This window comes from Corylus avellana, chromosome 2, assembly GCF_965113065.1.
Source record: "Corylus avellana chromosome 2, dhCorAvel1.hap1.2, whole genome shotgun sequence".
NCBI lineage: Eukaryota > Viridiplantae > Streptophyta > Magnoliopsida > Fagales > Betulaceae > Corylus > Corylus avellana.
The window spans coordinates 9,951,984-10,095,197 of NC_142491.1; the positions used below are offsets into that span (position 1 = coordinate 9,951,984).

The 143,214-nt window shown below is 36.2% G+C and overlaps 10 protein-coding genes and 7 pseudogenes across 19 annotated transcripts; 15 read left to right on the forward strand and 2 right to left on the reverse strand.

The window, feature by feature from the left end:
• The first annotated feature begins 2,055 nt into the window (after window positions 1–2,055).
• Window positions 2,056–4,034, forward strand: LOC132172277 (uncharacterized; annotated as a pseudogene).
• A 4,880-nt stretch (window positions 4,035–8,914) lies between these two features.
• Window positions 8,915–12,739, forward strand: LOC132176557 (uncharacterized). Its single transcript, XM_059588805.2, has 2 exons — window positions 8,915–10,323; window positions 12,324–12,739. Exon 1 carries the CDS (start codon window positions 9,132–9,134, stop codon window positions 10,317–10,319), a length of 1,188 nt encoding a protein of 395 aa, XP_059444788.1. The 5' UTR covers window positions 8,915–9,131; the 3' UTR covers window positions 10,320–10,323; window positions 12,324–12,739.
• Window positions 12,740–19,591: 6,852 nt separating this feature from the next.
• LOC132176549 (uncharacterized) lies at window positions 19,592–23,033 on the forward strand. Of its 2 annotated transcripts, XM_059588793.2 has the most exons (2): window positions 19,592–20,763; window positions 22,666–23,033. In XM_059588793.2, the coding sequence occupies exons 1-2, from the start codon at window positions 19,605–19,607 to the stop codon at window positions 22,683–22,685; spliced, it is 1,179 nt and encodes a 392-aa protein (XP_059444776.1). In that variant the 5' UTR covers window positions 19,592–19,604; the 3' UTR covers window positions 22,686–23,033. The 2 variants fall into 2 exon arrangements, with proteins under 2 accessions (XP_059444776.1, XP_088370068.1); XM_088513942.1 differs by lacking the exon at window positions 22,666–23,033 and having other exon boundaries at window positions 19,592–22,132.
• On the forward strand, window positions 22,964–23,627 carry LOC148587291 (uncharacterized; annotated as a pseudogene).
• A 2,057-nt stretch (window positions 23,628–25,684) lies between these two features.
• Window positions 25,685–32,030, forward strand: LOC132176528 (uncharacterized). Its single transcript, XM_059588782.2, has 2 exons — window positions 25,685–27,030; window positions 31,626–32,030. Exon 1 carries the CDS (start codon window positions 25,833–25,835, stop codon window positions 27,024–27,026), a length of 1,194 nt encoding a protein of 397 aa, XP_059444765.2. The 5' UTR covers window positions 25,685–25,832; the 3' UTR covers window positions 27,027–27,030; window positions 31,626–32,030.
• A 3,193-nt stretch (window positions 32,031–35,223) lies between these two features.
• On the forward strand, window positions 35,224–38,544 carry LOC132176572 (uncharacterized; annotated as a pseudogene). Its single transcript, XR_009439536.2, has 2 exons — window positions 35,224–36,520; window positions 38,139–38,544. The product of XR_009439536.2 is annotated as an uncharacterized LOC132176572 (transcript).
• Window positions 38,545–39,741: 1,197 nt separating this feature from the next.
• Window positions 39,742–41,310, forward strand: LOC132165738 (uncharacterized). Its single transcript, XM_088513635.1, has one exon. The coding sequence runs from the start codon at window positions 40,008–40,010 to the stop codon at window positions 41,193–41,195; it is 1,188 nt and encodes a 395-aa protein (XP_088369761.1). The 5' UTR covers window positions 39,742–40,007; the 3' UTR covers window positions 41,196–41,310.
• Window positions 41,311–52,590: 11,280 nt separating this feature from the next.
• Window positions 52,591–55,919, forward strand: LOC132185883 (uncharacterized). Of its 2 annotated transcripts, none has more exons than XM_059599690.2 (2): window positions 52,591–53,990; window positions 55,638–55,919. In XM_059599690.2, the coding sequence occupies exon 1, from the start codon at window positions 52,799–52,801 to the stop codon at window positions 53,984–53,986; it is 1,188 nt and encodes a 395-aa protein (XP_059455673.2). In that variant the 5' UTR covers window positions 52,591–52,798; the 3' UTR covers window positions 53,987–53,990; window positions 55,638–55,919. The 2 variants fall into 2 exon arrangements, with proteins under 2 accessions (XP_059455673.2, XP_059455682.2); XM_059599699.2 differs by having other exon boundaries at window positions 55,662–55,919.
• Window positions 55,920–57,689: 1,770 nt separating this feature from the next.
• Window positions 57,690–61,022, forward strand: LOC132191126 (transcription termination factor MTERF15, mitochondrial-like; annotated as a pseudogene). The gene is made up of 2 exons (XR_015911436.1): window positions 57,690–59,056; window positions 60,621–61,022. The product of XR_015911436.1 is annotated as a transcription termination factor MTERF15, mitochondrial-like (transcript).
• Window positions 61,023–62,500: 1,478 nt separating this feature from the next.
• Window positions 62,501–63,935, forward strand: LOC148587292 (uncharacterized; annotated as a pseudogene).
• Window positions 63,936–72,760: 8,825 nt separating this feature from the next.
• Window positions 72,761–76,600, forward strand: LOC132166617 (uncharacterized). Its single transcript, XM_059577466.2, has 2 exons — window positions 72,761–74,104; window positions 76,213–76,600. The coding sequence occupies exon 1, from the start codon at window positions 72,906–72,908 to the stop codon at window positions 74,091–74,093; it is 1,188 nt and encodes a 395-aa protein (XP_059433449.1). The 5' UTR covers window positions 72,761–72,905; the 3' UTR covers window positions 74,094–74,104; window positions 76,213–76,600.
• Window positions 76,601–82,427: 5,827 nt separating this feature from the next.
• Window positions 82,428–84,803, reverse strand: LOC148587293 (uncharacterized; annotated as a pseudogene).
• Window positions 84,804–89,033: 4,230 nt separating this feature from the next.
• LOC132172267 (uncharacterized) lies at window positions 89,034–91,778 on the forward strand. The gene is made up of 2 exons (XM_059583744.2): window positions 89,034–90,341; window positions 91,518–91,778. The coding sequence occupies exon 1, from the start codon at window positions 89,150–89,152 to the stop codon at window positions 90,335–90,337; it is 1,188 nt and encodes a 395-aa protein (XP_059439727.1). The 5' UTR covers window positions 89,034–89,149; the 3' UTR covers window positions 90,338–90,341; window positions 91,518–91,778.
• Window positions 91,779–101,939: 10,161 nt separating this feature from the next.
• LOC148587294 (transcription termination factor MTERF15, mitochondrial-like) lies at window positions 101,940–105,797 on the forward strand. 4 transcript variants are annotated; one of them, XM_088513993.1, is made up of 2 exons: window positions 101,940–103,316; window positions 105,443–105,797. In XM_088513993.1, exons 1-2 carry the CDS (start codon window positions 102,164–102,166, stop codon window positions 105,613–105,615), a joined length of 1,326 nt encoding a protein of 441 aa, XP_088370119.1. In that variant the 5' UTR covers window positions 101,940–102,163; the 3' UTR covers window positions 105,616–105,797. The 4 variants fall into 4 exon arrangements, with proteins under 4 accessions (XP_088370119.1, XP_088370120.1, XP_088370121.1 ...); XM_088513994.1 differs by having other exon boundaries at window positions 105,378–105,588; XM_088513995.1 differs by having other exon boundaries at window positions 101,940–103,355; window positions 105,443–105,532.
• Window positions 105,798–109,831: 4,034 nt separating this feature from the next.
• LOC148587295 (uncharacterized) lies at window positions 109,832–111,642 on the forward strand (annotated as a pseudogene).
• A 5,028-nt stretch (window positions 111,643–116,670) lies between these two features.
• Window positions 116,671–120,494, forward strand: LOC132168110 (uncharacterized). 3 transcript variants are annotated; one of them, XM_059579190.2, is made up of 2 exons: window positions 116,671–117,984; window positions 120,141–120,494. In XM_059579190.2, exons 1-2 carry the CDS (start codon window positions 116,832–116,834, stop codon window positions 120,311–120,313), a joined length of 1,326 nt encoding a protein of 441 aa, XP_059435173.2. In that variant the 5' UTR covers window positions 116,671–116,831; the 3' UTR covers window positions 120,314–120,494. The 3 variants fall into 3 exon arrangements, with proteins under 3 accessions (XP_059435173.2, XP_059435174.2, XP_059435175.2); XM_059579191.2 differs by having other exon boundaries at window positions 116,671–118,023; window positions 120,141–120,225; XM_059579192.2 differs by lacking the exon at window positions 120,141–120,494 and adding an exon at window positions 120,063–120,133 and having other exon boundaries at window positions 116,671–118,023.
• A 14,595-nt stretch (window positions 120,495–135,089) lies between these two features.
• LOC132172232 (uncharacterized) lies at window positions 135,090–136,566 on the reverse strand. Its single transcript, XM_059583698.2, has 2 exons — window positions 135,965–136,566; window positions 135,090–135,297 (listed from the first exon to the last, which is right to left on the reverse strand). Exons 1-2 carry the CDS (start codon window positions 136,564–136,566, stop codon window positions 135,090–135,092), a joined length of 810 nt encoding a protein of 269 aa, XP_059439681.2.
• Window positions 136,567–143,214: the final 6,648 nt, after the last annotated feature.

A 143,214-nucleotide genomic window follows, 5' to 3' on the forward strand; every position in this document is an offset into this window, starting at 1 on the left:
TGACACTCCATTGAGATCCTAGGTCACCCAGCTTTCAGCTGCCACCAGCCGTGCAACCGTTCGACCACCACGCGCCGGCGCGTGGCCCACATGTGCCCGAGAGTGGATCTTACTCTCTAGCGCGTGTCTCACATGTGTCGACGCATGGTGCACCCTTGGTAGGCATGTGGCGTTCCTCCGCCCCTCTACACTATCTTCGGCCCTTTATGGCGTCCCCTAACATCCCCCTGGCAAGCTTCGCTCGCACGTATGGGCCAGTCGGCCAGAAGCTCTTCCACGCCTTCGCCTTTGCTACCGATGTTACTGTTTTTTGGTCATAGATTTTTTCACTGCTTTTTTGTTATGTATTTCCATTATGTTATGTTGTTGTGTAGCTTTCATTTAAGCTTGAATCGGCTGGACTTCAGACTCTGTGTTCGTGTACGTTATCTTTTTTCTGCCTGTTGGGTCTCTTTCTAGTTCATTGGGGTGCTAGTAGTTTGTCTGGGTTGGGTTTTGAAATATAATATAACCTGAATCGGTTGGGCCTCAGACTTCTGTGTTTGTGAAAGAAACCATTTTGCTACTGTTTGGTTTATGCTAAATCTTCACAGTTTCTTTGAAAACTTGTCAAGATGTAAGTTTTTAGGGGTTTTCTTACTCTAGATGGTTTTATCCATCTTAAAGCGATGCTGCTTTAATTGGCTGCATTTGCTAGTGTCTTTTATTTTTCTGGTATCTTATCAATTCACTGAGGTGCTATGAGTCTATTTGGATTGGGTTTTTTAGATTAGCTTGTTTTTGTTTGTAATCTCATTTGTTTGAATGAATATACTTACCAAAAAAAAAAAATATTCATTTTTCTAATGGAATACCCATTTTGCGAACCAAATAAGGTCTTAGGTTCCTTTTTGTTTACGGAATAGACTCATAGAACAGAATAGCCACTCATTTGTTTATTAGAGGTCCATTCCTAGGAATAGTTAGGTATTCCGGTGGGAATAACTATTACAATTTCCTTACGAAGAGAAATACATATTCCTCTAAAAAATGTGAGTAATAGTTATTTCTACTTGAATATACAACGTTCCCCCCTCCCAAAAAAAAAAAAATCAAATTATTTTATTTTCTTTCAAACTTTAAAAATAAATAAATAAATGGAAGGAAAAACGTGCAAATGCAGTGGGTGGTGGGCACCCACCACATTTTCACGTTTTTTTCCATTTCTTTTTTTTTTTTATTAATTTAAATTTGAGTATTAGAAAAATAAAAAATAATGTATATTTGATTTTGTTTTGCATAGTATATTTGATTTTGCAAAGAGAGTGAGTTCTATAAGGAGGTGGTGTAAACCCACCCTTTTGTGCCCACCACTCATCAAATGACACCTTAGTATTTTAAAATAAACCTAAGTTTTAGGAAAAAACACTACTACACCACATTATTCTACATAAACCCTAAAAAATCAATTTTATTTTATTAAAAAAAAAAAAAAAACAAAAATTGATGGGGTGGCTGGGTGGCCACCCCATCCCCCACTTGGGGTGGCCACACGGGCCACCCCCAGGTGGCCGACGAGCCACCCTATGGGCGGAGGTGGCCGCACGGGCCACATCCAGCCCATATGGGGTGGCTTGCCAGCGGCCACCCCATATGGGTAGAGGTGGCCCGCATGGCCACCTCCACCCTTCTGGGGTGGCATGCCGGCAAACCTAGATGGACTGGGGGTGGTGGCGAGCCACCTTCAATCCTTCCCCATATTCTTAAAAAAAAAGAAAAAAATTGGAATAAAACTATATAATCTAGTGTTTTTATTCTTATTTGTGTTTGTGCAATAATCTTAGGTGGTAGCTGCTTAGAAGTTATTCTCTTTTACAAAGAATCCTTTAGAAATTTGTCAAATCCTTTAGAAATTTTATTTTGCATAGTATATTTGATTTTTTCTTTTTTTTGGAAGAGATATTTAAAATTTCATTTCCTCTAGGTTGCAATCTAGATTTGCCACGTCATCCACACATAATATTTAGTTCCAAAATAATCTAAATTTGTAAATCCAATCACACTCATTCATGCTCGTGCTCATGAGCTCCCTCACACTATTGTTGCGGCCCTTGGGTTGGAAGAGGGGTGAAAGTCGTTGAGATGGGTTTCAGGAGGGCGTAGGGAGGGAAAGAGTCAGGCTGGGGGTCGAGGAAGTTGGTAATGACGATTACGGCTGGGATTGGAGAAGAAAGAAGGGCGGGTGATTGGCAGTGCTCTCTGAAGGATTAAATCAAACAGTTAGAGGAGCATAGTTGATGCTGTCTCAGGAAAAGTTTTAGTGAGTGAAATTATGTTTCGTTTTCTCTGTTCAAGACAGCTATTACCACTCAAACACAGGAGGACCCATTTGGGTTTTCTTCATTAAAATGCTTTCTTTATTGTCAAATCGTTTACATCAGTAGGTAGCTTATCTGAATCTAATAAAAAACTAGAAGAAGAGGAAAAACATTCTTTTGCAGTGTCTTACCTCATCAACTCTTGTGGGTTGTCCAAAAAATCTGCAATTTTAGCATCCCAGAGCCAGAGGGTACTATTTCAGAGCCCAGAGAGACCAGACTCAGTGCTGAATCTTTTCAAAGAGAATGGATTCAGCAATGCCCAGACCTCCAAAATCGTTAGGATGCATCCACTGATTCTTTTATCTCATCCCGAGAAGACCCTTTTGCCCAAGATTGAGCTTTTGCGTTCCATAGGGGTTTCGATCTCTGACCTCATTACCATCATCTCGTCAAACCCATTTCTGTTTAAGATCAACTTAAAGAAACGTCTTATCCCCTGCTATGATTTCCTCAAGAGTGTACTTCTTGTTGACGAGAAAGTCCTGAAAACCTTCAAGCGCTCATCTCAGGATTTTCTAAGTGATGCAACGAATACTATGGCTCCTAACATTGCACTTTTGAGACAACTTGGAGCGCCTCCATCTAGAATCTCTTTGCTGGTAACTAATTATCCCCGTCCAGCGTTTACAAAGCATGCTAAGTTTGTTGAGGTTGTTCACCAGGTTATGGAAATGGGATTCGATCCCACGAAAACGGTGTTTGTCCTGGCAATCCAAGTGTTATTGAAGATGAGTAAACCAAAGCTGGAATCAAGATTGGAGCTTTATAAGAGGTGGGGTTGGTCAAAGGACATGGCCCTCGCAGCATTTAAAAGCTTTCCAAATTGTATGCTATCTTCTGAAGAGAAGATAACGAAAACAATGGATTTCTTTGTGAACAAAATTGGGTGGCCATCAGCAAATATTGCTAGAAATCCTTGCGTTATAACTTTAAGCTTGGAAAAGAGAATTATCCCTCAGGTGTTCGGTTGTTCAAAGTTTGCTAGCCAAGGGTTTGGTCAAGAATAACTTGGCTTTGGGGACTTTCTTGCAACTAACTGAGAGGATATTTTTGGAGAAGTTTGTGATCAGATTTCGGGATGATGTTCCTGAATTGTTGAATGTATATCAGGGTAAGATGTCTTCTGGATGTAGGATTTCAGTCTGAGAAGGTATGTGGATGGAAAACTTGTAACATTTTGACTCCCAATTTGATTTGTGTCATAGTTGGCAGTTATAGCATTTTCAATTTATTGGGTATTGTCTGGCCAAAAAGTAAGTTATTGGGCATTGGACTTGTATTATCTTGCTTTGTTTTGATATGGACGATGTGATGTCCAATTCGAAAATATCAAATATTATGCTATGACATAGTTTTTAGATTCCAAACAAAATCCCAACTCACATATAGCCACTTATGTTTGAATTCCCCCTTCCCAACCACCCCCGAAAAAATAAAAATGACCCAGAAATACAGGCAATGACTGATTTTTCTGGTTTTTATTTTTTTTATTTTATTTTATGACAGCCTATTTTAAGTGTTATGGAACATCCTAGCTTGACACCAAGACGATTGTATCATGAGTGTCTATTTCTCAATGTCATTGGTTCTGTGTGTGCTTAAGGCATGAGACACTTTATACCCAGTGAATTTGCTATCTAGTTGACATACATTAGGCCTATTATGAGATTTGAGTCTTGGGAGAGTTTTTAGTTCTCTTAACAAGATCATCCTCGAAGCATATAGAGAAATAGGTAGTATTATTTATTTGAAAACTTCTGTATGTGGCTTGTGTTTTCTCGTTTATTGTTTTACATGTGAACTTATCATACGAGGCCAGCATTCCATTGGTATTCATTTACCTTGCCTTTTACATGCGGGCTCTCCACTTCTCATTTTTTTGCCAGATTTTGCCTTGCTCCCTCAAAATACCGCATGCATTGAGCTCGGTAGTGTTACAACGGTTTAGCCTCTTACCAAGCTCGTTTGTCTGGTCTGCCGAGCCAATATGTTTCGCCAATTCCTTTTTTCTTCTTTGTATATTCCTCATTTGTGTGCCCTCTCCCAACACAAGCATGAAGCGGATACCAGCCTCCTTCGCGACTCAGCCTTACACTTCTGAAGCTGAGGTTTTTCTTCTCAATCTTTCATGTCAGTCTTTTGGGTTTGGGCATTTTGTTTCACTTTTGAAATGCTGTTGAAGTGTCTCCAAGAGGTATCTCAATCGGTTAGGACCATGCCTAATGAAGCGGAGGTCACTAGTTCGAATCCCCATCTCCCCTCTTGTGCGGACATGTCAAAAAAAAAAAATGTTGTTGAAGTGATTTTTGGGATTTTGTTGATCTTCAGGGAAATATGATTTTCTTGGGAATTTTTGTTGATTTGTTGTTTTGGCAGTGGAATTGTGAAGTACATTGCTGGTTTTGTTTTTCTTGTTAAATGCATTTTGTTGTTCCTGCTAGTTCTTTATTTGGTTGCTAATGAAGTTTTGCGTTCCGGAGATGAAAATTCAGTCATAATTTATGTCTGGTTGCTTAGAAAATTTGGGAGAAGGGAATGAAACTATAGAGTAGTTTTCTGTCTTAAAGGAGAATTATAGAATCTATGGGAGCGAAATTTGGAGAAGTGGGAAGAAGTTTCTACAAAAGCATCAATAGTTATAGGTGGTACTCCATGAAGGGCATCCGAAGCATTATTATATAACTGAAGAAATGGGATAGTGCTTTGATTTTTTTTAAAGGTATGGTTTTTGAGGTTTATCTTGTTTATTATGATATGGAAATAATTGGGTTGGCCTTGGTTGATAATTACAAGTCTTGGTTTCGATTAATTCTTTGGATGTTTGGATTTTTAGTTATGAGATTAATGTAGTTTTAGAACTTGAACTCTAGAAGTTGTTAATTTTGTGAACATATGTTAGTGAATCTTGGATCTGAATGAAGTTGGAGAATATTATACAGGACAAAAGTGCTCTGGTTTTTTATCTAATCTGCGCCTGTTGGATTGATGGGTCATGGGTGTATAGGACAGTTTGTTTGCTTCTACTTGCTTCTACTTTGTACTACTTCAAATTCTTGCATTGGTATCATAGTCGAAAGTTTGGTTTTTGCAGGGTTTCAATCATGTGATGCCATAATTGAGTTTGTTTTCTAACATAGGATTTTGAATGGTTTATTGCTGCTCAGTGCTCATGGTTCCAATGATAAAGCTGATCCACCATTTTCTTGATTTGGTGAACTCCGGATCTGAATCTAAAGCCAGACAAATTCAGCTGCTGGGGGAGAAGGAAATGTCCCCGGTAGCAACTCTCCTTGCTTTTCTTCCCCACGCCAGCTCTCTTGGCCAACCCACAACCACAACCCAACTTGTCTTTCATTCCCAAATTCCTATCTCTTTCTCTAGGGAAACTCGCTCAGGCTCGGCTTGTTTACACCCCTACGGGCCACAACCCAACTTGTCTTTCATTCCCAAATTCTCATCTCTCTCTCAAGGTTAGCTCGTTTATACCCCTACGGGCCACAACCCAGTTTGTTCTTCATTCCCAAATTTCCATGTCTATGTGTGTGTGTGTGTGAGAGATACACGCATACATACATACATACAAATTCCTTCAACCGCTTGGTGTGATACAAAGCAAAAACAGATAAAACTGTCACCTTTTATCTAAAAAGTCACTCTCCAACGTCTCATCTCCTTCCTCTGTCACACCATCGTGGTTTTCTTTGAAGTCAAGCAACACTAACAGACACCAATCCCACTCTCCCATGCTTTTCTCTCTCACACACCCAAAAAAGCGACAAACATAACAAAACTAGCCCACCCATCGTACCAATAATGTACAGTATTTTGAGAGACAGAATATTGGGATCCTCCAAGAGACACTCACTTGGCGGCTCCAAAAGGCATGAAGACTCTCAGAGACCCATGCACCACCACCAACAGCTCGTGCGACCTGGGTTCGAGCCTCATGGATTTGGAGCTCCTAGAGACTGCCTATGAGAACCTCGTCTCATCATGCCGAAGCACCGTGATGAGGCTGTTGACCTACATCCCGCAGTCGGAGAAGGCCATTATGTTTTGGATGGTTTTAGGGAAGAAAATAAACGGAACTTATTTTTTTGGTCTTACTGTTTGTAGTACGCCGTTTGGTTTTGGGTTAAAAAATTCTTTGGTAAATCTGGGCCATTCAAGCAATTTATCGCGTTTGCACTACCGTATAGAAGCCAAATCCCAATAGAGATACAACATCATCTCTCATTGATATGCCAATGGCGTCTTTTAAGCAAATTTGCCTATAGAGATGTAAATATTATGCTGTTGTATAAAATTTCTTTTCACAAAAGATGTATTATCATGTAATTTATGGAAACTAACTATTTAATCTTTGGTAATATTATCCTATCTGCTATTAATGGATTACAATTTCAAATTTAACATTCACTTTACCTAAAAGGAAAAATAATTACTAAAAGAGGGAGATGAATACATTACCATAAGAATAAACCTTCCAACTACCATGAGAATAAAGGAACATTAAATAAAGAAACAAAAAATTTATAGATTTAAATGAAGTAGAGAGAAATTTAGAGAGTATGTTGTGGGGGCGCTTTTGAAAAGTAGCTAGCTAAACCCCAAAAAGTTTAGTTTTTTAATCAAATTTTAGGTAATGAATAACTAGTACTCTAGGAATGCTCTAAGTTTGTTGAGGCTGCTAGCATTTCTATGAGTGCTTTTTGCTTCGATTTGTTGAACTGTGAACTTCTGTATATTGCTTGTGTTTTCTTGTTTATCATTTTACATGTAGCTGACCAATTGAGGATCTAGTGTGGTTGGACTATTGTTTTCCCCTATTTTGGACCTTTGGTTTTATCTAGTTAACATGGCAAAATCTCGCCCATGCTTTTATGTATGAATAATGATAAGTATTATCCTTTTTGATAGATTTTAGAAGAAGAAAGAATTATCTTATTTCACAATATAGCTTTTGCTTACAAAGAGTTTATTATATAGACTTGAGAATAAGGAGCACATCCCTTGAATCAAGGCTCAAATCATACATAGTCCTTTTTGACTTCTGAGATATACTAAACAATAAATTTAGATTTTCTAGATTTGTTCCTTTAATATTCCCCGAAAAAACTAAAACGGCTTGAAGTTTGCAATGTGTCTTAGCTTGAAGTTCAAAATATGAACATAGACATATATAAATAAAAACATGAACAAGAAAATGTGTTAAAAGCTTCAATTCTGATTGAAAATTCGCCGAAAACAGCAACGGACGGTTTACTGTGGGCGGTCGGATGTCGCCGCAGCACACCAAGAGGCAGTTGGATCTCGCCACAAATACCAAGGAGCAATCGGATCTCATTGCAAATTACCAAGGGACGGTCGGATCTCGCCGCAAATATCAAGGGGCAGTTGAATCTCGTCACAAAACCACTAATGGACAGTCAAATTTCATAGCAAATTGCATTTTATCGCAAATTCACAGTCAAATTTGAAAGTAGCCAAATATATGGCTCTTAGATTTTATTGTTAAACTAAAGGAAGAGACGGCCAAAAAACAAGAATCAGTAAATTCTCCACAACCCATTCAAGACGCAGGTGGCTCCCCACATGGGTCACTAGCATCATTGAATATGAAAATAAAAGAAGTTGTGGGAAGAGGAAAGAGAGGTAGATGGGTTTTGTGTGTAGTAGGGTGAAGCTTAGGTGTTTGACTAAAGGTTGTAGGGAAGCTGCGAGAAGAGGAAGATGATGATGTTGGCTTAAAGCTTCAACAAGGTACTGCCTGTGTGAGCATAGCCCACATGGGCTGTGTCGCAATCAAAGAAAAAACTAAGATTGTAAGGTGTTAACCAAATCGCTTTGATACTATGATAGATTTTAGAAGAAGAATAAATTCTTTTATTTCACCATATATCTTCTACTTACAAAGAGTTTATTATATAGACTTGAGAAGAGGGAGCACATCCCTTGAATCAAGGCTCAAATCATGCATAATCAGCCTTTTTACTACACAATAAATTCAGATTTTCTAGATCTGTTCCTTTAACACTTTTATCTTTCTTTTATCCTTGTCAACTTTAGAAGGATAAAATGATAATACGTAGCATTACCTTTGTAAACCCAACCTCTCCTCCTTGGCCTTACCGGTGTTTATTAAAAAGTAAGGGTAACAATTCGTATTTGCATGTTAGTTTCAATTGTTTAGGTTATGTCGAATCATGTGTATGAGTATAAGATTATATAGATCAACTATAATCTAACTCATTTAATTAAACAAGTCAAAACTCTCAATTCTAACTTGCTAGTTTCATGTTAAGTTCGTAAGTCGTATGAAACATTGTTAGCTTTAGTATAGAGTGTCAGGTTTGAGTCATGTCGAGACATGATCATATGACTTATAAGTCAACTCTAATCTAATTCATTTAATTAAATGAGTCATACTTGTAAATACTAATTCACAAATTTTGACTCGAATTCATTTCAATTTCACAAGTCCCCTAAAAAACTGTGAGCCCTAGATTCACCGTTACTCCTAAACGGCACACGGCATTGTTATTTTATATACCCTTTTACTCAAACGGATCTCACCACTTACGTTACGCTGGTTTCCGTTGTGCAGGATCATATTCCGGGTACGAATAAGCCATTTTTTCTTGGCATATTATTTCTTTATGGAGCTCAACCGCCCCCTCAGATTTGAAGTTCATGAAGAGTTCAAAGTCTACTTAATAATTACAGGAGCATAGTCGAAGCTGTCTGAGGAAAACTTTTGGTGAGTCAGTTATGTTTGGTTTTCTCTGTTCAAGACAGCTACTACCACTCAAACACAGAAGGACCCATTTGGGTTTTCTTCAGCAAAATGGTTTCTTTATTGTCAAATCGTTTACATCAGTAGGTAGTTTATCTGAATCTAATCAAAAACCAGAAGAAGAGGGAAAACATTCTTTTGCAGTGTTTTACCTCATCAACTCTTGTGGGTTGTCCACAAAATCTGCAATTTTAGCATCCCAGAGGGTACTATTTCAGAGCCCAGAGAGACCAGACTCAGTGCTGAATTTTTTCAAAGAGAATGGATTCAGCAATGCCCAAATCTCCCGAATCGTCAGGATGCTTCCACTGATTCTTTTATCTCATCCTGAGAAGACCCTTTTGCCCAAGATTGAGCTTTTGCGTTCCATAGGGGTTTCGAGCTCTGACCTCATTACCATTCTCTCTTTAAACCCATTTCTGTTCAGAAGCAGCATAAAGAAACGTCTTATCCCCTGCTATGATTTCCTCAAGAGTGTACTTCTTGTTGACGAGAAAGTCCTGACAACTTTCAAGCGCTCACCACGGGCTTTTCTATGTGATGTACCGAAAACTGTAGCTCCAAACATTTCACTTTTGAGACAACTTGGAGCGCCTCCATCGACAATCTCTTTCCTGGTAACTAATTATCCATCTGCAGCGTTTACAAAGCATGCTAAGTTTGTTGAGGTTGTCCACCAGGTTATGGAAATGGGATTCGATCCCACGAAAACGGTGTTTGTCCTGGCAATCCAAGTGTTGTTGAAGATGAGTAAACCAAAGCTGGAATCAAGATTGGAGCTTTATAAGAGGTGGGGTTGGCCAAAGGACATGGCGCTCGCTGCATTTAAAAGCTTTCCAAATTGTATGCTATCTTCAGAAGAGAAGATCACGAAAACAATGGATTTCCTTGTGAACAAAATTGGGTGGCCATCAGCAAATATAGCTAGAAATCCTTCCGTTATAACTTTAAGCTTGGAAAACAAAATTATCCCTCGGTGTTCTGTTGTTCAAATTTTGCTAGCCAAGGGTTTGGTTAAGAATAACTTGGCTGTGGGGACTTTCTTGCGACCGTCAGAGAGGATATTTTTGGAGAAGTTTGTGATCAGATTCCAAGATGATGTTCCTGAATTGTTGAATGTATATCAGGGTAAGATGTCTTCTGGATGTAGGATTTCAGTCTGAGAAGGTATGTGGATGGGAAACTTATAATATTTTGACTTCCAATTTGATTTGTGTAATTGTTGGCAGTTATAGCATTTTCAATTTATTGGGTATTGTCTGGCCAAAAAGCAAGTTATTGGGCATTGGATTTGTATTATCTTGCTCTGTTTTGATGTCCAAGTCAAAAATACCAAATATTATGTTATGACATTGTTTTTAGATTCCAAACAAAATCCTTACTCACATATCACCACTTGTGTTTGAATTCCCCCTTCCCAAACACCCCTGAAATACAGGCAATGACTGATTTTTATGATTTTTGTTTTTTCTCACAGCCTATTTTTCAGTGTTATGGAACATCCTAGCTTGATGAGAATGTGTATTTCTCAATATGCTTAATGTGATTGGTTTTGTGTTTTTTGATGGTTCCTATGCTTGTTCGAATCTCTGTAATGGAATATAGAGACTACGATGATCAATCTACTGTGAGCAATTCATGAGTCATGACAGACATGACCCACTGTTCATTGACACTCCTTTTGAGAATGCGTTTTTCTTAATGTAGTCTTTGTTATCAATCAACTGTGTTCTGCCCTGCATTTATATTTATCTAGGCAAATTGACAGAAAATGACAACACATTCCCTCCTTGCTCCAGGACTCTGGACTTACGTCAGACACCACGAAAATACATGTAAAAACCAATTGATTGGGTCAGCTAGGGGGCCAGGTGTTATTACTGTGAATCGGCTTGTAAGCTAGCAAGTGTTTTCTCTTGTTGAATAGCAAAAATCATGAGTGTTGGTTCAAAACAATGTGGAACAGATTGGGTAACAAAGCTGTGGAGGCTAACAAGTCTGAGTAGACTAGGCTGATAGACTTGTGTTGTTGATAATCCTTTTTTATTTGTTGATAATCCTTCTTTCTCCCGTTTTACTATGAAACCATGCCCAAATGTATTCTGAAGTTGGCCAATATCTGGTTTTCGATGGACTCCTTTTTTCTCCATTTGATTTTTCCATTTAAATCAAATAGGTTGGGTAAAATTTGATATATATGTTTGTTCTTTCAATGTTATGGATACTCAATTTTGAATTTCTGAACAGTAGAGAGAGCATCTATGAACTGTAAATATCACTTTCTCTTTTGCTCTTTCCTAAGAAAAGATGATACCAGTTTCAACTTTCAATGTAAAAAGAACAAAGATCAATATGTATAGCTTCTGGACAACACCGCCTGATATATCGCTGGTGTCAAGGTTTACCCATTCCATTAATTTATGTCGGTTTGTTTTGCCCTTCTCTCATTGACTTGCATTTATGCTGTATTCATTTGTTTCAATTTCGTTTTTGCATGCTTTAGAACTTGGTATTGTTTCTATTTCTATTTTTTTTTTTTTCTATTTCTTTCCTATCAGTATTCTGCTGATATGCTAGAGTGCCTAGCTGCTGAAGTAATACCACACACTCTCTGTGTCTATGGTTAAACTTTATTTTTAGCTTTTACTTGCTCTAGCTCTCAGATCTGTGATTTTGCTTAATTAGATGTGGGTTGTTTTGCTCAAGTCATGGCTGTGTTATAATTTGGTAGTTGATGTTTGTGTTTATTGCTCTAGATGTATGTTTGCTTTCCTGGAAATGTTGGACAGAAAATGGATATATTGCCTTTATAGTAGCTGATTTTTTCTTGGACGAACCCATTGTTTCATTTGGTAATTTTTCCGAGATAACATGTCGAAATTTTGCAGCTTTTAATATTTTCCATGTGGGTTTGACCTTTCATAAATTAGTAGCTGATTTTTTTCTTGGACGAATCCATTGTTTCATTTGGTAATTTTTCCGAGATAACATGTCAAAATTTTGCAGCTTTTAATATTTTCCATGTGGGTTTGACCTTTCATAAATTTCTGAAAACTTATCAAAATGGCTATTTAATCTGGAGATTTTAGTATGTGTTTGATTGCGAAGTGAGATGGTGTGTTTCTTTGCTTCTGATATTTTTCTATTCTCTACTGCTTCAATTTCAGCATTTGTTTTCGTTCTTGCTTCTGATAAATGTGTGTGAAAGTGCTGGAGTTGGCTGGATATGCAGCTCGTGACAACAAGAAGAACAAGATCATTCCATGGCATGTTCTGCTGGCTGTGAGGAACGATGCAGAGCTTGGGAAGTTACCGTTGCTCATGGCGGTGTCCTTCCCAACAATAAGATGGCGGAGAAGGCTGCCAAAGAGTCCAAGTCTCCATCCAGGGCCACCAAGCTCTAAAGAAGGCTTCGCTTTCTCTAGTCAATCGAGTTGCTTCTTTTTCATTTGTATGTAATCTAGGTGTAGGATGGATCTTGTTTTTTGTTATTTGTGTAGGGCAAAATTGATGATTTTGAAAGATCTTGTAACCTCTTTGTTAGGATTTTCTCTGAAATTAATGGATGAAACCATTTGGTTCATTACATGTATTTAGTGATTACTCGCATGAAATATAAAATTTTTTTTCATTGAAATCATTTTTCTGAAAAGAGATTTTACTCAAAACACTTTCTAACAAAAAAAACATTTTACGCGGAAATAAACGGAGTCTCAATAATAATTAAGACAAATGCAAGTATGTAGTTGTGTGTTATTGCATGTATCTGTCAAAATCCCTCCTATACTGTAAATGCCAAAAACATCCTTGAAGTTAGAGTGGACTCATAAATAGTGTAGAATTCAATTGTTTCTCTCACATGTCAACATTTTTAGAGCTAAGACTGGCTTCTTTTAGACTTTCTTTAAATTTAGATAACTAAACTACTTTTTGTTTTTCTATTCAAATAGATTTTACGATAGCTTCCTTTATTATTTTTTTATTTGGTTGAAGAAAAATGCTAGGGGTACTAAATCTTTTACTAACAGAAGCTTACTAAATTGATGTGTAACTCATTCATTGAAAAAAAAAAAAAAAAAAAAAACAATTAATTAAGAGAAATGTAACAAGTACTAATGAATGAGCTACATATCAGTTTAGTAAACCTATGTTAGTAAAAGATTTAGTACCCCTAACATTTTCTTAGTTCAAATAGTCTATCAAATAAATATTAGGAGAAATAGAGACAAAAGAGAAAATCATTTAAATATTTTTTTTAAATAAATGATAAGAGGAAAGAGAATCATTTTTTTTTTAAAAAAAATAAAATTGTTGAAAGGTTTGCATCAAAAGATTAGAGAGAAAGAGGAGGCCCGTACGTTATAACGTAGCCATGCTCAAATATATTATTATATAAGCTTAAAGAAATATTACAATGACCAAACTATCCTCAAACCCTAATACATTCTTCTATCACCCCCCCTGAAGCTGGAGCATATATATCATATAAACCCAGCTTGCAACAAATAAACTCTAATCAGCTACGACATAAAAATTTTGTAAGCATCATCTAACTAGACTCCAGACTTCACGAATGTTGTAAATATATCTCCATCGAGTATTTTGTCTCGAATATAATGACAATTAACCTAAATATGTTTAGCCATTCATGAAAAATTGGATTAGATGCAATATGTATAGTAGCCTAGATATCACAAGATAATGGGATAGGAGTAGGTGTTGAGAAACCAATATCTTGAAGGAATTGTTGTAACCATGTCAACTGAGTAGCCGTATGAGCCATTGCCCTGTACTTTGCTTCAACACTAGATTGTGCCACCACTATCTGTTTCTTATTCTTTCAAGTTACAAGATTACCGTCGAAGAATGTGCAATATCCTGTAATAGACCGTCTATTTGAAGGAGAACCTGCTCAATCTGCATCAGTAAAACCTTCTACCTTAAGATATCCATTTGGTTTGTACAATATTCCTAGACCAGGTTGTCTCTTTACATACTAAATAATGAGAGCAACGACTTCCCAATGTGAAACCCGAGGAGCCTCCAAGAAAAGACTAACAACATTAACGGCATATGAAATATCTGGCCTGGTGATAGTAAGATAGTTCAACTTCCCATCTAGACAACAGTACTTGCTAGGATCCTCAAATAATTCAACTTCATCCTTTAGTAATTTCTTATTTGGATCCATTGAAACATCAACTGGTCGAGAACCCAAAAGAACTCTCTTCTAACAAGTCAAATGCATACTTTCTTTGGGATAAGTCAAAGTTCTAAAACCAAATGAATTAATCACTACAAACCTTACCAAAAATAAATAAATAAATAAGAACAACCCTTAGTTTGTTGGAGAGTGTTATTTCAGTATCAATTTCCATCCTCATAAATGAGGCTGAAGGTATTAAGAGAAAAAGTGAAATGCATACTTTTTTGTTTTTATTTTTGTTGCCAAAATTCCAAAAACAAACAAATTAATCACAACAAACCTTGCCCAGGAAACAAAAAACACAACAACCCTAAGTTTGTTGGAAAGTGTTGTTTCAACATCAATATTTGCATCCTCATAAAAGAGGTTGAAGGTATTAATAAAAATTTTAAAATGAAGAATTTTTTGTCTTTATTGCCATTGCCAAAGTTCCAAAAAAAAAAAAAAAAAAAAAAAAAATTAATCACAACAAACCTTGCCCAGCAAACGAAAAACACAACAACCTTTAGTTTGTTGGAGAGTGTTATTTCAACATCAATATTTGCATCCACATAAATGAGGCTCAAGGTATTAATCACAAATGTGAAATGAAGAATTTTGTCTTTATTGCCATTGTCAAAGTTCCAAAGACAAACAAATTAATCACAACAAACCTTGCCCAGGAAAAAAAAAATAAAAACATTAAAAAAAAAAAATCACAACCCTTAGTTTGTTGCTGAGTGTTATTTCAGAAAAATAAAATAATATGTACAATGCAAACAATTGGAGTTTTATGCACTTTGAAAATTTTCTATATTCTTTTTTTTTTTTTAAGGGGAAATCATTCCAGTCTCATTAATTGATGAAGGATCATGATCATAAAACTCTTACATCACAAAGCAAAAGCTCTGAGAAAATCATAGTCAAAACTACGAAGTTACAAGTTATAGATATATATATAATAATCTGACATTCAAGACCTATCTATGACATCAATATCCACTAACCCATGACTAATCTTCAGTTGTAAGTACATATCTAATCTAGACAGACTTAACTCAATGCATATGTAGCTTATATTCCTAGAAAACCTCATACCAAAACTCATCATCCTTAACCTGAAAGCTAGGAAACTATTCATATTCACAACTCAATGGTCTGGACAATCCTTATTCAAACAAGTTACAAAGAAACTACAAAAAACCAAATTAAAATATAGAAAAAACACAAAACCAGTAGACAGCAGCATCAGTGGAGGTGAAGCAACAACCGCTCATATGGAGCACGTGCATGAAAGTGAAGCTCCCACTTCGGCGCGAGTAGGCCATGCACTAGCACGTGGTGGTAGTGTTGAGACAAGGAGGGCGGCGACAGGTGGCGGAGAGGCTGGAGAAGGTGGGGGATAGGCGCGTCATTGGCTTGGCAAGTCCAAAAGAAACAGATCCCCTTTAAACTATCAACCAATTGGCAATGTCCCCCATACTATATCGTTTTTTAGAGTAAATTATAAAATATATCTCAATGACCCAAAAACCAATCTAAACCCCCAAAAATAAATCATAACAACTACCTCCTACACCCATCACGAATTCCTTTGCTAAATTTTCACAGCTATACACCGATAACGAAATAAGAGAAAAAGCTCAAGCATCCCAAGTAAAAGGAATAATCAATGGGTAATGGAGTTAAAAACAGTGAGATATGGCGAAATTACCGAGTTGAATCCACAGTGAAAACGGTGGCAATGACAGTCGTGAGTCACTGCTTTTGTCGTGAAAGTTACTTCAAGTCGATATGTCCAAAATGAGCAACTATGAGAGAGAGATAGAGAGAGAGAGAGAGAGAGAGAGAGAAGAGTGTAATGTGTTAAATTATCATTATCCCAAAAACTTAAGTTTATAGGAAGAGGTAAATTTAATCACTTAATCAATACTTTAACACTCCCCCTCACGTGTGAGCTCAAACTCTCTTTTTAATAGGTGAGACCCAACACGTGGAATATTTAATTGAAATGGAAAGTGAAATTGACGGAGTCAAGGTTCAATCTCAGGACCTTTGGCTCTGATACCATGTTAAATTACCAGTTTTCCTAAAAGTTTAAGCTTATAGGAAGAGGTAAATTTAATCATTTAATCAAATACTTTAACATAATGGGGAGACGGATATATATGAAGGAAAAATGAAGAAACAAGCACCAAAGAAAGAAAAAAGGGCGAGTGAGATGGTTAGAGTGTGAAATGATGAGGCAACGTTGTTCCCAAATATATAGGCAAGTGCGCTTTAGGTGGTGTTTGGTAAATGGGTTGGCCTAGACACTGTAATTGATGTAGATTGATGTAAAAAAAAAAAGTAAGAATGTTTTGTATAAAAAAAGTGAAAAAAAGTGGTATGGAAAAGTGAAAAAGTTTTGTTTTGTAGTGATTTTTTTATTTGAATAATAATAAAAAGTGAATGATGTGACATAAAAAGTGAAAATGTGAAAATGTTTTGATGTTGATTTTTTTGGGAAATGGTGATGAACAGTGTCTAAGCCAACTCCAACCCCTTTACCAAACAAGGCCTAAAACTTGAAGATTATGGCTCAATAATTCGGCAGACAAGAATAAAGAGAAGTATCTTAATATTAGTGGCATCAACATGAATTAAGACATTGACGATGGTGAACTCGGCGCCATCTCCTTCCGCGGACAAGAAGCCCAAGAATGCAATTTCCTTCGATCAGTAGCAACACGAATGGGACGAGAGAGAAAAAGAAAAGGGAAAAAGGAGAAGGAAAATAAAATTGAATGGAGATAAATACAAAATATAAAGAAAAATATAAACCCTAGGCTTTGATGCCATGTTGAGAGGTTTACATGAAAAAAGGTTAGAAAGAAAGAGGAAAGAAAGAGCAGGCTCGTACATTCTAACGTAGTCAACCTCAAACCTATTATTATATAAGTTTAAAGAAATATAACAATGACTAAACTACTCTCAAACCCTAATACATTCTTCTAACAAAAATAATGGCAACTTTAGGATAGCATTTTTGGTTCCTTTGATTTAAGGAGCACCAAAACGGCCTTTTGGAAGTTTTACTTGCATTTAAGGGCATGAGAGTGCTCTTACAGATTATGGCAAAAGCAACCCAATTAGTAGTTCCCTTGTGAACTATAAATGCAACATACAGTTTTTTTTTGATGTAATGCTACTAAAAAGATGCTACACACACTTCTACTTTCTTACACTTATTTTCACACTTTTATAAGTGGCTTTTAAAACTATCATTAGATTAAAATGCAATAAAGATTCATTTCAAATTTAATGGTGGTTTCAAAAGACATCTAAAGGAGTGGAGCAATGAGTAGGGGTGAAAACCTGGTTCCAGTTAGCAGGTATTGCCTAAAACCACTAATCGGAACTAGGTGTAATCAATTGGTCAAATTAAAAAACCGGCACCCGTTACCCATTTCTATAATAACCGCCAGTTACCAGTTGGTAGGTGGTTATCTAGACTAGTAACCGGGTCTTTAAAAAATTCGGCATTTTGGGCCAATTTTGGATATTGGGCTTAATTTAGACATTTTTGACCATTTTTTAAAAACAATTAGGCTTTTTTGGCACAAAAAGCTAGACTTTGTTATGGTTGTTCTAAAAAATAATAATAATAATAATAGATATTCCTAGAGTAAAACAACACCAATTTACGTTTTTAAAAAAGAAATATATTAATATATATACACCCAGTTACCAGTTATAATTAGATGTTTGAAAATGTAAAAATTGGTAACCGCCCCGGTGGGCCCGGTTTTCAATTATTTCCAATCGCTTCTATAAAAAAAAAAAAAAAAAAAAAGAAGCAGCCTGACTTTGTGTAGCTCATCTCATGGTTGAACTAAAGAAGGTATGTGATTGTGCAAAAAATATCAAACGTACATGAAAGATTATATTGAAAGTTGCTTTGACCTAATTGAGATAACATCATCCGCTCCGCTCGTTTCAATGTAAAATGTTTTTGAAAAACTTTTTTCCTTATTTTTTTCAGTGTTTGATATAACCGTAAATTGCGGTCAATTTATGTAAATTGTGTTCCCTTTTTTTAAATTATAAATTATTTTTCAAGTTTAAACTTTTCCTTTTCGCACAAACTTTCTCTCGTAGTCTATTCTCTACCCCATACGAAGGTTGATTGAAATCTTTGCCCGTCGGAATCCGTTTTCAGAAGTCACCCACCGCCGCTCCCTACCGGAATTTGTCGTCAACTGTCATAGGAATCCGCCATCGAACTTCGTTGGAAGTTGCCAGGAATCACCCGTCGTTTTTGGCCACTGTTGTTACTTGTTGTCACTAATTTTTCGTACTAGCAAAATGCCAAAATCATTTTTCAACGAGTAACATTTTATGTCAATACAAACGGAACCCTAATTTCAGTATACTGATGAATTGCAACTTGGGCCCGTTTGGGAGTGCGATTTTAATAAGTGCGATTTTAAAAATTGTGTTTTTAAAAATTGCGTTTTTAAAATCGCATAGACGTTTGGTAAAACATACTAAAAAGTACTTTTTTTATCAATTGAGTGTTTGGATAACATTAGCATATAATTGCGGTTTCATGACCAAATTACCAATAAGGATGAACAAGACAGAGAGGATGAAGAAAAAAAAAAAAAAAAAAAAGAAAAGAAGGGTTTTAATATATTTTAGGTGGATATTCTTGGTATTTTTTTTATTCTCGTTCTAAAAAATGTAACTATTGTGCCAAATATCTTTTTAATAGAAATCGTGATTTTGTTTTAAATTCGCACTTTTTCAAATAAGCACCCTCTAATCAGCTTATGGAAATCGCAGATTTTTTTGCGATTTTAAAATTTGCGTTTTTAAAATCGCAATCTCAAACACCTTAAAGTTGCGATTTGATTTAAAATCACAGATTATTTTTTTAAAAACGCACTCCCAAACGCACCCAAAATCCACTGGGCCAACATAAACATCTCATTTAGTTGAGTTACCAGTCTAAAACAATGATTTGTGTCGATTTCATTCGCTCCTCTGTCCTCTTTTTATATAAATAGCTGTACGTTCGTGTTGGTTTCCGTCCTCGAGCAACATATTTCCAGTACAAATAAAGCTTTTTTCTTTGCTTTTCTTTTCTTTTTATAACTTCGCTAGGTCCCTCAGATTAGCAGCGCATGAAGAGTTCGAAGTCTTCAGAGGGCCGTTTTCTCTGAAGGAATTACAGGAGCCCAGTTGAAGCTGTCGGAGGAAAACTTTTGGTGAGTCAGTTATGTATGGTTTTCTCTGTTTAAGACAGCTACTACCACTCAAACACAGGAGGACCCATTTGGGTTTTCTTCAGAAAAATGGTTTCTTTATTGCCAAATCGTTTACATCAGTAGGTAGTTTATCTGAATCTAATCAAAAACCAGAAGAAGAGGAAAAACTTTCTTTTGCAGTGTCTTACCTCGTAAACTCTTGTGGGTTGTCCACAAAATCTGCAATTTTAGCATCCCAGAGCCATAGGGTACTATTTCAGAGCCCAGAGAGACCAGACTCAGTGCTGAATCTTTTCAAAGAGAATGGATTCAGCAATGCCCAGATCTCCAAAATCGTTAGGATTCATCCCCTGATTCTTTTATCTGATCCTGAGAAGACCCTTTTGCCCAAGATTGAGCTTTTGCGTTCCATAGGGGTTTCGAGCTCTGAACTCATTACTATCCTCTCGTCAAACCCATTGCTGTTCAAAAGCAACTTAAAGAAACGTCTTATCCCCTGCTATGATTTCCTCAAGAGTGTACTTCTTGTCGACGAGAAAGTCCTGAAAACCTTCAAGCGCTCACCGCGGTCTTTTCTATGTGATGAAACGAATACTATGGCTCCTAACATTGCACTTTTGAGACAACTTGGAGCGCCTCCATCTACAATCTCTTTGCTGGTTATTAATTTTCCCTCTGAAGCGTTTATTAAGCATACGAAGTTTGTTGAGGCTGTCCACCAGGTGAAGGAAATGGGATTCGATCCCATGAAAACGGTGTTTGTCCTGGCAATCCGAGTGTTATTGAAGATGAGTAAACCAAAGCTGGAATCAAGATTGGAGCTTTATAAGAGGTGGGGTTGGTCAAAGGACATGTCCCTCGCAGCATTTAAAAGGTTTCCAAATTGTATGCTATCTTCAGAAGAGAAGATCACGAAAACAATGGATTTCCTTGTGAACAAAATTGGTTGGCCATCAGCAAATATTGCTAAACATCCTTCTGTTATATCTTTAAGCTTGGAAAAGAGAATTATCCCTCGGTGTTACGTTGTTCAAATTTTGCAAGCAAAGGGTTTGGTTAAGAATAACTTGGCCGTGGGGACTTTCTTGCTGCCGACTGAGAGGATATTTTTGGAGAAGTTTGTGAAAAGATTTCGGGATGATGTTCCTGAATTGTTGAATGTATATCAGGGTAAGATGTCTTCTGGATATTGGATTTCACTCTGAGAAGGAAAACTTGTAACATTTTGACTTCCAATTTGATTTGTGTCATTGTTGGCAGTTATAGCGTTTTCAATTTATTGGGTATTGTCCGGCTAAATAGTAAGTTATTGGGCATTGCATTTGTTTTTACATGGACAATGTGATGTCCAAGTCAAAAGTACCAATCATTATGCTATGACATAGTTTTAGATTCCAAACAAAATCCTTACTCACATATCACCACTTGTGTTTGAATTCCCCTTCCCAAACACCCCTGAAATACAGGCAATGACTGATTTTTATGACATTTGTTTTTTCTCACAGCCTATTGTTCAGTGTTATGGAACATCCTAGCTTTGCCAAGATGATTGTATCATGAGAATGTGTATTTCTCAATATGCTTAATGTGATTGGTTTTGTGTTTTTTGATGGTTCCTATGCTTGTTCGAATCTCTTTAATGGAATATAGAGACTACGATAATCAATCTACTGTGAGCAATTCATGAGTCATGACAGACATGACCCACTGTTCATTGACACTCTTTTTGAGAATGTGTTTTTCTTAATGTAGTCTTTGTTATCAATCCACTGTGTTCTGCCCTGCATTTAGAATTTATCTTGACAAATTGACAGAAAATGACAAAACATTCCCTCCTTGCTCCAAATGGAATCTTTACTTACATCAGACACCTCGAAAATACATGTAAAAACCAATTGATTAGGTCAGCTAGGGGACCAGGTGTTATTACTGTGAATCGGCTTGTAAGCTAGGAAGTGTATTCTCTTGTTGAATAGCAAAAATAATGGGTGTTGGTTCAAAATAATGTAGAACAGATTGGGTAAACACTAGGCTGATAGACCTGTGTTGTTGATAATCCTTTTTTATTTGTTGATAATCCTTCTTTCTCCCGTTTTACTATGAAACCATGCCCAAATGTATGTTGAAGTTGGCCAATATCTGGTTTTCGATGGACTCCTTTTTTCTCCATTTGATTTTTCCATTTAAATCAAATAGGTTGGGTAAAATTTGATAAATGTTTGTTCTTTCAATGTTTTGGATACTCGATTTTGAAGTTCCGAACAGTAGAGAGAGCATCTATGAACTGTAAATATCACTCTCTCTTTTGCTCTTTTCTACGAAAAGATGATACCAGTTTCAACTTTCAATGTAAAAAGAACAAAGATCAATATGTATAGCTTCTGGACAACACCGCCTGATATATCGCTGGTGTCAAGGTTTACCCATTCCATTAATTTATGTCTGTTTGTTTTGCCCTTCTCTGATTGACTTGCATTTATGCTGTATTCATTTGTTTCAATTTCGTTTTTGCATGCTTTAGAACTTGGTATTGTTTCTATTTCTATTTTTTTTTTTTTTTTTCTGTTTCTTTCCTATCAGTATTCTGCTGATATGCTAGAGTACCTAGCTGCTGAAGTAATACCGCACACTCTTTGTGTCTATGGTTAAACTTTATTTTTAGCTTTTACTTGCTCTAGCTCTCAGATCTGTGATTTTGCTTAATTAGATGTGGGTTGTTTTGCTCAAATCATGGCTGTGTTATAATTTGGTAGTTGATGTTTGTGTTTATTGCTCTAGATGTATGTTTGCTTTCCTGCAAATTTAGGACAGAAAATGGATATATTGCCTTTTATAGTAGCTGATTTTTTCTTGGACGAACCCATTGTTTCATTTGGTAATTTTTCCTAGATAACATGTCGAAATTTTGTAGCTTTTAATATTTTCCATGTGGGTTTGACCTTTCATAAATTTCTGAAAACTTATCAAAATGGCTATTTAATCTGGAGATTTTAGTATGTGTTTGATTGCGAAGTGAGATGGTGTGTTTCTTTGCTTCTGATATTTTTCTGTTCTCTCCTGCTTCAATTTCAGCATCTAGTTTTCGTTCTTGATGATGAAGTCATTGTGCATAAATGTGTGTGAAAGTGCTGGAGTTGGCTGGAAATGCAGCTCGTGACAACAATAAGAACAAGATCATTCCAAGGCTGCCAAAGAGGGAGCTTTGTTTGGCAGAGCATTTCCTTTTTCCGTTGTTACTGTTTATCACCATTTCCCAAAAAAATCAATATCAAAACATTCTAACTTTTTTCACTTTTTATATCACATTATTCACTTTTTATTTTTTTTCAAGCGCTCACCACGAGCTTTTCTAAGTAATGTAACGAATACTATGGCTCCTAACATTGCTCTTTTGAGACAACTTGGAGCGCCTCCTCCATCTACAATCTCTTTCCTGGTAACTAATTATCCCTCTTCAGCTTTTATTAAGCATACTAGGTTTGTTGAGGCTGTCCACCAGGTAATGGAAATGAGATTCGACCCATTGAAAACAGCGTTTGTCGAGGCAATCTAGATGTTATTGAAGATGAGTAAACCAAAGCAGGAATCAAGATTTGAGCTTTATAAGAGGTGGGGTTGGTCAAAGGACATGGCCCTCGCAGCGCTTAAAAGGTTTTCAAGTTGTGTGCTATCTTCAGAAGAGAATATCACGAAGACAATGGATTTCCTCGTGAACAAAATTGGTTGGCCATCAGCAAATATTGCTACAAATCCTTCTGTTATAAAATAAAGCTTGGAAAAGAGAATTATCCCTCGGTGTTGTGTTCAAATTTTGCAAGCAAAGGGCTTCGTTAAGAATAACTTGGCCGTAGGGACTCTTATGCATACGACTGAGAGGAAGTTTTTGGAGAAGTTTGTGATCAGATTTCGGGATGATGTTCCTCAATTGTTGAATGTATATGAGGGTAAGATGTCTTCTGGATATAGGATTTCAGTCTCAGAAGGTATGTGGGATGGAAAACTCGTAACATTTTGACTTGCAATTTGATTTATGTCGTTGTTGAATTCTCCCTTCCCAACCGCCCCCAAAAAAGTAAAAATGACCCAAACACCGCATAACCGAAAAGCTTGTAACATAGCATGTTGAGACACCGCATAGCTAAAAAGCTTAAGCCTATGGATTTGAGCTCAACACTACTATATTAACCGATCATACTTCTTAGATCTTTTCAATGTAGGACTTCTATCATTTTACACTTACACATATATACTCAATAATCTCCCCCTTATGTATGAGTCCATCATCACATTGTTACACTTCCCCTCAAAATGAAGCCTTTTTATCAATCTTATGGGCCCTCTCCAAGATTACTTGTTGGCTATGTGGGTTTTGTCCGTGCCACGCACCTTTGTCCCTACTTTGTAGACTTCTTGTTGTGCCTTGTGCCATGAACCTTGTTGCTGCTTCTTCTCGAGGTTCTCTTGTTCATGTTCACAATTTGCACATTTGTTCTAACTCCATGAACCGTTGCAAGCTTATGCCATGAACCTTTGCCCTCCATTTCAAAGACAATAATCTATGTTCGCACTTTGCACATTTTTTGTCTATACTCCAAGAAACTTCTGTGTGTGCATGTGCCACTCCACCTTAGCGCACACTACCATCGGCTCTAATACTACTTGTTAGGAAGATTGATACCTTATAGAGTTTTTTTACTGAGATCATAACATAGCAAGTTGAGACACAACTCAAAAAGCTTAAGCCTATGAATTTGAGCCCAACACTACTATATTAACTAATCACACTTCTGAGATTTTTTCAATGCGGGACTTCTATCATTTTACACTCACACATATATACTCAACAAAATTCAATAACGATTCATTTTAAATTTAATGATGGTTTTAAAAAGTCATCTAATGGAGTAGAGAAATGATTGTGAAGAAGTGAGAGTGTGTAGTTATAAATATACTATGCTTTCAAAAAAAAAAAAAAAAAAATCCTAACTTAGTGGTTGCTCATCTCATGGTTGGAGAAAAAGAGGTTTGTAATTATTCCAAAAAATAACAGACAAACATGGAAGGTTATATTGAAAGCAGCTTTTATCTAATTGAGGTAATATTCTTCGTTTGTTTTGACATAAAATGTTTGTTTTTTTTTTTTAAAAAAAAAAAAAAAAAAATTCTTATTTTTTTAGTATTTGATACGCCCATAAATTGTAGTTAAACTGAAAACATTTTTGGTTGACTAGAAAAATCATTTTTAATATCTGTAAAATGAGTTTCCTTTTTTTAAAATTGTAAATTATTTTTCAAGTTTGAACTCATCATTCTTGTACGCATTTTCTCTGATAGTTCATTCTTCACCACTGCTTGAGATCGTTGGAAATCTACCTGTCGGAATTTGTTATTGGAGCCACCTCTTGCTGGAATTAGCCGTCAAAGGTCATAGGAATCCGCCATCAGGTTTCATTGGAAGTCGCCAAAAATTTTTGGCCACCGTTAGAGGTCATCAGTTGTTGCTCGAGGTTACTAATTTTCAGTACTAACCAACGGTGAAAATATTTTTCAACTAAAAACATTTTACCTCGGTACAAACAAAACACAAATTTCAGTATAATGATGAAATTGCAACTACAAAATGATAACGTACAAAAGTAGATTGGCCATAGCATAAACATCTGTCTTTTGAGGTTCATTTAGGGTCTATTTGGGATTACAAAGTCAAAAAATGCGATTAAAAATAATGATTTTAAAATGTGCGATTTGAAAACATAATTTTAAAAACAGTTAGCATTTAGCAACATTTTAAAAATAATGATTTTAAAATGTGCGATTTGAAAATGATTTTAAAAAGCATTTAGCAAAATTGCAGTTTCGTTTTTTAAATCGCAGTTTTAACCATTAAAAAAAACACATCATTATCCACGATTTGAAAAAATGAAAATTTTTAACGTTTTGAAACCGCAATTTTTAAAAATTTGAATACCAAATAATCAATTTTTTCCAATTTAATTTAAAATCACACATTTTATTTATAAAATCGCACCTCGAGTGGTTTCCGTCCTCGAACAACATATTTCCAGTACAAATAAAGCTTTTTTTTTTTTTTTTGGGCATATCATTTCTTGATGGAGCTCAAGCGCCCCCTCAGATTAGAAGCGCAGGAAGAGTTCAAAGTCCTCGGAGGGCAGTTTTCTCTTAAGGAATTACACGAGCCCAGTTGAAGCTGTCGGAGGAAAACTTTTGGTAAGTCAGTTATGTTTGGTTTTCTCTGTTCAAGACAGCTACTACCACTCAAACACAGGAGGACCCATTTGGGATTTCTTCAGCAAAATGGTTTCTTTATTGTCAAATCGTTTACATCAGTAGGTAGTTTATCTGAATCTAATGAAAAACGAGACGAAGAGAAAAAGCATTCTTTTGCAGTGTCTTACCTCATAAACTCTTGTGGCTTGTCCACAAAATCTGCAATTTTAGCATCCCAGAGCCATTTGGTACTATTTCAGAGCCCAGAGAGACCAGACTCAGTGCTGAATCTTTTCAAAGAGAATGGATTCAGCAATGCCCAAATCTCCAAAATCGTTAGGATGCATCCCCTGATTCTTTTATCTGATCCTGAGAAGACCCTTTTGCCCAAGATTGAGCTTTTGCGTTCCATTGGGGTTTCGAGCTCTGAACTCATTACCATCCTTTCGTCAAACCCATTTCTGTTCAAAATAAACTTAAAGAAACGTTTTATTCCCAGCTATGATTTCATCAAGAGTGTACTTCTTGTTGACGAGAAAGTCTTGACAACTTTCAAGCGCTCACCACGAGCTTTTCTAAGTAATGTAACGACTACTATGGCACCTAACATTGCACTTTTGAGACAACTTGGAGCGCCTCCATCTACAATCTCTTTCCTGGTAACTAATTTTCCCTCTGAAGCGTTTATTAAGCATACGAAGTTTGTTGAGGCTGTCCACCAGGTGAGGGAAATGGGATTTGATCCAATGAAAACGGTGTTTGTCCTGGCAATCCAGGTGTTATTGAAGATGAAGAAACCAAAGCTGGAATCAAAATTGGAGCTTTATAAGAGGTGGGGTTGGTCAAAGGACATGGCCCTCGCAGCATTTAAAAGGTCTCCAAATTGTATGCTATCTTCAGAAGAGAAGATCACGAAAACAATGGATTTCCTTGTGAACAAAATTGGGTGGCCATCAGCAAATATTGCTAGAAATCCTTCTGTTATAACTTTAAGCTTGGAAAACAAAATTATCCCTCGGTGTTCTGTTGTTCAAATTTTGCTAGCCAAGGGTTTGGTTAAGAATAACTTGGGTGTGGGGACTTTCTTGCGACCGACTGAGAGGATCTTTTTGGAGAAGTTTGTGATCAAATTTCAGGATGATGTTCCTGAATTGTTGAATGTATATCAGGGTAAGATGTCTTCTGGCTGTAGGATTTCAGTCTGAGAAGGTATGTGGATGGAAAACTTGTAACATTTTGACTTCCCATTTGATTTGTGTCATAGTTGGCAGTTATAGCATTTTCAATTTATTGGGTATTGTCTGGCCAAAAAGTAAGTTATTGGGCATTGGATTTGTATTATCTTGCTCTGTTTTGACATGGACAATGTGATGTCCCAGTAAAAAATATCGAATATTATGCTATGACATAGTTTTTAGATTCCAAACAAAATCCTAACTCACATATAGCCACTTGTGTTTGAATTCCCCCTTCCCAGCCGCCCCCAAAAAAATAAAAATGACCTGAATGCAGGCAATGACTGATTTTTCTGGCTTTTGTTTTTTCTGACAGCCTATTTTTTAAGTGTTATGGAACATCCTAGCTTGACACCAAGACGATTGTATCATGAGTGTCTATTTCTCAATTTTATTGGTTCTGTGTGTGCTTAAGGCATGAGGCACTTTATAACCAGTGAATTTGCTATCTAGTTGAACTACATTAGGCCTGTTATGAGATTTGAGTCTTGGTAGAGTTTTTAGTTCTCTTAACAAGATCATCCTCGAAGCACATAGAGAAATAGGTAGTATTATTTATTTGAAAACTTCTGTATATGGCTTGTGTTTTCTTGTTTATCGTTTTACATGCGAACTTATCACACGTGGCCAGCATTCCATTGGTATTAATTTGCCTTGCCTTTTACATGCGGGCTCTCCACTTCTCATTTTTCACCAGATTTTGCCTTGCTCCCTCAAAATACCGCATGCAATAAGCTCGGTAGTGTTACAGTGGTTTAGCCTCTTACCAAGCTCGTTTGTCCGGTCTGCCGAGCCAATTTGTTTCACTAATTCGTTTTTTCTTCTTTGTATATTCCTCATTTGTGCGCCCTCTCCCAAAACAAGCATGAAGCGGATACCAGTCTCCTTCGCGCCTCAGCCTTATGCTTCTGAATCTGAGGTTTTGCTTCTCAATCTCAGGGAAATGCTGTTGAAGTGATTTTTGGGATTTTGTTGATCTTCAGGGAAATATGATTTTCTTGGGAATTTTTGTTGATTTGTTGTTTTGGCGGTGGAATTATGAAGTACATTGCTGGTTTTGTTTTTCTTGTTAAATGCATTTTGTTGTTCCTGCTAATTCTTTATTTGGTTGTTAATGAAGTTTTGCGTTCCGGAGATGAAAATTCAGTCATAATTTATGTCTGGTTGCTTAGAAAATTTGGGCGAAGGGAATGAAACTATAGAGTAGTTTTCTGTCTTAAAGGAGAATTATAGAATCAATGGGAGTGAAATTTGGAGAAGTGGGAAGAAGCTTCTAGAAAAGCATCAATAGTTATAGGTCATCCGAAGCATGATTATATAACTGAAGAAGTATGCTCTCTATGCATATAATGAGCCTGTGAGTAGTACTCCATGGTACTAGGATTAACTGTAATCAGAGAGTTAAATTGCTTTATCTATTCACTCCAAACAAAGACATGTGAAGAGCCTTTTTGGCAGATTGCACAATGGTGGAGAGTGTAAGAGCTGAGCTTATTGCTCTGTAGCATATTGACAACTAGTGGGGTTCGATCGGTAGTAAAGATAAGTAGCAGAAATGGGGTAGTGCTTTGATATTTTTTTTTTAAGATATGGTTTTTGAGGTTGGCTTTGGTTGATAGTTACAAGTCTTGGTTTCGATTAATTCTTTGGAAGTTTGGATTTTTAGTTATGAGATTAATATAGTTTTAGAAGTTGAAATTTAAAAGTTGTTAATTTTGTGATCATATGTTAGCGAATCTTGGATCTGAATGAAGTTGGAGAATATTATACAGGACAAAAGTGCTCTTTTTTTTTCTTTTTTTTTTTCCTGATCTGCACTTGTTTGATTGATGGGTCATGGGTGTATTGGACAGTTTGTTTGCTGCTTCTTCCCCACGCCAGCTCTCTCGGCCAGCCCACCACCCAACTCGTCCTTCATTCCCGAATCTCAAATTCCCATCTCTCTCTCTCTCTCTCTCTCTCTCTCTCTCTCTCTCTCTCACAGAGCACACATACAAATTCCTTCAACCACTTCGTCACCCACACGCATACATACATACAAATTCCTTCAACCACTTCGTGCGATACAAAGCAAAAGCAGATAAAACCGTCACCTTTCCGTTCCTTTTATCAAAAAAATCACTCTCCAACCTCTCATCTACTTCCTCTCGTTAGACTACATGACTCATCTAAGCCAGCTAAGCTGCCAGCTCCTCTCAACCTCACTGATCTTGCCGACACCTCATCCTCACCAGCTTTCAAAGCAAAGCCTCATCAAGGCAATGATCATGTCGTAGCTGAAGATTCCCATGATTCAACATATCCAGCATTAACATCAGTCAATGATGCTGCCTGTTAAAGTTTGTATGAACGGTTTAGACATAAAAGATTGAGGTTATTATATTATTCAACTTATGTTAACCTAATACAAGTATCCTATTATTTAGGATTAAGAAAATACCATAAAGACTAAACTACCCCAAAATCCTAATGACTCAAACCCTAACACTTCTAACACTCACTCTCAAGCTGGAGCATATATATCATATGAATCTAGCTTGAAAGATACAAGCAAACGAAAAACAACTAGAAAAACATACTTTTAACACTCCTCCTCAAGCTGAAACATATATATCATATAAGTCCTGCTTGGAACAAATGAGCTCTAACTTCTTCTGACACAAGGGTTTTGTAAATATATCAGCTAGCTGATCTCCAGACTTCACGAATGGTGTAGATATATCTCCGCTGAGTATCTTATCTCGAACAAAATGACAATTGACCTCAATATGCTTGGTTCTTTCATGAAAAATAGAGTTGGACCCAATATGTATAGCAACTTGATTATCACAAAATAACGGGACAGGAGTAGGAGCAGCGAACTTGATCTCCTAGAGGAAATGTTGTAACCACGTCAATTCACTTGTAGTATTAGACATTGCCCTATATTCTGCTTCGGCACTAGATCGTGCCACCACCGTCTGTTTTTTGCTTTTCCAAGTCACCAAATTACCACCCAAGAATATACAATATCCTATAGTGGATCGCCTATCTAAGGGAGAACCTGCCCAATCTGCATCAGTAAACCCTTCTACCTGAAGGTGTCATTCGGTCTATACAAGATCCCAAGGCTAGGAGCTCTTTTCAAATATCGAACAATACAAGTAACAGCTTCCCAATGTGAAACCCTAGGAGTCTCCAAGAACTGACTCACAACACTCACTGCATATAAGATATCTGGCCTAATAATAGTAAGGTAAGTCAACTTTCCACCTTCTGATTTAGGACCCTTGCTGCTCAAGGCTTCCCTTTCCTCCTGCAACCTTGCTAAGCCAAAGGCTGCTATGAGGGTAGATGGCCTGAATATGGTTACAGTAATCCTTATCTCCTCCTTCAGTCCACTAATAAAACTACTAACCTTAAACTCCTCATCTATCCCTTGTATTTTGCTGGACAGGACTTCTAATTGAGACTAGTACTCCTCAATCGACCCTATTTGCCTCAGCTTGGTGAAGGCTGCCACTGCATCCTCAAACAAGGACGGGCCAAACCTCACGGTTAGAGCTCGGGTGAACTCTTCCCAAGATTTCAACACTCCAGACTCCGCCATCCATTGCTACCACAGTAAGGCTCTTCCTTCCATGTAAAATGAAGATATATTAATCCTTTGTTGGGCTGGAATTTGGTGAAACTCAAAGAACTGCTGCGCTTGAAGGATCCAGCTCGTGGGGTCGTCCCCATTGAACCTGGGAATATCCAGCTTAAGGGAACGCCTTGGAATACCTTATTCAAAATTGTGATTCTCCCATCTAGTGTGGTGCTGCCCTTGCTGATTGGAAGACCCTTCGCCATCTTTTTCCCTTTTAGACAAAGATTCATAGCTAGCGACTAGGGTGCCGAGTTGTTGAGTAATTTTTGTAAACATTTTCTAGTGAACTTCCTGTGTCTCCTGATATGTAGCTTGTTGAGCCTTAAGTTGATTTAAGGTCTCAAAGAGTTGGTTCATCCTTGTACCTTCTGCCATCCGAGGATCGAAGGCTCTAATACCAAATTGTAATGGGTGGTTTGTAGAGGAAATGAAATTGAACAGGTAGACCACTTTGAGGGGGTCTTGTCCTCCACACTTTGCTTTTGGCTTCAAATTGGATGCTCTACTCATTCACCAAGGAAATTAAATAAGAGTTACAATAACTGACCCATTACACCACTGTAGTAACTGACCCAATAGTAACAGACCCGTTACAATATTGAACTATTACAATTAAAACATAAACATAACTGACAGTAGTCCAAAGGGCACATTTATTTGATAAGCACCTTAACAGTCATAACACAACCAAGTAACTGATGAATGACACGTAGATCTCTTGAAAGACACGTAACAGTTCACGCTGGAATAGAGCTGTATCAGTCGCTCCATACCGCCTCACAGCGCCACTGTGGCCATACATAGGTCATTTTCCGCTTCTTCGCCTTTGATAAATGCTAAAATATTCATATTTTAACCCCTTAATTTGCATTTGTTAGTTTCCTAGTCTTGTTATTTTTGTGTTATTTTATTTCATTTTTGTATTTTTTGTGTTTTTATAGGTTTCTGAGAAAAATGATGCAATTCTGGAAAATTCAGATTTAAAGCGCAATTTTTGGGAAAAAGCTAGAAGTCTTGGATCAAGATCAAGATCAAGCATTCAGGTGCAGTGCGCTTGAGCACACTACACCTAGGCTCAAGTGGATTAGGACTTAAAACCTACGATTTTTAGGGTTTTTAGAGGCTTCTAGGGTTCCCATAATCTCTATAAATATGCCTATAAACATACAATTTTGAGGGGACAAGCTCTAGGAGAAGAATTGGAGGCTCTTCAAGGAATCTTTTTTTTGGGTTTATTTTTTTCCTTCTTATTTTGTTGTGAGGATGATTAGCATCCCATTTATGTGTAACTAAATACTTTAGTATAGTTAGATTGAAGCCCTAATCATGTCTCTTTAATATTTCAATATTGGCGCATTTGTGATAATCATATTGTGATGCTTAACTTAATTTTTCCCTACTTTATTGAATTTCTCATATGAATATGTTTGGCCAACATATGTATGTGGTATGGATTAGTTATTTAAGTCAATTTGGATGACTTAGTCCTGGGCTTAACAGAGTGACAAAAGATATATTTGCGGGTTCTTGGGGTAATTAACATAGGGATCCAGGAGTATACACCCATGCCTTAAGCTCCATGTGTTTGTCGATTTTCATAGATTTATACTTTCTTATAGAACAACTTAGTAGACACCCATGCTAAATCATTTAAGAAATAAAAGAGTTAAAATATACACTCATGATTGGAACATTAAGAAATCTTGATATGATTGGAACACTGCATATTGTTATATTATTTAAAGTTTGATTAGTGGTGGATATCAAAATACTACATTTTATCTTTATTAAATCAAAATCAATCTTTTATCTTATTTTATTTACAAAATTAATTTTAATCAAAATTTACCAATCCTCGTGGGAATGATCTCGTACTTGGACCCTATACTATTGTTTTGATTATGTGCACTTGCGAGTTAAAACGTACCAAATATTCGCCTATTAATTTAGGTGGGTATTTGGCACAACAGCCTCTCTCTTTCTCTCGCCTCACTGTCTCTGTCTCTCTCCTAGCTCTCTCTCTCTCTCTCTCTCTCTTCCTTCATTTTGATCACTCAATCTCACTCTATTCGTCTGCTTGGGGTAGTGGAAAGTGGGTGGGTTTTCTAGGTTGGTTCGGGTTGGGTTCCAATGGGGGTGGGTTTTGTGAGTTGGTTTGGTTGGGTTCTAGTTTGGGTTCCGGCCAAACGTAGCCACCAGAATCTATGGTGTCATCGTCGGAATGGGTTAGAAGAAGATGTAATCATGTGTGGTTAATCCTATTATATTGTATTTTGGTGTTGTAAGTGAGGTGTCAAAATTTGATTGGATGCTGTAAAAGAGGGTTTTAAGGCATGACCTGATAGTAAGGGCTCTCATCAAATAAATGTTAAGAGAAATAGAGAGAAAAGGAAAACTCATTTAAATACTACTTTAAATAAATGATATGGGAAACTGAGAAGAAACAAAGAAAAGAGAATCATTTTTTTTAAAAAAAAACAAAATAAAGGTAAAGGAAACAAAAGTGTTATCCTAAATGTAGGGTAGCATTTTTGTTTTCCTTCATTTAGGAAATGCCAAAATGGTTTTTTGGAAGTTTTACCTTCATTTAAGGAAGGGAGTGATAGTGCTCTCACTGCGTACTAGAAAGCTGTTATACATACTTTCACTTTTTTACACTCATTTTAACACTTCCCTTAAATGGCTTTTAAAACTACTATTAAATTAAAATATAACCCAAAAGTTGAGACAACATAACCCAAAAGCTTAAGCCTATAAATTTGAACCCAACAGTACTCTATTAATCCCCTATGAATTTGAGCCCAACAGTACTCTATTAATCCCTCACACTTCTTAGATCTTTTCAATGTGGGACTTTTATCATTTTACACTCACACATATATACTCAACGATCCTTCCCTTATGTATGAGTTCATCATCACATTGCTACACTTCCCCTCAAAAGAAAACCTTTTATCAATCTTATGAGCTATCTCCATGATTACTTGTGGGTTTTGTCCATGCCACATACTTTTGTCCCTACTTCATGGACTTCTTGTTGTGCCTTATGCTTTGAACCTTGTTGCTCCTTCTCTAGGGACTCATATTCATGCTCACAGCTTGCATATTTGTTCTAACTCATTTGCACCTTTTTTGTCTGTACTCCAAGAAGCTTTTGTATGTGCATGTGCCACTCTTCCTTACCGCGGCTTGAATACCACTTGTTAAGAAGATTAATATCTTAGGGAGTCTTTTTAGTGAGCTCATAATATAACATGTTGAGACACCACACAACTCAAAAGCTTAAGCCTATAGATTTGAGCCCAACACTACTATATTAATCAATCACACTTCTTAGATTCAACTCATACATATCTATTCAACAAAATCCAATAATGATTCATTTCAAATTTAATAGTGATTTTAAAAGCCATCTAATGGAATGGAAAAATGATTATGAAGAAATGAGAGTGTGTAACATTTCCCTTTTTTTTTCTTTTTTTTTTTTTCAGTTATAAATGTACTATGATTTCACAAAAAGAAAAAGGAAAGAAAAAAAAAAAAAAAAAAAAGCCTAACTTAGTGGTTGCTCATCCCGTGGATGGAGAAAAAGAGGTTTGTGATTATTTCAAAAAAAATAACAGACATACATGGAAGATTATATTGAAAGATCGAGGTAATATTCTTCATTTGTTTTGACATAACATATTTTATTATTATTTTTTTCTTATTTTTTAGTGTTTGGTAAGCTCGTAAATTGTGGTGAAAACATTTTTGGTTGACTAGAATATTTTTTTTTTTAATATCTTTAAAATGAGTTTCGTTTTTTAAAATAATAAATTATTTTTCAAGTTTAAACTTCTTATTCTTATACGTATTTTCTCTAGCAGTTCATTCTTCACCACCGCTGGAGGTCGTTGGAAATCTCTACCTATCACAATTTGTTATTGGAAGTGGTAGGCTGCCGCCTCTTGCTGGAATTTGCCGTCAAAGGTCATAGGAATTTGCCATCAAATTTCATTGGAAGTTGCCAGAAATTTTTTGGCACCGTTAGAGCTCATCGGTTGTTGCTTGAGGTCACTAATTTTTTGTACTAACCAACGGTAAACATTTTTCAATTAAAAATATTTTACATCAGTACAAACAGAACATGAATTTCAGAATAAATGTATAATGATGAAATTGCAACTACAAAATGATAATGTACAAAAGTCGATTGGCCATAGCATAAACATGTCTTTAGAGATTCATTTAGGGTATGTTAGGATTATGATTTCAAAAAGTGTAATTAAAAATAGCGATTTTAAAATGTGATTTTAAAAAGCAATTAAAGTGGCAAAATTGCAGTTCAATTTTTAAAATCGCAATTTTAGCCATTAAAAAAAACATCAACTTACCGGCGACCTAGAAAAATTATAATTTTTTAGGTTTTGAAATCACAATTTTTTTAAACTGCAATGCCAAATAATCAATTTTCTCCAATTTTATTTAAAATTATACATTTTCTTTATAAAATGGCAACGGGAAACGCACCTCGAAATTCGAATGGTTTCCCTCAGATTAGAAGCGCATGAAGAGATTCAAAGCCTTCGGAGGGCAGTTTTCTCTGAAGGAATTACAGGATCCCAGTTGACGCTGTCGGAGGAAAACTTTTGGTAAGTCAGTTATGTTTGGTTTTCTCTGTTCAAGACAGCTACTACCACTCAAACACCGGAGGACCCATTTGGGATTTCTTCAGCAAAATGGTTTCTTTATTCTCAAATCGTTTACATCAGTAGGCAGTTTACCTGAATCTAATCAAAAACCAGAAGAGGAGGAAAAACATTCTTTTGCAGTGTCTTATCTCATAAACTCTTGTGGGTTGTCCACAAAATCTGCTATTTTAAAATCCCGGAGGCTACTATTTCAGAGCCCAGAGAGACCAGACTCGGTGCTGAATCAATTCAAAGAGAATGGATTCAACAATGCCCAGATCTCCAAAATTGTTAGGATGCATCCCCTAATTCTTTTATCTGATCCTGAGAAGACCCTTTTGCCCAAGATTGAGTTTTTGCGTTCCATAGGGGTTTCGAGCTCTGACCTCATTGCCATCATCTCTGCATACCCATTTCTGTTCAGATGCAACATAAGGAAACGTGTTATCCCCTGTGCTATGATTTCCTCAAGAGTGTACTTCTTGTTGACGAGAAAGTCCTGACAACTTTCAAGCGCTCACCATGAGCTTTTCTAAGTAATGTAACGAAAACTATGGCTCCTAACATTGCACTTTTGAGACAACTTGGAGCGCCTCCATCTACAATCTCTTTCCTGGTAACTAATTATCCCTCTTCAGCTTTTATTAAGCATACTAAGTTTGTTGAGGCTGTCCACCAGGTTATGGAAATGGGATTCGATCCAATGAAAACGGCGTTTGTCGAGGCAATCCAGGTGTTACTGAAGAAGAGTAAACCAAAGCTGGAATGAAAATTGGAGCTTTATAGGAGGTGGGGTTGGTCAAAGGACGTGGCCCTCGCAGCATTTAAAAGGTTTCCAAATTGTATGCTATCTTCAGAAGAGAAGATGACGAAAACAATGGATTTCCTTGTGAACAAAGTTGGTTGGCCACCAAAACATATTGCTACAAATCCTGTAGTTATAAAATTAAGCTTGGAAAAGAGAATTATCCCTCGGTGGACGGTTGTTCAAATTTTGCAAGCCAAGGGTTTGGTCAAGAATAACTTGGCCTTGGGGACTTTCTTGAAACCGACTGAGAGGAAGTTTTTGGAGCTGTTTGTGATCAGATTTCAGGACGATGTTCCTGAATTATTGAATGTATATCAGGGTAAGATGTCTTCTGGATGTAGGATTTCAGTCTAAGGTACGTGGGATGGAAAACTTGTAACATTTTGACTTCCAATTTCATTTGTGTCATAGTTGGCAGTATAGCATTTTCGGTTTATTGGGTTTTTTCTGGCCAAAAAGTAAGTGATTGGGCATTGGACTTGTATTATCTTGCTCTGTTTTGACATGGACAATGTGATGTCCAAGTCAAAAATATCAAATAATATGCTATGGCATAGTTTTTAGATTCCAAACAAAATCCTAACTCACATATCGCCACTTGTGTTTGAATTCCCCCTTCCCAACCACCCCTGAAAAAAGAAAAATGACCCTGAGTTGCAAGCAATGACTGATTTTTATGGCTTTTGTTTTTGCTCAGCCTATTTTTTAGTGTTATGGAACATCCTGGCTTGACACCAAGACGATTGTATCATGATTGTCTATTTCTCAATGCATTTAATGTGATTGGTTATGTGTGTTCTTAAGGCATAAGGCCCTTTATAACTTGTGAATTTGCTATCTAGTTGACCTACATTAGGCCTATTATGATATTTTAATTAAATGGAGTCTTTGGACAGTTTTGAGTTCTCTTGACAAGGTCATCCTCCAAGCATATAGAGAAATAGGTAGCATTGTTGAACTGAGAACTTCTGTATATGGCTTGTGTTTTCTCCTTTATCATTTTACATGCGAACTCATAATATGTGGCCAGCTATCCATTGGTATTTATTTGTTGTCTTTGGGTGTTGTGGTGTCATCTCAATGGTTATGCATTCTGTGGATGTGTGATGCTTAAAATTTTCTACTGCAGTCATAGGTTCATCTGCAAAGAGTAGTGGTGTTATGATGTTGTGGATTAGATTCCGAAGAAAGCAATTAGGTCGTTAATTCAGTGGGGTTATATAATGTGCAAAAATTGTAGAACTGGTTATATAGGAGCAAATTGAAACAAAGAATCATATGCTAGCAACTAAGTAATAATTGACAGAAGGTAGGAAAATACTCCATTGGACTTGGTGAATTCTGATTCTACTTTGAGCCAAGGGTTTCCCGTTGTCCTTAGCTGACCTTCCAAGAACATCAATGAATGACATGAAACATTACCTACTAGCAATTCGGGCAGGTAATTACTGATCCCATGAGTTCGGCCTAGATTTCAACTAGCTTTAATTAGCGAGATTCCTCATGCACTGTAAATGCCAAAACATCCTTGAAGTTTAAGTTGATTCATAAGTAGAGTCTAGAGTTCATTCGTGTTTCTCACATGTCCACTTTAAATGCAAAAACATCTTTCCAGTAGATGTTGTTATGTATGCTTTTGCTGCACAGTAGGTATATTTCGTTTTATTCATTCAGATATTATACCGGTAGCTCATCTCATGGTTGGAGAAGATGAGTTTTGTGATTGTGCAAAAAACTTGTGGAAGTATTTCTTGGTCCGTACCATTGTTTCATTTGATAATTTTTTCAAGATAACATGTGGAAATTTTGTAGGTTTTACTTTTCTCCATGTGGGTTTGACCTTTCATAAATTTCTGAAAACTTATCAAATTGGCTATTTAATATGGAGTTTTTAGTATGTGTTTGATTGCAAAGTGAGGTGGTGTGTTTCTTTTCTTTTGATATTTTTCTGTTCTGCACTGCTTCAATTTCAGCCTCTAGTTTTCGTTCTTGATTATGAAGTCATTGTGCATAAATGTGTGTGAAAGTGCTGGAGTTGGCTGGAAATGCAGCTCGTGACAACAAGAAGAACTGCTGGCTGTGAGGAACGATGAAGACCTTGGGAAGTTACTGTTGCTCATGGTCTTGTCTTTCCCAATATCAACCCTGTTCCCTTGCCCAAGAAGACGGCGGAAAAAGCTGCCGAAGGGCCCTAGTCTCCATCCTGGGCCACCAAGTCTCTAAAGAAGCCTTAGCTTGCTCTAGTCGATCGAGTTGCTTCCTTTTCATTTGTATGCAATCTGGGAGTAGGATAGGGAAAATTGATGAATTTGAAAGATCTTGTGACCTCTTTGTTAGGATTTTCTCTGAAATTAATGGATGAAACCACTTGTTTCATTACATGAATTTAGTGATTAATAGCAGTAGATGTTTCTTTATAGGTTATTATAATTGAATGAAATTATAAGAAATGTTTGTTGATTCTCCGTAACAGCAAAACGCTGGAAAATATTTTTAGTTGAAATCATTTTTTTGAAAGGTGATTTTACTCAAAACATTTCTAAGGAAAAACATTTTACGCGGAAATAAACGGTGTCTCAGACAAATGCAGGTAACTATACCATTGAATTATGTGAATTCTGATGCTACATTGAGCCAAGGGTTTCTCGGTATGTAGCTGTGTGTTATTGCATGTATTTGTCAATGGATTAATGAGTTCTTTTTTTTTTCTTTTTTTTTTGTATTTATGAGTTTAGTGTAAAATACAATTGTATTTAATCAGCAGAATCTCTCCTATACTGTAAATTCCAAAAACATCCTTGAAGTTATGAGTGGATTCATAAGTAATCTAGAATTCAATTGTTTCTCTCACATGTCAACATTTTCAGAGCACTAACAACCTTCGGTTTGATTTTTTTTTTTTTTTTTAAAAAAAATTTAGATTATCAAATTGCCTTTTGATTTTCTATTCATATAATCGTTTCACGTAGTTTATTTGTTGCTGTTGCGGGAGGTTGTTGGAAATCTATGCCTACCGGAATTTGTTGCCAGAAGTCGCTAGTCGTCATCTCCCGCTCGATTCATCGTCAAAGGTCATAGGAATCTGCCATCAGATTTTGTTAGAAGTTATCATATCACAGGCCATTTTTGATCGCCATCGAAAGTCATTGGTTGTTGCCTACCGTCACTGATTTTCCGTATGAGCCAAACGTCGAAAACATTTTTCAAGGCAAATCACCTTTGTTCTGTTTTTTTTTTTAAAAAAAAAAAAAAAAAATTACACATATTATCAAACTACCACTTTATTGGCAATATTCTCTTTACTATCAATTATGTTAATGACAGCACCATCTTTCAAATATATCATATTTATTAGTTTTATTTGACCTCTCCAACATTTCATAACATCATGTTCTGTGTTTGCAATCAAAAACCAGATGTAGCAAACCAAAATCAGTTGAAATTTATAGTTAAACAAGGGAAACTCACTTCTCAAGGCTAAAGCTATTGAATTTTCTGCCATAGGCATACAGAACAAAATGGTATCACTAAAAGGACAATAATACCCAAATAAGTCTTCAACTCTTACAATTCAGCAAGAGCAAAAAGAGTCCTTCGCATGCCAAAGAAAAGTGGTTTACGTTGGTGTTGGTTTCCGTTGTCGAGCAACATATTTCCAGTACAAATAAAGCATTTTTTTGCATATTATTTATTGATGGAGCTCAAGCGCCCCTCAGATTAGAAGGACATGAAGAGTTCAGAGTCTTCACTCTTTACAGGGCAGTGTTCTCTGAAGGATTAAATCAAACAGTTAGAGGAGCATTGTTGAAGCTGTCTCAGGAAAACTTTTGGTGAGTCCAGTTATGTTTCGTTTTCTCTGTTCAAGACCGCTACTACCACTCAAACACAGGAGAACCCATTTGGGTTTTCTTCAGCAAAATGGTTTCTTTATTGTCAAATCGTTTACATCAGTAAGCAGTTTACCTGAATCTAATCAAAAACCAGAAGAAGAGGAAAAACATTCTTTTGCAGTGTCTTACCTCATAAACTCTTGTGGGTTGCCCGCAAAATCTGCAATTTTAGCCTCACAGAGGGTACTATTTCAGAGCCCAGAGAGGCCAGACTCAGTGCTGAATCTTTTCAAAGAGAATGGGTTCAGCAATGACCAGATCTCCCACATCGTTAGGAAGCATCCCCCGGTTCTTTTATCTGATCCTGAGAAGACCCTTTTGCCCAAGATTGAGCTTTTGCGTTCCATAGGGGTTTCGAGCTCTGAACTCATTACCATCCTCTCGTCAAACCCATTTCTGTTCAAAAGCAACTTAAAGAAACGTCTTATCCCCTGCTATGATTTCCTCAAGAGTGTACTTCTTGTCGACGAGAAAGTCCTGAAAACCTTCAAGCGCTCACCACGGTCTTTTCTATGTGATGAAACGAATACTATGGCTCCTAACATTGCACTTTTGAGACAACTTGGAGCGCCTCCATCTACAATCTCTTTCCTGGTAACTAATTATCCCTCTTCCGCTTTTATTAAGCATACTAAGTTTGTTGAGGCTGTCCACCAGGTTATGGAAATGGGATTCGATCCAATGAAAACGGCGTTTGTCGAGGCAATCCAGGTGTTATTGAAGATGAGTAAACCAAAGCTGGAATCAAAATTGGAGCTTTATAGGAGGTGGGGTTGGTCAAAGGACATGGCCCTCGCAGCATTTAAAAGGTTTCCAAGTTGTATGCTATCTTCAGAAGAGAAGATGACGAAAACAATGGATTTCCTTGTGAACAAAGTTGGTTGGCCACCAAAACATATTGCTACAAATCCTGTAGTTATAAAATTAAGCTTGGAAAAGAGAATTATCCCTCGGTGGTCGGTTGTTCAAATTTTGCTAGCCAAGGGTTTGGTCAAGAATAACTTGGCCTTGGGGACTTTCTTGAAACCGACTGAGAGGAAGTTTTTGGAGTTGTTTGTGATCAGGTTTCAGGATGATGTTCCTGAATTATTGAATGTATATCAGGGTAAGATGTCTTCTGGATGTAGGATTTCAGTCTGAGAACTGAGAAGGTATGTGGGATGGAAAACTTGTAACATTTTGACTTCCAATTTGATTTATGTCATTGTTGGCAGTTATTATCATTTTCAATTTATTGGGTATTGTCTGGCCAAAAAGTTAGTTATTGGGCATTGGATTTGTATTATCTTGCTCTGTTTTGACATGGACAATGTGATGTCCGAGTCAAAAATACCGATTATTATGCTATTACATAGTTTTAGATTCCAATCAAAATCCTTGCTCACATATCGCCACTTGTGTTTAAATTCTCCCTTCCCAACCACCCCTGAAATACAGGCAATGACTGATTTTTTTATTTTTTTTTTTTTATTTTTTATTTTTTTTTTTTTCGCGCAGCCTATTTTTCAGCGTTAGGCAACATCCTAGCTTGACACCAAGACGATTGTATCATGAGAATGTGTATTTCTCAATGTGATTAATTAATGTCATTGGTTCTGTGTTTTTTGATGGTTCATGTGCTTGTTCGAATCTCTTTGATGTAATATAGAGACTACGATGATCAATCTACTGTGAGTAGTTCATGAGTCACAAGAGACATGACACGCTGTTCATTGACTTTCTTTTTGAGAATATGTTTTTTTTATTGTAGTCTATGTTATCAATCTACTGTGTTCTGCTCCAAAGGGACTATGGACTTACATCTGACACCATGAAAACACATGGAAACCCAATTGATTGGGTCAGCTAGGGGGCCAGGTGGTATTACTGTGAACTGGCTTGTAAGCTAGTTAGTGTATTCCCTTGTTGAATAGACAAAATCAAGGGTGTTGTACAAAACAATGTGGAACTGGTTCCATCTGATTCGTGGAGTTTTTTTGGGCCTTGCTGACGTGGCAAAGGTCTCCTAGAGCTGTTAGAATTTTGTTGAGATTTTCTGCATTTGGAGATACGCGCTCTTTCTGGTTTTGCGTGAGGGTGCGTGCTTTTTCTGACGACAATAATTCCAGTGAAGGTGTGCCGGAAAATTCTGGTGCTAGTAATCCGTAGGTGGTGGAGTGAAAATTGGTGTAATATGGCTAGGAAAGCCAACAGAGGTCGAGGCGGGAGGAAAAACTCAAAGGTGACTTTGGAGGAGGTGAAAGTTGCTATGGATGGTGTTTCGTGATCTGTTGATTGCGCTTTAGCATTGAGCGATGAAGAGGAGATTGGTGAGTCTTTGGACTGTGGAGTTCAATTGGAGGTAGATGCGTTTGCTGTGAATGAGGATGTTGTGGAGGCTAGTTCTAATCTTCCTGACGTGGAGGTTCTTCACAATTTGGGAGCCTCTAGTGTTAAGGAGGGGATCACAGAAGGTGGTAAAGCTTCTGAACAGAAGCATCCAGCTCTTGATTGGGGGCAGCTGTTTTGGTCTGAGAAGTCTTTTGGTACGTTGAACTATTTTGCACCTTCTCGTGAGGATGGAAAAGTTGTTGTGAAGCCGCCGAAGGAGGTCGTTGAGGAAGGCATCTTGAAATGGTCACCTTCTCTGGTTGGCCAGTTTCTCGATAAGCCTTTGCCTTATTATATTGTCAAGCGAGCGATGGATAATCTTTGGGCTCAGTATGGAAAGGTTGAGGTCTTTTTGATGGAAAATGGCACATACTTGTTTAGATTTGTGGATGAGAAGTTGAGAGATGAGGTTCTGGCGGCTAAATTGTGGCATATGGCTAATAAGCCTCTGATCTTGCGAAAGTGGACTCCAGGTATGCAGCTCCTAAAGCTTTCATTGTCTTCTGTTCCTGTTTGGATTAAGTTGCATAATTTGCCTATTGAATTCTGGAATGTTACTTGCTTGAGTTATGTGGCGAGTGGTGTTGGAAAACCCCTTTGTGCTGACTCTGTTACTGAAGAGCAGCTTAGACTTAGGTTTGCTCGGGTGTTGGTCGAAGTAAATATTGAATCAGAATTCCCTAAAGAAGTTGAGATTGTTGGTGCTGATGGGAGTAGGATTGCAGTAGGTATTGAATACCCTTGGTTACCTGTGAAATGTAAGAAGTGTAACACCTTTGGTCATTTGGCTTACTCTTGTACAAAAGTTGATAAGCAGGTCTGGATTCCGAAAAGGATTGATCCTGTTCTTTCAAAACAGGTTGATATTGGAGTTAAAAAATCTGAGGTTAAGATTGGAACTGTGTCAAATGTTGTGAATCAGGAGCAATGGAATTTTGTTCGATCTGCTAAGAAAACTCCAGTAACTAAACTTTCTGCTAAGGATAGTCAAAGGCATTGGACAAATTCTTTTCATTTGCTGGCTAGAGCAGATGGTAGAATTGATTCAGGGGAGGTGAGAGGAGATCATATCTCTCAATATCTTCAAAAAGTTATTGAACATGTATTAAATGAGGAAAATACTAATCTCTTGAAGGACAAAGGGAAAAGTAAACTGGGAGAGGAGGAGGAGGCTTTGATGAGAGGGTTTTCTCCTACTGTATGAATTTACTGATATGGAATGTGAGGGGTTTGAACCATCCCTCTTAGCAGCAGGAGGTAAAAAATATGATCAAAATTCATAAGGTTGGCCTAATTTGTTTGATTGAGACTAGAGTGAAGGAAAATAAAGCAGATAGAACCAGATTTGTTATTGTTCCTGATTGGGATTATGCTTTCAATTATGATAAGCATTTTCTGGGGAGGATATGGGTTTGCTGGAAGAAGCTGATTATAAAGTAACTGTGGTTGATAAATGTGAGCAGAGTATTAATTGTTTCATCAAGTCTCACAAGAATAATTGTTGTTGGTTTCATTCTTTTGTGTATGGGGCTAACAAAGGGGTGGATAGGAAGTTGCTTTGGACTAGTTTAAGTTCTATGAAGGGTAGAGTGGCTACTAATCCTTGGATGATTTGTGGGGACTTTAATGTTGTGAAGTCTTTGGGTGAGAAGTGGGGCTCTGAAAAGCTGAACTCTTATGAAGTGGAGTTTGGGCAATGCTTAAATGATCTTGAGGTTTTAGACCTTAATTTCAGTGGCTGTTTTTACACCTGGAATAATAAAAGTGAGGAGCCTAGGTTTGTGGCTAGAAAGCTTGATAGAGTTTTGGCTAATGAACATTGGATAGTACTTTTGGTAGAACTATTGTTGAGTTTCAGTCAAGTGGCATTGCTGATCATTCTCCAGCTATTATATCTGTCGGGTTTTTGCAGAGTTTTGGTCCCAAGCCTTTTAAATTCTACAATTATTGGTTAGAACATAAAGGTTTTCTGGATTGGGTTAAGGAAGGTTGGGATATTCAGGTTGATGGGGTTAAAATGTATCAGCTTTATGTAAAACTTAGATCTGTTAAAGCTGTGCTGAAGAGGTAGAATGTGGCTTGTTTTGGGAATTTGAAACAGAAAGTTATGGAGGCCAGGGACAATCTTGATTTAGCTCAAAAAGCTGTTATTGCCTCGTATGGGAGGGCTGATTGTTTATTAAAGGAGAGGGAATGTCTACATACTTATGTTTCTATCACAAAAGCTGAAGAGTCCTTTTTGAAGCAAAAAGCTAGGAAGCAATGGCTGCAACTAGGTGATCAGAACAACAGTTTTTTTCATCGAGCTATAAAAGTGCAGCATGCCAAGAATACCATTACTCATCTGTGGGATGAGCAGGGTCATAGAGTGGAAGATGTGGAACAAATCAAACAGGTAGCTGAGAATTTTTACAAGAAGCTGCTGGGGTCTAATCAGATGACTTTTAATGAGACTAAGGCAACTCGTATACAACAGTTGATACCTATGCCTATTTCTGTTGATAAGGCAAGTCTGTTGGAGAAAGAAGTCACAGAAGAAGAGATTAGAGAGACTTTGTTCCAAATGAAAGCCAATAAGGCCCCTGGCCCTGATGGTTTTTCTGCAGATTTCTTTAAGGCTTCTTGACCTATTGTTGGGAAGGATGTGGTTGTAGCCATCAAAGGTTTCTTCCTCTCTGGTTTGTTATTGAAAGAGGTAAATGCCACTATTCTTACTCTAGTACCTAAGAAGATTAATCCTTCTACTATGAGGGATTTTAGGCCTATAGCTTGCTGCAATGTCATATACAAGTGCATTACCAAGATTATTGCTAACAGGATGTTGCCTCTTCTAGTAGATTTGGTGAGTATGAATCAGTCAGCTTTTATTCCCTCTAGAAGCATTTCTGAAAATGTTCTTCTAGCTCAGGAAATTGTGAAGAATTACCATAAAGGTACAGGAAATCCTAGATGCACCTTGAAGGTTGATCTCATGAAAGCTTATGATTCAGTAAATTGGGAGTTCATGATCCATTGTCTTTACTGTTTTGGTTTTCCAAGAAAATTCCTTAGTTGGATCAAGGAGTGGATCACCTCTCCTAGGTTTTCTATTTGTTTGAATGGTACCTTGGTTGGATACTTTGAAGGGAAGAAGGGGCTAAGGCAGGGAGATCCCTTGTCTCCTTATTTGTTTGTCTTAGCTATGGAAGTTTTTTCTAGGTTCATGGCTGCTTCTACTGGTGTTGACTCAGGTTTCAAGTTTCATCCTAAATGCCTTAAAATGAAGCTTACTCATCTTTGCTTTGCAGATGATTTGCTTATTTTCTCTGAAGCTAGTTTGAGCTCCATTAAAGTTATTAAGGCTGTTTTAGTTGAGTTTGAAGAGTTGACTGATCTTAAGGCAAACCCTTCTAAAAGTTCCTTTTATTGTTCTGGAATTACTGATAGGGTTAAGCATTCCTTATTGAATGATTTGCAAATGAAGGAGGGTAAACTTCCGGTGAGATATCTTGGGGTTCCTTTAATTTCAGCCAAACTTTCCTTTGCTGATTGTGGAGTGCTTCTGGACAGAATTACTGGTAGAATTGATTCCTGGTTATCCAAGAATCTATCTTATGCTGGAAGGCTTCAATTGCTTTCTTCAGTTTTGTATAGTTTGCAAGTGTACTGGACAGGTATCTTTATCCTTCCTAAAACGATTATAAAGTCTATTGAGCAGAAGTTTAATAGATTTTTGTGGAATGAGAAAGATGTTGAGGCTGCAAAGGCAAAAGTGGCTTGGTTTGATGTTTGTTTCCCTAAAAAGGAGGGTGGCTTAGGTTTGAAGAGGATTGAAGTATGGAATCAGACTTCTATGCTGAGACACATCTGGAGTTTGTTTACTAGATCTGGCTCTCTTTGGGTGGCATGGATTAAAGATAATTTTCTGAAGAAGAGCTTATGGAGTGTTGGCATCCCTCAAAACTGCTCCTGGTGTTGGAGGAAATTACTCAAGTTAAGGTCTATTGCTAAAAAGTTCTTGAGATTTGAAGTTGGGAATGGGGAAAATATTCATCTCTGGATGGATTTGTGGCACCCTGCTGGCATCTTACTTGAAAAATATGGTTATAGAGTTGTTTATGATGCTCAAAGCAGTGTGGAAGCTAAGCTTTCTTTTGTTATACACAATGGAGAATGGTTATGGAAGCCTGCTAGATCTGAAGCTTTGGTGGAAATTCAAGCAGGACTTTCTGAAATCAGTTTGGGTCATGTTGATCAGCCTATTTGGGCTGCTTCAAGGAATGGTTTCTTTGTTAGTTCAGATACTTGGGAGGCTCTTAGGGAGAAAAATGAACTGATTGATTGGTGGAAGTTGGTTTGGTTTCCCCTTGCTATTCCTAAGCAAGCATTTATCTTATGGCTTGCTGTGAAGGGAGGGCTTGATACAGGAGATCGGTTGCTGACAAGGGGATACAAAGGAGATGTCAATTGTGTTTTCTGCAGGGATCAATTGGAAAGCCGTGATCATCTTTTTTTTGAAGGTAGCTTCAGTTATAGAATATGGAGGTTCTGTTTGTCTAGATGCAGAATAGCTAATTCTCCTATAATATGAGAGGAGGTTTTGCAAATGGGATGCAGTGAATGGGGTAATAAAACCTTTAAAGCTGTGCCTTGTTGTTTGGCTTTGGGGTCTACTGTCTACAACATCTGGTGCAATAGAAATGAAATCAAGCATGCAGGACATCCCAAAACAGAGGAGCAATTGTTGAAGAAAATTCTGTCGGAAGTCAGAACCAAAGTAATTGGAAAAGGGAAGTTTTCAAAAACTGGGGAAAACCTTGTGCTTTGCTCTTTATGGAATATACCAGCAGACTTGCTTTGTTAATATTGGTTTTATAGTTACTGGTTGGTCTCCTCTGGTTTAGCTGGTTTTTCTGTTCACGATTTGGTTGGTTTTGTTCTGCTGCTAGTATGTTTTGCAGCTTTGTGTTTTGTTTTGTTGGTGTTCAGCCTCTGTGAGGCTTTGTTTTAGGCCTTTTGAAGGGCTTGTATTCGGTGATACTTTGTATTTGGTTTGTCTTGCTTTTAATGAAGGTGCTTATTCATCCAAAAAAAAAAAACAATGTGGAACAGATTGGGTAACAAAGCTGTGGATGCTAACAAGTCCGAGTAAATGAGGCTGTTAGACTTGTGTTGTTGATCATCCCTTTTTATTTGTTGCTTTTTTCCTTCTTTCTCTTGTTTTACAACGAAACCATGCCCAAATGTACGTTTAAGTTGGCCAATGTCTGGTTTTCGATGGATTCCTTTTTCTCCTTTTGATTTTTCCATTTAAATCAAATAGGTTTGTTGAAATTTGATATATGTTGGTTCTTTCATTGTTAATATCACTTTTTCTTTTGCTTTTGTCTGTTTGAAATTTGAAGTTCCAAACAGTAGAGAGAGCATATATGAACTGTAAATATCACTCTCTCTTTTGCTTTTTTCTAAGGAAAGATGATACCAGTTTCAATTTTCAATGTAAAAAGAACAAAGATCAATATGTGTTGCTTCCAGACAACACTGCCTAATATATAGCTGGTGTCAAGGTTTCCCTATTCCATTAATTTATGTCTTTTTGTTTTGCCCTTCTCAGATTGTTCGACTCATTGACTTGCAGTTATGCATGCTTTAGAACTTGGTATTGTTTCTACATATCAAAAAAAAGAACTTTGTATCGTTTCTATTTCTATTTTTTTTTTTTCTTTCTATTTCTTTCCTATCAGTATTCTGCTGATATGCTCGAGTACCACACTCTCTGTCTCTATGGAAACTTTGTTTTTAGCTTTTACTTGCTATAGCTCTCAGATATGTGATTTTGCTTAATTATATTTGGGTTGTTTTGGTCACTAGGCTAACTTTTTCGTTCAAAACTTCATGGGTATGTTATAGTTTGGTAGTTGATGTTTGTGTTTATTGCCCTGTATGTATGTTTGCTTTCCTGGAAATTTAGGACAGAAAATGTATACATTGCTTTAATAGTAGCTCATTTTTTCTTGGATGAACCCATTGTTTCATTTGTTAATTTTTCCGAGATAACATGTTGAAATTTTTTAGGTTTTACTTTTTTCCATGTGGGTTTGACCTTTCATAAACTTCTGAAACTAATCAAAATGGCTATTTAATATGGAGGTTTTAGTATGCGTTTGATTGCAAAGTGAGGTGGTGTGTTTCTTTTCTTTTGATATTTTTTCTATTCTCAACTGCTTCAATTTCAGCCGCTAGTTTTCGTTCTTGATTATGAAGTCATTGTGCATAAATGTGTGTGGAAGTGCTGGAGTTAGGGGTGTAAACGAGCTGAGCTTGAGCGAGCTTCCCTTGTTCAGACTTGGCTCGTTTAAATTTTACTCGAGCTCAAGGGCGAGCCAAAAAAATCGAGCTCGAGCTAATAATAAGTCGAGCCGAGCCAACTCGCGAGCTGGCTCTTATATTTAATGTTTTTGTTTTAAAAAAAAAAATTTAACTTCAAGTACTCTTAAACGGCTTAAGAAGTTAGTTTACATATGAGTATTTGCTTAACCTGACTAGTCGAGTATGGAGCCTGAGTTAATACAGCAAGGCATTTGGTTTCAAACAGAGAGGATATGCATCCTTTTATAGATAAGCAAACTTGGAGATTGATGTTTTCTTAACAATGTGGGACAAGTTAACAGGTTGCATTCAGACTGCATTGGGATAACGCCCCCTACAAAAAAATATTTTTTTAACGTCTCTCTCTCAATCCCCCTCACCAGTCACAACGGATCTTCCACCTGAACTCTCATTTCCCACTCTCTCACTCTCGCTCACCAGACAGGTAGTGATAGTGTTTGTGTCTGTTTAATTCTTCAATAGTTTATACCTTTCACAATCTCCCTCAATAGTTTCTGCTTGATTCTTCTTCCTTTCGTTTGGGTCTGCTCTAATTGAATCAAAGTCTTTTTAATGATTGCTCTCTCTCTCTCTTTGATCACGAAGGCTCTCTAACGCTTAAAAATGTAATTTTAAGGTTTTAATAATTATGAGATTTATAATTAATTATGTATTACTTAGTTTATATATATATATACATACACGAGCTGATACGAGCTTAGCCGAGTCGAGCCGAGCTTACTTCGTTTAATATTCGAGCCAGGATTTGTGTTCATGAAGCGATTCATTTAATATTCGAGTCGAGCACGAGCCGAGCCCGAGCTTGCTCGCGAGACGCTTCGCTCACTTAACAGCCCTAGCTGGGGTTGGCTGCAAAGGTAGTATGTAATATACATTGAAAAATGGGGTGGTAGTTTTATGGAAATATTGGTAATTTTTCTTCTTTTTTTTCACCCTTTATACCAATTCAAAAGCAGAAGATTAATTTGATAATTTTCTGAAATTTGGTCATGAACTTCCTCAAAAGGATCTCTGACCAAGTCTTTATACTAAAATCTCTCTCTATTTTCCCCTTACTTCACTGAAAACATTAAGTTAACCAAAACTATATTCTTTTTTGGGAAATGTTAGATGTTCTTCTAGTGTTCTCTTGGTGTCCTCTCAACTGTGATGTAACTTTTAAAATTACCGTTGAATTTGATATTATCATTATTGACTTAATCTATTGGTGATTTTAAAAGTCACGTCACAGTTGGGAGGACACTAGAAGAAGACTTGGCATTTCTTAGCATTTCTCTTTTTTTTTTAGTTTAAAATTTGTTATGATTTCCTCCAATATGCATTTTTTGATTTAGCCACGTCATCTAAACATAATTATAAGGTTCAATCATCTAGGTCCTCTTATAGTCCAACCACACTCAATCCTGAGCTCTCTCATCACTCATGTCCCTCCCCTCACCACTACCACTATAGTTGCTGCCACCGCTAGGATCATCGCCCCCCCTATTGACCATTGCCACAACCATCTTCATCCTCTTCTAGTACGTCACCACCTGAAACTTATCAATTTATGGACAGAAGTTTGATGAAGGTATCATTTTCATTTTTACCCATAAGCTAGCTACCATCATTGATACAAGAAAAAATAAAGTCAGAGCAAAAAAGTTTTTAACCCTTAATTATGACTTAATCTTAAAGATCTTTTACAAAAAATCTTTTATGCAATACTATTCACGTCAACAAAATTATACTATATAATAAAATACATATTGGACAGTTTTAATTTCATATACAAAAATAAAAAAGCAAAAATATTAATTATGCTAATTGAACTCGCTGCTTCTTTAATAAATACAATTGATCAAGTATTATATCCCATATAATAAACTTTTAAACTTTTTGTTTTCCCTAATGCCTGATATGAATTAGAAATTGTGGACAAGTCTTACAAATATGGATGATGAGGCATATAAGCTGTAATCGAACCGAGCCAGGCTAAGTATTGAATGTTCAAGCTCAGTTCGTTTAATTTTTTTCGAACACAAGACGAGCTCGAGCTTTCCACCAAACAAGATAATTTGTTCAAGCTCTGTTCATTTATTTTTCAGCCAAGCTCGAGCTTCTTCATGAGCTACCCAATTAATTTAATTATTTCATATATAAAGTACATATCGTGATTGTTCAATTTTGTTTTTTCTTACAAATTTATACAAATTATTAGTTATTTAATTATAATTAAGATTTATTGTTTGGGTAATTAGAGAAATTAAGTCAAATATCAAATAATCTAATCTCAATTTATATGTTTATCTTAGTGTGTGTATATATATATATATATATATATATATACACACACACATCTATACATATGCATACACATAAACTCACTTATAGACACACAAAGACACTTATATCTATATTCATACTCACAACTACAATAATTCAACTGATATATATTACATTATAAAGAATTTTTTTTTTTTTTTTATAAAATACTTAACATGTTCTCATTACAAAGTTAAAAATAATATTATAAAAATAATAAAAATGAAGTTATACAAGCTTATACGAGCTTGTACGAGCTGAGTCTAAATTTATACGAGCTTGAATTTTTTGTTCAAGCTCTGTTCGTTTAATAAGCGAACCGATCCTGAACCGAGCTAATTCGAGCCGAACCTGAACATGTTTACGAGTAACTTTGCTCGCTTACAGCCCTACAGTGATATTAATGAAACTTTATCTTGTTCATAAACACCCTGAGGATAAAATTTCTCTACAAGATTGCATATGTTATCAATTTTGAATAAATTGTAAGCATTTCTCGCAACCAAAGAAGAACCAAGCATAAGAAGCTCTGTTCCATCTAATTAAATGTACTGTTTAAATCTTATAATTGACATTCCATTTGTTGTTTTGTAATTTTTTTTTTTCACTCAACCAGATGTTTTTGGTCAAAATCTTTTATGGGGAGTGTGAGGGGGGTGGGTCATGGAACAAGCCCCACTCCCCTCCCTCCCTATATGAGCTCTAATATCGCTTCAACTATTATGCCATAGGGCTGAGAATTGGTTGGTAATGTTGGTTTCAGTAGAAAAATTGTGTTTTCGCATGTGTAAAGTCGAAAATTTCACCGACTTATTTTTGCCAACTTTTTGTTCCGTCACCGAATGGCGGTCGGTAATGGTGGGTTCAGTAATATCAGTTGGTAATGTCGGTAAGTGAAAAAATGGAAAATTGGTAGGCAAAGTCAGTTGGTGAAGTCGGTTCAGTTAGAAAAACATCTTCCATCTACCGTACCGAAAAATTCGGAATAGAAAAAATCATGTCACCTCCCGTCCGTCATTTAGGCGGTCACGGTCGGCTATGGTCGAAACTCGGTCAAAAATCTGTCGGTTGGCAGCAAGTCGGTGAATTTGCTCAGCCCTAAATTATGCGCATTCAAATTACCTTTTAAAAGTTCGCTAATTTTTTGTTTAAAAAAATTAAAAAATTGCAATGATTTGGATGTAAGTATTTTTGTAAATTCTATTAAATCTTGACATAGCGCCTAAATTTTTGCAATTTTTTTTTTCTTTATAATAATAAAAAAAGGAGCACTTAAGAACTTCTGTCAAGATTTAACGAAAAATTATAAGGATAAGGTATTGCAAAAAATTAAAAGTTTGAAATCCTAAATTAATAATTTTTAAACTTTTGAAATGTAATTACAAAAATGACCAAAGTTAGAGGTTAAGTGAACGCAATAGTAAGGTTCAAAATAATCTAAAATTGTTAATTCAACCACGCTCATCCCGTGCTCCCTCACACTATTGCCGGGGATTAGAAGAGGGGTCAAAGTGGCTGAGATGGGTTTCAGGAGGGCTTAGAGTGGGGCTGGGGTTTGACGAAGTTGGCAATGACGATTATGGTTGGGCATCGAGAAGAAAGAAGGGTGGGTGATTGGCAGTGTTCTCTGAAGGATTAAATCAAACAGTTAGAGGAGCATAGCTTAAGCTGTCTCAGCAAAAGTTTTGGTGAGTCAAGTTATGTTTCGTTTTCTCTGTTCAAGACAGCTACTACCACTCAAACACAGGAGAATCCATTTGGGTTTTCTTCAGCAAAATGGTTTCTTTATTGTCAAATCCTTTACATCAGCAGGTAGTTTACCTGAATCTAATCAAAAACCAGACGAAGAGAAAAGACATTCTTTGGCAGTGTCTTACCTCATAAACTCTTGTGGGTTGCCCGCAAAATCTGCAATTTTAGCCTCCCAGAGGGTACTATTTCAGAGCCCAGAGAGACCAGACTCAGTGCTGAATCTTTTCAAAGAGAATGGATTCAGCAATGACCAGATCTCCCACATCGTTAGGAAGCATCCCCTGATTCTTTTATCTGATCCTGAGAAGTCCCTTTTGCCCAAGATTGAGCTTTTGCGTTCCATAGGGGTTTCGAGCTCTGACCTCATTACCATCATCTCTTCAAACCCGTTTCTGTTCAAAAGCAACTTAAAGAAACGTCTTATCCCCTGCTATGATTTCATCAAGAGTGTACTTCTTGTTGACGAGAAAGTCCTGACAACTTTCAAGCGCGCACCACGGGTTTTTCTAGGTGATGTAACGAATACTATGGCTCCTAACATTGCACTTTTGAGACAACTTGGAGTGCCTACATCTACAATCTCTTTCCTGGTAACTAATTTTCCCTCTTCAGCGTTTAGTAAGCATACTAAGTTTGTTGAGGCTGTCCACCAGGTTGTGGAAATGGGATTCGATCCAATGAAAACGGCGTTTGTCGAGGCAATCCAGGTGTTATTTAAGATGAAGAAACCAAAGCTGGAATCAAGATTTGAGCTTTATAAGAGGTGGGGTTGGTCAAAGGACATGGCCCTCGCAGCATTTAAAAGCTCTCCAAATTGTATGGTATCTTCAGAAGAGAAGATCACAAAAACAATGAATTTCCTTGTGAACAAAATTGGTTCGCCATCAAAACATATTGTTACAAATGCTGTAGTTATAAAATTAAGCTTGGAAAAGAGAATTATCCCTCGGTGGTCGGTTGTTCAAATTTTGCAAGCCAAGGGTTTGGTCAAGAATAACTTGGCCTTGGGGACTTTCTTGAAACCGACTGAGAGGAAGTTTTTGGAGCAGTTTGTGATCAGATTTCAGGATGATTTTCCTGAATTATTGAATGTATATCAGGGTAAGATGTCTTCTGGACGTAGGATTTCAGTCTGAGAAGGTATGTTGGATGGAAAACTTGTAACATTTTGACTCCCAATTTGATTTGTGTCTAGTTGGCAGTATAGCATTTTCAGTTTATTGGGTATTGTCTGGCCAGAAAGTAAGTTATTGGGCATTGGACTTGTATTATCTTGCTCTGTTTTACATGGAAAATGTGATGTCGAAGTCAGAAATATCAAATATTTTGCTGCGACATAGTTTTTAGATTACAAACAAAATCCTAACTCACATATCGCCACTTGTGTTTGAATTCCCCCTTCCCAACCACCCCTGAAAAAAGAAAAATGACCCTGAAATACAGACAATGACTGATTTTTATGGCTTTTGTTTTTGTTCAGCCTATTTTTTAGTGTTATGGAACATCCTGGCTTGACACCAGGACGATTGTATCATGATTGTCTATTTCTCAATGCGCTTGATGTGATTGGTTATGCGTGTGCTTAAGGGATAAGGCACTTTATAACCTGTGAATTTGCTATCTAGTTGACCTACATTAGGCCTATTATGATATTTTAATGAAATGGAGTCTTTGGACAGTTTTGAGTCCTCTTAACAAGATCATCCTCCAAGTATATGGAGAAATAGGTAGCTTGTGTTTTCTCCTTTATCATTTTACATGCGAACTCATCATATGTGGCCGGCAATCCATTGGTATTTATTTGTTGTCTTTGGGTGTTGTGGTGTCATCTCAATGGTTATGCATTCTGTGGTTGTGTGATGCTTAAAATTTTCTACTGCAATCACAGGCTCATCTGCAAAGAGTGCCGTTATGATGATGTGGATTAGCTTCGGAAGAAAGCAATTAGGTCATTAATTCAGTTGGGTTATATAAGGTGCAAAAATTGTAGAGCTGGTTATATAGGAGCTAATTGAAACAAAGAATCATATACTAGCAACTATGTAATAATTAAGACAGAAAGTAGGTTACTATTCCATTGGAGTAGGTGAATTCTAATTCTACTTTGATCCTAGGGTTTCCCGTTGTCCTTAGCTGACCTTCCAAGAGCATCAATGAATGGCATGAAACATTACATACTAGCAATTTGGGCAAGTAATGGTATGAAGCATTACCTACTAGCAATTTGGGCAAGTAATTACCGTGGATACTAATCCCATGAGTTCAGCCTAGATTACAACTAGTTTTAATTAGTGGGATCCCTCATGTACTGTAAATGCCCAAACATCCTTGAAGTTTAAGTGGATTCATAAGTGCAGTCTAGATTCAATCTTTCGTATAGATGTTGTTATCTATGCTTTTGCTGGACAGCAGGTATATTTCTTTTTATGCATTCAGATATACTACCGGTAGCTCATCTCATGGCTGGAGAAGAAGAGTTTTGTGATTGTGCAAAAAACTTGTGGAAATATTTCTTGGACGAACCCATTGTTTCATTTGGTAATTTTTTCGAGATAACATGTGGAAATTTTATTGGTTTTACTGTTCTCCATGTGGGTTTGACCTTTCATAAATTCTGAAACTAGTCAAAATGGCTATTTAATATAGAGTTTCTAGTATGTGTTTGATTGCAAAGTGAGGTGGTGTGTTTCTTTTCTTTTGATATTTTTCTGTTCTGCACTGCTTCAATTTCAGCCTCTTGTTTTCGTTCTTTATTATGAATTCATTGTGCATAAATGTGTGTGAAAGTGCTGGAGTTGGCTGGAAATGCAGCTCGTGACAACAAGAAGAACAAGATCATTCCAAGGCTGCCAAAGAGCCCAAGTCTCCATCCGGGGCCACCAAGTCCTGAAAGAAGGCTTAGCTTTCTCTAGTCAATCGAGTTGCTTCTTTTTCATTTGTATGTAATCTGGGTGTAGGATGGATCTTGTTTTTTGTTGTTTATGTTGGGGAAAATTGATGATTTTGAAAGATCGTGTGTCCTCTTTGTTAGGATTTTCTCTGAATTAATGGATGAAACCGCTTGTTTCATTACATGGATTTAGTGATTAATAGCATGAAGTAGATCTTTCTTTATAGGTTGTTATGATAGAATGAAATTATAAAAAAATATTTGATGATTTTCCGTAACACCAAAATGCTGGAAAATGTTTTCAGATGAAATCATTTTTCTGAAAAGTGATTTTACTAAAAACATTTCGAACGACATAACCCAAAAGCTTAAGCCTATGGAGTTGAACCCAACACTACTTTATTAACCACTCACACTTCTTAGATCTTTTCAATGTGGGACTTATATCATTTTACACTCACACATAGATACTCAACAATTTCCCCTTTATGTATGAGTCTATTATCACATTGCTACACTTCCTCTCAAAATGAAGCTTTTTATCAATCTTATGGGCCCTCTCCAAGATTACTTGTGGGCTATGTAGGTTTTGTCTACACCACGCACCTTTGTTCCTACTTCATGGATTTCATGTTGTGCCTTGGTGCCATGAACCTTGTTGCTCCATCTCCACGGACTCCTATTCTAACTCCGTGAACCATTGTCAACAATCATCTATGTTCGCACTTTGCACTTTTTTTGTCTATACTCTAAGAAACTTTTGTTTGTGCATGTGCCACTCCACCTTACCGCATACCACCATCGGCTCTAATACCACTTGTTAGGAAGATTGATACTTTAGGGAATCTTTTTAGTGAGCTCATAACATAGTATGTTAAAACACCACACTACTCAAAAGCTAAAGCCTATGGATTTGAGCCCAACACTACTATATTAACCAATCACACTTCTTAGATCTTTTAAATGTGGGACTTCTATCATTTTACTCTCAAATATATATAATCAACAAAATCTAATAATAATTCATTTCAAATTTAATGGTAGTTTTAGAAGTCATCTAATGCAGTGGATAAATGATTGTGAAGAAGTGATAGTGTGTAGTATTTCCTCCTTTTATTATGCAGTAATAAATATACTATGCTTTCACAAAAAAAAAAAAAAAAGGCCCTATCTTAGTGGTTACTCATCTCATGGTTGGAGAAAAAAAGGCTTGTGATTATTTTAATTGTAAATTATTTTTCAAGTTTGAACTTCTCCTTCTTATACGCATTTTCTCTAGTAATTCATTCTCTGTCGCCGTTGGAGGTTGTTGGAAATCTTTACCTGTCGGAATATGTTATTGGAAGTGGTAGACCTCCGTCTCTTGCTGGAATTAGCCATCCCATTGGAATCTGCCATTAGATTTCATTGGAAGTTGCCAAAAAAAATTTGGCCACAATTAGAGGTCATCAATTGTTGCTTGAGGTCACTGATTTTCCCTACAAACCAATGTTGAAAGCATTTTTCAACAAAAAAAACATTTTACCTCAATACAAACAAAACACGAATTTCAGTATAATGATGAAATTGAAACTACAAAATGATAATGTACAAAAGTCGATTGGCCATAGCATAAACATTTTCTTTTGAAGTTCATTTAGGGTATGTTTGGAATTACGATTTCAAAAAGTGCGATTAAAAATAATAATTTTAAAATGTGCGATTTGAAAATATGATTTTTAAAAACACAGTTAAAGCGTTTGGTAAAATTGCAGTTTGGTTTTTAAAATTGCAATTATAGCCTTTAAAAAACACCTCCTTATTCGCAATTTGAAAATATGAAAATCTTTTAGGTTTTGAAATCGAAATTTTTTTAAAATTCAATGCCAAATAATCAATTTTTTCCAATTTAATTTAAAATCACACATTTTATTTATAAAATCACAACCAGAAAAGCACCTCGAATGGTTTCCGACTTTCCGTCCTCGAGCAACATATTTCCGGTACAAATAAAGCTTCTTTTTTTGCTCAAGCGCCCCGGAGATTAGAAGCGCATGAAGAGTTCAGAGTCTTCAAAGGGCAGTATTCCCTGAAGAAATTACAAGAGTCCAGTTGAAGCTGTCTCAGTAAAACTTTTGGTGAGTCAAGTTATGTTTGGTTTTCTCTGTTCAAGACAGCTAGTACAACTCAAATACAGGAGGACCCAATTGGGTTTTCTTCAGCAAAATGGCTTCTTTATTGTCAAATCGTTTACATCAGTAGTTAGCTTACCTGAATCTAGTCAAAAACCAGAAGAAGAGGAAAAACATTCTTTTGCAGTGTCTTACCTCATCAACTCTTGTGGGTTGTCCACAAAATCTGCTATTTTAAAATCCCGGAGGCTAATATTTCAGAGCCCAGAAAGACCAGACTCGGTGCTGAATCTTTTCAAAGAGAATGGAATCAGCAATGACCAGATCTCCAAAATCGTTAGGAAGTATCCACTGATTATTTTATCTGATCCTGAGAAGACCCTTCTGCCCAAGATTGAGTTTTTGCGTTCCATAGGGGTTTCGAGCTCTGACCTCATTCATCTCTTCATACCCATTTCTGTTCAGATGCAACTTAAGGAAACGTGTTATCCCCTGCTATGATTTCCTCAAGAGTGTGCTTCTTGTTGACGAGAAAGTGCTGACAACTTTCAAGCGCGCACCACGGGCTTGTCTAAATGATGTAACGAATACTATTGCTCGTAACATTGCACTTTTGAGACAACTTGGAGCGCCTTCATCTACAATATCTTTCCTGGTAACTAATTATCCCTCTGCAGCTTTTATTAAGCATACTAGGCTTGTTGAGGCTGTCCACCAGGCTATGGAAATGGGATTCGATCCCTCGAAAACGGTGTTTGTCCTGGCAATCCAGGTGTTATTGAAGATGAAGAAACCAAAGTTGGAATCAAGATTTGAGCTTTATAAGAGGTGAGGTTGGTCAAAGGACATGGCCCTCGCAGCATTTAAAAGGTTTCCAAATTGTATGCAATCTTCAGAAGAGAAGATCACAAAAACAATGGATTTCCTTGTGAACAAAATTGGTTGGCCATCAGCAAATATTGCTACATATTCTTCTGTTATAAATTTAAACTTGAAAAAGAGAATTATCCCTCGGTGCTCGGTTGTTCAAATTTTGCTAGCCAAGGGTTTGGTCAAGAATAACTTGGCCTTGGGGACTTTCTTGAAACCAACTGAGAGGGAGTTTTTGGAGCTGTTTGTGATCAGATTTCAGGATGATGTTCCTGAATTATTGAATGCATATCAGGATAAGATGTCTTCTGGATGTCGGATTTCAGTCTGAGAAGGTATGTGGGATAGAAAACTTGTAACATTTTGACTCCCAATTTGATTTGTGTCTTAGTTGGCAGTATAGCATTTTCAGTTTATTGGGTATTGTCTGGGCGAAAAGTAAGTTATTGGGCATTGGACTTGTATTATCTTGCTCTGTTTTACATGGAAAATGTGATGTCCAAGTCAAAAATATCAAATATTATGCTGTGACATAGTTTTTAGATTCCAAACAAAATCCTAACTCACATTTCGCCACTTGTGTTTGAATTCCCCCTTCCCAACCACCCCTGAAAAAAGAAAAATGACCCTGAAATACAGGCAATGACTGATTCTTATGGCTTTTGTTTTTGCTCAGCCTATTTTTTAGTGTTATGGAACATCCTGGCTTGACACCAAGACGATTGTATCATGATTGTCTATTTCTCAATGCGCTTAATGTGATTGGTTCTGTGTGTGCTTATGGCATAAGGCACTTTATAACCTGTGAATTTGCTATCTAGTTGACCTACATTAGGCCTATTATGATATTTTAATTAAATGGAGTCTTTGGACAGTTTTGAGTTATCTTGACAAGATCATCCTCCAAGCATATAGAGAAATAGGTTGCATTGTTGAACTGAGAACTTCTGTATATGGATTGTGTTTTCTCCTTTATCATTTTACATGCGAACTCATAATATGTGGCCAGCAATCCATTGGTATTTATTTGTTGTCTTTGGGTGTTGTGGTGTCATCTCAATGGTTATGCATTCTGTGGATGTGTGATGCTTAAAATTTTCTACTGCAGTCACAGGCTCATCTGCAAAGAGTAGTGGTGTTATGATGTTGTGGATTAGATTCCGAAGAAAGCAATTAGGTCGTTAATTCAGTTGGGTTATATAATGTGCAAAAATTGTAGAGCTGGTTATATATGAGCAAATTGAAACAAAGAATCATATACTAGCAACTAAGTAATAATTAAGACAGAAAGTAGGAAACTACTCCATTGGACTTGGTGAATTCTGATTCTACTTTGACCCAAGGGTTTCCCGTTGTCCTTAGCTGACCTTCCAAAAGCATCAATGAATGGACATGAAACATTACCTACTAGCAATTCAGGCAGGTAATTACTAATCCCATGAGTTCGGCCTAGATTACCACTAGCTTTAATTAGCGAGATTCCTCATGTACTGTAAATGCCAAAACATCCTTGAAGCTTAAGTTGATTCATAAGTAGAGTCTAGAATTCAATCGTGTTTCTCACATGTCCACTTTAAATGCAAAAACATCTTTCCAGTAGATGTTGTTATGTATGCTTTTGCTGCACAGTAGGTATATTTCATTTTATTCATTCAAATATAATACCGGTAGCTCATCTCATGGTTGGAGAAGATGAGTTTTGTGATTGTGCAAAAAACTTGTGGAAGTATTTCTTGGACCGAACCATTGTTTCATTTAGTGGAAATTTTGTAGGTTTTACTTTTCTCCATGTGGGTTTGACCTTTCATAAATTTCTGAAAACTCATCAAAATGGCTATTTAATATGGAGTTTTTAGTATGTGTTTGATATTTTTCTGTTCTGCACTGCTTCAATTTCAGCCTCTAGTTTTCGTTCTTGATTATGAAGTCATTGTGCATAAATGTGTGTGAAAGTGCTGGAGTTGGCTGGAAATGCAGCTCGTGACAACAAGAACTGCTGGCTGTGAGGAACGATGAAGACCTTGGGAAGTTACCGTTGCTCATGGTGTTGTCTTTCCCAATATCAACCCTGTTCCCTTGCCCAAGAAGACGGCGAAAAAAGCTGCCAAAGAGCCCTAGTCTCCATCCTGGGCCACCAAGTCTCTAAAGAAGCCTTAGCTTTCTCTAGTCAATCGAGTTGCTTCTTTTTCATTTTTATGTAATCTGGGAGTAGGATGGGAAAATTGATGAATTTGAAAGATCTTGTGACCTCTTTGTTAGAATTTTCTCTGAAATTAATGGATGAAACCACTTGTTTCATTACATGAATTTAGTGATTAATAGCAGTAGATGTTTCTTTATAGGTTATTATAATTGAATGAAAGTATAAGAAATGTTTGTTGATTCTCTGTAACAGCAAAACGCTGGAAAATGTTTTTAGTTGAAATCATTTTTTTGAAAGGTAATTTTACTCAAAACATTTTCTAAGGAAAAACATTTTACGAGGAAATAAACGGTGTCTCACACAAATGCAGGTAACTATACCATTGAATTATGTGAATTCTGATGCTACATTGAGCCAAGGGTTTCTTGGTATGTAGTTGTGTGTTATTGCATGTATTTGTCAATGGATTCATGAATTCATTTTTTTTTTCCTTGTAATGATGAGTTTAGTGTGAAATACAACTGTATTTAATCAGCAGAATCCCTCCTAAACTGGAAATGCCAAAAACATCCGTGAAGTTATGAGTGGATTCATAAGTAATCTAGAATTCAATTGTTCCTCTCATATGTCAACATTTTCAGAGCACTAACAACACCTTTGGTTTTATTTTTTATTTTTTTTGAAAAAAAAAATTTAGATTATCAAACTATTTTTTATTTTCTATTCATATAATCGTTTTGCGTAGTTTATTCTTTGTTGCTGCTCGAGGTTGTTGGAAATCTATGCCTACTAGAATTTGTTGCCAGAAGTCACCAGCCATCGCCTCCCGCTCGATTTGCCGTCAAAGATCATAGAAATCCGCCATCAGATTTTGTTGGAAGTTGCCATAAGTCACATGCCGTTTTTGGTTGCCGTTGAAGGTCATTAGTTGTTGCTTGCCGTCGAAGGTCATTGGTTGTTGCCTGCCGTCGCTGATTTTCCGTACAAGCCAAACATCAAAAACATTTTTCAAGGTAAATCATTTTCCCATGATCTTTTCTTTTTTTCTTTTCTTTTCTTTTTTTTTTTTTTAAAAAAAATACACATATTATCAGACTTCCACTTTATTGCCAACATTCTCTTTACTATCAATTATGCACCATCTTTCAAATATATCATATTTATTAGTTTTATTTGACCTCTCCAACATTCCATAACATCATGTTCTGTGTTTGCAATCAAAATTAAGATGTAGCAAACCAAAATCAGTTGAAATTTATAGTTGAACAAGGGAAACTCGCTTCTAAAGGCTAAAGCTATTGAATTTTCTGCCATAGGCATACAGAACAAAATGGTATCACTAAAAGGACAATAATACCCAAATTAAGTCTTCAACTCTTACAATTAAGCAAGGGCGAAAAGAGTCCTTCGCAGGCCAAACAAAAGTGGTTTACTTTGGTGTTGGTTTCCGTCGTCGAGCAACATATTTCCAGTACAAATAAAGCATTTTTTTGCATATTATTTATTGATGGAGCTCAAGCGCCCCTCAGATTAGAAGCGCATGAAGAGTTCAGAGTCTTCACTCTTTACAGGGCAGTGTTCTCTGAAGGATTAAATCAAACAGTTAGAGGAGCATAGTTGAAGCTGTCTCAGTAAAACTTTTGGTGAGTCAAGTTATGTTTCGTTTTCTCTGTTCAAGACCGCCACTACCACTCAAACACAGGAGAACCCATTTGGGTTTTCTTCAGCAAAATGGTTTTTTTATTGTCAAATCGTTTACATCAGTAAGCAGTTTACCTGAATCTAATAAAAAACCAGAAGAAGAGGAAAAACATTCTTTTGCAGTGTCTTACCTCATACACTCTTGTGGGTTGCCCGCAAAATTTGCAATTTTAGCCTCCCAGAGGGTACTATTTCAGAGCCCAGAGAGACCAGACTCAGTGCTGAATCTTTTCAAGGAGAATGGATTCAGCAATGACCAGATCTCCCACATCGTTAGGAAGCATCCCCCGGTTCTTTTATCTGATCCTGAGAAGACCCTTTTGCCCAAGATTGAGCTTTTGCGTTCCATAGGGGTTTCTAGCTCTGAACTCATTACCATCCTCTCGTCAAACCCATTTCTGTTCAAAAGCAACTTAAAGAAACGTCTTATCCCCTTCTATGATTTCCTCAAGAGTGTACTTCTTGTCGACGAGAAAGTCCTGAAAACCTTCAAGCGCTCACCACGGTCTTTTCTATGTGATGAAACGAATACTATGGCTCCTAACATTGCACTTTTGAGACAACTTGGAGCGCCTCCATCTACAATCTCTTTCCTGGTAACTAATTATCCCTCTTCCGCTTTTATTAAGCATACTAAGTTTGTTGAGGCTGTCCACCAGGTTATGGAAATGGGATTCGATCCAATGAAAACGGCGTTTGTCGAGGCAATCCAGGTGTTATTGAAGATGAGTAAACCAAAGCTGGAATCAAAATTGGAGCTTTATAGGAGGTGGGGTTGGTAGGACATGGCCCTCGCAGCATTTAAAAGGTTTCCAAGTTGTATGCTATCTTCAGAAGAGAAGATGACGAAAACAATGGATTTCGTTGTGACAAAAGTTGGTTGGCCACCAAAACATATTGCTACAAATCCTGTAGTTATAAAATTAAGCTTGGAAAAGAGAATTATCCCTCGGTGGTCGGTTGTTCAAATTTTGCTAGCCAAGGGTTTGGTCAAGAATAACTTGGCCTTGGGGACTTTCTTGAAACCGACTGAGAGGAAGTTTTTGGAGCTGTTTGTGATCAGGTTTCAGGATGATGTTCCTGAATTATTGAATGTATATCAGGGTAAGATGTCTTCTGGATGTAGGATTTCAGTCTGAGAACTGAGAAGGTATGTGGGATGGAGGACTTGTAACATTTTGACTTCCAATTTGATTTTTGTCATTGTTGGCAGTTATAGCATTTTCAATTTATTGGGTATTGTCTGGCCAAAAAGTTAGTTATTGGGCATTGGATTTGTATTATCTTGCTCTGTTTTGACATGGACAATGTGATGTCCAAATCAAAAATACCGATTAGTATGCTATGACATAGTTTTAGATTCCAATCATCAAAATCCTTGCTCACATATCGCCACTTGTGTTTGAATTCTCCCTTCCCAACCACCCCTGAAATACAGGCAATGACTGATTTTTATGACTTTATATATATATATATATATATATATATATATATATATATATATATATATATATATATATTTCGTGCAGCCTATTTTTCAGTGTTAGGGAACATCCTAGATTGACACCAAGACGATTGTATCATGAGAATGTGTATTTCTCAATGTGATTAATTAATGTCATTGGTCTGTGTTTTTTGATGGTTCATGTGCTTTTTTGAATCTCTTTGATGTATAGAGACTACGATGATCAATCTACTGTGAGTAGTTCATGAGTCACAAGAGGCATGACACGCTGTTCATTGACTTTCTTTTTGGGAATATGTTTTTCTTATGGTAGACTATGTTATCAATCTACTGTGTTCTGCTCCAAAGGGACTATGGACTTACATCTGACACCATGAAAACACATGGAAAACCTAATTGATTAGGTCAGCTAGGGGGGCAGGTGGTATTACTGTGAACCGGCTTGTAAACTAGTAAGTGTATTCCCTTGTTGAATAGACAAAATCAAGGGTGTTGTCCAAAACAATGTGGAACAGATTGAGTAACAAAGCTGTGGATGCTAACAAGTCTGAGTAGACGAGGCTGATGGACTTGTGTTGTTGATAATCCCTTTTTTATTTGCTGCTTAGTTCCTTCTTTCTCTTGTTTTACAATGAAACCATGCCCAAATGTACTTTGAAGTTGGCCAATGTCTGGTTTTCGATGGATTCCTTTTTCTCCTTTTTATTTTTCCATTTAAATCAAATAGGTTTGTTGAAATTTGATATATGGTTGTTCTTTCATTGTTAATATCACTCTCTCTTTTGCTTTTGTCTGTTTGAAATTTGAAGTTCCAAACAGTAGAGAGCATATATGAACTGTAAATATCACTCTCTTTTGCTTTTTTCTAAGGAAAGATGATACCAGTTTCAATTTTCAATGTAAAAAGAACAAAGATCAATATGTATAGCTTCCAGACAACACTGCCTAATATATCGCTGGTGTCAAGGTTTCCCTATTCCATTAATTTATGTCTGTTTGTTTTGCCCTTCTCAGATTGTTTGACTCATTGACTTGCAATTATGCATGCTTTAGAACTTGGTATTGTTTCTACATATCAAAAAAAAAAAAAAAGAACTTGGTATTGTTTCTATTTCTATTTTTTTTTTCTTTCTATTTCTTTCCTATCAGTATTCTGCTGATATGCTCGAGTACCACAAACTCTCTTTGTCTCTATGGTTAAACTTTGTTTTAGTTTTTCCTTGCTATAGCTGTCAGATCTGTGATTTTTCTTACTAAGATGTGGGTTGTCTTGCTCACTCGGCTAACGTTTTTTGGTTCGAAAATTCGTGGGTGTATTATAGTTTGGTAGTTGATGTTTGTGTTTATTGCCCTAGATGTATGTTTGGTTTCCTGGAAATGTAGGACAGAAAATGCTCTGGTTTTTTATCTGATCTGCACCTGTTGGATTGATGGGTCATGGGTGTATAGGACAGTTTGTTTGCTGCTTCTTCCCCACGCCAGCTCTCTCGGCCATCCCACCACCCAACTCGTCCTTCATTCCCGAATCCCAAATTCCCATCTCTCTCTCTCTCTCTCTCTCTCTCTCTCTCTCACACACACACACACACACACACCATACATACAAATTCCTTCAACCACTTCGTCACCCACACGCATGCATACATACAAATTCCTTCTACCACTTCGTGCTATACAAAGTAAAATCTGATAAAACCGTCACCTTTCCTTTCCTTTTATCTAAAAAATCACTCTCCAACCTCTCATCTACTTCCTCTCGTTAGACTACATGACTCATCTAAGCCTGCTAAGCTGCCAGCTCCTCTCAACCTCACTGATCATGCAGACACCTCATCCTCACCAGCTTTGAAAGCAAAGCCTCATCAAGGCAATGATCATGTCGTAGCTGAAGATTCCCATGATTCAACATATCCTGCATTAACAACAGTCAATGATGCTGCCTATTAAAGTTTGTATGAACGGTTTAGACACAAAAGATGGAGGCTATTATATTATTCAACTTATGTTAACCTAATACAAACATCCTATTATATAGGATTAGGAAAATACCATAAAGACTAAACTACCCCAAAACCCTAATGACTCAAACCCTAACACTTCTAACACTCCCCCTCAAGCTAGAGCATATATATCATATGAATCCAGCTTGAAAGATACAAGCAAACAAAAAACAACTAGAAAAACATTCTCTTAACACTCTCCCTCAAGCTGAAACATATATATCATATAAGTCCAGCTTGGAACAAATAAGCTCTAACTTCTTCCGACACATGGGTTTTGTAAATATATCAGCTAGTTAATCTCCAGACTTCACGAATGGTGTAGATATATCTCCGCTGAGTATCTTATCTCGAACAAAATGACAATTGACCTCAATATGATGCTTGGTTCTTTCATGAAAAATAGAGTTGGACGCAATATGTGTAGCAACTTGATTATCATAAAATAACGAGATAGGAGTAGGAGCAACGAACCTGATCTTCTAAAGGAAATGTTGTAACCACATCAATTCACTAATAGTATTAGACATTGCCCTATATTCTGCTTCAGCACCGGATCGTGCCAGCACTGTCTGTTTTTTGCTTTTCCAAGTCACCAAATTACCACCCAAGAATATACAATATCCTGTGGTAGATCGCCTCTCTGAGGGAGAACCTGCGCAATCTGCATCAGTAAACCCTTCTACCCGAAGGTGTCCATTCTGTCTAAACAAGATCCCAAGGCGATGAGCTCTTTTCAAATATTGAACAATACGAGTAACAGCTTCCCAATGTAAAACCCTAGGAGCCTCCAAAAACTGACTAACAACACTCACTACATATGAGATGTCTGGCCTAGTGATACTAAGGTAATTCAACTTTCCACCTTTTGATTTTGGACCCTTTCTGCTCAAGGCTTCCCTTTCCTTCTGCAACCTTGCTAAGCCGAAGGCTGCTATGAGGGTAGATGGCTTGAATATGGTTACAATAATCCTTATCTCCTCCTTCAGTCCACTAATAAAACTACTAACCTTAAAATCCTCATCTATCCCTTGTATTTTGCTGGACAGGACTTCTAATTGGGACTGGTACTCCTCAACTGACCCTATTTGCCTTAGCTTGGTGAAGGTTGCCACTAGATCCTCAAACAAGGATGAGCCAAACCTCACAGTCAGAGCTCGGGTGAACTCTTCCCAAGATTTCAACGCTCTAGACTCCGCCATCCATTGATACCACAGTAAGGCTCTTCCCTCCATGTAAAATGAAGATATAGTAATCCTTTGTTGGGCTGGAATTTGGTGAAACTCAAAGAACTGTTGCGCTTGAAGGATCAAACCCGTGGGGTTGTCCCCATTGAACCTGGGAATATCCAACTTAAGGGAACGCCTTGGAATACCTTCTTCAAAATTGTGATTCTCCCATCTAGTGTGGTGCTGCCCTTGCTGATTTGGAAGACCCTTCGCCATCTTTTTCCCCTTTAGACAAAGATTCATAGCTAGCGACTAGGTTGCCGAGTTGTTGAGTAATTTCTGTAAACATTTTATGGTGAAATCCACCTGGATATTCCCAGGTCCCCATTGAACCTGGGAATATCCAGCTTAAGGGAATGCCTTGGAATACCGTCTTCAAAATTGTGATTCTCCCATCTAGTGTGGTGCTGCCCTTGCTGATTTGGAAGACCCTTCGCCATCTTTTTCCCTTCTAGACAAAGATTCATAGCTAGCGACTAGGTTGCCGAGTTGTTGAGTAATTTCTGTAAACATTTTCTGGTGAACTTCTTGTGTCTCCTGATATGTAGCTTGTTGAGCCTTAAGTTGATTTAAGGTCTCAAAGAATTGGTTCATCCTTGTACCTTCTGCCATCCGAGGATCGGAGGCTCTAATACCAAATTGTAATGGGTGGTTTGTAAAGGAAATGAAATTGAACAGGTAGACCACTTCGAGGGGGTCTTGTCCTCCACACTTTGCTTTTGGCTTCAAATTGGATGCTCTACTCATTCACCAAGGCAATTAAATAAGAGTTACAATAACTGACCCATTACACCACTGTAGTAACTGACCCAATAATAACGGACCTGTTACAATACTGAATTATTACAATTAAAACATAAACATAACTGGCAGTAGTCCAAAGGGCACATTTATTTAATAAGGACCTTAACAGTCATAACACAACCAAGTAACTGATGAAGGACACGTGGATCTCTTGAAAGACACGTAACAATTCATGCCGGAACAGAGCTGTATTAGTCGCTCCATACCGCCTCACGGCACCGCCGTGGCCATACGTGGGTCATTTTCTGCTTCTCCGCCTCTGATAAGTGCTAAAATATTCATATTTTAGCCATTTAATTTGCATTTGTCAATTTCTTAGTTTTGTTATTTTTGTGCTATTTTATTTGATTTTTGTATTTGCTGTGTTTTTATAGGTTTTTGAGGAAAATAATGCAATTCTGGAAAATTCGAACTTAAAGCGCAATTTTGAGAAAAAGCTAGAAGTCTTGGATCAAAAGTAAGCATTCAGGTGCAGTGCGCTTGAGCGCACTACACCTAGGCTCAAATGCATTAGCGCTCGAGCACCCAAGTCAAGGAGCGAGCGCAGGTGTGCACTCATGCGCACAAGAAGAATGCTCTAGCGCATCTGCGCTTGAGCTCAGCAGGAGAATGATCGATTGTAGCCTTACGCTCGAGCGCATTCGTGCCATCTCACATGGCAGCTTGCAGAAATAGTCTTTTTTCAACCCAAACTAGGTTTTCCTAGTCCTAATTGGATTAGGAATTAAAACCTACAATTTCTAGGGTTTCTAGAGGCTTCTAGGGTTCCTCTAATCTCTATAAATATGCCTATAAACATATAATTTTGAGGGGACAAGCTCTAGGAGAAGAATTAAAGGCTCTTCAAGGAATCGTTTTTTCGGGTTTATTCTTTTTCTTCTTATTTTATTATGAGTATGATTAGCATCCAATTTATGTGTAACTAAATACTTTAGTATGGTTAGATTAAAGCCCTAATCGTGTCTCTTTAATATTTCAATATTGGCGTCTTTGTGATAATCATATTGTGATGCTTAACTTGATTATTCCCTACTTTATTGAATTCATCATATGAATATGCTTGGCCAATATATGCATGTGGTATAGATTAGTTATTTAAGTCAATTTGGATGACCGGGTCCTAGGCTTAAAAGAGTGACAAAAGATATTTTTGCGGGTTCTTAGGGTAATCAACATGGGAAACCGGGAGTATACACCCATGCCCTAGGCTCCATGTGTTTGTTGATTTTCATTGATTTATGCTTTCTTATAGAACAACTTAGTAAACACCCATGCTAAATCCTCTGAGAAAGAAAAGAGTTAGAGAATATACTCATGCCTAATTCATTTCTTAGGGAGATCTATATCTTAAGGAATATACACCCATGTCCTTAAGTTGACAAACATTAAGAAATCTTGATATGATTGGAACATTGATATATTGTTATATTATTTGAGTATGATTAGTGGTGGATATCAAAACCCTACCTTTTATCTTTATTAAATCAAAATCAATCTTTTATCTTGTTTTATTTACGAAATTAATTTTAATAAAAATTTATCAATCCTCGTGGGAATGATCTCGTACTTGCACCTTATACTACTGTTTTGATTTTATGCACTTGCGAGTTAAAACGTACCAAATATTCGCCTATTAATTTTGGTGGGTATTTGGCTCAACAGCCTCTCTCTTTCTCTTGCCTCACTGTCTTCGTCCCTCTCACAGCTCTCTCTCTCTCTTCCTTCATTTTGATCACTCAATCTCACTCTGTTCGTCTGCTTGGGGTAGTGGAAAGTGGGTGGGTTTTGTAGGTTGGTTCGGGTTGGGTTCCAGTGGGGGTGGGTTTTGTGGGTTGGTTCTGTTGGGTTCCAATTTGGGTTCTGGCCAAACGTAGCCACCAAAATCTATGGTGTCACTGTCGAAGTGGGTTAGAAGGAGATGTAATCATATGTGGTTAATCCTATTGTATTGTATTTTGGTGTTTTAAGTGAGGTGTCAAAATTTGATTGGATGCTATAAAAGAAGGTTTTAAGGCATGACCTGATAGTAAGGGCTCTCATCAAATAAATGTTAAGAGAAATAGAGAGAAAAGGAAAACTCATTTAAATACTATTTTAAATAAATGATATGCGAAACTGAGAAGAAACAAAGGAAAGAGAATCATTTTTTTTAACAAAATAAAGGTAAAGGAAACAAAAGTGTTATCCTAAGTGTAGGGTAGCATTTTTGTTTTCCTTTATTTAGGAAACGCCAAAATGGTTTTTTTTGGAAGTTTTACCTACATTTAAGGAAGGGAGTGAGAGTGCAGTTACTGCGTACTAGAAAGCTGTTATACACACTTCCACTTTCTTACACTCATTTTCACACTTTCTTTAGGAAAATTGATATATTAGGAGTCTTTTTAGTGAGCTTATAACATAGTATGTTGAGATAACATAACCCAAAAGCTTAAGCCTATGAATTTGAGCCCAACAGTACTCTATTAACCCCTCACACTTCTTAGATCTTTTCAATGTGGGACTTCTATCATTTTCACTCACACATATATACTCAACAATCCCCCCCTTATGTATGAGTTCATCATCACATTGCTACACTTCCCCTCAAAAGAAAACATTTTATCAATCTTATGAGCCATCTCCAAGATCACTTGTGGGTTTTGTCCACGCCACATACCTTTGTCCCTACTTCATGGACTTCTTTTTGTGCCTTGTGCCTTGAACCTTGTTGCTCCTTCTCTAGGGACTCATATTCATGCTCAGAGCTTGCATCTTTGTTCTAACTCATTTGCACTTTTTTTGTCTTTACTCCAAGAAGCTTTTATGTGTGCATGTGCCACTCCTCCTTACTACACACCACTATCGGCTCGTTTACCACTTGTTAAGAAGATTGATATCTTAATGAGTCTTTTTAGTGAGTTCATAACATAGCATATTAAGACACCACACAACTCAAAAGCTTAAGCCTATAGATTTGAGCCCAATACTACTATATTAATCAATTACACTTCTTAGATCTTTTCAATGTGGGACTTCTATCATTTTACACTCACACATATATATTTAGCAAAATCCAATAATGATTCATTTCAAATTTAATTGTAGTTTTAAAAGCCATCTAATAAAATGAAAAAATGATTGTGAAGAAATGAGAGTGTGTAGCATTTCCTTTTTTTTTTTTTTTTTTTTTTTTCAGTCAGTTAGAAATACACTGTGATTTCACAAAAAGAAAAAGAAAAAAAAAAAGAAAAGCCTAACTTGGTGGTTGCTCATCTCGTGTATGGAGAAAAAGAGGTTTGTGATTATTTCAAAAAAAATAACAGACATACATGGAAGATTGTATCGAAAGCTGCTTTTATCTGATCTAGGTAATATTCTTCATTTGTTTTGACATAACATATTTTATTAATTTTTTTTTCTTATTTTTTCAATGTTTGGTAAGCTCGTAAATTGTGGTCAAATTGAAAACATTTTTGGTTGAATATTAGTAAAATGAGTTTCCTTTTTTAAAATAGTAAATTAATTTTCAAGTTTGAACTTCTCATTCTTATACGCATTTTCTCTGACAGTTCATTCTCTGCCACTGCCGGAGGTCGTTGGAAATCTCTACTTGTCAAAATTTGTTATTGGAAGTGGTAGGCCGCCGCCTCTTGCTAGAATTCGCCGTCAAAGGTCATAGGAATTTGCCATCAGATTTTATTGGAAGTTGCCAGAAATTTTTTAGCCACCATTAGAGGTCATCAGTTGTTGCTTGAGGTCACTAATTTTCCGTACTAACCCACGGTGAAAGCATTTTTCAACTAAAAATATTTTACCTCAGTACAAACAGCACACAAATTTCAATATAAATGTACAATGATGAAATTGCAACTACAAACAAAAGTCGATTGGCCATAGCAAAACATATGTCTTTGGAGGTTCATTTAGGGTATATTTAAAATTACGATTTTAAAAAGTACGATTAAAAATAGTGATTTTAAAATGTGTAATTTTAAAACATGATTTTTAAAAAGAAGTTAAAGCGTTTGAAAAAATCGCAGTTTAGTTTTTAAAATCACAATTTTAGCCATTAAAAACAACAACTCCTTATCTGCGATTTGGAAGAATTATAATTTTTAACGTTTTAAAATCACAATTTTTTAAAATTGCAATGCCAAATAATCAATTTTCTCAAATTTTATTCAAAATCATACATTTTATTTAGGGAAAATGTATAACAAATCCCTGAGTCAACCCTTCAAAATTTTAATATCCTTGAGTTTTTTTTTTCTCGAAAATTTAGTCTCTGGATCAATTAAAATGACAATAAAATCCTTGCCGTTAAAATTGTTTAACAGACGTTAAAGAAATTCAAAACGCACCGTTTTACTCCATTAAAATATTAAATTTTTTTATTAATTTAATTTAAAAAATTAAATCTAAAAAAAATTAAGGCGCCACCCCATAGGGGTTGGGTGCGCCACCCCTGGCCACCCTTAATTTTTTTTTTAGATTTAATTTTTTAATAGAGTAAAACGGTGCATTTTGAATATTTTTAATGTCTGTTAAAAATTTTTAACAGCAAAGATTTTATTGTCAATTCAATTGATTCAAAGACTAAATTTTTGAAAAAAAAAAAAAAAAAAAAAAAAAAACTTAAAGGTATTAAAATTTTGAAGAGTTGAAATCATGGATTTGTGCTACATTTTTCCAATTTATTTATAAAATGGCAACGGAAACGCACCTCGAAATGCGACTGGTTTCCCTCAGATTAGAAGCGCATGAAAAGTTCAAAGTCTGAAAGTCATCGGAGGGCAGTTTTCTCTGAAGGAATTACAGGAGCCCAGTTGAAGCTGTCGGAGGAAAACTTTTGGTAAGTCAGTTATGCTTGGTTTTCTCTGTTCAAGACAGCTACTACCACTCAAACACCGGAGGACCCATTTGGGATTTCTTCAGCAAAATGGTTTCTTTATTGTCAAATCGTTTACATCCGTAGGCAGTTTACCTGAATCTAATCAAAAACCAGAAGAGGAGGAAAAACATTCTTTTGCAGTGTCTTATCTCATAAACTCTTGTGGGTTGTCCACAAAATCTGCTATTTTAAAATCCCGGAGGCTACTATTCCAGAGCCCAGAGAGACCAGACTCGGTGCTGAATCTTTTCAAAGAGAATGGATTCAACAATGCCCAGATCTCCAAAATCGTTAGGAAGCATCCCCAAATTCTTTTATCTGATCCTGAGAAGACCCTTTTGCCCAAGATTGAGTTTTTGCGTTCCATAGGGGTTTCGAGCTCTGACCTCATTACCATTATCTCTTTATACCCATTTCTGTTCAGATGCAACTTAAGGAAACGTGTTATCCCCTGCTATGATTTCCTCAAGAGTGTACTTCTTGTTGACGAGAAAGTCCTGACAACTTTCAAGCGCTCACCACGAGCTTTTCTAAGTAATGTAACGAAAACTATGGCTCCTAACATTGCACTTTTAAGACAACTTGGAGCGCCTCCATCTACAATCTCTTTCCTGGTAACTAATTATCCCTCTTCAGCGTTTACAAAGCATGCTAAGTTTGCTGAGGTTGTTCACCAGGTTATGGAAATGGGATTCGATCCCACGAAAACGGTGTTTGTCGAGGCAATCCAGGTGTTACTGAAGATGAGTAAACCAAAGCTGGAATCAAAATTGGAGCTTTATAGGAGGTGGGGTTGGTCAAAGGACATGGCCCTCGCAGCATTTAAAAGGTTTCCAAGTTGTATGCAATCTTCAGAAGAGAAGATGACGAAAACAATGGATTTCCTTGTGAACAAAGTTGGTTGGCCACCACAACATATTGCTACAAATCCTGTAGTTATAAAATTAAGCTTGGAAAAGAGAACTATACCTCGGTGTTCTGTTGTTCAAATTTTGCTAGCCAAGGGTTTGGTCAAGAATAACTTGGCCTTGGGGACTTTCTTGAAACCGACTGAGAGGAAGTTTTTGGAGCTGTTTGTGATCAGATTTCAGGACGATGTTCCTGAATTATTGAATGTATATCAGGGTAAGATGTCTTCTGGATGTAGGATTTCAGTCTGAGAACTGAGAAGGTATGTGGGATGGAAAACTTGTAACATTTTGACTTCCAATATGATTTTTGTCATTGTTTGCAGTTATAGCATTTTCAATTTATTGGGTATTGTCTGGCCAAAAAGTTAGTTATTGCGCATTGGATTTGTATTATCTTGCTCTGTTTTGACATGGACAATGTGATGTCCAAATCAAAAATACCGATTATTATGCTATGACATAGTTTTAGATTCCAATCAAAACCCTTGCTCACATATCGCCACTTGTGTTTGAATTCTCCCTTCCCAACCACCCCTGAAATACAGGCAATGACTGATTTTTATAACCTTTTTTTTTTTTTTTTTTTTTTTTTTTCGCGCATCCATTTTTCAGTGTTAGGGAACATCCTAGCTTGACCCCAAGACGATTGTATCGTGAGAATGTGTATTTCTCAATGTGATTAATTAATGTCATTGGTTCCGTGTTTTTTGATGGTTCATGTGCTTGTTCGAATCTCTTTGATGTATAGAGACTACAATGATCAATCTACTGTGAGTAGTTCATGAGTCACAAGAGACATGACACGCTGTTCATTGACTTTCTTTTTGAGAATATGTTTTTCTTATTGTAGTCTATGTTATCAATCTACTGTGTTCTGCTCCAAAGGGACTATGGACTTACATCTGACACCATGAAAACACATGGAAAACCCAATTGATTAGGTCAGCTAGGGGGCCAGGTGGTAGTACTGTGAACCGGCTTGTAAACTATTAAGTGTATTCCCTTGTTGATTAGACAAAATCAAGGGTGTTGTCCAAAACAATGTGGAACAGATTGAGTAACAAAGCTGTGGATGCTAACAAGTCTGAGTAGACGAGGCTGATGGACTTGTGTTGTTGATAATCCCTTTTTTATTTGCTGCTTAGTTCCTTCTTTCTCTTGTTTTACAATGAAACCATGCCCAAATGTACGTTTAAGTTGGCCAATGTCTGTTTTTCGATGGATTCCTTTTTCTCCTTTTTATTTTTCCATTTAAATCAAATAGGTTTGTTAAAATTTGATATATGGTTGTTCTTTCATTGTTAATATCACTCTCTCTTTTGCTTTTGTCTGTTTGAAATTTGAAGTTCCAAACAGTAGAGAGAGCATATATGAACTGTAAATATCACTCTCTCTTTCGCTTTTTTCTAAGGAAAGATGATACCAGTTTCAATTTTCAATACAAAAAGAACAAAGATCAATATGTATAGCTTCCAGACCACACTGCCTAATATATCTCTGGTGTCAAGGTTTCCCTATTCCATTAATTTATGTCTGTTTGTTTTGCCCTTCTCAGATTGTTTGAGTCATTGACTTGCAATTATGCATGCTTTAGAACTTGGTATTGTTTCTACATATCAAAAGAAAAAAGAACTTGGTATTGTTTCTATTTCTATTTTTTTTCTTTCTATTTCTTTCCTATCAGTATTCTGCTGATATGCTCGAGTACCGCACACTCTCTTTGTCTCTATGGTTAAACTTTGTTTTAGTTTTTCCTTGCTATAGCTCTCAGATCTGTGATTTTTCTTAATTAGATGTGGGTTGTCTTGCTCACTCGGCTAACATTTTGGTTTAAAAATTCGTGGGTGTATTATAGTTTGGTAGTTGATGTTTGTGTTTATTGCCCTAGATGTATGTTTGGTTTCCTGGAAATGTAGGACAGAAAATGCTCTGGTTTTTTATCTGATCTGCACCTGTTGGATTGATGGGTCATGGGTGTATAGGACAGTTTGTTTGCTTCTACTTTGAACTACTTCAAATTCTTGCATTGGTATCATAGTCTAAAGTTTGATTTTTGCAGGGTTTGAATCACGTGATGCTATAATTGAGCTTGTTTTTCTAACATAGGATTTTTAAGGGTTTATCGCAAGTCTTGAAACTTTGGTTTGTTTTACTTGTATTTAAACTTTTAAATATCGGATTTTTATGTGAATTTTTTTCTCCTCATGGTTCCAATGATTTCAAGCTGTAATTTAGTATTTTAGTTTGTTTGCTGATTTGGAGTTTTCTGGTTTTGGGCGAAATCAATAGTAGGATTATTGTAATTTGTGTATGCAAATTGATGTTTATGTGTTTTCCAATTTGATCTGAGTGTGAACTTTCTGCTTAGCTGATCCACCATTCTCTTGAATCTAAAGCCATGACCAACTTCAGCTGCTGAGGGAGAAGGAAATGTCCCTTGTGAAAATTTGCAGGGGCAAGGATCTTTGTTAGAAAACTGTTGATGAAGTTTGGAGAAACTTGTGCTCATGGTTTCATATTTTCCAACAACAGGGGGTGAAACCGTGTGCTTTTTACTTACAAAATGGGCATTGCAAATTTGGGTCAACTTGTAAATTTGATCACCAGATGGGGACGATGAGATGGGATTTGCTAGGGGTGTCAAAAAAATACTTGGAAACCGGAATTGGGAAATCGGGGAACCAGTTTTGAAATCGGTTGGAAAAAACCGGTAACTAAGTACCCCATTTCGGTTTCGATTTTTGGCACCCGGTTATAACCGGGTAACTGGATACCAATATATATATATATATATATATGGCTTTTGTTTTTACTTTAGGTTTATATTTGTTTTTGAGTTTTGATTTAAGGTGTTTATATTTGTTTGTTTGTTTCAAAGCCCCTCGTTAGTCGTTACAGCCCTCTACCTCTCTGTCTCCTCTCGAGTTCTCCTTCTCTCTCTCTAACTTGTTCAATCTCTCTCTTAATGTCTCAGCTTTTGCGTTAAACAGAATGAAAGAAGAAATAAATAAGGATAAGAAAGAATGAATGAGATGGTGAAGACGCGTTAAGCAACATGGAAAACAAAAAATGGAGAAGATGAAAGCCATGAGCGTGATACAGGGGGTATAGAGAAAAGAAAAAGAAGAAGAAAAGAGGAGGATGTGGGGAGCAAAAATAAGCCCAAAATACAACATTTTTAAAAAAACCGGTTACCTGGTCCAGATAACCAGGTACAAACCGAAACCGGCTGATTATTGTATAACCGGTTAATCGGGAACCGGTTACCTGATTCCGGTTTTCCAAAATCAATAATCGAGGTACCCCGATTCTGGTTCCTGGTTTTAGCTAATAACCTGGAACTGGGACTGGGTTGACACCCCTAGGATTAGCACTACTACATAAATGCGTAGTATTCTTGGATGGCCCAGATTTTTTAAAAAAAATATTGGATAGCCTTTAGCATGTAACATCGTGGTCCTATATTGAGAAGATGAGAATAAGCCCACAGTGAGTGATTTATAAAGTTAGTAGTGGGTGCTAAGTTCATATTGCCTAGTTAATAGGTGAAACTGAGTTTTATAATGAATTCTAAAGAAGCTTTAAATTGACTAGTCATTTTACGGTAATAGTGCAAATATGACTAGTACTTTCCCTGAGTCGTTACAAGTGGTATCAAAGCCACCTTGTAATGCTAGGTCGTGGTTTTAGAATACTACATGACGTGGCCCTGACAAGGACGGCATTAATTTAAGAGGGGAAGTTTGTAACACCCCAATCCCATATTGAGAAGATAAGAAGTAGCCCACATAGAGTGGGTGGTTGGGCTTTATAATGAATTATAGGGAAGCTCCAAATTGACTAATCTTTTTTTGTAATAGCATAGATGTGGCTAGTGTTTTTCTCTTGGTCGTTACAAGTGGTATTAGAGTCATCTAATAATGTCAAGTCGTGGTACTGGAACACTGCATGACGTGACCCTCACGAGGACATTAGGAATTTAAGAGGGGGAGTTTGTAACACCCTAGTCTCATATTGAAAAGATGAGAAGAAGCTCATTTAGAATGGATGATAAAGATAGTCATAGGTGTTACGTCTCATATTGCCTAGTTATTAGGTGAAACTGGGCTTTATAATAAATTCTATGAAAGATCCAAATTAACTAGTTATTTTGGGGTAACTCAGATGTGGCTATCACATTTCCTTAGGTCGTTACATAGCATATTATTTCTCAACCACTTGTTTCATTACATGAATTTAGTGATTAATTCATGAGTTCATTTTTTTTTGGGTTTGATGAGTTTAGTCTAAAATACAACTGTATTTAATCAGCAAAATCCCTCCTATACTGTAAATGCCAAAAACATCCTTGAAGTTATGAGTGGATTCATAAGTAATCTATAATTCAATCGTTCTCTCACATGTCAACATTTTCATAGCACTAGCAACAGCTTCGATTTGAAATTTTTTATTTATTTATTTTTAATTTAGATTATCAAACTGCTTTTTGATTTTCTATTCATATAATCGTTTCGCATAGTTTATTCTTTGCTGGGGAGGTTTTGGGAAATTTATGCCTACCAAAATTTGCTGCCAGAAGTCGCCAGCTGTCGCCTCCCGCTGGATTCTTGCCGTCAAAGGGCATAGGAATCCACCATTAGACTTTGTTGGAAGTTGCCACAAGTCACAGGCCTTTTTGGCCACCGTTTGAGGTCATCAGTTGTTGCCTGCCATCGCTGATTTTCTGTACGAGCCAAACGTCGAAAACATTTTTTAAGAAACAACACTTTCCCATGATCTTTTGTTCTTTTTTTTTTTATTATTTTTAAATACACATATTATCAAATTACCACTCTATTGTTAATATTCTCTTGACTATCAATTATGTTAATGACAACACCGTCTTTCAAATATATCATATTTATTAGTTTTATTTGACCTCTCCAACATTTCATAACATCATGTCGTGTTTGCAATCATAATTAAGATGTAGCAAACCAAAATCAGTTGAAATTTATAGTTAAACAAGGGAAATTTGCTTCTAAATCACAAATATAATTTTTAAAAATAAAATAAAATAAAAAATCAACAATTGTGAGTATGCTAATTCAGAAAATAGAAGAATTGGCGTGTGTTGAGGCTTACAAAGGAAGAAAACTCACAATGAAGCTAGCAAAGAAATGGGTCGGAATGGGCAAATTTAATTATTTAATTAAATATTCTAACACTTTCTTTTATTAAGTAAGACTCAAATATTTAATTTAAATGAAGATTAATTGACATAATTAAAGTTTGAACTTAAGACCGATACTTTTAATATCATGTTAAATTATTGCTTATCAAAAAATTTAACATTATAAAAATAATTAAATTTAATTATTTAATAAATATTCTAATACTCTTTTCATTCTCTCATAATCTGAAGGCTAAAGCAGTAAAGCCATTGAATTTGCTGTGCCATACGGCCCATACACACTCAAAACAAAATCACTGTTAAATGGGCGACTGAAAAGACAAGAACATCCCAAAACATCTACAATGCATTTTTTTTCTGTATTCAGCAAGAGCAAAAAGAGTCCTTCGCAGGCCAAACAAAATGGTTTATGTTTGTAAAAAAAGACAACATAAAGATAATTGTAGAGAAGAAATTTGTATTTCTGATGTGTGTTTAATTGTACAATAGAATGGCTTATTTATAGTTGAATGAGGCCCTAAAAGAAAAGAAATACAATAATTATAAAATTATATAAAATCAGCATATTTACAATAATGAATACGATATCAAATATTTCTGTAATATATTAAGAATATTACAGGAATATAATATTGCGAAAATATAATATTCTAACATCCCCTCAAACTCTAGGGGACGAAGCCAACTTGAGTTTGGAAATAAGATCATTGAGTCGTCTCGGTGGATGAGATTTGGTAAAGATGTCAGCCAATTGATCTGCAAAGGTGACGGAATGAAGATGTAAAATACCTTGCTAAAGATGATGGCAGATGAAATGACAATCAATCTCAATATGTTTTGTGCGCTCATGGAAAACATTATTATGAGCAATCTGTATGGCACTCCGATTGTCATAATAAATAGGAGAACTAGTGGACTAAGAAACACCCATGTCGGACAAAAGCCATCGTAACCAGATAAGTTCAGATGTAGTGTCAGCAAGAGCACGATACTCATCTTCAGTACTAGATCGAGCAACAACAGATTGTTTCTTACTGCGCCATGAAATTAAGGAAGTTCCAAGTAAGAAACAATAGCTAGTGGTAGAACGACGATCAGTAGGATTACCAGCCCAATCTACATCAGAGTAGGCCAGGAGCTCAAGAGATGAATGAGAGGAAAAGTGAAGACCATGAAACATAGTGCCCTTGACATAGCGCAAAATGCGAAGAACAGTAGCATAATGAGTAGATCGAGGTGCACTCATAAATTGACTCACCAAATGAACAGCATAGGCAATATCAGGCCGTGTAACAGTAAGATAAATGAGACTACCTACTAGCTGCCTGTAGAGAGTATCATCTGATAAAAGCTCACCATCCGTGGCTAGAAGTTTGACATTTGTCTCAAGGGGGCTGCTCATTGTTTTACTGTCTATCAGACCTACTCGGGAAAGTAGATCAGATGCATATTTGGCTTGAGAGAGATAATAACCATCTTTACTCAAGGTAACCTCAAGACCAAGGAAGTAGCTGAGTGTCCCCAAGTCCTTCATTTCAAAATTTTAGCTAAGGAAAGATTGAAGAGCACAGATGCCTGAAATGTCATCACCAATAATAATCATATCATCTACAGAAAGAAGGATAAGGATAGTACCGTTATCAGTAGTCCGAAGAAAGAGAGCTGAGTCATAAGAACTAGAAACAAAGCCTTGTTGAGCAACCACAGAACTGAACTTGGCAAACCAGGCATGAGGAGCCTGCTTAAGACCATAAAGTGCCCGACAGAGTCTGCAAACTTTGTGTGGCGGATGGTGATAGCCAGGTGGAGGGTGCATATAGACTTCTTCTGTAAGATCACCATTGAGGAATGCATTTTTAACATCCATCTGAAATAACTGTCAATGACGAACAACAACAACTGCAAGTAAGAATCTAACAGAGGTCAGTCGAGCAACATGAGCAAAAGTCTCCTCATAGTCAATACCATACTCCTGAGCAAATCCTTTCGCAACAAGATGAGCCTTATAGCGTTCCACAGATCCATTTGCACGAGTTTTAATTTTATAAACCCACTTACATCCCACTGCAAACTTCCCAGGAGGCAAATTCACCAAGTCCCATGTATGGGTTTTAGAGAGGGCATCTAGTTCATCAGACATAGTTTTCTGCCAAAGAGGGTCAGCATTAGCCTCACGATAAGAGTGAGGTTCGTGAAGAGTAGCAAGAACAGAAAAATAATGATAATCATGGAGATGGGCAGGTGGTGCTCTTACCCTATTGGAGGGACGAAGTTCATGAGAAGGCTCAGGAGTGTGTGATGCAACAGGAGGATTCGTAGTCGAATAAGGCAAATTAGAAGCAGCCGTAGAAGGTTCGTCCAATGAGCTTGAGTTATCTGCAGATGATTCAGGAAATAAGACAATAGAGGGGTCAGTGAAGATAGGATAATATGCAGAGGAGGAATGCGGAAAATGCATTTGACTAGTGAACATTTTGTGTTCCCAAAACTCCACATGGCGAGAGATCCGAAGTCGTCGGGCAATGGGGTCATGGCAGCGATAACCTTTTTGAGTGATGTCATAACCAAGGAAGCAACACAAGCGAGAGCGGAGTTCAAGTTTAGTACGCTCATGTGGAGGAAGAGTGACAAAACAAATACAACCAAAGACGCAAAGCAAAGAATAGTTAGGTGTGCTATCATACAAGCGCTCATAAGGAGTTTGGTTGTGAATAGTCGGGGAAGGCACACGATTAATCGTGTAAATAGCAGTGAGAGCAGCCTCACCCCAAAAGCGTTCAGGAAGTGAGGCAGAGATGAGAAGAGCTCTTACAGTGTCTAAGATGTGACGATGTTTGTGTTCTGCACGCCTATTTTGCTGAGAAGTGTAAGGACAAGAACGATGAGAGAAGGTCCCATTTTGTTTTAAAAATTTTTGAAAAGATTTCTCATTATACTCCATAGCATTATCTGAACGAAAAATTTTGATGGTACGAGAAAATTGGGTTTGTACCATTTGATGAAATTTTTGATAAACTTGAGTGAGTTCAGAGCGATGGTGTGGTAAATAGATCCAAGTATAATGAGAATAATCATCAAGAAAAATAACAAAATAACGAGATCCCCTCTCAGTGGAAACAGGGGCAGGGCCCCAAATATCAGAATGAATCAAATCAAATGGTGCAGAAGATGAAGACTCACTTTTATTAAAAGATAAATGTGTTTGTTTTCCAAGATGACAAGAAACACAATCAAACGATTTTACATCTACTGATCCAATATGACCTTGAGATGCAAGAAGTTGGACACGTGGTAAAGAGGCATGACCCAAACGTGAATGCCATAATTTGGAAGAGGCAGTGAGTGTTGTGACAGCAGCTGCTAAGTGAGTAGGAGTTTGCAAGAATGAAAGCTCAAAAAAACGTCCTATCTTATGGCCGGTCCCAATTAGTTGACCCGTCTGTGGATCCTGCACATCAACACCCTTGTTAGAAAATGTCAACTCCAAACCTAGTTCACAAAGTTGGCCAACTGAAAGAAGATTTAATGACAATTGGGGAACAAGATATGTGTTATCAATAGACAAATTAGGTGAATAAATAGACTCACTGTGACTAACAGGTAACCTAGAACCATCAACAGTATAAATGATAGGATTGGGAGAAAGGGTGGACTTTTGGAAAAATAAAGTGGGGTCATGGGTCATATGATTACAGCAAGCAAAGTCGATGAACCATGAATTTTTACCTGATGTGACGGACAAGGCAGTAGAGGAACGAGACAGAACCTAATGGATTAGTGCCTCAACGTCAGATGCAGTGAGAGCAAAGGATTGAGATGGGTTCTCAGTGTAAAATGCAGGTGCAAAGGAACCAAATGAAACAACTGTGGCTGTTTGTTGGAAAGGAGCTCGTGACTGACGTCTGTTTTGGAGCTTGTAGCAATTAGCAATAAAGTGACCAAGTTGCTTGCAATAGTTGCAAATTAACTTCATGGAGGAAGACTGTGGTGTGGATTGTCTAGGAGGAAATTTAGGAACACTCTAAGGTGTAGCAGCGACAGCCATATCTGGAGATTGCAAGTGCATAGTGGACCGTCGAGTCTCTTCAAAATTAAGTTCTTTTACAGCAGCTTCCAATGTGGGAAGAGGATTGCGGTGTAAGAGAGAAGCCCGAGTGGGTTAAAAATCCGCACGAAGAGCCATCATGAAATGCATAAACTTCCGATGATCCCCGATACTTTGCAAATATTTCTACATCTTCAGGATGCTTCAGTTGAGGATCTGCAGAGGATAGTTGCTCCCAGAGACTATTAGTTTGAGAATAAAAATTAGCAATAAACTGACCTGGCTCCTGACGTGTCTGATAAAGTTTAGTTTCAATCTGAAACTCAAGTGAGGCATCATAAGTACAATTGTATCGTTTTGCCAAAAACTCTCAGGCAGCCTTTGCATTCGCAAGCATGGGGAGCAAACTGTGAATGAAAGAAACTGAAGTATTGATAAACCAAGAAATAATCCTATAATTTGCATTATCCTAATCTTCAAATCAACTAGCAAATTTGTCGGCTGTCTCGCCTTCTTTTTGTGTGGGTGCAACAGTTTCTCCACAAACATAACGCCATAATCTACTCCGACAATATTATCAAGATTGGTAGAATTTTTTTTTTTTTTTTTTTTTTTTTTTTTCGGAAAATGAAAAATATTAAATAAATAAACCTAAAGGCAATAATCCGGTGTAGCGGAGGTGTAGGTACAGCCTCAGGGACTGATATGGTGTCGCGCGCGCACAGGAGTTATGGTGCAACCACAAGCAGCAATCCAGTGTGACGCGGTACACAGCAAGAACAGTAGACCTGTAGGCGCGGATCCAGTGTGACGCGAAACACTGTTGTAGAGTGTATCTGGCGCGTGGAGAGAGTGGGGAGCGTGTGGCGCGTGCAACTCACGCTCAAAGAGAGTATTCGGCGCGTGGCGGCACGTGCAGAGAGGTGGAGGCGCGTGGCGGCTTCTTTTCTTCATAGACTTTTTGATTTTGCACAATAAGACCTCTAAAATTTCTGTCACGTACAAAAACAACCGCAACAAGTGTTTAGCGTATTGTTGAAACAAAAAATAAACACCAAAAAAAAAAAAACTGACGGGGAAGGGAGGCTTTAAAGTGGCACCAAAAAAAATGTGGTTCTGATACCATGTAAAAAAAAATAACAGAAAGATAATTATAGAGAAAAAATTTGTATTTTTGATGTGTGTTTAATTGTATAATAGAATGACCTATTTATAGTTGAATGAGGCCCTAAAGTAATGTTAATACAATAATTTTAAAATAATATAAAATCATCATATTTACAATAATAAGTACCATATCAAATATTTTCATAATATATTAAGAATATTACGGGAATATAATATTACGAAAATATAATATTATAAAAAGTGTTGGTTTCCGTCTTGGAGCTAGGGCTGGGCAAAAACCCGCCCAACCCGACGACCCGGCCCGCCCCGCCCCGGCCCGTGCGGGTATAATGTGTTTTTTCGCGGGTTCGGGTTTAGTAATATTTTTTATGCGGGTACCCGACCCGCCCCGCCCCGCCCCGCTCCGCTCCTAAAACACTAAAAAAAACATAGAAAACCCTAGAGAGTAGAGACCCATCGGCCTTTCTCCCCTTCTCCCTTTCACACTTTCACGATTCACCCAGACTCCTTTCACTCCAGCAGCGCCGTCGACTACCTCTCTCCCGTCGAACCCATCTCCTTCCCCGGCGTCCCCGCACCGCAAGACCGTCGACCGCACCTCTCGATCTCCCATCAGACGGTCGGACCCATCTCACTCCCCGCATCGCACGACTGCATCTCGCAATCTCTCACTCTCGCCTCTCGATCTCAGATCAGAAGGGTACTCTCTCTCTCTCTCTCTCTCTCTCTCTCTTTTCTGTTTGGTTCTTGGGAAAGATTAAAAGAAAATATCACTTGCTTTTTATTCCATTTTCCTCTATTTTGATTATGTTAAGTTGTTTGATAATACAATCAAAATGTCTATTTGTAGGCCATATATACAGATGTGCAACATACAGAATAAAAATCCCATGATAATGACATGATTAAATGATCAGATTTTGCTATCATCTATAAGGAAATGATACAATTTAAATATAGAAAGAAATTCTATGATTTCTAAATTCATTAACAAATAATATGTTGGAGTTCAACTAGACGGGCATGAGTCGCGTGCATGACTGGCCTCCACTAAATAATTTTAACCCTCAATAATTAGTATAAGATAATAACTTTTAGAGCATTATTCTCTTAAGCATATATATATATATAAATTCAATGGCTGCTACACGTTTATATCTAAAAAATGATGCTTCACATATTTTATTATTTCTAATTAATTTGTTTACATCAACCAGAGATTTTGTTAGTTCATTTAATAGACGCTAGAGTATTAAAAGAGTAAGAATTATTCTAAGAGTTTTCAATTCAATCGAAATCAGTGTTTAATTCAAAACAAATGAGAAAATATTATATATAATTTTATGAGACTTCACATGCAATCTGTGCACTTCGCTTAAAGAAAACAGGATATATATTTTACACCGAAATAAACACATTTCATTGGATTATGCAGTATTGGTTTGTTATGTTGGGTCTGATTATGTTGGGTCTGATTATGCAGTATTGGTTTGTTTGTTTTTTTTTTTTTTTTTCCACTTATTGTAGGCTCATGGATGGTCATTCAAGTAGTGCTGTTGGTTCTAGTTCTGTATCATCTATTCCTAACCCTAGTTCAACTCTCCCACCAAAACCTATAAAATCTGAACAAACATCAGTGGTGTGGGAACATTTTACCAAGTTAGAGGGGGGTGATCCTAAGGATCCTAAATCACAATGCAAGTATTGTAACAAATTGTTTAGTTGTCACACTAGAAAGCATGGTACAAATTCCATGCTTGGGCATTTGAGGAATACTTGCAAAAAATATCCTGGTAGGTTTGATAAAGAGGATAAGTCACAATCAAAGTTAAGTTTTGAGGGTAAGAGGGAGGGCCAAATGGGAGTGGGAGAAGGATCTGTGGGTAATTTGGTGATTACTAAATACAATGCTGCGAAAATAAGGGACGCAATTGCTAAGATGATAATTAAGGATGAGTTGCCATTTAGGTTTGTGGAAGGTGAAGGGTTTCGGGATTTCATGAATATAGTTGAGCCTAGGTTTTCAATTCATTCTCGTTATACTGTGATGAAGGATTGTGTTAAGCTTTTTTTGTCTGAGAAGGAAAAGTTGAGGGCAATGTTTATGACAACTGGGGTTCGGGTTTGTCTTACCACTGATACATGGACTTCAATTCAAAACCTTAATTACATGGTAATCACCTCTCATTTTGTTGATAGTGATTGGAACTTACACAAAAGAATTATAAACTTTTGTTTAATTCCTAATCACAAAGCTGATACCATTGGGGAGAAGATTTTGTTGTGTATGCGTGAGTGGGGTATTCGTAACATTTTCACTATCACAGTTGACAATGCTTCTACCAATGATGGTGCTTTGGAGTTTGTGAAAAAGAGAACTAGTAATAAGGAGGGCGCCATATTAGAGAGTCAGTTTATGCATATCAGGTGTTGTGCACACATACTAAATCTTATTGTGACTGATGGTTTGAAAGAGGTTGATGAGTCCATTGTGAGGGTTAGAAGTGCGGTGAAGTATGTAAAGTCTTCACCTGCAAGATTTGAGAAGTTTAAGGCTTGTATTGAAAGAGAACAAGTTGATTTCAAGGGTTTGTTGTGTCTTGATGTTCCCACTAGATGGAACTCTACATATTTGATGTTGGAAGGTGCTGAAAAATGTCGAGCTGCTTTCCAACTTATGGAAGAGCTTGATAAGTACTTTAAGCCTACATTGACCGAGGAAAAAAATGAGAAAAAGGGTTTGGGACCTCCTACTTGTGCTGATTGGAGTCGTATTAAGATTTTTCTCAAGTTTCTCAAACTTTTTTATGATGCAACAATTCGAATTTCGAGGTCTTTGTATTGTACTTCTAATATGTACTTTCAAGAAATTTGTGGCATTCAAATGCATTTACAAGAGTATATTGATAATGGTGATTATGTATTGAGTGCTATGGCGGAGAAAATGATGACGAAGTACAATAAATATTGGGGGGATCTTGAGAACAATGATAGGGTTAACTTGATGATGTTTATTGCGGTTATACTTGATCCACGAACCAAATTGGTGTCTTTAGAATATTGGTTCAAAGATGTTCTTGGTGTTGATAGGTGTAATGAAATGAAGAAAAAATTGAAGTCAATCCTTAACAAATTATATGATCACTACAACGCCGGAGAGAGTTCATCTCAAGTTCTACATAGTAGTGGATTGCCTCAAGGTTCCTCAATGAAAATAGAAGAAAGTGAGAATGCTAACCTCTACTTCATGAATAGATTTCATAAGTACCTAACTTCTAAAAGTGATATTGAAAATAAATCGGAGATGGATCGATATTTGATGGAGGATGTTGAAAAAGCGAATGCAAATTTTGATATTTTAAATTGGTGGAAGGTGAACTCAACCAAATTCCCAATATTTGCCAAAATAGCACGAGATGTGTTGGCTATTCCCATTACAACAGTTGCTTCAGAGTCGGCTTTTAGCACCGGAGGACGTGTGTTGGATCCTTTTCGAAGTTCATTGGCCCCAAGTACGGTTGAAGCATTGATATGTGCACAAAATTGGTTAAGATCAAAGCCCCTAAGTTCTGACTTAGATATGGTTGATGATGCTGAAAGTTATAAGCTCGATTCAGGTCAATTTTTTCATCATTTATTTATTTTAGTTTGCTTAATATATTTTGCTATTTACAAATTTCATTTATCGGTTTCAATTAATATTGTAATGTTTTTTTTTTTTTTTTTTTTTTTTTTCATTCTTTGTAGAAGTAACTTTGAAGAACATCAGCATTTTACTTGAGGATGATTAGTGACTTGAAGCTGAAGATGCATTTTGGACTTGAAGTTGAAGTTACATTTTGGATGATTAGTCATTTTACTTTAAGTTGCATTTTGTTGGGTTTTGTTGCTTTAAATTTGAAGTAATTAATTTTTGTTGTTGCTTTGATGTAACTATAAACTATGGGTGTTAAGTAATTTTTTGGTTTATTTTTTTCCTCTATCTTTTTTAATTTACTTGAGGATGATTAGTGACTTGAAGTTGAAGTTGAAGTTGCATTCTAGACTTGAAGTTGAAGTTGAAGTTGCATTTTAGATGATTAGTCATTTTACTTTAAGTTGGATTTTGTTGGGTTTTGTTGCTTTTAGTTTGAAGTAAAGAATTTTTGTTGTTGCTTTGATGTAACTATAAATTATGGGTGTTGAGTAATTTTTTGATTTGTTTTTTCTTCATCTTTTTTAAGTTACTTGAGAAAGATTAGTGACTTCATTGACTTGAAGTTGCATTATGGTCTTGAAATTGAAGTTGTAATATGGATGATTAGTCATTTTACTTGAAGTTGCATTTTGTTGCTTTTAGTTTGAAGTAATGAATTTTTGTTATTGCTTTGATGTAATTATAAACTATGGGTGTTAAGTAATTTTTTGGTTTTTTTTTTCCTCATCTTTTTGATAAACAAAAAAAAAAGCTAATCATATTTTTATGAAACCCAAAATATCATTTTTATGAAAGATTAAAAGCCCCCAAAAAAAGCCAACAAAAAGCCAAAATATCATTTTTAGGCTTAGACCCAACAAAAAGCCCATATTCTGGTTTAAAAATAATAGAAAAAGCCCATATAGGAGTGGCCTTTTGGGCTTAGTCCAAAAAATTGAATTAAAAAATTTACAAAAAATGTCATACCAAGAAACCCGACCCGACCCGCAGGACCCGCAATTATTAAACCCGCACCGCAAATACCCGACCCGCGCGGATTTTGGGCATTGGGCTCGGGTGGCGGGTCAAAAAATCCAAACCCGCAATATGCGGGTCAGGTGGGAAAACCCTAAAACCCGACCCGACCCGAGCCCAGCCCTACTTGGAGCAACATATTTCCAGTTCAGCTTAGAAGCGCATGAAGAGTTGAGAGTCTTCACAGGGCAGTGTTCTAGAGGAGCATAGCTGAAGCTGTTTCAGGAAAAGTTTTGGTGAGTCAAGTTATGTTTCGTTTTCTCTGTTCAAGACAGCTACTACCACTCAAACACAGGAGAACCCATTTGGGTTTTCTTCAGCAAAATGGTTTCTTTATTGTCAAATCGTTTACATCAGTAGGTAGGTTACCTGAATCTAATCAAAACCCAGAAGAAGAGGAAAAACATTCTTTTGCTGTCTCTTACCTCATAAACTCTTGTGGGTTGCCCGCAAAATCTGCAATTTTAGCCTCCCAGAGGGTACTATTTCAGAGCCCAGAGAGACCAGACTCAGTGCTGAATCTTTTCAAAGAGAATGGATTCAGCAATGACCAGATCTCCCACATCGTTAGGAAGCATCCCCCGGTTCTTTTATCTGATCCTGAGAAGACCCTTTTGCCCAAGATTGAGCTTTTGCGTTCCATAGGGGTTTCGAGCTCTGAACTCATTACCATCCTCTCGTCAAACCCATTTCTGTTCAAAAGCAACTTAAAGAAACGTCTTATCCCCTGCTATGATTTCCTCAAGAGTGTACTTCTTGTTGACGAGAAAGTCCTGAAAACCTTCAAGCGCTCACCACGGTCTTTTCTATGTGATGAAACGAATACTATGGCTCCTAACATTGCACTTTTGAGACAACTTGGAGCGCCTCCATCTACAATCTCTTTCCTGGTAACTAATTATCCCCCTGCAGCGTTTACAAAGCATGCTAAGTTTGTTGAGGTTGTTCACCAGGTTATGGAAATGGGATTCGATCCCACGAAAACGGTGTTTGTCCTGGCAATCCAAGTGTTATTGAAGATGAGTAAACCAAAGCTGGAATCAAAATTGGAGTTTTATAAGAGGTGGGGTTGGTCAAAGGACATGGCCCTCGCAGCATTTAAAAGGTTTCCAAATTGTATGCAATCTTCAGAAGAGAAGATCACAAAAACAATGGATTTCCTTGTGAACAAAATTGGTTGGCCATCAGCAAATATTGCTACATATCCTTCTGTTATAAATTTAAGCTTGGAAAAGAGAATTATCCCTCGGTGTTCGGTTGTTCAAATTTTGCTAGCCAAGGTTTTAGTTAAAAATAACTTGGCCCTGGGGACTTTCTTGCGACCGACTGAGAGGATCTTTTTGGAGCAGTTTGTGATCAGATTTCAGGATGATGTTCCTGAATTATTGAATGTATATCAGGATAAGATGTCTTCTGGATGTAGGATTTCAGTCTGAGAAGGTATGTGGGATGGAAAACTTGTAACATTTTGACTCCCAATTTGATTTGTGTCTTAGTTGGCAGTATAGCATTTTCAGTTTATTGGGTATTGTCTTATTGGGCATTGGACTTGTATTATCTTGCTCTGATTTACGTGGAAAATGTGATGTCCAAGTCAGAAATATCAAATATTTTGCTGCGACATAGTTTTTAGATTACAAACAAAATCCTAACTCACATATCGCCACTTGTGTTTGAATTCCCCTTCCCTACAACCCCTGAAATACTGGCAATGACTGATTTGTATGGATTTTTTTTTTTTTTTTTTTTTGGCTCAGCCACTTTTCAAGTTTTATAGAAACATCCTAGCTTGACACCAAGACCATTGTATCATGAGAATGTGTATTTCTCGATGTGCTTAATGTCATTGGTTCTGTGTTTTTTGATGGTTCATGTGCATGTTCAAATCTCTGTGATGGAATATAGAGACTACGATGATCAATCTACTGTGAGTAGGTCATGAGTCACAACAGACATGAAAAACTGTTCATTTACTTTCTTTTTGAGAATATATTTTTCTTATTGTAGTCTATGTTATCAATCTACTGTGTTCTGCTCTGCATTTAGAACTTATCTAAGCAAATTGACAGAAAATGACAAAGCATACCCCCCTTGCTCCAAAGGGACTTCCGACTATGGATTTACATCTAACACCATGAAAACACATGGAAAACCCAATTGATTGGGTCACTAGGGGGCCAGGTGGTATTACTGTGAACTGGCTTTTAAACTAGTAAGTGTATTCCCTTGTTGAGTAGACAAAATTGAGGGTGTTGTCCAAAACAATGTGGAACAGATTGGGTAACAAAGCTGTGGATGCTAACAAGTCTGAGTAGACAAGGCTGATAGACTTGTGTTGTTGATAATCCCTTTTTAGTTGTTGCTTAGTTCCTTCTTTCTCTTGTTATACAATGAACCCATGCCCAAATGTACGTTGAAGGTTGCCATTATCTGGTTTTTGATGGACTCCTTTTTTCTCCATTTGATTTTTCCATTTAAATAAAATAGGTTGGTTAAAATTTAATATATGTTTGTTCTTTCAATGTTATGCACACTCGATTTTGAAGTTCCAAACAGTAGAGAGAGCATCTATGAACTGTAAATATCACTTTCTGATTTGCTCTTTTCTAAGAAAAGATGATTCCAGTTTCAAAGAACAAAGATCAATATGTATTGCTTCCAGACAACACAGCCTGATATATCGCTGGTGTCAAGGTTTCCCTATTCCATTAATTTATGTTTGTTTATTTTGCCCTTCTCTGATTGTTTGACTTCCATTTATGCTGTATTCATTTGTTTCAATTTCTGTTTTGCATGCTTTAGAACTTGGTATTGTTTCTATTTCTTTCCTATCAGTATTCTGCTGATATGCTCGAGTACCTTGCTGCTGAAGTAATACCACGCACTCTTTGTATCTATGGTTAAACTTTGTTTTTAGCTTTTACTTGCTATAGCTCTCAGATCTGTGATTTTGCTTAATTTGATTTGTGTTGTTTTGCTCACTAGGCTAACTTTTTGGTTCGAAAATTCATGGCTGTGTTATAGTTTTCGTTCTTGATTATGAAGTCATTGTGCATTAATGTGTGTGGAAGTGCTGGAGTTGGCTGCAGAGGTAGTTTGTGGTATACATTGAAAAATGGGGTGGTAGTTTTATGGAAATATTGGTACCTTTTCTCATTTTTTCCCCCTTTATACCAATTCAAAAGCAGAAGAGTAATTTCCTGAAATTTGGTCATGAACTTCCTCAAAAGGATCTCTGACCATGTCTTTATACTAAAATCTCTCTCTCTCTCTATTTTCCCCTTCACTGAAAACAATAGGTTAAGCAAAACTATATTCTTTTTAATTTAAAATTTGTTCTGATTTCCTCCAATATGCATTTTTGATTTAGCCATCTCATCTAAACATAATTATAAGGTTCAAAATCATCTAGATCCTCTTATAGTCCAACCACACTCAATCCTGAGCTCCCTCATCACTCATGTAACTGCCCCTCCACTACCACCATAGTCCCTGCCACTGCTAGCATCATCGCCCCTATTGTCCAGTGCCACAACCATCTCGATCTTCTCCTAGTACGTCGCCACCCAAAACTTGTCAATTTATGGACAGAAGTTTGATTAAGGTACCATCTCCGTTTTTACCCTTAAGAGACGTACCATCATTGATACAAATTAAAACTTAGGTGAGAAAAAATAAAGTAGTTAAACTACCGGGGCAAAAAAGTTTTTAACCCTTAATTATGACTAAATCTTAAAGTTCTTTTATAAAAAAATCTTTTATGTAATACTATTCAAGTCAACAAAATACATATTGGACAGTTTTAATTTCATATACAAAAATAAAAAAGAGAAAATATTAATTATGCTAATTGAATTCGCTGCTCCTTTAATAAATAAAATTGATCAATTATTATATCCCATATAATAAACTTTTAAACTTTTTTGTTTTCCCTAATGCTTGATATGAATTAGAAATTGTGGATAAGTTTTATAAATATGGATGATGAGGCATATAAGCTGTAATTGAACCGAGCCAAGTTGAGTATTGAATGTTCAAGCTCAGTTCGTTTCATTTTTTTAGAACACGAGCCGAGCTCGAACTTTCCACCGAACAAGATAATCTATTCAAGTTCTATTCTTTTTTTTTTTCAGCCGAGCTTGAGCTTGTTCATGAGCTACCAATTAATTTAATTATTTCATATATAAAGTAAATGTTGTGATTGTTCAATTTTTTTTCTTTCAAATTTATACAAATTATTAGTTATTTAATTATAGTTAAGATTTACTGTTTGGGTAATTAGAGAAATTAAGTCAAATATTAAATAATCTAATCTCAATTTATATGTTTATATTAGTATATATATACAAACACATGCACACGCACATGTATACATATACATACACATAAACTCACTTATACACACATAAAGACACTTATATCTATATCCATACTCAAGTTAAAAATAATATTATAAAAATAGTAAAAATGAAGTTATACAAGCTTATATGAGCTTGTACGAGTCGAGGCAAGCTTATTCGAGTAGAGCCTAAATTTTTTGTTTAAGTTCTATTCATTTAATAAATGAACTTATCCCGAGCCGAGCATGTTTACGAGTAACTCTGCTCGCTTACAGCCCTGCAGTGATATTAATGGAATTTTATCTTGTTCATAAACACCCTGAGGATAAAATTTCTAGCAACCAAAGAAGAACCAAGTATAAGAAGTTCTGTTCCTTCTAATTAAATGTATTATTTAAATCCTATAATTGACATTCCATTTGTTGTCATGTAATTTTTTTTCACTCAACCACATGTTTTTGGTCAAAATCTTTTATGGGGAGTGTGAGGGGGTGAGTCATGGAACTAGCCTCACTCCCCTCCCTCTGGAGCTTCAAAATCGCTTGAATTTTTATGCGCATTCGAATTACCTTTTAAAAGTTCACAAGTTTTTTTTGTTTAAAAAAAATTAAAAATTGCAAGTATATTTGCAAATTCTGTTAAATCTTGACCTAATGTCTAAATTTTTGCAATTTTTTTCTTCTTTATAGTAAAAAATAAGGGTGTCAATGCGGGCGGTTAAAAACCACCTGCTAACCGCTAACCACTTAACTGCTTAACCGTATTAATCGCTAACCGCTTAACCGTCTAGCAGTTAGAGGTTATTGAGTTTACTAACCATAACCGCCTTTTTATATTTTTATAATTATAATTATAATAATATTTATACATATAACATAATCACTTATCATTAAATCACAATTTGAGTATTAATATATTATCACTATAATTTATATGATATATCACATGATCAATTGATCATTAAATCATTTGATTATATAATAACAAATTACACATATATAATATAACATAACTCATAAACATACCAATTCATACTAATACAACAATTAAGTATCTAGAGACTTAGTTCTAATGTATATTATAAACTTATAAGTCTATATATGTTATAAATTATAATTATACATATATGCATATGAATAATATAAATGTACAAATTCAATACTTAATCATATGATTCAATGACAATTCAAATACTTTATTCTAGTTAATCATATTATTAATGTACAATGATAATGTGATTCGTATAATATCAAATTAAGTAATTGGCATTAGATTCAATAATGTGTTACTTATAACCACAATTGAAGTATTAATGTATTATCATTCTAATTTATATGATTATATGATAACAAATTATACATATATAATATGACATAAGTCATAAGTATACCAATTCATACTAATACAATAATTAAGTACTTAGAGACTTAGTTCCAGTGTATGTTATAAACTTATAAGTCTATATATGTTATAAATAATAATTATACATATATGCATATGAATGATATAAATGTATAATATCAATACTTAATCATATGATTCAATGAAAATTCAAATACTTTATTCAAGTGAATCATATTATTAATGTACAATGATAATGTGATTCATATAATATCAAATTAAGTAATTGACATTGGATTAAACAATATATCACTTATAAACACAATTGAAGTATTAATGTATTATCATTCTAATTCTAATAATATTATCACTATAATTGATATGATTATATCACATGATGAATTGATCATTAAATCATATGATTATATAATAACAAATAATACATATAATCATATATAATATGACATATAATCATATATATCATATGTTTTATTTGAACTTCTTTTATATGTTGTGTTGAACTTTTTTTATATGTTGTGTTGAATTATATATATATAAAGTTAACTGGTTATGATTTAATATTTAAGGAATATTTTTAAAATACAAGTAAATGTAAATTTTGGGTCAAATATTTTTGATTTTTCAATATGGCCTCTTTTTATAGTAATTAGGCCTAAGAAGACACTAAAAATACAAAAAACAAATGAGAGGAAAAAAAAAAAATGCTACAATACTAAAAAAACCCAAAAAGGCCAAAAAAAAGTCTAATTTTGAAAAATGTTGTAAAATCAAAAGAAATAACAAGACAAGATAAAAGATTGCAATATGTGAAACTAGTTCTTCATGAACTATGTATGATTCTTCTATATTATTGTGTGATTTACATACAACTCAATACTCCATTTTATAGGCATGAAATCATAATGGGAGGTTAAAGAATATGAAAGGGGGAATATGAAACAAAAGGATTAATCAATTTATTACATGGATGTTATAGGAATTCTAAAAGATGACATGAATGTGTAGAATTCCAAGAGATGGAACTAAATGGTCATCCACCAAATGCATGAATGCATTCATAACACTCCCCCTTGAATGACCATACACTAAGAATATGCCTCGTTAAAACCTTGCCAAGAAAAATTCAGTGGGAAAAAAAAACTGTGGCGACGGAAAAAGAGTACAATATTCTTGTGTGTTTTTGTATGCTTTAAGACTGCCTCATTAAAACCTTGAGAAGGAAAACCCAGTGGGAAAAACCTTAGTGAAGGAAAAAGAGTACAATCAGCATAATCATTTTACTCCCCCTCATTAGCATGAAGAGCTTCAATTGTTTATGATGAAAGATCCTTCAGTTGGCGCATTCCAATGTTATTCACCAACTTCTTAAATGTTGCAGTTGGTAATGCTTTGGTAAATAAATCTGCCAAATTGTCACTTGATTGTATCTGTTTGACATTAATATTACTACTCTTCTGGAGCTCATGTGTATAAAAGAACTTTGGTGAAATGTGTTTGGTTCTATCACCTTTAATATATCCTCATATGATCTGTGTGATACAAGCAGCATTATCTTCATATAATATTGTCGGGCTATCTCTGATTGTGGATAAACCACACTTTTCTCGAATGTGTTGAATTACTGATCTTAGCCATATGCATTCCCGACTTGCTTCATGAATTGCAATAATCTCCGAGTGATTTGAAGAAGTAGCAACAAGTGTTTGCTTAACAGATCTCCACGAAATAGTAGTACTTCCACATGTAAATAGATATCCTGTTTGAGATCTACCTTTATGCGGATCATAAAGAAAACCTACATATGCATATCCAACTAATTGTGAATTTGAACTTCTTGAATAAAATAATCCTATGTCAGTTGTTCCACGAAGATAACGTAGAACATGTTTGACCCCATTCCAATGCCTTCGAGTTGGTGTAGAGCTGTATCTTGCTAGTAAATTAACTGAAAATGCTATATCAGGTCGTGTGCAATTTGCAAGATACATCAGAGCACCAATTGCACTAAGATATGGAACTTCAGGACCAAGAATTTCTTCGTCATCTTCTCGAGGGCAAAAATGGTTTTTTTTTTACATCAAGTGATCGAACAACCATTGGAGTGCTCAAAAGATGAGCTTTCTCCATGTAAAAGTGCTTCAGGACTTTTTCTGTGTATGTTGACTGATGAACAAGAATTTCATTTGGAAAATGTTCAATTTGTAAGCCAAGACAAAATTTTGTTTTTCCGAGATCTTTCATCTCAAACTCATTTTTTAAATAAGTGGCAGTTTTTATGAGCTCTTCTGGAGTCCCAACAAGATTTAAATCATCAACATAAACTGCAATAATGGCAAATCCAGATTCTGATTTCTTAATGAAAACACATGGACAAATTGGATTATTCTCAAATCCTTCTTTCAATAGATATTCACTACGACGATTGTACCACATGCGTCCAGATTGCTTTAACCCGTATAAAGATTTTTGTAGCTTGATAGAATAAATATGTCGGAATTTAGAATTATATGCTTCAGGCATTATGTATCCTTCAGGGATTTTCATGTATATATCATTATCAAGTGATCCATATGAATATGCTGTAACCACATCCATTAAATGCATATCCAAACTTTCTGTAACTACCAAGCTAATAAAAAATTTAAATGTAATTGCATCCACTACAGGGGAATACATTTCTTCATAATCAATACCAGGTTTCTGCAGGAAACCTTGTGCAACAAGTCTTGCTTTATATCTCACAATTTCATTTTTCTCATTTCGTTTTCGTACAAATATCCACTTGTATCCAACATGTGATACACCTTCAGGTGTTTGGACTATAGGTCCAAATACTTCACGTTTTGCTAGTGAGTTCAATTCTGGCTGAATTGCTTCCTTCCACATTGGCCAATCATTTCTACGTCAACATTCTTTGACGGTTTGTGTTTCAATATCATCATTACTTCTGGTAATGTCAAATGCAATTTTAAATGAAAATATGTTGTCGACAACAATTTTGTTTCTATCCAATATTTCTCCTGTACTTACATAATTTATTGAGATTTCATTATTTTCAGGTACATGTTCCTCTTCAGGAGGTAACTCTTCAGGAGATTTCTCTTCAAGAGGTTCCTCTTCGGGGGATTCCTTTCCAGGAGAATTTTGTACAGAAAGTTTGAATGGATCAATTTTCGTTGCCTGTTTTGTGGGTAAGGCCTCTTCAGGAGGGACAAAGTTTTCCTTCAAACTGAGTTGGAGGAATTTCCTTCAACCTAGTCTATAAAAGTGACATGTGTCCCTTTTTTAAAGGCTCAAGGTATCTAATGATAGAAGGAGAATCAAAACCAACATAAATTCTAAGTCTACGTTGAGGTCCCATCTTAGTGCGTTGAGGTGGCACAATTGGAACATATACAGCACAACCAAAAATACGAAAATGAAAAATATTTGGTGGTTGACCTAATGCAAGTTGCAAAGGGGAATTTTTTTTTAAGTTGTTGGTCTGATCCGAACTAATGATACTGCGTGTAATATTGCATGTCCCCAAGCAGAAACAGGTAATTTTGTTTTCATAAGCAAAGGTCGAGCAATTAACTGAAGTCGTTTAATAAACGATTCAGCTAAACCATTTTGAGTATGAGTATGAGCAACAGGATGTTCAACATTAATTCCAATTGGCATGCAATATGCTTGAGATGTAAATTCACCCGCATTATCCATCCGAATAGATTGAATTGGATAATCAGGAAATTGTGCTCGTAATCTAATTATTTGAGAAAGAAGTCTAGCAAATGCAACATTACGAGTAGAAAGCAAGCAAACATGTGGCCGCCTAGATGATGCATCTATTAAAACCATAAAATATCTAAATGGCCCACATGGAGGGTAAATCAGCCCACATATATCCCCTTGAATCCTTTGTAAAAATGATGGAGATTCAACAATTACCTTAGAAGGAGATGGTTTGATAACAAGTTTACCTTGAGAACATGTAGCACAAGGATAATTACTTGATAAAAGAATCTTCTGGTTCTTTAAGGGATGCTCATAAGAGGTCTCAATTATTCGACGCATCATAATTGTTTCCGGATGTCCAAGATGATCATGCCAAAGCATAAACATCTTTGGATTAGAGCACTTCTGGTGCATCACAACATGTGATTCAATTGTTCTTATTGTTGTATAATACAATCCGGAAGAGAAAGCAGGCAGTTTTTCCAATATGAGCTTCTAGCCCGAAATTGTTGAAGTAATATAAAGATATTCATCACTACCTTCATTAGTGGTTTCAACATGATAACCATTTATACGAATATCCTTAAAACTGATTAAATTTCTTCTAGATTTAGAAGAATACAAAGCATCATTAATACAAAATTTTGTTCCTTTTGGCAATATGATATTCGCTCTTCCAGACCCTTCGATTAGGTTTGATGAACCTAATATTGTATTGACACTAGCTTTGTTTAATATCAAGTATTGAAAATATTTCTTGTCTCTAAGAATTGTGTGCGTTGTAAACTGTCTGCTAAACACAAATCTTCACCAATCATCTTGGAATTAATCATTCCATCAATATGACCCATACCTCTATATATAAACAAAATATATATTAAAATTTCATTAATAAAAAAGAAAATAACAAAATACAATTAAATTTGACAATGTCAACATACTGTGATTAAGACATAAAGAAAACATATTAATTGTTGTAGACATATTCATCACCAATCAGAAGATCAGTATTTGTGTTAGAGTCTACAAAGAAATCAAAAACATTAAGATGAGTGCTACCCTCTCCATTTAGAGTATCAAGAAAAATTGGAGAATCTTCAAGATTACTGTGATTAGCAAAATTCATTTCAATCCCCTTTTCTTTTATAGAGGCTTGATATAGGTCTACCAGATGTTTAGGCGTACGACAGGTACACGACCAATGTCCTTTCATACCACACCTGTAACATTTATCTTTATAGTTCTTTGTAGGTTTATTCTGTAAACCTTTGTTTTCATTTTGTTTCGCCTCAGTGTGGTTCCACTTCTGGTGATATGAAATATTTCTTTTGTAAAAATTATGAGTACGTCCCCTTGACCTCTATAACTTTTTCTACCACGTCCACGTCCACGACCACAGTTTCCTTTATTACCATGAAATGATGTTCCATTTGCTTCAGGAAATGGTGTAGAACCCGTTGGACGAGATTGATAATTTTTCATTAATAGCTCGTTGTTTTGCTCAGCTACTAGAAGACAAGATATCAGTTCAGAATATCTTGTGAAATTACGCTCTCGATATTGCTGCTGCAGGAGCACATTCGAGGCATGAAATGTGGTATATGTTTTTTTCTAACATATCCACATCAGTGACTTTTTCTCCACACAATATTAATTGTGAGCTGATTTTAAAGAGTGCAGAGTTATATTCACTGACACTCTTAAAATCTTGCAATCTCAGGTGCATTCAATCATAGCAAGTTTTTGGGAGGATAACTGTCTTCTGGTGCTCATATTTCTCCCTTAAATTATTCCACAAGGTCAAGGGATCTTTTATCGTAAGGTACTCAATTTTTAATTCTTCATGCAAATGATGGCGAAGAAAAATCATTGCTTTAGTGTGATCCTGCTGGGATGCTTGATTATCTTCCTTAATAGTATTTCCAAGATTCATAGCTTCAAGATGGATCTCAGCATCAAGGATCCAAGATAAGTAATTTTTGCCAGAAACGTCAAGAGCGACAAACTCAAGTTTTGTAAGATTTGACATTATAATGAATTGAGAATACCTCACGTATAGCTTTTGATGTTGAAGATCAAAAGAACACAACAATTGGCTAGAGCTTCGTGCTGATAACGTGTTGTAAAATCAAAAGAAATAACAAGACAAGATAAAAGATTGCAATATGTGAAACTAGTTCTTCATGAACTATGTATGATTCTTCTCTATTATTGTGTGATTTACATACAACTCAATACTCATTTTTATAGGCATGGAATCATAATGGGAGGTTAATGAATATGAAATGGGGAATATGAAACAAAAGGGTTAATCAATTTATTACATGGATGTTATAGGAATTCTAAAAGATGACATGAATGTGTAGAATTTTAAGAGATAGAACTAAATGGTCATCCACCAAATGCATGAATGCATTCATAACAAAAAGGCGGTTAACGGACGGTTACCTATTTTACTAACCACTAACCGGCGGTTAGTAAGCGGTTAGCGGTTAGTGAAATCTACTAACCGCTAAGGCGGTTACGGTTAGCGGTTATTGGCAATAACCACTAACTGTAACCGTATTGACACTCTAAAAAAAATGAATACTATAGAAATTCTGTCAAGATTTAACAAAAAAATTTAAGGGCTGGTTTGGGATTTTGAGGGGCCTAAAAGTGTTTTTAACATTTAAAAAGTCCGTTTGAAAGAAAGAAAAAGAAAAAAGTATTCATTTGATAAAAAAAAAAAAAAAAAAAAAATCGCTTTTAAGGGTCCTAAAAGCCTAAAAATGACCAAAACACACTTTTGTCAAAAGTTCAAGGGTTTGTTTGGGGTGTGTTTGAACTTTTAATGGCCTAAAAGTACTTTTAACACCAAAAAAATCCATTTGAAGAAAAAAAAATACTCGTTTAGTAAAAGAATTAAAAGCGCTTCTAAAGGTCAAAAAAGCTTAAAAATGGCTAAAACATACTTTTGGTAAAAGCTTAAAAATGAAACTTTTTCTTAAAAACATTTTTTGCTTTAAAAACTCTATTTTTCAGACGCAATTTCAACGCAGGCTCTAAGGATAAAATATTCCAAGGATAAGATATTTCAAAAAATTAAAGGTTGAATGAATAATTTTTTAACTTTGAAAAGTAATTGCAAAAAGAGAAATACTAAAGGCCAAACTTTTTTGCCCAACAAAAGTCCAACTTTTACCCTTTATTTTTTTTCTAAAAAAAACAAAATAAAAAATGGAAAAAATGTCTGAAGCAACCCTATCTATTTTTGGCCTTTCTTTTATTTAGTATTTTTTTTAAAATGAAAAATAGTATTTTTCTTCATAATAATGACATTTTCTTGAAAAAAATGACATTATTATGAAAAAAATACCATTTTTCATTTTTAAAAAAATACCAAATATAAGAAAGACAAAAAATAGATAGAGTTGCTTCAAACATTTTTTCCATTTTTTATTTTATTTTATTTTTAAAAAATAAATAAGACAAAAGTTGAACTTTTGTTGGGCAAAAAAGTTGGGTCCCTATCATTCCTCTTGCAAAAATGAACAAAGTTAGAAGTTAAGTGATGGTAGTAATACTAAGGTTCAAAATAATCTAAATTTGTTAATTCAACCACACTCATCCCGTGCTCCCTCACACTGTTGACGGGGGTTAGAAGAGGGGTCAAAGTGGTTGAGATGGGTTTCAGGAGGGCTTAGAGTGGGGCTGGGGTTTGACGAGGTTGGCAATTGCGATTATGGTTGGGCATCGAGAAGAAAGAAGGGTGGGTGATTAGCAGTGTTCTCTTAAGGATAAATCAAAGAGTTACAGGAGCCCAGTTGAAGCTGTCGGAGGAAAACTTTTGGCAAGTCAGTTATGTTTGGTTTTCTCTGTTCAAGACAGCTATTTCCACTCAAACACAGGAGGACCCATTTGGGATTTCTTCAGCAAAATGGCTTCTTTATTGTCAAATCGTTTACATCAGTAGGTAGTTTACCTGAATCTAATCAAAAACCAGAAGAAGAGGAAAAACTTTCTTTTGCAGTGTCTTACCTCATCAACTCTTGTGGGTTTCCCGCAAAATCTGCAATTTTAGCCTCCCAGAGGATACTATTTCAGAGCCCAGAGAGACCAGACTCAGTGCTGAATCTTTTCAAAGAGAATGGATTCAGCAATGCCCAGATCTCCAAAATCGTTAGGATGCTTCCACCGATTCTTTTATCTCATCCCGAGAAGACCCTTTTGCCCAAGATTGAGCTTTTGCGTTCCATAGGGGTTTCGAGCTCTGACCTCATTACCATCGTCTCTTCAAACCCATTTCTGTTTAAAATCAACTTAAATAAACGTCTTATACCCTGCTATGATTTTCTCAAGAGTGTACTTCTTGTTGACGAGAAAGTCCTGAAAACCTTCAAGCGCTCATCACGGGCTTTTCTAAGTAATGTCAAGAATACTATGGCTCCTAACATTTCACTTTTGAGACAACTTGGAGCGCCTCCATCTACAATCTCTTTCCTGGTAACTACTTATCCCTCTTCAGCTTTTATTAAGCATACTAGGTTTGTTGAGGCTGTCCACCAGGTTATGGAAATGGGATTCGATCCAAAGAAAACGGTGTTTGTCGAGGCAATCCTGGTGTTGTTGAAGATGAGTAAACCAAAGCTGGAATCAAGATTTGAGCTTTATAAGAGGTGGGGTTGGTCAAAGGGCATGGCCCTCGCAGCATTTAAAAGGTTTCCAAGTTGTATGCTACCTGCAGAAGAGAATATCACGAAGAAAATGGATTTCCTCGTGAAAAAAATTGGTTGGCCATCAGCAAATATTGCTACAAATCCTGCAGTTATAAAATTAAGCCTGGAAAAGAGAATTATCCCTCGGTGTTCGGTTGTTCAAATTTTGCAAGCAAAGGGTTTGGTTAAGAATAACTTGTCCGTGGGGACTCTTTTGAATCCGACTGAGAGGATATTTTTGGAGAAGTTTGTGATCAGATTTCGGGATGATGTTCCTCAATTGTTGAATATATATCAGGGTAAGATGTCTTCTGGATATAGGATTTCAGTCTGAGAAGGTATGTGGGATGGAAAACTTGTAACATTTTGACTTCCAATTTTATTTATGTCATTGCTGGCAGTTATAGCATTTTCAATTTGTTGGGTATTGTCTGGCCAAAAAGTAAGTTATTGGGCATTGCATTTGTATTATATTGCTCTGTTTTGACATGGACAATGTGATGTCCAAGTCAAAAATACCGATTATTATGCTATGACATAGTGTTAGATTCCAAACAAAATCCTTACTAACATATCGCCACTTGTGTTTGAATTCCCCCTTCAAACCACCCCTGAATTACTGGCAATGACTGATTTTTATGGCTTTTGTTTTTTCTCTCAGCCTATTTTTCAGTGTGATGGAACATCCTAGCTTGACACCAAGTCCATTGTATCATGAGAATGTGTATTTCTCAATGTGCTTAATGACATTGGTTCTGTGTTTTTTGATGGTTCATGTGCATGTTCGAATCTCTGTGATGGAATATAGAGACTACGATGATCAATTTACTATGAGTTGTTCATGAGGAGTAATTCTACAAGTTACTCTTGTGTCACTCTAAGAATGAGATGACTTTTAAAATCACTATTTGATCCAAATTCAATAATAATCAATCACAAGGCCAATGGTGATTTTAGAATGCACATTATTTTTTGAGTACACAAAAAGGACAAAAGAGTGATTTCTAGCATTACTCGTTCGTAGGTCACAACATACATGACACTTTTCATTGACTCTTTTTGAGAATATGTTTTTCTTATTATAGTCTACTGTGTTCTGCTCTGCATTTAGAACTTATCTAAGCAAATTGACAGAAAATGACAAAAAAATTGCCCCCTTGCTCCAACGGGACTATGGACTTACATCTGACACCATAAAAACACATGGAAAACCCAATTGATTGGGTCAGCTAGGCGAGCAGGTGGTATTACTGTGAACCGGCTTGTAAACTAGTAAGTGTATTCCCTTGTTGAGTAGACAAAATCAAGGGCATTGTCCAAAACAATAAGGAACAGATTGGGTGACAAAGCTGTGGATGCCAACAAGTCTGAGTAGATGAGGCTGATAGACTTGTGTTGTTGATAATCCCTTTTTATTTGTTGCTTAGTTCCTTCTTTCTCTTGTTTTACAATGAAACCATGCCCAAATGTTTGTTGAAGTTGGCCAATATCTGGTTTTCGATGGAATCCTTTTTTTCTCTATTTGATTTTTCCATTTAAATAAAATAGGTTGGTTAAAATTTGATATATGTTTGTTCTTTCAATGTTATTCGGTAGAGAGAGCATCTATGAACTGTAAATATCAGTTTCTCTTTTTGCTCTTTTCTAAGAAAAGACGATACCAATTTCAACTTTCAATGTAAAAAGAACAAAGATCAATATGTATAGGTTCCAGACAACACTGCCTGATATATCGCTGGTGCCGAGGTTTCCCCATTCCATTAATTTATGTCTGTTTGTTTTGCCCTTCTCTGATTGACTTGCATTTATGCTGTATTCATTTGTTTCAATTTTGTTTTTGCATGCTTTAGAACTTGGTATTATTTCTATTTCTATTTTTTTTTTTTCTTTCCTATCAGTATTCTGAAGTAATACCACACACTTTCTGTGTCTATGGTTAAGCTTTATTTTAGCTTCTACTTGCTATAGCTCTCAGATCTGTGATTTTGCTTAATTAGATGTGGGTTGTTTTGCTCAATTCATGGCTGTGTTATAGTTTGGTAGTTGATTTTTGTGTTTATTGCTCTAGATGTATGTTTGCTTTCTGGAAATGTAGGACAGAAAATGGATATATTGCCTTTATAGTAGCTGATTTTTTCTTGGACGAACCCATTGTTTCATTTGGTAATTTTTCCGAGATAACATGACGAAATTTTGTTGCTTTTAATATTTTCCATGTGGGTTTGACCTTTCATAAATTTCTGAAAACTTATCAAAATGGCTATTTAATCTGGAGATTTTAGTATGTGTTTGATTGCGAAGTGAGATGGTGTGTTTCTTTGCTTCTGATATTTTTCTATTCTCTACTGCTTCAATTTCAGCATTAGTTTTTGTTCTCGCTTCTGATAAATGTGTGTGCAAGTGCTGGAGTTGGCTGGAAATGCAGCTTGTGACAACAAGAAGAACAAGATCATTCCATGGCATGTTCAGCTGGCTGTGACGAACGACGCAGAGCTTGGGCAGTTACCGTTGCTCAGGGCGGTGTCCTTCCCAACAATAAGATGGCGGAGAAGGCTGCCAAAGAGTCCAAGTCTCCATCCAGGGCCACTAAGTCTCTAAAGAAGGCTTAGCTTTCTCTAGTCAATCGAGTTGCTTCTTTTTCATTTGTATGTAATCTAGGTGTAGGATGGATCTTGTTTTTTGTTATTTGTGTAGGGCAAAATTGATGAATTTGAAAGATCTTGTGACCTCTTTGTTAGGATTTTCTCTGAAATTAATGGATGAAACCATTTGGTTCATTACATGGATTTAGTGATTAATCGCATGAAATAGAAAAATGTTTTTCGTTGAAATTGTTTTCAGATTTCTGAAAAGAGATTTTACTCGAAACACTTTCTAACGAAAAACATTTTACGTGAAAATAAAATGAGTCTCAATAATAATCAAGACAAATGCAAGTATGTAGTTGTGTGTTATTGCATTTATTTGTCAAAATCCTTCCTATACTGTAAATGCCAAAAACATCCTTGAAGTTAGAGTGGACTCATAAATAGTGTAGAATTCAATTGTTTCTCTCACATGTCAACGTTTTTAGAGCAGTAAGAACTAGCTTCTTTTAGATTTTTTTTTAAAAAAAATTTCGATAACTAAACTACTTTTAGTTTTTCAATTCAATTGTTTCTCTCACATGTCAACATTTTTAGAGCAGTAAGACTAGCATCTTTTAGATTTTTTTTTTTTAAAATTTAGATAACTAAACTACTTTTAGTTTTTCTACTCAAATAGATTCCATGATAGCTTCCTTTATCATTTTCCTATTTGGTTGAAGAGAAATGCTATGAGTACTAAATCTTTTACTAACAGAGACTTACCAAACTGAAGTGTAACTTATTCATTGAAAAAAAAATAAAACAATTAATTAAGAGAAATGTAACAAGTACCAATGAATGAACTACACGTCAATTTAATAAACCTATGTTAGTAAAATATTTAGTACCCCTAACATTTTTTTTTGTTCAAATAGTCTATCAAATAAATGTTTGAAGAAATAAAGACAAAAGAGAAAGTCATTTAAATACTTTTTAAAATAAATAATAGAGGAAAGAGAATCATTTTTTTATTTAATAAAAGGGTTAAATACTAAATTAGTCCCTAGGGTTTCACAACTTTATTTTTTCCCCCCTGGGTTTTCATTTTTATCACAGGAGGTCCCTGTGGTTTTGATAAGTGACCAAATTAGTCCATCCGTTAGTTGACCGTTAGTTGACCGTTAAACTGGACACGTGGACCAATCAGACGTCGACACGTGGCACATATATTAATTTTTTTTTAAATTTTTTTTTAATTAAAAAAAATGTTTTTCTTTAAAAAAAAAATTAAAAAATATATATTAAAAAAAAAAAAAAAAAAAAAAGAAAAATCGGAAAAAACTGGGGGTGGCCGAGCCACCCCCTTGGCAATTTGGGGGTGGCTCGGCCACCCCCTTTGGCCATGGGGGTGGCCAGGCCACCCCCATCTGGCCGGATGGGGGTGGCCGAGCCACCCCCTGGGCACCAAGGGGGTGGCCGAGCCACCCCCTTGGGCCCCAAGGGGGTGGCCGAAACCACCCCCGGTTCCCACTGGGGGTGGCTCGGCCACCCCCATGGAGCCTTGGGGGTGGCCGAAACCACCATTGGTGGTGGTTTCGGCCACCCCCAAGGCTCCATGGGGGTGGCCGAGCCACCCCCAGTGGGAACCGGGGGTGGTTTCGGCCACCCCCTTGGGGCCCAAGGGGGTGGCCGAGCCACCCCCTGGTGCCCAGGGGGTGGCTCGGCCACCCCCATCCGGCCAGATGGGGGTGGCCTGGCCACCCCCATGGCCAAAGGGGGTGGCCGAGCCACCCCCAAATTGCCAAGGGGGTGGCTCGGCCACCCCCAGTTTTTTCCGATTTTTCTTTTTTTTTTTTTTTTTTTTTTAATTTTTTTTTTAAAAAAAAACATTTTTTTTAATTAAAAAAAAATTAATATATGTGCCACGTGTCGATGTCCGATTGGTCCACGTGTCCAGTTTAACGGTCAACTAACGGTCAACTAACGGATGGACTAATTTGGTCACTTATCAAAACCACAGGGACCTCCTGTGATAAAAATGAAAACCCAGGGGGGAAAAAATAAAGTTGTGAAACCCTAGGGACTAATTTAGTATTTAACCCTTAATAAAATTGTTGAGAGGTTTGCATCAAAAAAATTAGAGAGAAAGAGGAGGCCCATATGTTGTAACCTAGCCATGCTCATATAACCTTGAAGAAATACAACAATGACTAAACTACCCTCAAACCCTAATACATTCTTCTACCACCCCCCTTGAAGCTGAGCATATATATATCATATAAACTCAGCTTGTAACAAATAAACTCTAACCGGTTACGACATAAAGATTTTGTAAACATCATCTAACTGGACTCCAGACTTCATGAATGTTGTAGATATATCTCCATCGAGTATTTTGTGTCGAACGTAATGACAATCAACCTCAATATTTAGCCATTTCATGAAAAACTGGATTAGATGCAATATGTATATTAGCCTAGTTATCACAAGATAATGGGATAGGAGTAGGAGCCGAGAAACCAATCTCTTGAAGGAATTGTTGTAACCAAGTCAATTGAGTAGCTGTATGAGCCATTGCCCTGTACTCTGCTTCAGCACTAGATCGTGCCACAACTGTCTGTTTCTTACTCTTCCAAGTTACAAAATTACTTTCGAAGAATGTGCAATATCCTATAGTAGACCAATCAAATTAGCATTTCCAACTTGTACTATAAATGCAAAATCATCTTTTTCGGTAAATGTAATGATGCTAAAAAGCTGCTATATACACTTCAACTTTCTTACACTCATTTTCACACTTCTTTAAGTGGCTTTTAAAACTACTATTAAATTAAAACATGTTAGGGAGATTGATATCTTGGGGAGTCCTTTTAGTGAGCTCATAACATAGCATGTTGAAACACCATATAATCCAAAAGTTTAAGCCTATGGAGTTGAGCCCAACACTACCCTATTAACCACTTACACTTCTTAGATCTTTTTAATATGGGACTTCTGTCATTTTACACTCACACATATATACTCAACAATCTCTCTTTATATATGAATCCATCATCACATTGCTACACTTCCCCTCGAAAGGAAGCCTTTTACCAATCTTATGGGCCCTCTCCAAGATTACTTGTGGGCTATGTGGGTTTTGTCCGCACCACGCACATTTGTCCCTACTTCATGGAGAAGGATCCATCCAGTCCTTGTATTATTGGGGGCATAATTGTCCAAAATTATGCCTCTGATAATACAAGGACTGGATCCCATCCAGTCTAAACGGACTGGAGAGGATCCCAGTCCCTACTTCATGGACTTCTTGTTGTGCATTGTGCCATGAACCTTGTTGCTCCTTCTCTAGCGACTCATGTTCATGTTCACAGCTTGCACCTTTGTTCTAACTCCATGAACCGTTGTCAAGCACATGCCATGAGCATTTGCCCTCTATTCCAAAGGCAAGCATCTATGTTCACACTTTTAACATTTTTTGTCTATACTCCAGGAAACGTTTGTGTGTGCATGTGTCACTCCACCTTACCGCACATAACGATCGGCTCTAATACCACTTGTTACGAAGATTGATACTTTAGGTAGTCTTTTTAGTGAGCTTATAACATAGCATGTTGACACACCGCACAACTCAAAAGCTTAGGCATATGGATTTGAGCCCAACACTACTATATTAACTAATCACATTTCTTAGATATTTTCATTGTGGGACTTCTATCATTTTAACACTCACACATATATATTCAACAAAATTCAATAATGATTCATTTCAAATTTAATAGTAATTTTAAAAGCCATCTAATGGAGTGGAGAAATGATTGTGAAGAAGTGAGAGTGTATAGCATTTCCTCCTCTTTTTATGCAGTTATAAATATACTATGCTTTCCCAAAAAGAAAAGAAAAATGGAAAGAAAAAAAGAAGAAGCCTAACTTAGTGATCGCTCATCCCATGGTTTGAGAAAAAGAGGTTTGTGATTACTTCAAAAAATAACAGACATACATGGAAGATTATATTGAAAGCTGCTTTTATCTGATTGAGGAAATATTCTTGTTTGTTTAAATTGTTTTGATATAAAATGTTTTTTCAATTTTTTTTTTCTTATTTTTTCAGTGTTTGGTACCACCGTAAATTGTGATTGAGCCGAAAACATTTTTGGTTACTAGAAAAATCTTTTTAATATCTGTAAAATACTACTAAAATGAGTTGCCTTTTCTAGTACAAATAAAGTGTTTTTTTTTGGCATATCATTTCTTGATTGAGCTCAAGCGCCTCTCAGATTAGAAACGCATGAAGAGTTCAAAGTCTTCGGAGGGCAGTTTTCTCTGAAGGAATTACAGGAGTCAGGAGCCGCCCAGTTGAAGCTGTCGGAGGAAAACTTTTGGTAAGTCAGTTATGTTTGGTTTTCTCTGTTCAAGACAGCTAATACCACTCAAACATAGGAGGACCCATTTGGGTTTTCTTCAGCAAAATGGCTTCTTTATTGTCAAATCGTTCACATCAGCAGGTAGTTTACCTGAATCTAATAAAAAACCAGAAGAAGAGGAAAAACATTCTTTTGCAGTGTCTTGCCTCATAAACTCTTGTGGGTTGTCCAAAAAATCTGCTATTTTAGCATCCCAGAGCCATTTGGTTCTATTTCAGAGCCCAAAGAGACCAGACTCAGTGCTGAATCTTCTCAAAGAGAATGGATTCAGCAATGCCCAGATCTCCAAAATCGTTAGGATGCATCCCCTGATTCTTTTATCTCATCCCCAGAAGACCCTTTTGCCCAAGATTGAGCTTTTGCGTTCCATAGGGGTTTCGAGCTCTGACGTCATTACCATCCTCTCTTCAAACCCATTTCTGTTCAAACGCAACTTAAAGAAACGTCTTATCCCCTGCTATGATTTCATCAAGAGTGTACTTCTTGTTGACGAGAAAGTCCTGACAGCTTTCAAGCGCGCACCACGGGTTTTTCTAGGTGATGTAACGAATACTATGGCTCCTAACATTGCACTTTTGAGACAACTTGGAGCGCCTCCATCTACAATCTCTTTCCTGGTTACTAATTTTCCCTCTTCAGCTTTTATTAAGCATACTAAGTTTGTTGAGGCTGTCCACCAGGTTATTGAAATGGGATTCGATCCAATGAAAACGGTATTTGTCCTATCAATCCAGGTTTTATTGAAGATGAAGAAACCAAAGCTGGAATCAAGATTTGAGCTTTATAAGAGGTGGGGTTGGTCAAAGGACATGGCCATCGCAGCATTTAAAACCTTTCCAAATTGTATGCTATCTTCAGAAGAGAAGATCACGAAAACATTGGATTTCCTAGTGAACAAAATTGGTTGGCCATCAAAACATGTTGCTACATATCCTTATGTTATAAATTTAAGCTTGGAAAAGAGAATTATCCCTCGGTGTTCGGTTGTTCAAATTTTGCTAGCAAAGGGTTTGATCGTGAATAACTTGGCCTTGGGGACTTTCTTGCTACCGACTGAGAGGCAGTTTTTGGAGAAGTTTGTGATCAGATTTCGGGATGATGTTCCTGAATTGTTGAATGTATATGAGGGTAAGATGTCTTCTGGATGTAGGATTTCAGTCTGAGAAGGTATGTGGGATGGAAAACTTGTAACATTTTGACTTCCAATTTCGTTTGTGTCATAGTTGGCAGTACAGCATTTTCAGCTTATTGGGTATTTTCTGGCCAAAAAGTAAGTGATTGGGCATTGGGCTTGTATTATCTTGCTCTGTTTCGACATGGACAATGTGATGTCCAAGTCAAAAATATCAAATATTATATGCTACGACATAGTTTTTAGATTCCAAACAAAATCCTAACTCACATATAGCCACTTGTGTTTGAATTCCCCCTTCCCAACCACCCCCGGAAAAAGAAAAATGACCCTGAAATACAGGCAATGACTGATTTTTATGGCTTTCTTTTTTTGCTCAGCCTATTTTTTAGTGTTATGGAACATCCTGGCTTGAGGGATAAGGCAATTTATAACCTGTGAATTTGCTATCTAGTTGACCTACATTAGGCCTTTTATGATATTTTAATTAAATGGAGTCTTTGAACAGTTTTGAGTTCTCTTGACAAGATCATCCTCCAAGCGTATAGAGAAATAGGTAGCATTGTTGAACTGAGAACTTCTGTATATGGCTTGTGTTTTCTCCTTTTATCATTTTACATGCGAACTCATAATATGTGGCCAGCAATCCATTGGTATTTATTTGTTGTCTTTGGGTGTTGTGGTGTCATCTCAATGATTATGCATTCTGTGGATGTGTGATGTTTGAAATTTTCTACTGCAATCACAGGCTCATCTGCAAAGAGTGGCGTTATGATGTTGTGGATTAGATTCCGAAGAAAGCAATTAGGTCGTTTATTCAGTTGGGTTATATAAGGTGCAAAAAAATTGTAGAGCTGGTTATATAGGAGCAAATTGAAACAAAGAATCATATACTAGCAACTAAGTAATAATTAAGACAGAAAGTAGGTTACTACTCCATTGGACTTGGTGAATTCTGATTCTACTTTGACCCAAGGGTTTCCCGTTGTCCTTAGCTGACCATCCAAGAGCATCAATGATTGGCATGAAACATTACCTACTAGCAATTTGGGCAGGTAATTACCGTGGATACCATATTCCCATGAGTTCAGCCTAGATTACAACTAGTTTTAATCAGCGGGATCCTTCGTGTACTGTAAATGCCAAAACATCCTTGAAGTTTAAGTGGATTCATAAGTACAGTCTAGATTCAATCTTTCCAGTAGATGATGTTATGTATGCTTTTGCTGGACAGTAGGTATATTTGTTTTTATGCATTCAGATATACTACCGGTAGCTCATCTCATGGCTGGAGAAGAAGAGTTTTGTGATTGTGCAAAAAACATGTGGAAATTTTTCTTGGATGAACCCATTGTTTCATTTGGTAATTTTTCCGAGATAACATGTGGAAATTTTATAGGTTTTACTTCTTTCCATGTGGTTTGACCTTTCATAAATTTCTGAAACTAGTCAAAATGGCTATTTAATATAGAGTTTCTAGGGAGCAGGGAGGAAGAGGAGGTAGGGGACCTTAGTGTTGATAGGCATGCTCCTCTAAATTCTTATGCGCCCATTTCAAAGGGTGTGCCAGGTTATTCGGATTGGGTAGTTCAGTGTGCAAATGGGATTTATCCAATTGTGGGGATATCGTATCTGGGTCATAAACTGCAATTGCTAGCCCTTTTCACTTTCCTGGAGGAGGAACGCCGCAACAATGCAATGATAGCCACCTCGGGCAGCGGTACAAAGTGTAAGAGGGAGATCAGAAATTTGGAGTGCTGGGTGACTTATGATGCTAGAGGTTCAAGCTCTAGCCGTGGTAATAGGAAGGGGGAGGGGAGCCGCAGTTATTTTATGAAGCCAAGAATTATTTCTTGGAATGTAAGAGAGTTGAACAAGAAGGATAAACGATTGAGGTTAGTAATTGGCTTAGAGATTGGAAAGCAGATATTGTATGCTTTCAAGAAACTAAACTTCAGGGTATGTCTTGCAACATAGTACACAATTTATGGGGTCGGAGACATGTGGATTGGTGTTGTTTGGATTCTAATGGGGCCTTGGGGGGTATTTTGATCATGTGGGATAATAGGGTGATGGAAAAGGTTGAAGAATGTGTAGGGGCTTACACTTTGGCTGTGACTTTTAGGAATGTGGTGGATCGCTCGGTTTGGGCTTTTGTAGGAGTGTATGGTTCGAACTTGGATAGGGATAGAAGGCTTCTTTGTGATGAGTTGGCGGGTGTCCTAAGTTTGTGGAACTTGCTGTGGTGCATAGGGGGAGATTTCAACGTTATTTGATTCCCTAGTGGAAGATCAGGTACAACTCACTTGGATTATGCTATGATAGAGTTTTCAGATTTTATTTTTGAACAAGGGCCGATGGATCTCCCTCTTGCGTGGAGCTCTTTCACTTGGTCGATTTCTCATGATCCACCCTTGTGGTCAAGGATAGATCGCTTTCTTGTGTCCCCAGAGTTGGAAGCCTGGTTTCCAAGGGTTATACAGAAGCGGCTGCCGCACATTTGTTCGGATCACTTCACAATTCTTCTTGATACGAGGGATGTGTCTAGGGGGAGGAGGCCGTTTAAGTTTGAGAATATGTGGCTTAAAGTAGAGGGGTTTGTGGCTCTTGTGAAAAAATGGTGGGAATCCTATGTTTTCTAAGGTACGCCTAGTTTTGTTTTTGCTCAAAAGCTCAAGGATTTGAAGCTGGATTTAAAGAGGTGGAATGATGAGGTGTTTGGCAATATAGGAGGGAATAAGAGAATTCTCCTTGAAGATCTTTAGGGGTTTGATTTGCATCAAGAAAGTAGGGCCTTGGATGAGGAGGAGTTAGTGTGGAAGGCGGAGGTGGTTCGAGAATTAGAGAAGTGTACACTTATGGAGGAAGTGAGTTGGAGGCAGAAATCGAGGGTGTTGCGGCTAAAGGAAGGAGATAAGTGCACTAAATTCGTTCATTCCATAGCCAACTCTAATAGAAAGCATAATGCTATTGATAAACTTATGATTGTAGATAACCTTGTTCTAATCAGACAGAGATTAGTGAGCACATTGTAGAGTTCTATCAAAAGCTCTTTTTTGAGCAATGCAGGTGGAGGCGAGGGTGGATGGTATATCCTTAGACTCTATTTCGGAGGTTGAGGCTGAATGGTTGGAGAGAGATTTTGAAGCACTAATTGTAGGTTCTTTTACATTTTCTTTTAATTTACATAACCAAATTACTTTTTATTTTTCTCTTTAAATAAATTCAACGATAGATTCATTTATCATTTTCCTAGTTTATTCAAATCTTCTATCAGATAAATGTTGTTTTCCATTTTCTTTTAATTTACATAATTAAATTACATTTTATTTTTCTCGCTAAATAAATTCAACGATAGATTCCTTTATCCTTTTCATATTTAATTCAAATATTCTATGAAATAAATGCTAGGAGAAATAGAGAGAAAAGAAAAAGTCATTTAGGGAAACAGTCATTTAAATACTATTTTAAATAAATGATAGGGAAACCGAGAAGAAAGAAAGGAAAGAGAATCAATTTTTTTTTTTTTTAATAAAATAAAGGTGAAGGAAACAAAAGTAATCTAGGGTTGCATTTTTGGTTCCCTTGAGTTAGGGAACGCCAAAATGGCTTTTTGGAAGTTTTACCTATATTTATGGGAGTGAGAGTGCTCTTACTGCATATGATAAAAACAACCCAATTAGCAATTCCCACTGGTACTATAAATGCAAAATCATCTTTTCTAGTAAATGTAATGCTGCTAGAAAGCTGTTCTACACACTTCAATTTTCTTACACCGATTTTCACACTTCTATAATGGCTTTTACAACTTTGATAAAATTAAAATATGTTAGGGAGATTGATACCTTGTGGAGTCCTTTTAGTGAACTCATAACATAGCATATTGAGACATCACATAACCCAAAAGCTTAAGCATATGAAGTTGAGCCCAACACTACCCTATTAACCACTCACGCTTCTTAGATCTTTTCAATGTGAGACTTCTATCATTTTACACTCACATATATATACTCAACAATCCCCCCTTTATGTATGAGTCCATCATTACATTGCTACACTTCCCCTCAAAAGGAAGCCTTTTATCAATCTTATGGGCCCTCTCCAAGATTACTTGTGGGCTATGTAGATTTTGTCTGCACCACGGACCTTTATTCCTACTTCATGGATTTCATGTTGTGCCTTGTGCCATGAACCTTTGTTGCCCCATCTCCAAGGACTCCTATTCATGTTCACAGCTTGCACCTTTGTTTTAATTCTGTGAACCATTATCAATAATCATTTATGTTCACACTTTGCTCCTTTTTTCTCTGTACTCCAGGAAACTTTTGTGTGTGCATGTGCCACTCCACCTTACCACATACCACCATCGGTTCTAATACCACTTGTTAGGAAGATTGATACCTTAGGGAGTCTTTTTAGTGAGCTCATAACATAGTACGTTGAGACACCACACAACTCAAAAGCTTAAGCCTTTAAATTTGAGTCCAACACTACTATATTAACTATTTACACCTCTTAGATCTTTTCAATGTGGGACTTCTCTCATTTTACACTCAAACATATATAATCAATAAAATCTAATAATGATTCATTTCAAATTTAATGGTGGTTTTAAAAGTCATCTAATGGAGTGGAGAAATGATTGTGAAGAAGTGAGAGTGCGTAGCATTTCCTCCTCGTTTTTTGCAGTTATAAATATACTATGCTTTCACAAAAAAAAAAAAAAAAAAAAGCCTAATTTAGTGGTTACTCATCTCATGGTTGGAGAAAAAGAGGCTTGTGATTATTTCAAGTGTAGATTATTTTTCAAGTTTGAACTTTTCATTCTTGTACGCATTTTCTCTGGTAATTCATTCTCTGCTTTCGCTGGAGGTCGTTGGAAATCTCTACCTATTGGAATTTGTTATTAGAAGTGGTAGACCGCTACCTCTTGCTGGAATTTGCCGTCAAACATCATAGGAATCTGCCATCAGATTTCATTGGAAGTTGCAAGAAAATTTTTAGCCACCGTTAGAGCTCATCAGTTGTTGCTTGAGGTCACTCCCTACAAACCAACGTCGAAAGCATTTTTCATTGAAAAACGTTTTACCTCAGTAGAAACAAAACACGAATTTTAGTATAATGATGAAATTGAAACTACAAAATGATAACATTCAAAAGTCGATTGGCCATAGCATAAACATCTGTCTTTTGAGGTTTATTTAGGGTATGTTTGAAATTACGATTTCAAAAAGTGCGATTAAAAATAGTGATTTTAAAATGTGCAATTTTAAAATATGATTTTTAAAAATGCAGTTAAAGCATTTGACAAAATCGTAATTTGGTTTTTAAAATCGCAATTTTAATCTTAAAAAAAACACCTCATTATCCGCGATTTGAAAATATGAAAATCTTTTAGGTTTTAAATTCGAAATTTTTTTAAAATTCAATGCCAAATAATCAATTTTTTCCAATTTAATTTAAAATCACACATTTTATTTATAAATCGCAACCATAAACGCACCTCGAATGGTTTCCGACTTTCCGTCCTCGAGCAACATACTTCCAGTACAAATAAAGCTTCTTTTTTTGCTCAAGCGCCCCGGAGATTAGAAGCGCATGACGAGTTCAGAGTCTTCAAAGTGCAATATTCTCTGACGAGATTACAAGAGCCCAGTTGAAGCTGTCTCAGTAAAACTTTTGTTGAGTCAAGTTATGTTTGGTTTTCTCTGTTCAAGACAGCTACTGCCACTCAAATACAGGAGGACCCAATTGGGTTTTCTTCAGCAAAATGGCTTCTTTATTGTCAAATCGTTTACATCAGTAGGTAGTTTACCTGAATCTAATCAAAAACCAGAAGAAGAGGAAAAACATTCTTTTGCAGTGTCTTACCTCATCAACTCTTGTGGGTTGTCCACAAAATCTGCTATTTTAAAATCCCGGAGGCTAATATTTCAGAGCCCAGAAAGACCAGACTCGGTGCTGAATCTTTTCAAAGAGAATGGAATCAGCAATGCCCAGATCTCCAAAATCGTTAGGAAGTATCCCCTGATTCTTTTATCTGATCCTGAGAAGACCCTTTTGCCCAAGATTGAGTTTTTGCGTTCCATAGGGGTTTCGAGCTCTGACCTCATTACTATCATCTCTTCATACCCATTTCTGTTCAGATGCAACTTAAGGAAACGTGTTATCCCCTGCTATGATATCCTCAAGAGTGTACTTCTTGTTGACGAGAAAGTGCTGACAACTTTCAAGCGCGCACCACGGGCTTGTCTAAATGATGTAACGAATAATATGGCTCCTAACATTGCACTTTTGAGACAACTTGGAGCGCCTTCATCTACAATATCTTTCCTGGTAACTAATTATCCCTCTGCAGCTTTTATTAAGCATACTAGGTTTGTTGAGGCTGTCCACCAGGCTATGGAAATGGGATTCGATCCCTCGAAAACGGTGTTTGTCCTGGCAATCCAGGTGTTATTGAAGATGAAGAAACCAAAGCTGGAATCAAGATTTGAGCTTTATAAGAGGTGGGGTTGGTCAAAGCACATGGCCCTCGCAGCATTTAAAAGCTTTCCAAATTGTATGCAATCTTCAGAAGAGAAGATCACGAAAACAATGGAGTTCCTTGTGAACAAAATTGGTTGGCCATCAGCAAATATTGCTACATATCCTTATGTTATAAATTTAAGCTTGGAAAAGAGAATTATCCCTCGGTGTTCGGTTGTTCAAATTTTGCTAGCCAAGGGTTTGATCAAGAATAACTTGGCCTTGGGGACTTTCTTGCTACCGACTGAGAGGAAATTTTTGGAGCGGTTTGTGATCAGATTTCAGGATGATGTTCCTGAATTATTGAATGTATATCAGGGTAAGATGTCTTCTGGTTGTAGGATTTCAGTCTGAGAAGGTATGTGGGATGGAAAACTTGTAACATTTTGACTTCCAATTTGATTAGTGTCATAGTTGGCAGTATAGCATTTTCAGTTTATTGGGTATTTTATGGCCAAAAAGTAAGTGATTGGGGCATTGGACTTGTATTATCTTGCTCTGTTTTGACATGCACAATGTGGTGTCCAAGTCAAAAATGTCAAATATTATGCTGTGACATAGTTTTTAGATTCCAAACAAAATCCTAACTCACATATCGCCACTTGTGTTTGAATTCCCCCTTCCCAACCACCCCTGAAAAAAGAAAAATGACCCTGAAATACAGGCAATGACTGATTTTTATGGCTTTTGTTTTTGCTCGGCCTATTTTTTAGTGTTATGGAACATCCTGGCTTGACACCAAGACGATTGTATCATGATTGTCTATTTCTCAATGCACTTAATGTGATTGGTTCTGTGTGTGCTTATGGCATAAGGCACTTTATAACCTGTGAATTTGCTATCTAGTTGACCTACCTTTGGCCTATTATGATATTTCATTGAAATGGAGTCTTTGGACAGTTTTGAGTTCTCTTGACAAGATCATCCTCCAAGCATATAGAGAAATAGGTAGCATTGTTGAACTGAGAACTTCTTTATATGGCTTATGTTTGATCTTTTATCATTTTACATACGGACTTATCATACGTTGCCAGCAATCCATTTGTATTCATTTGCAGCCTTTGGGTGTGTTCTTAAGCTTGTTGATATTGTGGTGTCATCTCTATGCGTATGCATTCTGTGGATTTGTGATGTTTAAGTTTTCTACTGCAGTCAGAGGCTAATCTGCAAAGAGTTGTGGTATGATGTTTTGGAATAGATTCCAAAGAAGGCAATTGGATCGTTAATCCAGTTGGGATATACAAGGTGCAAAAATTGTAGAGGTGGTTATGTAGGCACAAATTGAAACAAAGAATCATATACTAGCAACTAAGGTCCTGTTTGTTTTGATGGAAAACCTTTTCTCCCCATTTCTCGGTGTTTCGTATGACCAAAAATCTTAGTCAAACTGAAATTATTTTTGGTTGACCAGGAAAACCACTTTTAACCGTGTAGAATGGTTTCTGTTTTTTATTATTTCCATACACCATTGTCCCCTCTCACAATCTTGCTGAACCCGCATACCTGACCTTCTATTTCATGCAACACACACCCGACCTTCTCCAGTTCTCCTTCTCACTCAATTTCAAAGTCTCCCAGAGCTCTCTGCTCCGCATAGCTCCTACACTCGTAGGGATCTCGTCCCTCTTTGGCTTCTGATTTTCCCTTTGCCATCGCCATTTGGGTTCTCACATCTCAAGTTCTTTCGGCTCTCTTGCAGCTCATTCTTGCACTCTATCTTTGATTTTTCTCACTTTCACTCACCGATTTCTATCTCTAAGATCGATTCTCTCTGTTTTTGGATTCCAGTTTTTTTTGGGTATTTTGAACATATTGAAGGGGGGTGGGGGGGCTTTTATTTTTGACATGAAGTAGAGATATCGAAATCGTTAGATTTGTGTTTTTTGATGGTTCATATGCATGTTCGAATCTCTGTGATTGAATATAGAGACTACGATGATCAATCTACTGTGAGCAGTTCATGAGTCACAACAGACATGACCCACTGTTTATTGACACTCTTTTTGAGAATATGTTTTTCTTAATGTAGTCTTTGTTATCAATCTACTGTGTTTTTCTCTTCATTTAGAACTTATCTAAGCAAATTGACAGAAAGTGACAAAAGATTCCCTCCTTGCTTTCCTGGAAATGTAGGACAGAAAATGTATACATTGTCTTAATAGTAGTTGAATTTTTCTTGGACGAATCCATTGTTTCATTTGGTAATTTTTCCGAGATAACATGTGGAAATTTTGTAGGTTTTACTTTTTTCCATGTGGGTTTGACCTTTCATAAATTTCTGAAACTAATCAAAATGGCTATTTAATATGGAGTTTTTAGAATGTGTTTGATTGCAAAGTGTGGTGGTGTGTTTCTTTTCTTTTGATATTTTTCTGTTCTGTACTGCTTCAATTTCAGCCTCTAGTTTTCGTTCTTGATTATGAAGTCATTGTGCATAAATGTATGTGAAAGTGCTTGAGTTGGCTGGAAATGCAGCTCGTGACAACAACAAGAACAAGATCATTCCAAGGCATGTTCTGCTGGCTGTGAGGAACGATGCAGAGCTTGGGAAGTTACCGTTGCTCATGGCGGTGTCCTTCCCAACAAAAAGATGGTGGAGAAGGCTGCCAAAGAGTCCAAGTCTCCATCTAGGGCCACCAAGTCTCTAAAGAAGGCTTAGCTTTCCCCTTGTCAATCGAGTTGCTTCTTTTTCATTTGTATGTAATCTGGGTGTAGGATGAATCTTGTTTTTTGTTGTTTGTGTAGGGCAAAATTGATGAATTTGAAAGATCTTGTGACTGCTCTGTTAGGTTTTTTCTCTGAAATTGATGGATGAAACCACTTGTTTCATTACTTGGATTCAATGATTAGTAGTAGTAGATATTTCTTTATAGGTTAATATGATTGAATGAAAATATAAGAAACAAAGGCTAAGTAATAATTAAGACATAATGCAAGTAACCATTCAATTGGAGTAGGTGAATTATGATTCTACATTAAGCCAAGGGCATGATGTCCTTAGCTTGCCCTTGAGCATCAATGAAGTGGCATGATGATGTTGTGTGGGGGGGGGGGGGGGGGGGGGATGGGGTGGTGGGTGTTGCATGGAAGTCATCGGTCATTTTTGGTCACTGTCGGAGGTAGTTGGCTGTTGCCTGCTATCGCTGATGTTTTTTTGCATGAGTCAAACGTCAAAAAATGTTTTTAATTGAAATTATTTGTCAGAAAATTGATTTTGTTGAAAATATTTTTCAACGGAATACAGGTTGAAATAAATGGAGCCTCAATTTGATGAAACTGCAAGTACAAATTCATCTTGATCCTCTTAGTAATCCTAAGGTTCAACTACAAAGTTATCTAAACGTAATCATAAGGTTCAAAGTCATCTTGATCCTCTTAATCTAACCACACTCAATCACTTGCTCGCTAATCATTCACATCCCTCTTATCCTCCTCCACCTCCAACACCACCCACCATAGTCGCTACTGCGACTAGCACAATCACTACCATCATCGACCATTGCCACAACCACCTTTACCTTCTCTGAGTGTGTCGCTGTCCGAAACCCCAACCACAGGCCAGTTCTCTTGAACATTTAAACACTTGCAAAGCTGTACAAAAGCTCACCCCCGCCGCCACAAAACAGTTCCTTGAAAAAGTGGTTGAGCCGTATGGCGCCTAGGAGCTGAATCTAGTACAATAATTCAACGCCGCAGGTGTCGAAGGAGGAGCTAAGAGAGTTCTAAGTTGGTGTTGGATTAAAGGAGAGAGTCCCACAAAAAAAAAAAAAAAAAAAAAAAAAGAAACTTTCCTCAATTCTTACTTGCGCACCATATTCTCTAACGGGATTAACTTCCATAGCTGCAAAGGGTGGAATATTAAGGACTAAACTGTACCTCTGAACAATCTCCATTTTCCTTGTTTGGCAGCCAGTTTTTTGGATTTGTTTTGGGTTTTTCAAAAACCCATGATTGATGATGATGGTCCCCCAGCCAATTATGATTCCATCAAGCCTGGCTGCGTGGCTTATGCTTCAACTAGAATGAGTATCGATCATTAAGGGTTGTGGTTTAATGGCCTTAAGCAAGTTTTATATGATTAGGTAAATATTATGGCATGAGTTTGACTTCTGTAGTAGAAATCCTCATGTATGATCAGTGTAAACCATTTTATGTCTCATTGATATCCTGATGAGGTTAAGTCAAGTTATAACTCAACCGAACATTTTTCTAGAATATTCTTGTACTTCATATTTAAACACTCTAATGAGGTATTTATGCATTTTATCAATATTCTGAAATTATTTCATGTGATTTATTTTATTGGGTGCTACAATAACTTTATGAGAGAAAACCATGATTTTCTCACACTAAGTATGCTATTGTTCAATGAGGAAATGTTAAGCGACAAATATCCTATTGTTAACTTATTGATTTATAACATGCTCAAACTTTATTACTGTCTCTGCCTAACAATTTTATAAACTTATTCTCATGCATATTTATATGTGAACTTTTTTCATAATTGGCATGAAATAGGCTCAACTCACGGCCTAATTATCGTTGGAGATTTACTTATTAAGTCATGGACTTACGTGTTTGTTTTATGTGGTTGCTTAATTTTTAATTTGATATAAATTCTGTAAAATACCTATTCAATCCCCTCTAGGTGTTGGTTGGCGTCAATTGAGAGTTTTCAAAAATTAGAAAAAAAATTGCTTCAACAATTAACATAATGTGCTTAAGAAAGAGAATCAGCTTGCTTTCACATATGGGTTCGAGTGGCATTTCACTCCTAACCACAATTCATCACCTACCTAGGAGAAGTGATAGAGAACCAAACAAATGAACTCAGAAAATTTTTGAAACTGATGTGGTAAGGATTTTTAAATTAAAAAAAAAAATGCAATTCTCTCTCCCTTGTCTACTACTCATGGTCTGCTACGTCAGTTTGAAAATTGTTCTGGGTTCATTTGTTTGGCTCTCTAACACTTCTCCCTACCTAGACGAAACAGTAAAGCACCTAGATGGTCTAACAAGGATTTGGCTTCTATGCTCTATCTATCAATATGGGTTTAGCCTGCAGGTTTTCAAAATGTTATAAACACACTTGTTTTTCTAAGATTATCACGGTGTGGGTTTAGCCTCATACTTTCTACAGCTTTATAAAAATTCATTGCCTCTTTTGTGCTTCTTACTACCTAGGAATGAGGATAAAATCACCTCGGAATACAACTATATTTCTATAATTCTTCTAGCAATTGTAACAACTAATTGTATTTCTTCCTCCTCAAGTGCATGGAACTAAATTTATGATCCCAAAGAAAGCAGAAAAGAATAGAATAGAAAATAAATCAATCACACAAGACACCAAGGTTTAAGTGGTTCGACTTAACAAGTTTACATCCACTTGCGGAGACAACTCGAAAGAAATTCACTATCAAAAGTGGAGTACAAAAAAGTAGCACACAAAGAATAGACTAGGAGGCTGAGAAAGGCGTAGTGGCCAAAGTTCAGCGGCACAACAGATTTGTGGTTAGAGGGAGAGTTGACGTTGCATTTGTGGGTGGAAGAGAAATCAAAAGGGAGAAAAGGAATAGCAAGAGAACAAGGGAGGGGGATCCCTCCTCCCCTAAAAGACGCACTGGCGGCAGAGTGAGGAGGGTGTCTACCATGAGAGAAGGGAAAGCTTCGCTCTCGAAAGTGGATAATTTTTTTACAACTGAGAGAGAAGCGAAAAATAATTTAAATAATTTATTAAGCGGATCCTTTTTAACAATACATAGTAATTAATACGACCATTTCATGCCTCTACTAGGTTGTAGGAATTCAACATAAGTAAAAATAGCACATACATTTGGGAAGACCAAGTGAGTGCCCCCACATTTTCCAAACAAGGCACCCTCATTCTTCTTACAACGAGCATCACAACCCCGTGGCCAAAAGCATGGCAATTTGTACTTTCTACTATCTTTCTCACAGAGGACCTCAAAGCCTTCTGTTAATACTATTATGATCATATGAACAAATCATAAAAACCAGAAAAAAAAAAAAAAAAAAAGGAGATCAAAATCCAACTCCATAGAAAAGTATGCACAAAATCTTTGGTAAAACTAATATAAAAGCTAACAATGATGTAATCTATTGGTTTTAAGGTAGAGAATATTTGAGCTATGTAACTAAAATGAAATTATTGAATTACTTACCCATTCTTGTGAAGATAATGAAAATAATGAAAATTAGAAGGTGTGGAGACTTAAGAGCCGTCGCCATGTTTTCTTTTTTCTTTCCTCATGCCAAACTCAAATGGCATTTAAGGTTATTTATAGAATATTTGCATTTTTTTTTTTGGCACTAGAAACAAACCTTCAAGCATTTGCTTTGTGAGTAATGTTATTTAGTGAAACTGTTATACGACTGTCATATAATTTGATGATATGATGATATGACAGTGAACACCATCCATTAGAAAAGAATGTGAAATTGAAAGGGTGGAAGCACGAAAAGTGAGTGATGGCTACATCTTTAATATACTGAAGTATATACTATGAGCTATAGTAAAATGGTATTTATTTATAGAAAAGCTATGAGTAATGACAAGAAACACAAGACTAAGTAAGGAATGGAATACAACCTATAAGAAAATAGATAGTCTTAATATAAAATATTTTAACTAAAATAAAAATAGAAAGAGAAGGATGGGCCAATGTTTTATAGCTTGATAATAATAATATATATAAAAAAGGCTGGTCGGATATATTTTGAGACGACCCATTTAAGTGAGGTTATTTTTTTAATATTTAAATATTAATTAAATAATATTTATTTTAATATTAATATTATATTTTATGTTAAATTGTTTAATAGATAGAAAAACTTTAAAGTTATAAAGAGAGTTGTTTGTAATTGAATAAAATGGTCGGTGACTAGTACTTTTCATCTTCTGAACATTTAATTTAATTTTTCTATTCCCAACTATGTGACTTTCAGCAATGGAAAATTGCATAAGATATGGGTACATAGTCTATAGACGAATAGAATTAAAAATCAATTTTTTTTTTTTTTTTATCATTTTATTACTGATGAATTGAATGTAATCAATTATTAATGCTGTTGATTTTTTAAGCAATTTAGAGAACCAAATGATATTAATGTACCAATTTTTTAAAATCTTTCATTCATAGAGCGATCTTTGGGGTGATCTATTTTAACGAGTGATCTTTGGGGTGGAGGTTTTTATCCTAGCCTTTTGGTCGAGTAGGATTAGTTTCGGTGTGAGGGTTTTACTCCCATGGCTGAGAAAATAAAAGTTGAAAATATGAACTACCTATGTATTAGATTGAGTCTGCTTAAAGCATATCTATTCTATAACTGAAGTTTGGACATGAGTTAACGAATGTTGAAATCATAAATATGACTTAATTGTAAGATTTTTATGTTTGTCACTATGACGTTGTAACCTCATAACTTTGTCTATGATTTATGAGAGTTTTATGCTCTCCGATGTAAGCGATTTATACTCTTGATTTCTTTCAAGGAAAGAATATAAAAGATTCTAAAAATAAAAAAAATAAAAATAAAAAGAGAACCGGCCCCAAGCAGTAATGATATCAAGTTAAGTTTTGTGTTTTTTTTTTTTTTTTTTTTTAAACAAGATTAATTTCAAACTTTATTGAAAGCAATCCAACAAATTTGGCTAAGGTGTTGTAATTTTTTTTTCAGCTCCTATGTTGTTGTTCTTTTAAGGGTTGAAATTCAATTTTCAATATTCTATGAGAAAGAGAGAGAAAACAATATTGAATATCAACCCTTAAAAGAACTACAACATAGGTTCCGTAAAAAAAAATTACAGCACCTATCAAATATGGATTAGTTTCTCCCCGCTTTAATACCATAGATACATGTTGAGATTTCTCTAGTCCAAACTCTATCTATGACATATTTAAGGCTTGCTTGAGATTGCATTTTAGGGGTCTAAAAGTGCTTTTAATACTCAAAAAGTCTGTTTGAAAAAATAAAAGTATTTGTTTGATAAAAAAATTAAAAGCGCTTTTAAAAGTTCAAAAAGCTTAAAAATAAAGTTTTTGTCCAAAAGCTCTTTTTAACTTAAAAGCTATATTTCTCAAACGCAATTCTAAATAGGCTCTTAATGACCTCACAAGCTAAATAATGAGCGGCTGAATTGGCATCCCGTTTTACATGATCAATTCTCCAAGAACGAAAATGACAGCATTCTCACTTTGATTCCATCCATAATGTGGCTAAATTTGTTCCAATTTTTGCTTTCCCCTTTAACAACATTGATATCAAGTTGGGTCATAATGATATCCGAGAAAATCACATAAAAACAATTTTTTTCTTAGGTATAGTGAGAATTCAATTTTTTTCATCTTTGATTACTAGTTTACAATAATTGGGAGCCTTAATTAAAGAGTATTTACCATAATTAAAGCCTTAATTAAATATTTTTTATGGAATAAATATTTATCATCAAGTATTAGTCGGCGGCCTTATTATATTGAGGACTTTAGGTGACCACCTAATTAGCCTACACCTGTAAATAATTTTTTATTTTTTATTTTTTTTATTTTTTATAAAAGAACATGAAGAAAATGATTTTTTGGATTTAGATTGTTAAATGATAACTTAAAAGAGTAATGTTATTTAGTAGACTATATACGACTGCCATACAATTGAAATAGCGTAGCAATGTAAATCAACCTTTAGATTAGCAAGGGCTTGTAAAAAGAAAAATCATTAGCTTATTTTCATTGTCACATCATCTCAAATCTCAATCGTATAGTAATTGTATAACAATCTACTAAATAGTATTTCTCTAAATTAAATAGGTTTTATTTATTTATTTTTCTACTTTGTGGGTTTGCATGGAAGTATAATAAATGGCTTATAGGACACTAATTTTTTTTTTCCTGCTTTTTACGTATTAAAAGTAAAAGCATTTTTTAAGCTCATTAACACGCATTTGGATCCTCTCCGGTCCAAATGGATTGGAGGGGAGCCGATTCTTGTTAAAGTAGGGGCAAAATTGTCCCTTTTTTTTGGACAATTCTGCCCCTATGCTAAAGAGAACTGGCTCCCTTCCGGTCCATTTGGACCGGAGAGGATTCCAGTCCCATAACACATACAATCTTCTAGCTTTCACAATTTGATCAAAATCCAATAATGATCAATCACAAGTTCAATGGTGATTTTAATAGCCACACTATTCTTAGAGGGACTCAAAAGGAACACAAGAAGGACTTGTAGCATTACTCTTCTCACGCAACTTATCTTCTACCTTGGCAATTACACCCATACAACTGGACAAAGATTTCTTCTAATTGGAGACCCTTTCTATTATTTTTGCCTCTTTCTTTTTGGGCAAGATTATGTGAGAAGAGTTCACTTGCTTAAGCAGGAGAGATTTGTCCGAGCAAGAGGCCCACCCATACGAATTTTTGAACGGCCGGATGGAACTGGAAGCTTCCCTCTCTCACTTTCCCTGTTATTATTCTTTGCACCCCTCCTTTTTGGGCAAAGAACATTAATAAAGAATCCAAATCCCACACAACCACCCTTTTATCTCAATTGAACCTTAAGCCCTTACTCCCAAAGGATTTACTTCCAGGAGCCAGCTTTACATTTTGAAAAATGTTAAATATCTCAAATTTTTGTTCTAAAAGTTAGTTTTCAAATTATGTGTCAGTGTCACCATTTTATGAGTTGGTAACGCATTTTTTAAAATAATAAATATCATGAGATGGTGACACATTATTGGGAAACTAACTTTTGAGAAAAAAAATTCGGGATGTATACCACTTCTCATATTAGAAATGTTTATAGTCGACAAAAATTAACAAAGAAATATAAAATGTAAGAGAAGTGCTACACAAACCTAGCATGGTATTGGTTTTACTGAGGCAAGTAATTTTAGTTTTCAACATGTCAAACATACTTGTCTCTGTAACACACAAATTTCTATATTTATTTGGACTATTAGACGTAAGAGATACGATAGAATCTAATAAAAACTCTATATTTTGCCCATAAAAATTCATATAGCATGATGTCACATTATCTTCATTTTGTTTTATCGGTTTCCCTCCACTAAAAATATGATATGATATCTTACCACTTGAACTTTTATAGACAAAATGTAAAATTTTATAAGATTCTAACGTTTCTTTAGAATGTAATGGATATCTTAGATTTTAAAATATGAGATGGGAATTCGAATCCTACTCAAAGAGAGACGGCCTCTCTTCTTTGGGCCCCACTAGTGGCCATCATCATTGCAGCCACATACGTTCAACCGGACATAGAAACGCACACGGTTCCCATTAACACATGCATACACCTCGCTCACAACTAAACCAAGCTACACTCAAAACACCCAAGCTGGGGCAACAACGCTAACATATTTCGAGTCGATTAGTTATTTTTTTATTATTTCTTTTTTTTTTTTAACAAGAGCTTATCAAAAATCTATTAGACCTTGCTACTTCATATTTGTGAGGTATTTATGAGATATTTTGTGGTATGTAACATTACCCTTTCAAAATACAATGATGGATTGTTAAGTTTTTTGTTTTTTTTTTTTAAAGAGATATATCCAAAAACAAAGGAAATGAGTCAAGGTGGGTCTATCTCGCTCTATGCATTGTTAGGATTGAAGTGGAAGAGAATGTAAGTAAACTCATGGCACACTTTCTTGAAAGGCTGTTTTCAAATGTGAATAATTTTATGTAAGCTTTGTATTATTTAGTATCAGAACTATGCACCACGACACAGAATTGAGTCCTGTACAGATGTTGTAACCTATAAGATAAAGTGGCCATTATAGACATCAAATTTAAAAGCGTAATGAGTTAATTACAATCTTACTCATACCTATATAAGCTTTAGGTCACTTTCTATATATATATATATATCCATGAGCAAGAGGCAGGAGGAGACAATATATACATTGATAAATGATTGCTCTACTTATGAACTAAATGTAAAGACAAACAAGAAGAGTACCGCCCTCATGTGGGACTCTTCTACTTAATTTTGCTCCCAAATTGACATAACTTGAGAAAGTCAAAGGGAGCATGTTCTATCGTTAATTTCTTCTTACATCTCCTTTTCACAAACATCATCTTCATTTTCATATTCCTCATTTCAGATCAAACTGACAAGAAACCCCAAGAAATTAACCCAGAAACTCGTCTACATAATTATCATATTCATACAAACGTAGATTTGCAATCTTTGGAGTGAGAAACACCTATTGGATTGTGCCTTTAATCATCTCATCTGAAAATCAATTGGTGTCCAGTGAGGAAAGTCAAAGTCTTTTATGGCATTTAAAATCGCACCCTATAGAACATGTTCTAAGAGTTGTGCAAGTGAGTAGAGCGGCATTGTTGTACCTCAACAATCCCTCCCTCGCCATGACGCTCTCGCAACTTTAGCCCATAACCCTAGTTCTGATACTATTTGTTGAATCGGGCACCCCCGCAAGACATGTTCCAAAGCAGCATTGTTATACCTCAACAACATAGTTGTACTTAACTATATATGTATAACTTAAGCTGTACAAGAAGTATTGGAAGATATCTTACGCACACACCAGCTCTTTATGTATGAGGGAATACAACAAAATCAAATACATAGTGCCTGAAAACATGCATCTCCTTAGTCCTAGGTACAAATGTTAAAAAAACATACACATTTAGGTAAAAACGAGTGATGGACCATACATTCTCCAAACAAGGCTTTCTCCTTCTGTACACAAACATAATCACATTTCCGTTTCGAAAGGCATGGCCATAGGAACCCTTGACTATCTTTCTCACAGAGTACCTCAAATCCTTTTGTTGATGCTATACCTAATATCATATATATATATATATATATATATATATCATAAAAACCAAATATATATATATATATCAAAAATCCAACTCCATAGAAAAGTGTGCAGAAGATTATATATTTGCATAATATAAATGTAACCTATTGATTCTAACATAAAAGTATACACACATAGTCAACCACCAGATAGAGAAGATCATGATTGAATTACTTACCCGTTATTGTGAAGAGAATGAAAATAATGAAAATTGTAGTCCTCCCCATGTTTTCTTTTTCTTCACTTATGCCAAATTGAAATGGCATTTAAGGTTATTTATAGGAGATCATGTGCTTTTCTTTCAAGCTAAAGTTTTGCGATGAATGATATTTAGTAGATTTTTTTATGATTCTCGCTGTAGTGAAAAACTAATCATTGGATCAATATTTGTAAATAATAATAATAAAATGACTTATTGCTATCACGTCAGTCCAACTGTCTAATAGTAGTATTGTAGTAGCCTACTAATTAAATAGCATTAAGGGTCGTAAAGTCTATATACCCCCCCTTAAATAATCACCCAATTGATAATGTCATTTTCAAACTTTCAATTATGGCAATGTCCTCCCAAACTACCAAAACATTGTCAATGTCCCCTCAAGGCTAGCAAAAAAATAAAAATGCCCCTATATATTTCTCAATAAGACAAAAATACACCTATAAATTTGAAAAAAATAAAATAATAATAATAATAATAATTTTGAAAAAAATTTAAAAAGATTTTTTTTTTTTTTATAAAAAAATGATAAATTGAAAATTTTTAATTTTTTTTCTTATAAAAAGGATTTGTTTTTAAATTTTAAATTTGGCCACCCCTTGGAATTTTATTTTTTTATTTTTTTTTTTTTATTTTTTTTAAGTTTTAGGTTTTTTTTCTAGAAGTTTTAGTATTTTTTTTTTTCTAAGGTTAGTTTCGTCATTAGGGGGACATTGGTAATGTTTTGGTAGTTTGGGGGAAAGATTGTCACAATTGAAAGTTTGGGGGAGATATTGTCAATTTAGTGATAGTTTGAGAATGGTATGTAAACTTTCCCCCGGCATTAATCTTTACCATTAAAAAAATAAATAAATTATAAATTATAAATTATAAAAAAAAAATAAAAAAAAAATAAAAAAAAAAGAACAAGATAGATACTCCACGACCATAGTCCATATGGTACATCTTTATTTTTATTTTATTTTTGACATGTTCACACAAGGGAAGGAGGATGAGAGATTCGAACTAATGATCGACCTCCGCTTCATGAGACGTAGTTTACAACCGATTGAGCTACTTCTTGAGGACATGATACATCTTTAATTAATATAATGAGACCATCACCTCCCTCCGACCCTTCCCATAATTGACTAGTCTTTATATTATTATATTTATGGCCTCCCTTATACTTTATGGAAAGCCGTGTAATATTAGACGAGTAAGAGCATTCCCATTAATCTCTTCACTTCTGGCTTTTTTTTCTAAAATTTTAAAAAAAACCCACAAAACACGCCATTTAACAAACTCTTTCCTCAATGCTAAATTTAACTTCATATTTTATGCTCTTCAAGTACAAAGAGCCCAAAAGTAAACGTTATTTATTTTTTAACTTTCTTCTCCTTTCATCTCAACTAAAGTACATTTTTAATGCAAAGAATCAAAAAAAATTCGTTTCATCAACAACAAAATATAATAGTTACTTAAAATAGAGAAATATTTACAGAGTTTGATGTTTAGTGGTTTGAAAAGCAGCTAACTAAATCAATTAAAATAGACTTTTAGAATTAAATTTAGAAAAAAAAAAATTAAGAGTTTAATGTGAATGCTATAACAGGATTTACATATTTGCTAAAGTCTATTATTTGGTCTTGGAGTGTTAGCTGGCTTGTTGTCCTTCTCTTGCAAAATTCAAAGTAAGAATGGCTTTTGTTTTTGGCACACATCGATAACAAGATTTGGTAAAGATTTTGAATGACAAGGCAGAATGAACAACATATGAAGAAATTATGAAACTTACAAAAAAAAAAAAAAAAAATCTGCCGTGCATATCCTTGTAGGAGTGAATGACAAAAACTTGAAATTGAAAGAAGATAAAAAAATAATAACAGTAAAAGAAATAAAATATGGTAAAAATAAAGAGAGGATGAGAGTGTGGCAGGAGGAAAAGAAGCTGTGTAAGAAAAAGAGAAGTGAGAAGTGTGAGGTGATGGGTGCAGTGTATACTGTTGGGTGAGTTGAAAGAACAAGTGAGAAAATAGTATAAGGTCTTGGCCGGTGAGTTGAAAAAACTAGTGAGAAAATAGTATTGGTCATGGTGAGTTGAAATAAAAATTACTCTTTGCCTTCCAGAGTTTTACTCGAGTTGTAATTTGACTTTTAATGTTTAAAAATTCACAATGTACTCCAACAAAATATCAAAAATTTGCAGTGTAATTACTCTGTAAACCATTTACGTCCAATTTAACGGAAAATTGCTTATGTGCGAGGCACATGCATTTTTTGGTTTAAAATTTCAAAAATTGCTCCATGTATTTTAAGAAATTCTAAAAATGCCTCAAATTCAATAAACCAAAAATTAAAAAAAAAAAAAAAAATTGTGGTTGGCTACGGCCACCCCCATTTGGCTCCTTGGGGGTGGTCGGACACCCCCCATGGGCCACGGAGGTGGCTCGCCACCCCCAATCCAGTTGTTTCGGGGTGGCTTTCTTTCCTTTTTTTTTTTTTTTTTTTTTGGTTTAATTTTTTTAATAGGGAAATTAAGTATTTTTCATCATTTCTGTAAAAGAAAACAAAAATTATTAACGGATGGGTCACATTGCAAATTTTTAAACATTAGATGTCAAATTGCAAATCAAGTGAAACTTTGGAGGGGTAAAGTGTAATTTTCTCATAATAGAAAGAGATGATTGGGGCAATTTTGTACAGCTTAATAATAATAATAAGCAAAATTTAGATTGTTAAAGACAAATTAAATAATAATATTATTTTATTAATGGGTAATGCTAGGGACTATCTTTTTATCTTCCTAAAGTTGATGTGACTTTTAAAATCACCATTGAATTTTAGATGAATCATACTTGAATTTTGATCAAATGGTAATTTTGAAAGTTACATCAACTTTAGGAAGATAAAAAGATGGTCCTTAGCATTACTCTTATTTAATAAACTATTATATATATAATTATTATACAACTGAGATGACATGACAGTAAAACTCTGCATTTAGATCAACAAGGATTTATCAATAGAAAAACTAATAGCTAATTTTTATTGCCATGCACGTTATCCCAGTCCTAGAGCAATTGCATAACAGTCTATTCAATTAAATATGTTTATTTTTCTTTTTTTCCTATCTGGTGGGTTTGCCTGGAAATATATGAATATGATAAATGGCTTTTAGCCAGGACATTAAACTAATGCCTTGTTCGGAAGCGGTTTCAATTTCTTGATATTTCCTAGAAGTTGAAGAACTCTTGGTTCGGGGAAGTTCCATCAATTTAACCACCATAGGTGAATGGTAAGCTGTTCTAGTGTTAGGAAACTCAATATTTTCTAATTATTTCGGGATTTCTTTGTTGATTTATCTTGATTTTTTTGCTTGATCCTTTTTTTTCTTTTAACGACAGTACCATATCAAAGACACAATTTGGAATCTTCAAAACCTAAACACTATTTGTGACACACACATGCAATATCCTCTTGGGCTATTATAAGACAATATCTTTGAATATCACCATCCCCGTCAGTTTCAAACACTACAAAAATTTCAACATTTAATTACATTTGAGTAGTGATGTTTTTTTTAAAAATGTCATTAAATTGCGACTTGTTAACTGTTCAAACATCACTATTTTATAAATAGTGACGTCATGAACAGTAAAACGTATCAAAATTTAAAAATATTAGCGCTCAAAATTTGCATTTAAAACAACCACCCATACCCAAAAACTTCAAAAAATTTCCACTTTCACCCAACACAATTTTTCCTTCAAAAAATAAAAAATAAAAATAAAAACACAGGTGGCCTTTCAATCCACTTCCAACGAACCGACAGCCACCTCTCTAATTTTATTTTATTTTTTTTTTAAATTTTATTTGAGAACAATATATATATTATTTTGGTAAAAAAAAAAATTAATAATTTTTTAAAAGGTAGTGACATTTGAATAATGCAAAACAGCACCTCCTAAAAGGTGCGGTTTTGATAAAAATAGCACAAAATAGTGTCCTTTTTACTGTTCAAATGACTCTAGCCCCTTTTCTAGTCTATGCACCTTTTGTCATTTTGAAAAAAAAAAAAAAAAAAAAAAAAAAGACACTAATCAAACGTCACTAGACAAATAATGACGTTGTTTGGGCTAAAAACGTCATTATTTGTGAGTCATTAAACACCAAAATTTTTGTAGTGAGATTTGTAGCAATATCTTTGAATATTACAAGATTTTGCTCGATTGTAAAGCATGCATGCTTGCTTGTTAGGTTTTCGTTGATTTCATTTCCATGTTGGGCTAATTTTTACCCCTATAAATAAGGTGTAGATAGATATATATTGTTGTATATATGGCAAATCAATCAATGAAAACATTAATCGCTTTACGCAACAATTGAAGGTTCGTTCCCTCGAAATGATTAATTGAAAGTACGTTTGATCCCTTGGAAGCGATTAATTAATTTTTGTATTTTGTTATTTTCAGTGGATAGAAACCCTCGGGTTCCTATCCCTACCATCTAGCTGGCAGGAAAATAGATGTTCTCCAAGTTAGCATCAACAGTGCTCTATCCAATTTCCTAACCATTGGATCTTCATTCCTTCTCTTGGACCAGGTATAAAACTGGGCACTAGATTCGTGATCCAAATCTGCCTGGATAATGCATTTATCTTAAGAATCCATCCCACCTAGGCCAATCATTGGAGCCTTCAACTCTCTCATTATGTCCCCTTATGGCATTGAAATCCTCAACGTACAATCGGCCACAGTCTACCACTAGTTGTAGAACAATGAGTAAGTTAGAGCCTCTTTGAAATTTCGTTGAAAATATAGTTTTTATTAATAAAAAAATATTTGAAAGAGCTTTGTTTTTTTTTAAAAAAAAATAATAATAATAATTTTCAAGCTTAGACTTTTTTAAATTAAAAAAAGTAAAAAAAAAAAAAGTGTTTTTTTTAAGTTTTACCAAACGACTCATTTTCAAACATTCATATTAATTTGTTAAGCAGCCTAAAATATGAAGTAATAATTACTTTTACTTCATATTTTAGAAATTTCTTACGTAGTATTAAAAATTATCCTTAAATTTTAAATGAATTACTATGTAATTTTAAATCCAATAATAATTTTTAGTGTGACATTAAAGGGTGTACGTACACCTACATAAAAAATATGGGAGTGAGAGTGATCGAGCGTATATGCTACACATTACAAAGGAGGGAGAAAAGTTATATAAATTATTCATGCATCATTTTATTAGAGAGTATTCAAAGGGATCATAACAAGTACCCAAGAATCTGAGATAATATATTATTGAGAGTAATAAAATTAAGATGCATGATGAGAAAATCTGAAATAATTAATTATTTGGTTTTAGCAAGGCCCTTCTTCTCCAGCTCAAATCGCTTGCACCAAAGCGGCTTTGAATTCACAGTGAATTTGGCTTGCTGGAGTCTTCCCATTATAATCGCCGGCACAGAACATGTGTTGAACACCACTTTCCCGAAGAGCGCTGGCTGCTTTGGATCCGGCCAGTGTACGTACACCCTTTCCACACATGGACCATATTTCCTGCTCACATCAACCAAACACACCCTAATTAATTAACCCTAGCTATGATCTACCACAAAAATAAATTTTGTTGAGAGATGTCGATCCCGTGCAATAAATATTTCTTATAACTGTAGTATAATAAGACTGTTTATATGCGAGAGGTCATTCGGGCTCCAACAACTTGAATCGACAAACTCTCACGTAAGACTGCCATGATATCTTCTCAAGAATGGTGACTTCTTTAATTTGGCTAATATTTGTTGCCAAGGATGGAGGAACATTAAATTCAGGGCAGAAATATTAATTAAGTGAAAGTGCTCTTCAACAGATGTTTAAGAACTCAAGCTATAAATATAAATATGAACCCCATTGTACTTGAAACCAAAAGAAGAAAATACAATTACAAAAGACTAATTAATTTTCTTTTTTATCAAGACAATCTCGATCGGGCTTACTTGTTTCAACAGGTGTTTAAATAGTTTGAATTTCAATTGTTCAAACTGTATGATCGGGTGTATCCGAACCGTCTCTTACATGAAGCTATTCATTGCATTGAATATCCGCTACTCTAAACTTTTTATCCATAACCTACTAATTAATTGATAGTTAATTAATAAACATGCATAGTAAACGTCATTAATTTTTAAGTAATTAATAAAAGCCAAGGATAAAATAAAAGACTTACTGGTTAAAGAAGTTGAAGATTTGGTTCTCAGTGAGAGGATTCCCTTTGGAGAAAGTCAGAAACAAGCACCTCTCTTCCTCCGGCACACGCTCTATCGCCGGATTCCATTCCCTAGCATTTGGATTCAACTTCGTTCCGACACTACTCACTCCATCACCATCACCTTCCACTTCGCCACCGCCATCCTTAACTTTCCCGCCTTTTTCTTCCAAAACATCCTTAAAAACCACGCAACAGACTCTGCTGCTAACGTCGGCGACCCCTTCGGAGACGGTCTCCTTGTTCCCGCAGATGTCGTGGATGGAGAGGGAGCCGGAGAATATGGAGGTGATGGGGCAGAGGTTCTGCGAAATGGGTGTGCCAGAAAGGGGGAACAGAGTGGCCAAAACGGCGGCGGCTTCGTCGGCGACCAATTTCAAAAACTTGTCGTTGTTGGAAGATATTTTGCGCACCACTTCTTTGAAGCCTTGCGCCTCAAGCCACATCCAAAACGCCATGACGTTGATCGCCTCTTCTGGTTTTACTCCGATATCGATCAAACGGCGGAAAAGAAGCCTCTCGGTTATGTGAGCGACAATGTTGGGAGCCTGCACGGTGTCCATACGGTGTTCGCCGGAGGAAAATTAACTGTGTCTCCGTTGAGAGAGAGAGAGACTGTGTGGGTGTCTGTGCAGAGAAGATTGTGTGAGAGAGAGAGACTGTGGGGATTTATAGGATCAAGAAATGGATTTCTCAAGCATTGCGACGTTTCAAAAATGGTGTTTTATATGGACAATGAGTTGTCTGCGGATGGATCATGGAGGGAGGGTATTTTTGGCGCAGGTGCAACGGTTGGAAAAATTTTAAAAATGATCCGGTGCTTTTCGGATCAGGGAACCTTTGTGTAACCGTCCATATATACTTATAGGGGATAAAAAATTTTCAAAAAAAATTAAGAAAAAAAAAAAGAATTCTATTTTATACATATGGATTCGGTTATTCCTGATTGTTCTATATTATGTGGGTGAAAAAAAAAAAAAAGGAAAAAAAATAGACACATAATTGTTTGTGAAAGTAATTGAAAAAAAAAAGAAATAAATTATAAAGTTGAGGGCTCTGTGTGTTTTTTAAATTTTTACTAGTCATCAATGCATTTGCTTCATTACTACAAAAAGAGAAGCCCAATATGCTAAATATTATTTTGATAGAACTGCATAAATAGATATGACTAGATATAATTAAGGCAGGGTTAGGGAATAAAAAACAGATAAATGATTGATGTCAATAATTTATCTATATTTTTTTCTTATTATTATTATTATTATTTTTTATAAATTCAATAGATTAATTATTAGATTTGTAGGGTCTATCATTGACTTATGTGAAGTCCACATAAGTCGACAAATTTATTTGTAAAATGATATGGGAAAAATACAGACAAAATATTGACACAATTGAATATAATCAATATATGGCTAATTTTTATTTATCATTCAACAACCACCAAAGGCTGCTAAATTAATTTTTGCTAGGTTCTGTATTTATTATGTATTAGGCCAACTGATTTTTATTTTTATTTTTATTTGAAAAAACCACATTCATTTCTCTATTAAACAATTGACAAGAGATTACATATTGCTCTCTCCGGATAGTCTCCGAGATACAATCATGGATTTCTCTCAGCCACTACCTTTTAATTCCCATACCCGCCGTTAATTTTGCAAGATGATGAGCTGCAAATTCCAAACGTGGAGAAGAATTTCTTATGGCGAGCTTGTCAAGATATTTTACCAACTTGGGACAATCTACTGAAACGCAAAATTGTAAAGGACTCATTATGCCCGATCTTATTAAAGGATGCAAAATTGTAAAATATAGGCCAACTGATCTTATTAATTAGAATCATGAATAGGGTGGTAATTAAGTAAGACCATTTTTTTTTTTTTTTTTTTTTTTGGAATAAGGTATTTTTTGTTTTGGAACTGTTAAATATATTGGATAATATATTAGAAGCGGAAGAAAGAGAGAGAAGAGAGAGAGAGCGAAAGCATACAATGGACTACATTGTATTGACTCTTATAATAATAATGAATACAGAGGCCTCTATTTATAGAGAGGCAAGTAACCTAATAGATTAAGGAAAGGTAAACCTAGTAGAATAAGGAAATGTAAACCTAGTAGAATAAGAAAAGGTAAACCTAGTAGACTAATAATACCTAAAGAAGTAAATAACAAGTAATATTCTTAACATCCCCCCTCAAACTCAATGTGTAAACTTGAGTTTGGATAAACGAAAAGGGAAAGAAAAAGGAATTCGCCGAAAAAGCTGCTTGTGCCGAAACAATTGCCGAAGTAACGCCATAAAAGTTGTTAGAGACCCGTGGATTCTGCCTGAATTTGAGCAATGCATTTAAGCTGGAGCTTGGTTCACTTGGTTATAATTTGACTTGAAAACCATATACTAGTAATGAAGTAGCACACCTGGTCGGCTGAGAAAAGTAGGTTCAGTTAAAAGGGGCTTGTTTGGCCCGTAACCCTTGGACTGTCTCGCCTGATCGGCTGAGCTAAAGTCTGACCCAAAAATTCTAGCTAGTAGACCGTCTCGCCTGGTCGGCTGAGATAAGTAGGGCCGGTTGAAGAGGCTAATCATGTCTGAAACCCTTGGACCGTCTTGCCTAGTCGGCTGAGATAAGTAGGCCCGATTGAAGAGGCTAATCATGTCTGAAACCCTTGGACCGTCTCGCCTTGTCGGCTGAACTAAAGTCTGACTAGTAGACCGTCTCGCCTGGTCGGCTGAGATAAGCAGGGCCGGTTGAAGAGGCTAATCATGCCTGAAACCCTTGGACCGTCTCGCCTTGTCGGCTGAACTAAAGTCTGACTAGTAGACCGTCTCACCTGGTCGGCTGAGATAAGCAGGGCCGGTTGAAGAGGCTAATCATGCCTGAAACCCTTGGACCGTCTCGCCTTGTCGGCTGAACTAAAGTCTGGCCCATCTAACTAGTAGACCGTCTCGCCTTGTCCGGCTGAGCTAAGTAAGGAGAAAAATGGCCGGTTGAAGAGGCTATTCAGTGACCGGTGATGGCGGCATTTGACAAGGCATAAGTGGGCCGGTTGAAAGGGGCTTCTTTGGCCCGAAAACCCATGGACCTAAGGAAAGATTGGTCTGACCCGAGAGTACCATCCGCAAGAAGAATGAACCGGATTGAATTGCGCCAAAGAACAGGCTATAAAACCGAATTGAACAAGCATAAACCAACTTGAACCGCATAAAACAAACGCCTAAATTTGAAGAAGAGTCTTGTTTTCTGCCATATAGAGATGCCAAAAGTAAAAATAGACCACAAATTTGAAATCAGGACGAAAAATTGAGTAGGAAACACCTGGTCAACTTTTTTTTTTTTCAGTGGTCAAAGTCAAAGTCAACGGTCAACGATTGAAAAGTCAACACTGACGTGGTAAGGTTTGACTTGATACTGCTGACGTGGCACACAGGCTGACGTGGCATTGATGGCATGGCATTGATGACATGGCAATTATGGCTGACGTGGCAATTAGGGCTGACGTGGCAATCATGGCTGACGTGGCTATGATGACGTGGCAATTAGGGCTGACGTGGCTCTCTGAAAGGATGACACGTGGCTGCAGAAAATAGAAGAAATTCACGGGCGCGTGTGATACACGCGCTCCACTGGCGGCGGAGCTATGGCGCGTGAATCCCACGCGCAGAAGCTTCTACTGGCGCGTGGAGGCGCGTCCAACGTGGTATGGCGGCGTTCTTAGTGGCGATGTGACCGTCGTCGACGGATCTATGGAGCGGTGGGTGAAACCAAGCTGATCCACCTCACCTGGCGGCGCGTGGAGGCACTGCAGCGGCGCGTGGACTAACGCGCAGAACTTCTGGGGTGCGTGGGGGCGCGTGCAGCGTCGTATGGAGGATATGGGACTTGTTCTGGAATCACCGAGATGAAAGCTATCGATCGGTGGCCTTGGAGAAGTGATCGGACCACCGTGGCGGCTGGTGGCGGAAGGGCAGTGGCGGAATTGCCAAAAATTTGGGCGGCGCGTGAGGGTGCGTGAAATCTCCGATGGGGCTGTGTGCGGCGGCTCTGGGACGGTTGTCTTCCGGGTTTTCAAGCGGTATAGTGATACACTGAAAACCTCGAGGAGAAGATAGAGAACCGTGAGGAGCAGAGAGAATGATTCGCCGGATAACACTGGCGGCGCCGGAAAACGTCAAAGACGTTTATTGGAGGCCACAGAAAGGTGGCTCTGATACCATGTTAAATATATTGGATAATATATTAGAAGCGGAAGAAAGAGAGAGAAGAGAGAGAGAGCGAAAGCATACAATGGACTACATTGTATTGACTCTTATAATAATAATGAATACAGAGGCCTCTATTTATAGAGAGGCAAGTAACCTAATAGATTAAGGAAAGGTAAACCTAGTAGAATAAGGAAATGTAAACCTAGTAGAATAAGAAAAGGTAAACCTAGTAGACTAATAATACCTAAAGAAGTAAATAACAAGTAATATTCTTAACAGGAACAAAATTCTTCTTTTATAGATAAACAAAGATCAAACAGGGGCAAATTAATTGTTCCCGGACTACAATACCATAGATATAAGTTGGAATTTATCCAACTTAAACTTTAATTATAACACACTTAATGGTTTCATGAGCCAAACCATAAGCGGCAGAGTTTGCATCTCCCCTTACATCATGTTCAATCATCCAAGACCGCAAATAACGCATTCCATTTAAGGTTGTTAAATCATTAATGATCCTAAAAATTTAAGCCGATAAGAGATCATTAACTTAATCATTTAAATTAATACTCATTCTAAAGAAGACAGAGAAAATTAATTACAAAAATCTCAAAATGTTTTGCAAATAATCTATAGGACCATTAACAACATGTAGGTTTTGGGTTTGGCTTCCATTGCTGCATTTTACAATCTCCATCAAAGAATTGCTAAACCGGATAAAAAACATCGAGAATCACACTGCATGGGTGATCTGAAGTAAATAGGCAACGCGGGAAATTCCCCAAAAGAAAAATATTGGAAAAGTTTCCTCTCTTCTTCATTGTCATAAGATAGTGATCAATTCTTCTTCAATGAATTCTCTCACAAAAGCTGAGAAAAGTTTACAACCCCCGGGATTTGAATGTGCTGGGGAGTCATCTCAACAAGATGTTGAAGGCTGATTATTGAACTCTTGAAAGAAGGAGAATGATCAAGGGTTGAACTCTGCAAATTTTATGAGCTCTTTGTGTCGTCCCAACAAAAACATAAGTGTCGGTATATGGCTGATTTTCTATTTTTTTATTTTCAAAAATAACAATAGAGTCAAATTTGTTTATTGCCAATTAATAATATTATTAGAAAAATGTTAGACTAACAATTTTTTTATAACCTTTTTTTTTTTTTTTTTTGAAAACTTCACTTACCCCCATGAACTTATGCGCTTTTTGCAAACACTCCCCAATATTTAAAGTCTCTCACTTTAGTGTATCGCACTTTAATTTCTTTCCGCTTTCCCCATTCCGTTAGGATTTTCTGTTAAATCCTAACGGAGGGGTGTGAAACTACTAAAATACTCTTATTATATATATATATAAAATTATAAATAAGGGCAAATTTGGATTTTTTTTAAAAAAATTAGGGGTATAAAGGTCTTTTACTCATTCTGCCATTTAATTTAACTACAATATTTAATGGTATGAGAGTATTAGGAACGAAACGAAAGTTCAATACACTAAAGTGAGAGACTTTGAATATTGAGGGTGTTTGCAAAATGCGCATAAGTTTATGGGGATAAGTGAAGTTTTCCTTTTTTTTTTTTTTTTTTTTTTTTTCTTTCTAATTAAAAATTGTAGGCCGGGGAGACCAATTGTGGCTATTCTACCTGAGCATAACGATAATAGCACCTACCTACTAGGAGCCATATAGGAGGGGCCTAGACAGTAGTTTCCTCAAGTCCGACTAAGCCATAGATTGACCCAACCCCATCAGGGCATCAAAGCACCTACCCGCTGGAAGCCGCATAGAAGGGGCCTGGACGGTAGCTTTCTTAAGTCTGATTGAGTCATAGCTTGACCTAGCCCCACCAGAGCATTAAATGAGAATCCAATATGGCTAATATTAATCAAGCATATGTGGAGATTCTCCATTGTGGAGATTCGAACCCACGCCCTAGTACATGTCCTGATCACTTGAGAATTTCCTTGAGCCATTAAACCACTACCCTTGATGGTACAATTTTTTTAGAGATAACTTCACTTTAGACTCCTAAATTACTACATGATTTGACAAGCCCCCTAAACTTCAAAACCTTTCAATTTAAACCCCTGAACTTTCAGTTACGGTCAATTTGAACCTCTCAGTCAAATTTAAAACGTTAAAAGTGAGACAATGACATTTATATACTTTTTTATAAAATTCTAAATTTACCCTTAATTCCAAGGGTTCTTTCGCTTTTTTTTTTTTTAAATAAAAAATAAAAATTATGGATATTTTGGTATTTTTAGGTATTGTCGTTAGAAGTTAACAGCTAAATCTGATAGAAGGGTTCAAATTGACTGCAATTGAAAGTTCAGAGGTTCAAATTGAGAGGTTTTGAAGTTTGAGGTGAACTTATCAAATCGCGTGGTAATTCAAGAGTTTAACGTAAAGTTTCCACATTTTTTTTATAATTTATTAACACGTGTCAACACTTGGCATATAAATTTTTTTTTTTTTTTTTTCGGTCATTTCCACACAAGTGGAGCGAAAATGGGAAAGAGATATTTGAATTAGTAACTTTGATTTCATGAGCCGTATTTTCCAATCGATTAAATTACTGTTTAAAAATATGACTACAATTACATGTTATGGCGTGTCAACACATTATATACGTCTATACCCATCTAAAACACCCACTCTTTAGTTTGTTTTGGGTCTATTGTTGGGGAGCCCACCCCTTTTTCGTTTTTAGGATCGTCCTCTCTTTCTTCCTTTTGGATCAGGAGTGGAAAGGATCCTTTCCTGTAACCCTTTCCTTAATTAATTAGAAAAAAAAAAAAAAAAAAAAAAAAAACACCCACTCTTTCGAGTTTTCCTCCCATTTCCAATCTTTCAAAGTCTTGACATCCAACAAACTCATAAACCAAAGTTGGGTTCTATATTCTATGCAAAGACAAACACTTCTTAGTTTCTTACACGACTCTTCTTTATATATATCCTGACAAGTGACAAGAAAAGCAGAGAGACCAAAACAAAATTTTGT

What these genes read in the sequence shown, in the direction of transcription:
- LOC132176528 (XM_059588782.2), top strand. Translation starts at nt 25,833, where the DNA reads ATGTTTGGTTTTCTCTGTTCAAGACAGCTACTACCACTCAAACACAGG.
- LOC132172267 (XM_059583744.2), top strand. Translation starts at nt 89,150, where the DNA reads ATGTTTCGTTTTCTCTGTTCAAGACAGCTACTACCACTCAAACACAGG.
- LOC132185883 (XM_059599690.2), top strand. Translation starts at nt 52,799, where the DNA reads ATGTTTCGTTTTCTCTGTTCAAGACAGCTACTACCACTCAAACACAGG.
- LOC132176557 (XM_059588805.2), top strand. Translation starts at nt 9,132, where the DNA reads ATGTTTGGTTTTCTCTGTTCAAGACAGCTACTACCACTCAAACACAGA.
- LOC132176549 (XM_088513942.1), top strand. Translation starts at nt 19,605, where the DNA reads ATGTATGGTTTTCTCTGTTTAAGACAGCTACTACCACTCAAACACAGG.
- LOC132168110 (XM_059579190.2), top strand. Translation starts at nt 116,832, where the DNA reads ATGTTTGGTTTTCTCTGTTCAAGACAGCTACTGCCACTCAAATACAGG. An exon ending in ATTATTGAATGTATATCAGG is followed by an intron (nt 117,985 to 120,140) that starts GTAAGATGTCTT and finishes CTGGAAATGCAG; the next exon opens with CTCGTGACAACAACAAGAAC.
- LOC132172232 (XM_059583698.2), bottom strand. Translation starts at nt 136,566, where the DNA reads ATGGACACCGTGCAGGCTCCCAACATTGTCGCTCACATAACCGAGAGG. An exon ending in ATCTTCAACTTCTTTAACCA is followed by an intron (nt 135,298 to 135,964) that starts GTAAGTCTTTTA and finishes TGATGTGAGCAG; the next exon opens with GAAATATGGTCCATGTGTGG.
- LOC148587294 (XM_088513993.1), top strand. Translation starts at nt 102,164, where the DNA reads ATGTTTGGTTTTCTCTGTTCAAGACAGCTATTTCCACTCAAACACAGG. An exon ending in ATTGTTGAATATATATCAGG is followed by an intron (nt 103,317 to 105,442) that starts GTAAGATGTCTT and finishes CTGGAAATGCAG; the next exon opens with CTTGTGACAACAAGAAGAAC.
- LOC132166617 (XM_059577466.2), top strand. Translation starts at nt 72,906, where the DNA reads ATGCTTGGTTTTCTCTGTTCAAGACAGCTACTACCACTCAAACACCGG.
- LOC132165738 (XM_088513635.1), top strand. Translation starts at nt 40,008, where the DNA reads ATGTTTCGTTTTCTCTGTTCAAGACCGCTACTACCACTCAAACACAGG.